The sequence below is a fragment of the Diadema antillarum genome, unplaced genomic scaffold (genome assembly GCF_040938485.1).
Source record: "Diadema antillarum isolate AM-2024a unplaced genomic scaffold, OU_Dant_1.0 seq00000076_RagTag, whole genome shotgun sequence".
Classification (NCBI taxonomy): Eukaryota; Metazoa; Echinodermata; class Echinoidea; order Diadematoida; family Diadematidae; genus Diadema; species Diadema antillarum.
In genome coordinates, this window is record NW_027271170.1 from 1,450,623 (window position 1) to 1,594,801 (window position 144,179).

The following is a 144,179-nucleotide window of genomic DNA, read 5'->3' on the forward strand; positions in this document are numbered from 1 at the left end:
GTAATTTGATGACGTCATTACACTGAAAATTGTGATTAAAGGCAAGGTATCAAAACCAGCCGATTATAGGTTTTATGTCTGCGGGACGTATTTTTCCCAAGTTGCCAGAAATGGCATAGCGACCTCAGTCGTTACAAGGCCGCTTTTCCGTCTAGCAATGCAATAGATGTTCACACGGCCACGTTAGTTGAGTGGGCATTGACTTTCCCCCCGTTATATCTATACATTGTTGTTGTTTTTTTGTCTTACCATTTCCGTGGATGACCCGTGGTCGAGTGGTTACAGATACGGTTTCGCATGCACGCTCAATATAACTTCAAGGTGCCTATATCACATTCTTTTCTTTGTCGATCACAGATGACTGTCATCTCATGACCACAAGCGTATCACCTAACTCGTCCTCAATGTGACGAGTTTTCATGTCTCGTTTCTTTTTATTAGGTGATACGCTATCAGCGTATCACCTATTGTGATTGTCAAAATCTCTCTTTATTTTTTTTTATTCTTCTTTCTTTCTGGACAATTTTGTGTCGTCAATATCTCAACAATGACATTACGGAATGACATGAAATTTTCAGTCAACATGTCTCATAACAATATCTAGCCACAATAAGGTTTTCATGACAGTAACATATCTATGACGTCATCTAGGCGCCATTTTGTGATTTTCGGACCTTGTCACATGATCGATCATAACTTCATAACTAGATGTCATTTCTGCATCATTTTCGGTGGACATAAAGTTCAGGTCACGCTCTATCTTACTTTTTAACGCTAGTTACTCAGGTCTTCATTACGCGCGCCTACGCGCGCGTCAAAATTTTAAAAGGCTCTAAACGACTTCCCAATGGGAAATCTCGAAGTTTCAGACAATTTTAAGCGTTTCAAACATTTTCTCGCGTGCGCGTCCGTCCGCGCAATTTCGCGCGCAGAGGGCGTAACCAACATGAAAATGCATTTTTTTTGACTGATTTGGATTCCTGATACTTTGAGTAACAATATCCACTGATTTCCGATCGATGTTGACCTATAACAAAGGAATGCACTGGCGTCAAAGTTGAAATTCCGCGCGCGCGTCTTTCTGCAAATATAGTGAAAAAACATGTCTTTGTTTATTTCGCCATAGCTCTTTAAATCGTCCGTTGACCCGATATTTCTATTGCATATTACAAAAGCATATGAATTGTAAATAACATTCCTAGTATCAATATTGCCAGGAAAACGCGATGAAGTGATCATATCGTCATTTTGAATAAAAAAAGTGGAATTGATTTTTTTGAGGTACTGTTTCTGACATTCATTTGCTCGTATCTCTGTTGTTTAAGCTCAATATTATCCCAAATTCACATATGTTGTCCTTTAAACATTTGCCTTTCAAGTCCATGTCATGGTTTTGAAATTTGATGACGTCATCATACTTTAAATTGTGATTAAAAGTAAAGATGCAAAATCGGACAAGTTTACGTGTTATGTCTATGGGAGGTGATTTTTTTTTAAAGCATGCATTGACTTAACAACGTTTAAGCACCTTTATCTCAGCTGATTTTGCTTCATTTCCTCTAAAACTTCAGTATGTTGTAGCTGAGACAATAAGCTGCAGTAATCATGCAATTTATTCTTTGAAATCTCCTCATCAGATTGACAATTTTGCAGTTTAAAACTTAAAATGAAAATGGAATGTGGACAAAACGATTCCTCATGTATCTTTCACATACATAAGTTTACGTTCCCCATATTTTCTCGTCGAGACGTATGGCCGAGTGGTTAAAGGCGCCGTCTCAGAGACGTGAGGTTGCGGGTTCGAACCCCACAAGATCACGAAACATTTTTTTTTATTTTGCTTTTTTTTCTTCAATTTGTATTATATATTCGTCCATGTAGAAATCACGTTCGTATATAAACGCACCTATACACACACAGAGACACACACACACGCCATATCCCTCTTTTTTGTGTGTTGGAGACCACATTGCTTCGACTGCAGCAAAATTTTGCAGGTTGACTTTGTCAAACCGATCATAGTATGTAATGACGACGACTGAGGTGTTGTACTTTGAACAATTGTCTTTCAAGACGATGTCATTGTTTTGTAATTTGATGACGTCATTACACTGAAAATTGTGATTAAAGGCAAGGTATCAAAACCAGCCGATTATAGGTTTTATGTCTGCGGGACGTATTTTTCCCAAGTTGCCAGAAATGGCATAGCGACCTCAGTCGTTACAAGGCCGCTTTTCCGTCTAGCAATGCAATAGATGTTCACACGGCCACGTTAGTTGAGTGGGCATTGACTTTCCCCCTGTTATATCTATACATTGTTTTTTTTTTGTCTTACCATTTCCGTGGATGACCCGTGGCCGAGTGGTTACAGAAACGGTTTCGCATGCACGCTCAATATGCTTTCAAGGTGCCTATATCACATTCTTTTCTTTGTCGATCACAGATGACTGTCATCTGATGACCACAAGCGTATCACCTAACTCGTCCTCAATGTGACGAGTTTTCATGTCTCGTTCTTCTTTCTTTCTGGACAATTTTGTGTCATCAATATCTCAAGAATGACATTACGGAATAACATGACATTTTCAGGGAACATGTCTCATGACAATATCTAGCCACAATAAGGTTTTCATGACAGTAACATATCTATGACGTCGTCTAGGCGCCATTTTGTGATTTTTGGACCATGTTACATGATCGATCATAACTTCATAACTAAAGGTCATTTCTGTATCATTTTTTGTGGACATAAAGTTCAGGTCACGTTCTATCTTACTTCTTTTGATGCTAATTACCTAGGACATCATTAAGTGCGCGTAAGCGCGCGTCAAAATTTTAAAAGGCTCAAAACAACTTTCCAATGGGAAATCTCGAAGTTTCAGACAATTTTATGCGTTTCAAACAATTTTGCGCGTGCGCGTCCGTCCGCGCATTTTCGCGCGCACAGCGCGTCAGCAACATGAAAATACACTTTTTTTGACAGATTTGGATTCCTGATACTTTGAGCAACAATATCCATTGATTTCTAATCGATTCCTACAAATAACAAAGCAATGCACTTGCGTCAAAGTTCAAATTTCGCCTGCGCGTCTATGTGCAAATATAGTGAAAAAACATGTCTTTGTTTATTTCGCCATAGCTCTTTAAAACGTCAGGTGACCCTATGTTTTTATTGCATATTACAAAAGCATATAAATTGGACATGACGTTTCAAGTATCATTATTTCCATAATTACATTATGACGTCATCATATCGTCATCTGAAATCAAAAAAGTGGAATTAATTTTTTTGAGGTACTGTTTCTGACATTCATTTGCTCGTATCTCTGTTGTTTAAGCTCAATATTATCCCAAATTAAGATATGTTGTACTTTGAACATTTGCCTTTCAAGTCCATGTCATGGTTTTGAAATTTGATGACGTCATCATGCTTTAAATTGTGTTTAAAGGTAAAGACGCAAAATCGGACAAGTTTACGTGTTATGTCTATGGGAGGTGATTTTTTTAGAAACCATGCATTGACTTGACAACGTTTAAGCACCTTTATCTCAGCTGATTTTGCTTCATTTCCTCTGAAACTTATTTATGTTGTAGCTGTGACAATAAGCTGCAGTAATCATGCATTTTATTCTTTGAAATCTCCTCATGAGGTTGACAATTTTGCAATTTAAAACTGAAAATGAGAATGGAATGCGGACCAAACGATTCCTGATTCATCTTTCACGTACATAAGCTTACGTTCCTCTAATTTTCTCGTCGAGACGTATGGTCGAGTGGTTAGAGGCGTCGTCTTAGAAACGTGAGGTTGCACACGTACGGGTTCGATCCTCACAAGAGCACGAAAGAAAATAATATATTTTTTTTACTTTTTTTCTTCAATAGAGTACTACACCTTCGTCCATGTAGAAATCACGTTTGCATGTAAACACACCTATACGCACACACTCACACAGTATACCTTTGTTTTGCGTTGGAGACTGCATTACTTCGACTGCTGCAAAATTATAGTTTTGCAGGTTGGGCTTTTCAAACTGATATAGTATACTGTCACAACATGAAATTTGTTCATATTAATTCAGTAACACAATGTAGTCGTGGTTACTTTGTGCTGATTTATACATGTAACAAGCTATACATTGTAAAAAAGGTATTCAGTCTTCTGTATTGATGATTATTTGTCAATTAGTGGTTTTTGTGGAGTTTCAGATAGTGATAAAAAGTATGGATGATAAGTGCAGCGATAATTCCTATAGTTAGTTCAAAGCTGTGTTACAGATGTTTGATACATACATTTAGCATTGTGTGTGTGTATATACGTGTGTATACAGGTTGGCCATATGACACATGCTAGACAATTACTCTTAATTGATTAGCAAACGTGATCAGCTATGGAACTGAATATGGTACTAATGTATGATGTTAATGATTCTGATTAAACTGTGACGAGTTTAAAGGGATAGCGTAACTGTGTGTAAAAATAAGGCAATTATAAGGATATTTTAGGGCAATTTGATAACCATGCCTATAATAATTTCATACAGGTACTAATGCCTGCCTCATATTCAAATGATAGATCGTCATGTCAATAGCAAACTGACAATGTACGATGAATGTGTTATATATTGAACAACTGTCTTTCAAGTCCATAACGTTCCCCATATTTTCCCGTCGAGACGTGTCGCCGAGTGGTTAAAGGCGACGTCTCAGAGACGTGAGGTTGCGGGTTCGAACCCCACAAGATCACGAAACAAAATAATTAGCTACTTTACTGTTTTTTTTTCTTCAATTTTGTATTACATATTCGTCCATGTAGAAATCACGTTCGTATATAAACGCACCTATACACACACACAGACACACACACACGCCATATCCCTCTTTTTTGTGTGTTGGAGACCACATTGCTTCGACTGCAGCAACATTTTGCAGGTTGACTTTGTCAAACCGATCATAGTATGTAATGACGACGACTGAGGTGTTGTACTTTGAACAATTTTCTTTCAAGACCATGTCATTGTTTTGTAATTTGATGACGTCATTACACTGAAAATTGTGATTAAAGGCAAGGTATCAAAACCAGCCGATTATAGGTTTTATGTCTGCGGGACGTATTTTTCCCAAGTTGCCAGAAATGGCATAGCGACCTCAGTCGTTACAAGGCCGCTTTTCCGTCTAGCAATGCAATAGATGTTCACACGGCCACGTTAGTTGAGTGGGCATTGACTTTCCCCCCGTTATATCTATACATTGTTGTTGTTTTTTTTGTCTTACCATTTCCGTGGATGACCCGTGGTCGAGTGGTTACAGATACGGTTTCGCATGCACGCTCAATATAACTTCAAGGTGCCTATATCACATTCTTTTCTTTGTCGATCACAGATGACTGTCATCTCATGACCACAAGCGTATCACCTAACTCGTCCTCAATGTGACGAGTTTTCATGTCTCGTTCTTCTTTCTTTCTGGACAATTTTGTGTCATCAATATCTCAAGAATGACATTACGGAATAACATGACATTTTCAGGGAACATGTCTCATAAAAATATCTAGCCACAATAAGGTTTTCATGACATTAACGTCTCTATGACGTCATCTAGGCGCCATTTTGTGATTTTCGGACCATGTTACATGATCGATCATAACTTCATAACTAAAGGTCATTTCTGTATCATTTTTTGTGGACATAAAGTTCAGGTCACGCTCTATCTTTCTTTCTCTGATGCTAATTACCTAGGACGTCATCTAGGACACGTAAGCGCGCGTCAAACTTTTAAAAGGCTCAAAACAACTTTCCAATGGGAAATCTCGAAGTTTCAGACAATTTTAAGCGTTTCAAACGATTTTGCGCGTGCGCGTCCGTCCGCGCGTTTTCGCGCGCACAGCGCGTCAGTAACATGAAAATGCACTTTTTTTGACTGATTTGGATTCCTGATACTTTGAGTAACAATATCCATTGATTTCTGATCGATTCTGACAAATAACAAAGGAATGCACTTGCGTCAAAGTTCAAATTTCGCCTGCGCGTCTATGTGCAAATATAGTGAAAAAACATGTCTTTGTTTATTTCGCCATAGCTCTTTAAAACGTCAGGTTACCCTATGTTTTTATTGCATATTACAAAAGCATATAAATTGGACATAACGTTTCAAGTATCATTATTTCCATAATTACATTATGACGTCATCATATCGTCATCTGAAATCAAAAAAGTGGAATTAATTTTGTTAAGGTACTGTTTCTGACATTCATTTGCTCGTATCTCTGTTGTTTAAGCTCAATATTATCCCAAATTCAGATATGTTGTACTTTGAACATTTGCCTTTTAAGTCCATGTCATGCTTTTGATATTTGATGACGTCATCATACCTTAAATTGTGATTAAAGGTAAAGACGCAAAATCGGACAAGTTTACGTGTATTGTCTATGGGAGGTGATTTTTTTTTAAACCATGCATTGACTTAACAACGTTTAAGCACCTTTATCTCAGCTGATTTTGCTTCATTTCCTCTGAAACTTTAGTATGTTGTAGCTGAGACAATAAGCTGCAGTAATCATGCATTTTATTCTTTGAAATCTCCTCATCTGATTGACAATTTTGCAGTTCAAAACTGAAAATGAAAATGGAATGTAGACAAAACGATTTCACATGTATCTTTCACATACATAAGTTTACGTTCCCCATATTTTCTCGTCGAGACGTATGGCCGAGTGGTTAAAGGCGCCGTCTCAGAGACGTGAGATTGCGGGTTCGAACCCCACAAGATCTCGAAACAATTTTTTTTATTTTACTTTTTTTTCTTCAATTTGTATTCTATATTCGTCCATGTAGAAATCACGTTCGTATATAAACGCACCTATACACACACACAGACACACACACACGCCATATCCCTCTTTTTGTGTGTTGGAGACCACATTGCTTCGACTGCAGCAACATTTTGCAGGTTGACTTTGTCAAACCGATCATAGTATGTAATGACGACGACTGAGGTGTTGTACTTTGAACAATTGTCTTTCAAGACGATGTCATCGTTTTGTAATTTGATGACGTCATTACACTGAAAATTGTGATTAAAGGCAAGGTATGAAAACCAGCCGATTATAGGTTTTATGTCTGCGGGACGTATTTTTTTCCCAAGTTGCCAGAAATGGCATAGCGACCTCAGTCGTTACAAGGCCGCTTTTCCGTCTAGCAATGCAATAGATGTTCACACGGCCACGTTAGTTGAGTGGGCATTGACTTTCCCCCTGTTATATCTATACATTATTTTTTTTTGTCTTACCATTTCCGTGGATGACCCGTGGCCGAGTGGTTACAGAAACGGTTTCGCATGCACGCTCAATATAACTTCAAGGTGCCTATATCACATTCTTTTCTTTGTCGATCACAGATGACTGTCATCTGATGACCACAAGCGTATCACCTAACTCGTCCTCAATGTGACGAGTTTTCATGTCTCGTTTACTATTAATTTCCTGTCGTTAATTACCCTTGCTTGATGTTTACATCAAGGAGTCATTCAATCACCCTTGTAACAACCCTTCTTTGTCCCTGGGTTAATTACTCAAAGATTATATACACACACCTTGTGAACCACCAGACTCTTTGTCTGCCCCTTATCTTATAATACTTCTCCTCCACAAAAGAATCCCCCTCTTTTAATTGGTCAAGCATCACCCCTTCGGACAACCTCTTTGGTCACTCTTTTTAGTTATCCCTTTTTGATTGGTTGTCTTACCAAAATTCTCACCCATCACCCATTGAACATTTCCAAGTTTGGTGTTCTTTCCAAGGCCCCAAGAGAGATCATGATTTCGACATCAGAGAGTCAACCTCTACTTGATTTTGCTCTCTCTCCTGCATCTTGATACTTCTATATTTTACTCTGATGTACGTACTCGTCATTTAACTTGTCATTGAACTTCATCATGATATTTCTGAACGATTGTGAATAAACACTTTGCATCGATGAAATGTACCAAAACTGTACCTGAGCTCCTTCATTTCTGCTTCATAATAACATTCCAAATGTAACACCACCCGTTACATTACAGTTGCTGCCAGTAATTGCCAGCAGTTAGGCCCGGTGCGCCCCTTCTTAATTTTTAAAGCGATAACATACAGCTATATACAAACGGCAGTTTTGGGCCTGTAAAATGTCAAATTTTCAAGCTCGCTCGCTTCGTTCGCTCGCATTTGATTTTAATCGTATGCCATTCTCCTGATGTTGCTGCCAGTAATTGTCAGCAGTTGCGCCCGGTGCGCCCCCCTTAATTTCCAAAGCGAAAGAATATAGCTACAAACGGCAGTTTTTGGACTGTAAAATGTCAAAGTTTTCAAGCTCGCTCGCTTCGCTCGGTTGCATTTAATCGTTATGCAATTCTCCTGATGTTGCTGTCAGTAATTGCCAGCAGTTGCGCCCGGTGCTGCTCTCCCCTCCTTAAATTCAAAAGCGAAAAGATATAGCTACAAACGGACAGTTTTTGGACTGTAAAATGTCAAAATTTTCAAGCTCACTCGCTCCACTCGCTCGCATTTAATCGTTTCGCCATTCTCCTGATGCTGCTGCCAATAATTGCCAGCAGTTGCACCCGGTGCGCCACCATTTACAACATCAAAATGCAAAAAGTTCTCAGCGTAGGAGGGGGAACATCCCCCTCACACACCCTCGCCCTCCCCCCCCCCCCCTTCCTCGCTTGGGTTAGGTCGCGTTCATGATATTCAGTGTAAGAATTAATACAAGAAGTTTATCTATATGATACCATTTCTAGCCAAATTGTTAAAATAATAATCGACATTAAATATAGTGCTACCTTAAACAAGTGAGACTGTTTCAAGTCGACAAAACGTGCAAAAACATGCACCGCTCCCTCGCACAGGTATTTAAAAAAAACAACAACAAAAAAAAGTCTTCGTACTTCGGACAAAAAAAGTTTTTTTTTTTTTTTTTTTTTTTTGGGGGGGGGGGGGGGGGGGGGGCAACCAGGCTTCACCAAGGCGCCCCCCCCCCCCCACCCCCACCAAGGCTGCGCCGGTCCGCTTATGGGCTTGTAATCGTGGTGATGGTGACTATCCGATCATCCCACCCACTCCTCAGTACGGATTTACGCCGTTGATACACACACAGTCACGTGTATTCTAGCGCCAGTGTGATGGTTCTTGAAAACCTGAACATTTAAAAACTATCTAAGAAAAAAAAATCATCTCAGAGGTGGCAAGAAAAGATACTCAGAGATCTGATTCAAGAATCGTTTCCCACAACTTTATTATCATGACTTTAATAGAATTTCGGTCTGACTCTTGGATTGCCTTCTTTTTTTTTTCGACTGATATCGTTGTTTTAGAGGATTATCCAAAGAAATATGGTGACAAACAAGAAAATGAGAAAAACTTAATTGTGCAAAATGTCATTCCGTCAAAAGTCTCTGAATAGGTGCACACATATTTTCACAGGTTTCCCTAATTGTCAAAAATGAGATAGGAATACAAAATGGAAACTAAGTCCTTACCGTTACATCCTGATGAAATTATATCAACTTTCTACAATATGGGCATTAACTTTGATGAAATATTGTGTGGGGATTGTGTTCATATTGTATAAAACCAATTAATGATAATAATAATATAAATAATAAAGGACATTTATATTGTGCAACTACTACAATTCAATAGGAGATATGTAACGCATTGATATCATCGCATCATCTCAATTTCACATTTAAATATTATGTAAGTCGTGGGTTCGAAAAACTATTCTGAAATTCCGTGATTTAATCTCTGAGAGTAAAAGTGTCATTCCGTTTTCATTTTGGTTTCAGTCTTAACCTTTATAGTCTCTAGTCTTTACTACTCGGGCGAAACATAATGAAAGAGAGCAAGATTATGAAAATACCCATGCTCGTCCTGCTTCTGATGGAGATGAATCAGCCTGAAATAGGTAGGATCCGATATATGCCCTCTCAAGAGACTTGAAATGTGGCATTGCGCAGATGCTCTTGACGTAGGCCTGCAATGCTTCGGCTGACATAACAGATCCTCCATAGTGATATAATGACTGAAGCTATGTAGAATCGGAGCAGGGTTAGAAGATGAATGATTATTGTAAGATTGAGAATGCTGTATCTTTCGACATTGGGCAAGTGAAATGACGAGCCACTTTTCACATGGACAGTATATTACATGCACAAGTTGAAAAATAAACTCCACCAAGAAAAAGCCCCAATATACTTTACATTAATCGTTTTAGAATAACACGCCGGTAACAGATTATGTCTTTCATATAATGCAGTAGAGTCGATCTTTATTCCCTCCATTATTGAATAGAAACAAATGACATCACTCTAGTGACATCAGTCAAGAGAGGGGGTCTACATACCTGACATCATTTATCAACGTATTTACATATTTTCTGTTTTCTCGAACTGAAAGAGGAAATCGTATAACCAATTTAAAGGGTTTATATCATCGCTTAGTCTCATTCGAGTTATGTAATCGTTACCGACATCAATGTTGTGAAAACATAATCAATCTAAAATTTCTCTTTTGACATTGTGTCTTGTCGTCGCTACGATAACAAATTGGATTAAAAGAAAATCAGTAATAAAATACCCTTGATCCCGATGCTGATGTTGAGAGGGTGAAAAAGAAATGGTCTGTTAAGTTGACTGCCCGTAGCTCAAGAGTCTTTAGGTTTGGCATGGTGCAGATACTCTTGGCGTAGGCCTGTGATGCAGTAGGGGAGATACCAGGCCCTCCGGAGTGACGTATTGATTCCAGCTATGTAACATAGAAGAAGGGTGAAAAACATGAGAAATTTTACGGGAAAATACACAGCTGTCTTTGAATGATTGACCTTTCTTGACATACTACAAAATTTTCGATACAGTAGTGTGAGATATCAAAAAATGAAGATAGAAAAAAGGTCGTTTGTAAGAGCTTACGTATTGATATAACACATACGTGAAAAAGAAAGAGAAAAGAAGTGTCTACCATGCTCTTTTTTAAAAGTAATTATTTTAAACCGACACGTCTCAAAGAGAGGGGCAAGTCCATTCACTTTGTACAGGAGAGAGGGATAGAGACGCATCGAACCGTGCGGCAACGCATGGATAATTCAGAGCTGTGCAAAATCAAGTTTTTCCCGGATAATTCGAGATCTCGGAAAAGAAGGAGTGCGCCACACTGAAGGTATGTTACAAATACACCTTACAATCATGTACATCACTTGTTGTTCTAAATGCAAATTTTCCAGAGTGCACGCATATAAGCATTTTATCATGTTGATATGGAAACATTACGACGGCAAGGATACAAAAACGTTAGTAATACGAGAAATATCAAAATGCGCTTTAATGTATTATTTTCTCTTTTCGACAGAGCAAAGAGACGGAAAGGACGATTAATAAAACGAAACCTAAAACGACCAACTGTCTGTCATCATGACGTAGTTACCTCTAGTTTCTAAAGGTAACAAGTTTCCGAAATCAAGAGGATTTATTCTGCCTTGATGTAAAGACAGTTCTTTTTAGTGATTGTAGTATTAAATGATTACAATTCTTTAACTTCTTTACAACAACTTTGTCATTTATCTAGTTATCTTCTCATCTCTTCTCCCTTGGGATTGAAGAAGAGAAAAATCATCTTCTCTTTGGCACAGCGTACCGTATCACATTGGACATAAATCAAGTACAATGTACATGTATACAATGATATAAGATACCCTTGATCCCGATGCTGATGCTAAAAGGGCAGAAAAGAAACCATCTGTCATGCCGACATCATGAAGCTCCAGCATTCGAAGGTTTGGCATGGTGCAGGTCATCTCACCGAAGGCCAATGACGCAGTATCCCAATTTGCAGATCCTACTGTTGTAGTTATTGAGAGCTGTATAGTGAGGTATCAGGAGAGAATGGGAAGAAAAATGAAAAGCTAAAGTATGAAGTATGAATCTTCATTCCTGAAACATCCTTATTTACAGTGCTAGTATATATAACCGGAGGGCCAAACCCCAAAAAGTCGCTTACTTAACAAGTGAGTTGCACTCTCTCTACAAACTAAGTAGACCATGCTTATTTTCAAGTTTTTATTGTAACAAACAACATTCCACTGGTCTACCTCAAAAAATTTGTTGCGAAAGCCTCCAAATCCAAGATGGCGTCCAAGATGGCCGCCATATTTACTGAATTTGTTATTTGAAAGATAGAATTTGATTGAAAGATCAGATTTCAACAAATGTGATGTCATATGAAAGAGAATAAAATTTGCAACAAGTTGATACCATTTTTGTGGGTTATTGTTATAAGTGGATTGAGATTTTAAGGAAAAAACACTCATTTTTTGATATTTTTCTGAAAAAAGGAAAATCATGAAAATGCTTGATTCAGCATAAATCAGAGAAAGACTGAAGGATTATCTTGAAACGTTTCAAGAATTTTTTTTGACATATAATTAATATTTGGAGAAAATTAGGGGTCAGTACCGTTTTTGGTTCAGGAGTTATAATGTCTCAAACTTGAAAACTCACTATGTAAAAATGGCCACTTTAGTTGTGACAATACCTTGTTGGTCGTAAAAAGAGCCTGCGCGCGCCAAGACTACTACACGCACCACTGACACTGGCGCTTGTAGCAGTGCCAGTGGTGCGTGTCGTAGTCTTGGCAAACGCAGACTATTTCTTTGACAAACAAGGGTTTGTGCCTGCAAACTAACTTTTCATACCAAGTGGTAGCTCAGGTGACGCTGATTGCTATTATTTCAAAGTAGATTGTTCTGAAGCAGATGAGATGAAGCAAACATATCTTTCAAATAGAGGTAGAAGCTTGAAACAACCTTGCTATAGAAAGTTTAAAACAAAATCTGGATCAATCACTCAAAAAATTCAAGATTGCAGGCCATCAAAGCTGACATAGTGTGTTGCGCCAAAGTAAATGTATCATTTCGATTTTGATACAATTTTGTCTGTTTTGCTGTCTATTTATATGGTTTTATATATTCTGAACATTTTAATGCTATTTCAAACCATCTTTGGTTTTTACGGAGACATTTTTTTCAGAATGCACCATAAATATTTCTCTAAAAAGTAAAAAAAAAAATTAAATTAAAAATGTTTATGAAAACCATGCAGAAATTAACATCTTTCCCATATAATCAATATTTGGAGAAAATTAGAGGTCAGTATTGTATTTGGTTCAGGAGTTATAATGTCTTATACTTGAAATCCCATTTTACATAATATGCATTTACACGCATCTATTCCCAAAGACGTCAAAGAGGGTCAAATCCAAGATCGTGCTTATGTTTCGAGTTCCACTCTCTCTATAAACAAGACCATACATAATATTAAGCATACTGAGCAATGTTCCGTAAGTACACCTCAATAGATTTGTTGCAAAAACCTCCAAAGTACAGATGCGGTCCAATAGGGCCGCCATTTTTATTGAAGTTAACATTTCAAACATAAAATTTGATACAGACATTGGATTGCAACACATTTGATGTCATATGAAGGAGAGTAAAACTTCCTAAAAGTTGATACCACTTTAACTGTGTATTGTGATAAATGGGGGGGGGGGGGGAGGGAATCCATATTTTTATATTGTTTTGAAAAAAGGAAGAAATGTGAAAATGCATGATTTAGTATTTATCAAAGAAGAACTGAAGAATTATTTCGAAACCTGTGATTGAGATTCATTTGATTTGATTTGATTTGATTTGATTTGATTTGATTTTATTGGTTCCTGCATTATATCATTGCTCATGCAGATACATACACATATATCATATACATTGATGGTACCATACATACAAATGGATATACATAAACATTAATTGTGACAGTGCACCTCAAAACGAACATAAAGTCGCACACACTGATTTTGCGTGAGGACTGAAAATAAGTGAAATGGGTCAACCTAGCCGAACTTGACTTTTTCATATTTTCTGAAAGAGCGGGTCTTCTTTTATATTATGCTAAAATTTGGTATCATAAAACGGGCAGGAAAGTGTGTTTTTTTAGCAGTTTATCTCGAACATTTTTGGTAGAATAGTGTGATTAGGTGTGTCTTTAGAATCCCTTTTTCATTTCTGAAAAACCTTGTCCACACTCTTCACTTTCAACTCTAATAACTTTTGAAAAGATAATGCTACTGCTTTGAAAGTTGGCATTAATTATGGACAGAGTGTGTTAATATGGTATGCTTAATTTCAGTTTAATCTGATAATCCCTTCATTGTTGTTACTCTGGTGGTTTACTTCCTGTTTTTTGTCCCATTCATCGCACAGCCTGCACGGTTTGGTAAAGATTAAGCGCTTGAATAGACACTGTACTTCGGAACCTCTTTTCTCAGTTCACACTTTTTCTGAGTTTGTGCTTTCTTTCCAATATTTAGATAGGTTAGGAGAGTCCATTTGATTTGAGTTATACATCATTTTAAAGCTTAAAGTCTGCTCTTTCAGAATATGGTTTTAACTAAAAATTCATGTCTAGCGACTTTTTGTTTGTTTTGAGGTGCAGGGTCACAATTGCTAACAAGGTAAGTTTCTTCATTACCTTTAGAATGTACAGCAATACAGTTTCTTCATTGCCTTTACGATATACAACAGAACATAATTATCAGTGATGCAATGAATAACGCAGAAGGGCTACAGCTTAAGCATTGCTTGATTTGCATGCAGCCCTCGTACATAATACATAACATATAGGAAAATAAGGGGAGGGATGACTTGCATAGAGATAGGATAGGAGAAAGGAGAGAGGAGAGGTCTGTCTGCTTTCGCTAATACACAAAGTGAGATCACCTGGATCGCTGAATAGTAAAGCATGGCAAAGTATTTTCTCACCGAGGTACAGGTGAACAGTTACAGGTCATGGTCGGTTACATAACATTACGCAATAAATTCTGAACGGCGATAATTCAACGAGGGAATTTCATATACAATACAATTGCAATGACATTATAAGATCACTGATATCCAGAGAGCAGCATTGTATTTACAGCTTTCTTGAAAGAATACATAGACTTTAAAATTCGAATTTCTGAAGGAAGAGAGTTCCAAATATCAGGTCCAGTGTGTCTGATAGATTTCAGAGCCATCACGGTTTTAGGATTTTGTAGATGAAATTTATCAGATTGCCTTGTGGGATAAGAATGTATATCCTTGCTTAGCTGAAATAATGAGAAGAAAGAAGATGGCAACTGACCATCTACCGTTGAGATTTACCAACTGACCATTGGGATTTACTGAGATTGAGACATAATTCATATTTCTGGAATTACAGGCAATATCATACACTATTGACAAGTTAACGTCTAAAACTTGAAAAATTACATTTCATGCATTATAAATTTGCATACAATGTGTTTACATGGTCACATGTAATACTGTAACGGTCTAGTGACTTGCAAGTACCTGCAAACTAACTTTTCATGCCAAGTGGTAGGTGACGCTGATCGCTGTTACTGTAGCATTTCATCATAGTAGATTGTTCTGAGGCAGATAAAATTGAACAGAAAGTATTTTCCAAAAAAAGATAGGAGCTTGGAATTTGCCACAAATTTTGCCAATGTGTAATATTTAGCGATAAAAATAGTATCCACACAAAATTCAAGATGGCGGTAATTAATCGAGGTTGTCGTTCAAGGCATTATTTACCATCAGTGCACGTAAAACAAAAACCCAGCTTTAGTTAATTCCTCAAACTAGTTCTAAACTGTGAGCTAGGGATAGAACAACTAATGTACAAACTGAAATCAGTATAATTAATGCTAAATATTGTTAGATATACTAAACAGATCTGATAAGAATGTTTTTTTATATACTAAATTGTCAACAGTTATGGGTATGGTTTCTTGAAAAGCAAGGGTGATATCTCAGTATGTTTTAGGCTTTATTATAATTTTTTTTTTTACATGGTAGAATGTTTTGTAATACAACTAACCTGCACATATAAATCGAATGTGATATCTCTCCCAATGGTAGAATACCTTTAGTGTGTTGCGTCAAAGTTAAATCTCAACTTATAACTTATAATTTGATATATTTTTGAAATCTTCTTATATTGCTGTCTATTACATGTTCCTATACATCCGAACGATATTGTGCTGGTGTAAACCATATTGAGGGTCTTTTTTTTTTGGGGGGGGGGGGTGGAGCTCATTCCAGTGTTAGGGTAAGGCCCAATCTTTGATAAAAAAGAAATGCTTCTGTATCAAAGATATGCTTTTTTACTTGTATGTTACTCTGCTGTTGTAAAAACGCCTGAATGATGATGGTATATGTGTAATAATGTCTGATCCGTAGATGTCCTTGAAAGCCCTTCTGATCCGAACCCCCCCCCCCAAAAAAAAAAAAAAATCCGACATGGCGGCAATTTCTCAACTTTGTTGTGCGAAATGTGTTGTGCGAAATTACTTTTCAGTATATTGTTCGAATAAAATTGTCCAAATTGATTATTCGTGCTGTATATTCACATTTACAAATAAGCATGCTGAAACTGTATTTTCTGTTACCAGATTTTTCTTACATTGTTTTTAGGCTGATTTCATGTGGGTTATAGTGTCACAATTGATCTGAGCTTATGCCATTGGTAGATGCTTTCCCATATTAGATATCAGGATCACTTGAGAGTGAAAATGTTCATTTTCATTCATTTTAGAGTGACCTCGGGGATCACTCGAAGAGTGACAAGTGATCCCTAAGGCAGGGCTCGACACTAACGGTGGTCCGGTGGCCCGGGGCCACCAAAAACGCACGTCGGGCCACCAAAATGTCAGAAATGAAGAATATAGATGGCCTGATCGGGCCACCAAAAAAGATCGGATATTTGCCTTTGGGCCACCAAAAATAAAAGTTAGTGTGGAGCCCTGCCTATTAAGGTCACTCTAAAATGAGTGAAAATGAACATTTTCACTCAAAAGTCACTTCAATTTCACTCTAAATTCACCGTTTTCTTGTTATTCACTCCTCACATCAAAAGCAAAAACTTCCACTCGATTTGGGATTTTTTTTTTCTTTTTCGGAGAGTAGAATATCACTGGTTCTAAAAATATGTCCATAAAAACCTAAGACGGTTTAAGATAGCACAACAGACAAAATTGTATCAAAAACGAAATAATACATTTACTTTGGCGCAATTTTATACACTATGTCAGCTTTGATGGCCTGTAATCTTGAATTTTTTGAGTGATTGATCCAGATTTTGTTTTAAACTTTCTATAGCAAGGTTGTTTCAAGCTTCTACCTCTATTTGAAAGATATGTTTGCTTCATCTCATCTGCTTCAGAACAATCTACTTTGAAATAATAGCAATCAGCGTCACCTGAGCTACCACTTGGTATGAAAAGTTAGTTTGCAGGCACAAACCCTTGTTTGTCAAAGAAATAGTCTGCGTTTGCCTAGACTACGACACGCACCACTGGCACTGCTACAAGCGCCAGTGTCAGTGGTGCGTGTAGTAGTCTTGGCGCGCGCAGGCTCTTTTTACGACCAACAAGGTATTGTCACAACTAAAGTGGCCATTTTTACATAGTGAGTTTTCAAGTTTGAGACATTATAACTCCTGAACCAAAAACGGTACTGACCCCTAATTTTCTCCAAATATTAATTATATGTCAAAAAAAAATTCTTGAAACGTTTCAAGATAATCCTTCAGTCTTTCTCTGATTTATGCTGAATCAAGCATTTTCATGATTTTCCTTTTTTCAGAAAAATATCAAAAAATGAGTGTTTTTTCCTTAAAATCTCAATCCACTTATTACAATAACGCACAAAAATGGTATCAACTTGTAGAAAATTTTATTCTCTTTCATATGACATCACGCTTGTTGAAATCTGATCTTTCAATCAAATTCTATCTTTCAAATAACAAATTCAGTAAATATGGCGGCCATCTTGGACGCCATCTTGGATTTGGAGGCTTTCGCAACAAGTTTTTTTAGGTAGACCAGTGAAATGTTGTTTGTTACAATAAAAACTTGAAAATAAGTATGGTCTACTTAGTTTGTAGAGAGAGTGCAACTCGACCTCTGTTTTTAGCTTTTGGCCCCCCGGTTAATAAGCTATTCCCAAAGTAGGAAATTGTCATGATTCTTTTTTTTTTTCGGTGACATCCTTCGTCAAGCTAAAATAAACTGAATTCGATGAAAAGAGAAGATATTCTAGGTTGTAATGAAAAACACACACACACACACACACACACACACTGTCACGTATATTCTAGTGCCAATGTGATAGTTCTTGAGAACCTGAACATTTTACAATTATCTGATAAGTAAAAAGATCATCTCAGAGGTGGCAAGAAAAGATAACTCAGAGATCTGATTCAAAAATTGTTTCCCACAACTTTCTATCATCACTTTAATAGAATGTCGGTCTGACTCTTTGATATCCTACTTTTTTCGACTGATATCGTTGTTTTAGAGGATTATCCAAAGAAATATGGTGACAAACAAGAAAATGAGAAAAACTTAATTGTGCAAAATGTCATTCCGTCAAAAGTCTCTGAATAGGTGCACACATATTTTCACAGGTTTCCCTAATTGTCAAAAATGAGATAGGAATACAAAATGGAAACTAAGTCCTTACCGTTACATCCTGATGAAATTATATCAACTTTCCACAATATGGGCATTAACTTTGATGAAATATTGTGTGGGGATTGTGTTCATATTGTATAAAACCAATTAATGATAATAATAATATAAATAATAAAGGACATTTATATTGTGCAACTACTACAATTCAATAGGAGATATGTAACGCATTGATATCATCGCATCATCTCAATTTCACATTTAAATATTATGTAAGTCGTGGGTTCGAAAAACTATTCTGAAATTCCGTGATTTAATCTCTGAGAGTAAAAGTGTCATTCCGTTTTCATTTTGGTTTCAGTCTTAACCTTTATAGTCTCTAGTCTTTACTACTCGGGCGAAACATAATGAAAGAGAGCAAGATTATGAAAATACCCATGCTCGTCCTGCTTCTGATGGAGATGAATCAGCCTGAAATAGGTAGGATCCGATATATGCCCTCTCAAGAGACTTGAAATGTGGCATTGCGCAGATGCTCTTCACGTAGGCCTGCAATGCTTCGGCTGACATAACAGATCCTCCATAGTGATATAATGACTGAAGCTATGCAGAATCGTAGCAGGGTTAGAAGATGAATGATTATTGTACGAATGAGAATGCCGTATCTCTCTACAGTGGGCAAGTGAAATGACAAGCCAATTTTCACATGCACAGTAGATTGCATGCACAAGTTGAAAAATAAACTCCAGCAACAAAAAGCCCCGATATACTGTACATTAATCGTTTTAGAATGATAGGCCGGTAACAAATTATGTCTTTCATATCAAGCAAGAGAGTCGATCTTTATTCCCTGCATTATTGAACAGAAACAAATGACATCACTCCAGTGGCATCAGTCGAGAGAGGGCGTCTACATACCAGACATCATTTACCCACGTGCTTACATATTTTCTGTTTTTCTCGAACTGAAAGAGGAAATGGTATAACCAACTTTAAAGGGTTTATATCATCGCTTAATCTCATTCGAGTTATGTAATCGTTACCGACATCAATGTTGTGAAAACATAATAAATCTAAAATTTCTCTCTTTGACATTGTGTCTTGTCGTCGCTACGATAACATATGTTGGATTAAAAGAAAATCAGCAATAAAATACCCTTGCTCCCAATGCTGATGTTGAGAGGGTGAAAAAGAAATGTTCTGTTAAGTTGACTGCCCGTAGCTCAAGAGTCTTAAGGTTTGGCATGGTGCAGATACTCTTGGCGTAGGCCTGTGATGCAGCAGGCGAGATACCAGGCCCTCCAGAGTGACGTATTGATTCCAGCTATGTAACATAGAAGAAGGGTGAAAAAGATGAGAAATTTTACGAGAAAATGCACTGTTGTCTTTGAATGATTGACCTTACTTGAAATACTACCAATTCCTGTTTGTAATAGCTTATTTATTGATATAAAACATACATGAAAAAATAAAAGAAGAATTGTTCACCATGCGCTTGTTTTTAAAGGCGATTATTTTAAACCGACACGTCTCAAAGAGGAGGGGCAAGTCCATTCACTTTGTACAGGAGAGAGAGACAGAGACGCATCGAACCGTGCGTCAACGCATGGATAATTCATTGCCGTGCAAAATCCCGTTTTTATACAAATAATACACAGGTGAGAGTGCGTTAGTGGAGATGCAGCTCACTCTCGGGTATTTACAATGTAGTGCAACATGCACTCGGCTTCGCCTCGTGCATGTTTCACAATTGTAAATACCCTCGAGTGCGCTACATCTCCACTAACGTCACGAACTCAAACCTATGTATTATTTGATTTATAAAATGGGTCGAAAACTAACAGCATTTTTTCAGGTACCTTTGTAGGTCAATACCAGTCATTATAAAATGGGTTCAAGAATGTAGCCAATTGGAAGCGCTGAAATGAGTCACGTGTGCGTGCATTAATTTTTACTATCATGCACGGCCTTGCAAAAAAGCGTAAAGTCACTGACGTCATAATGTTTACACTAGCAGTGCGCACTTAATCAGTTGTTACAAGTGCGTCGCGCGCTACCATACGCGCTGTCAATCCTGTAAACAACTTCTCGTTCGGGCTGCCAGCCGGCCTTTCTTGAGCACAACAATCATGTGGCGTACGTATACGCTTTTACGTACAGTACTTACATGTGCGGGATTTCCGAGTGCGACGTGCGTAAATGTTTGGGACGAACATCCTCGGACGTCTTGACCCACAAAGGTACGTGAAAAACGCTGATAAATGCTGTTAGTTTTCGAATTTTCGACCCATTTTATAAAACAAATGATGCACAGGATTATTTCGTGGCCAAGTGTTAGTGGAGGCGTAGCTCACTCTCGGGTATTTACAATGTAGTGCAACATGTTTCACAATTGTACATACCCTCGAGTGCACTATACGCCTACACTAACACACTCTATCCTGTGCATCATTTGTATAGCAACATGTAACACTCGCTCAAAAGTCAAAATGTCCGAAGATGTTCGTCCCAAACATTTACGCACGTCGCACTCGGAAATCCCGCACATATAAGTACTGTACGTATAGGAGTATACGTACGCCACATGTTATGCACAAGGAAGGCCGGCTGGCAGCCCGAACTAGAAGTTGTTTACAGGATTGACAGCGTGTATAGTAGCGCGCAACGCTCTTGTAACAACTGATTGAGTGTGCACTGCAGTGAAAACATTGTGACGTCAGTGACTTTATGCTTTTTTTGCACTGCCGTGCATGTTAGTAAGAAAATCAGGAGCGCACACATGACTCATTTCAGCGCTTCCAATTGGCTACATTCTTGAACCCATTTTATAATTCCGGATAATTCGCGATCTTGGAAAAGAAGGAGTGTGCCACACTGAAGGTATGTTACAAATGCGCCTTACAATGTAAATCACTTTTTGTTCTAAATGCAAAGATTTCCAGAGTCCATGCATAAGCATTTTATCATGTGGATATGGAAACATTAGGACGGCAAGGATACAAAAACGTTAGTAATTCGAGAAACATGAAAACGCGCAGTAGTATATTATTTTCTTTTCCGACAGAACAAATAGATGGAAAGGACGAATATTAAAGCAAAACCCAAAACGACCAACTGTCATGACGTAGTTTCCTCTAAATTCTAAAGGTAACGAGTTTTCAAAATCAGGAGGACTCATTTTCCCGTTATGTACAGACAGTTGTTATTAGCTATTGTTGAAATGAATATAATTTTTGAACTTCCTTACAACAACTTTTTTATTTATCTAGTTCTCTTCTCTTCTCCCTTGGGATTGAAGATAAGAAAAGTTCTCTTCTCTTTGACACAGCGTACAGTATCATATTGGACATAGGAAAAATATAATGATATAAGATACCCTTGATCCTGATGCTGATGCTACAAGGGCAGAAAAGAAATCATCTGTCATTGCTACATCACGGAGCTCCAGCATTCGAAGGTTTGGCATGGTGCAGGTCAGCTCACCGAAGGCCAATGACGCTGTACCCCAATTTGCAGATCCTACTGTTGTAGTTATTGCGAGCTGTATAGTGAAGTATCAGAAGAGAGCATTAGAAAATAAATGAAAGGTTAAGTATGAATACTATGCATGCTATGGGACGACATAACATAACTTTGAAACATTTTCTCAAGAAAAAAAAACAAACACACACAAACAACTTCCCGATAATAGGGATGAGAATCTCATATGTGGGCAATGGAGCTCTCAACAAGAAAATTTATCTTTATTCCTGAAACATCCTTATTTACATTAAGTACAAGTTATTCCAAAAGTAGGAAACTGTCATATTTTTTTTTTCGGTGACAGCCTTCGTCAAGCTATCCTAAAACAAACTGAATTCGATGAAAAGAGACGACATGCTGGGTTGTAATGAACACATGCACACACACACACACACACACACACACACACCATGGGCGCAAATCCCGGGGGGGGGGGATGGGGGGATATATCCCCCCCCCCCTGAAATGGAGGAGGGGGGATGGCCTGTACAATCATCCCCCCTGAAATTTGAGAAAAAATGGAGGAAGCAGAAATGTGATTGTATCAATTTTGGCATATTGCATGACGTTCGTACGCCCGCCTTCAGACAGGTAACAGAGCTGAACAGTATTCTATATCTTGTAGGATAATGTATACATAATTTTCTCAAGCGCTCGCTTGCTTCGCTCGCTCACGAAGAAAGTAATATCGACATAAGGTATGGTCCAGACGTCGACAACGTCAAATAGCATAGGCTTACGTGTAAACATGCTATGACGCGAGCAACTCGGGATCATCTCCAAATTATGTACGAAAACAAACAAACAATAACAAAAACTATTCCGCCATAATTGAACCCCCCCTCCATTTCCTGAATCATTCCTGAAACAATGATGACTCTGATACATCTATGGGCATACCCAGGGATGATCAGGGGCGTTGAATCTATCTCGGGGGGCAAAGGGGCATTTGCCCCGCCCCTACGGAAATGTTGGGGGCAGACAAATCATTTGTCCCCCAAGCAATTCCCAAGATGAGGACAAATTGTCCAAATACCGCCAGAACTATACACCAAATCGTTGAATTGCAATCATAAACATGCAAAAGCTCCGCAACTGGATCCCTTTGTACACTTTTGAGATTAACGATTACCCTAATATATTATTATCCAGTGGCGTATCTACCGGGGGGGGGGGGGTGGAGGGGGGGGGGGGGGAGCACGGGGGAGCATGTGCCCCCCCCCTACCCTCCCCCATCCACTGATGAAAAAAAAAAACCTAAATGGTAATTCAAGAGTTAGTAAACTGTTTTTGAAATCGACATGAAAGGGTGATCAAGAAATAAGATATTTTTCTAAGATTTCTTTTAACCATAATTAAAGAGGTAAATAGTGTGAAACATTGTTCAAAAAGCCCGGAGCCGACAAAAGATTGTGATTCAACCTGATTCCTGGTTGGCATTCTGAATATAAGCAGGATGTGCGCAGTGTCAAAAGAGTCGCTGCAATGTTGCGCAAAGTCTCGATGTAGAACGTACACCTTTGTACCTTACGCTTCATTATATCAAAGCTAGATCATTGATTTTGCAGTGTTGCTTCACATACTAGTCTATATCAAAATACCTTGCATTGCCATTAATAAGACTTGACCTGGGCTATTTCCTAACTTTTTGATGTATACAAAATACACACACAAACAAACACAAACAATTAGGGGATGTTCCGAAAGTGCAGATTTTGGACATCCTTTTTTCCCCGCTTCGCCGCTCGGTCACTTTGCGACGCCCCCTCGCTGGTCATATCTCCCCCAATCATGAACATAAACCGACACCCTTGACTACCAGTGGCATTTAATCGTTATGCAATTCTCCTGATGTTGCTGTCAGTAATTGCCAGCAGTTGCGCCCGGTGCTCCTCTCCCCTCCTTAAATTTAAAAGCGAAAAGATATAGCTACAAACGACAGTTTTTGGACTGTAAAATGTCAAAATTTTCAAGCTCACTCGCTCCACTCGCTCGCATTTAATCGTTTCGCCATTCTCCTGATGCTGCTGCCAATAATTGCCAGCAGTTGCACCCGGTGCGCCACCATTTACAACATCAAAATGCAAAAAGTTCTCAGCGTAGGAGGGGGAACATCCCCCTCACACACCCTCGCCCTCCCTCCCCCCCCCCCCCCTCCCTCGCTTGGGTTAGGTCGCGTTCATGATATTCAGTGTAAGAATTAATACAAGAAGTTTATTTATATGATACCATTTTTATAGCCAAATTGTTAAAATAATAATCGACATTAAATATAGTGCTACCTTAAACAAGTGAGACTGTTTCAAGTCGACAAAACGTGCAAAAACATGCACCGCTCCCTCGCACAGGTATTTAAAAAAACAACAACAAAAAAAAAGTCTTCGTACTTCGGACTAAAAAGGTGTGTTTTTTTTGTTTTGTTTTGTTTTGTTTTGTTTTGTTTTGTTTTTTTTTTTTTTTTTTGGGGGGGGGCACCAAGCTTCACCAAGGCGCCCCCCCCCCCCCCACCCACCCCCACCAAGGCTGCGCCGGTCCGCTTATGGGCTTGTAATCGTGGTGATGGTGACTATCCGATCATCCCACCCACTCCTCAGTACGGATTTACGCCGTTGATACACAGACAGTCACGTGTATTCTAGCGCCAGTGTGATGGTTCTTGAAAACCTGAACATTTAACAACTATCTAAGAAAAAAAATCATCTCAGAGGTGGCAAGAAAAGATACTCAGAGATCTGATTCAAGAATCGTTTCCCACAACTTTATTATCATGACTTTAATAAAATTTCGGTCTGACTCTTGGATTGCCTTCTTTTTTTTTTCGACTGATATCGTTGTTTTAGAGGATTATTCAAAGAAATATGGTGACAAACGAGAAAATGAGAAAAACTTAATTGTGGAAAATGTAATTCCGTCAAAAGTCTCTGAATAGGTGCACACATATTTTCACAGGTTTCCCTAATTGTCAAAAATGAGATAGGAATACAAAATGGAAACTAAGTCCTTACCGTTACATCCTGATGAAATTATATCAACTTTCTACAATATGGGCATTAACTTTGATGAAATATTGTGTGGGGATTGTGTTCATATTGTATAAAACCAATTAATGATAATAATAATATAAATAATAAAGGACATTTATATTGTGCAACTACTACAATTCAATAGGAGATATGTAACGCATTGATATCATCGCATCATCTCAATTTCACATTTAAATATTATGTAAGTCGTGGGTTCGAAAAACTATTTTGAAATTTCATGATTTATTCTCTGAGAGTAAAACTGTCATTCCGTTTTCATTTTGATTTCAGTCTTTACTTTAGTTTCTAGTCTTTACTACTGATCAGGCGACACACAATGAAAGAAAGCAAAATTATGGAATTACCTTTGCTGGTCCTGCTTCTGATGGAGATGAATCAGCTTGAAACACGTTGGATCCGATATATGCCCTCTCAAGAGACTTGAAATGTGGCATTACACAGATGCTCTTCACGTAGGCCTGCAATGCTGCGGCTGACATGACAGATCCTCCATCGTGATATAATGACTGAAGCTATGTAGAATCGGAGCAGGGTTAGAAGATGAATGATTATTGTACGAATGAGAATGCTGTATCTCTCTACATTGGGCAAGTGAAATGACAAGCCAATTTTCACATGCACAGTAGATTGCATGCACAAGTTGAAAAATAAACTCTAGCAATAAAACACCCCGATATACTTTTAATATCAATCGTTTTAGAATAATACGCCGGTAACAGAATATGTCTTTCATATCAAGCAGGACAGTAGATCTTTATTCCCTCCATTATTGAATAGAAACAAATGACATCACTCTAGTGACATCAGTCAAGAGAGGGGGTCTACATACCTGACATCATTTATCAACGTATTTACATATTTTCTTTTTTCTCGAACTGAAAGAGGAAATCGTATAACCAATTTAAAGGGTTTATATCATCGCTTAATCTCATTCGAGATATATAATCGTTACCGACATCAATGTTGTGAAAACATAATCAATCTAAAATTTCTCTTTTGACATTGTGTCTTGTCGTCGCTACGATAACAAATTGGATTAAAAGAAAATCAGTAATAAAATACCCTTGATCCCGATGCTGATGTTGAGAGGGTGAAAAAGAAATGGTCTGTTAAGTTGACTGCCCGTAGCTCAAGAGTCTTTAGGTTTGGCATGGTGCAGATGCTCTTGGCGTAGGCCTGTGATGCAGTAAGGGAGATACCAGGCCCTCCAGAGTGACGAATTGATTCCAGCTATGTAACATAGAAGAAGGGTGGAAAACATGAGAAATTTTATGAGAAAATGCACTGTTGTCTTTGAATGATTGACCTTCCTTGAAATACTTCCAATTCCTTGATAAAAAAATCCGCGTACGTCACATATTTGTTCCAGGTATGTGGTGTAGTAGTGTGAGATATTAAAAAAAAAAAACAGATAGAAAAAAGGGTTGTTGGTAAGAGCTTATGTACTGATATCAAACATACGTGAAAAAAAACCCAATTGTTTACCATGCGCTTGTTTTTAAAGGCGATCATTTTAAACCGAAACGTCTCAAAGAGGAGGGGCAAATCCATTCATTTTGTACAAGAGAGGGAGACAGAGACGCATCGAACCGTGCGGCAACGCATCGATAATTCATTGCTGTGCAAAATCCCGTTTTTCCGGGATAATTCGCGATCTCGGAAAAGAAGGAGTGTGCCACACTGAAGGTATGTTACAAATGCACCTTACAATGTACATCACTTTTTGTCCTAAATGCAAAGATTTCCAGAGTGCATGCATAAGCATTTTATCATGTTGATATGGAAACATTACAAGGATACAAAAACGTTAGTAATACGAGAAATATGAAAACGCGCTGTAATTCATTATTTTCTTTTTCGATAGAGCAAATAGACGGAAAGGACGACTATTACAACAAAACCTAAAACGACCAACTGTCTCTCATCATGACGTGGTTTTATCTAAATTCTAAAGGTAATGAGTTTCCAAAATCAGGAGGATTAATTTTCCCTTTACGTACAGACAGTTCTTATTAGCTAATGTTGAAATGAATATAATTCTTTTACTTCCTTACAACAACTTTTTCATTTGTCTAGTTATCTTCTCTTCTCCCTTGGGATTGAAGAAAAGAAAAGTTATCTTCCTTTTGACACAGCGTATCACATTGGTCATAAACCAAGTGTAATGATATAAGATACCCTTGATTCTGATGCTGATGCTACAAGGGCAGAAAAGAAATCATCTTTCATGTCGACATCATGGAGCTCCAGCATTACGAGGTTTGGCATGGTGCAGGTCATCTCACCGAAGGCCAATGACGCTGTACCCCAACTTGCAGATCCTACTGTTGTAGTTATTGAGAGCTGTATAGTGAAGTATCAGAAGAGAACATTAAAAAAAAAATGAAAAGCTGAAGTATTAATACTATGGGACGACATAACAGAACTTTTGAATCATTTTCCCAAGAAACACACACACACACACACACACACACACACACACACACAACTTCCCGATAATAGGGATGAGAATCTCATATATGGGCATTGGAGCTCTCAAAAAGAAATTTCATCTTTCTTCCTGAAACATCCTTATTTACATTAAGTACAAGTTATTCCAAAAGTAGGAAACTGTCATATTTTTTTTTTCGGTGACAGCCTTCGTCAAGCTATCCTCAAACAAACTGAATTCGATGAAAAGAGACGATATGCCGGGTTTTAATGAACACACGCACACACACACACTTACACACACACTCACATACGCACATACACACATACACACACAGTCACATGTATTCTGGCGCCAGTGTGATAGTTCTTGAAAACCTGAACATTTTACAATTATCCAAGAAAAAAAAAATCATCTCAGAGGCGGCAAGAAAAGATACCCAGAGATCTGATTCAGGAAGCATTTCCCACAACTTTATCATCATGACTTTACTATAATTTCGGTCTGACTCTTGGATTGCCTTCTTGGTTTCGACTGATATCGTTGTTTTAGAGGATTATCCAAAGAAATATGGTGACAAACGAGAAAATGATAAAAACGTAATTGTGCAAAATGTCATCCCGTCAAAAGTCTCTGAATAGGTGCACACGTATTTTCACAGGTTTCCATAATTGTCAACAATGAGATAGGAGTACAACATGGAAACTAAGTCCTCACCGTTACATCCTGATGAAATTATATCAACTTTCTTCAAGATGGGCATTAACTTTGATGAAATATTGTGTTGGGATTGTGTTGATATTGTATGAAACCAATTCAATAGGAAATATGTAACGCACTGATATCATCGCATTATCTCACTTTCACATTTGATATTTATGTAAGTCGTGGGTTCGAAAAACTATTTTGAAATTCCCTGATTTAATCTCGAAGGGTAAAAGTGTCATTCCGATTTCATTCTAGTTTCAGTCTTTACCTTAATCTCTAGTTTTTACTATTTAGGCGAAACATAATGAAAGAAAGCAAAATTATGGAAATACCTTTGCTGGTCCTGCTTCTGATGGAGATGAATCAGCTTGAAACAGGTAGGATCCGATATATGCCCTCTGAAGAGACTTGAAATGTGGCATTGCGCAGATGCTCTTGACGTAGGCCTGCAATGCTGCGGCTGACATGACAGATCCTCCATAGTGATATAATGACTGAAGCTATGCAGAATCGGAGCAGGGTTAGAAGATGAATGATTATTGTACGAATGAGAATGCTGTATCTTTCGACATTGGGCAAGTGAAATGACAAGCCAATTTTCACATGCACAGTAGATTGTATGCACAAGTTGAAAATAAACTCCAGCAATAAAGAGCCCCGATATACTTTACATTAATCGTTTTAGAATAACACGCCGGTAACAGATTATGTCTTTCATATAATGCAGTAGAGTCGATCTTTATTCCCTCCATTATTGAACAGAAACAAATGACATCACTCTAGTGACATCAGTCAAGAGAGGGGGTCTACATACCTGACATCATTTATCAACGTATTTACATATTTTCTGTTTTTCTCGAACTGAAAGAGGAAATCGTATAACCAATTTAAAGGGTTTATATCATCGCTTAGTCTCATTCGAGTTATGTAATCGTTACCGACATCAATGTTGTGAAAACATAATCAATCTAAAATTTCTCTTTTGACATTGTGTCTTGTCGTCGCTACGATAACAAATTGGATTAAAAGAAAATCAGTAATAAAATACCCTTGATCCCGATGCTGATGTTGAGAGGGTGAAAAAGAAATGGTCTGTTAAGTTGACTGCCCGTAGCTCAAGAGTCTTTAGGTTTGGCATGGTGCAGATGCTCTTGGCGTAGGCCTGTGATGCAGTAGGGGAGATACCAGGCCCTCCAGAGTGACGAATTGATTCCAGCTATGTAACATAGAAGAAGGGTGGAAAACATGAGAAATTTTATGAGAAAATGCACTGTTGTCTTTGAATGATTGACCTTCCTTGAAATACTTCCAATTCCTTGATAAAAAAATCCGCGTACGTCACATATTTGTTCCAGGTATGTGGTGTAGTAGTGTGAGATATTAAAAAAAAAAACAGATAGAAAAAAGGGTTGTTGGTAAGAGCTTATGTACTGATATCAAACATACGTGAAAAAAAACCAATTGTTTACCATGCGCTTGTTTTTAAAGGCGATCATTTTAAACCGAAACGTCTCAAAGAGGAGGGGCAAATCCATTCATTTTGTACAAGAGAGGGAGACAGAGACGCATCGAACCGTGCGGCAACGCATCGATAATTCATTGCTGTGCAAAATCCCGTTTTTTCCGGGATAATTCGCGATCTCGGAAAAGAAGGAGTGTGCCACACTGAAGGTATGTTACAAATGCACCTTACAATGTACATCACTTTTTGTCCTAAATGCAAAGATTTCCAGAGTGCATGCATAAGCATTTTATCATGTTGATATGGAAACATTACAAGGATACAAAAACGTTAGTAATACGAGAAATATGAAAACGCGCTGTAATTCATTATTTTCTTTTTCGATAGAGCAAATAGACGGAAAGGACGACTATTACAACAAAACCTAAAACGACCAACTGTCTCTCATCATGACGTGGTTTTATCTAAATTCTAAAGGTAATGAGTTTCCAAAATCAGGAGGATTAATTTTCCCTTTACGTACAGACAGTTCTTATTAGCTAATGTTGAAATGAATATAATTCTTTTACTTCCTTACAACAACTTTTTCATTTGTCTAGTTATCTTCTCTTCTCCCTTGGGATTGAAGAAAAGAAAAGTTATCTTCCTTTTGACACAGCGTATCACATTGGTCATAAACCAAGTGTAATGATATAAGATACCCTTGATTCTGATGCTGATGCTACAAGGGCAGAAAAGAAATCATCTTTCATGTCGACATCATGGAGCTCCAGCATTACGAGGTTTGGCATGGTGCAGGTCATCTCACCGAAGGCCAATGACGCTGTACCCCAACTTGCAGATCCTACTGTTGTAGTTATTGAGAGCTGTATAGTGAAGTATCAGAAGAGAACATAAAAAAAAAATGAAAAGCTGAAGTATTAATACTATTGGACGACATAACAGAACTTTTGAATCATTTTCCCAAGAAAACACACACACACACACACACACACACACACACACACACAACTTCCCGATAATAGGGATGAGAATCTCATATATGGGCATTGGAGCTCTCAAAAAGAAAATTCATCTTTCTTCCTGAAACATCCTTATTTACATTAAGTACAAGTTATTCCAAAAGTAGGAAACTGTCATATTTTTTTTTTCGGTGACAGCCTTCGTCAAGCTATCCTCAAACAAACTGAATTCGATGAAAAGAGACGATATGCCGGGTTTTAATGAACACACGCACACACACACACTTACACACACACTCACATACGCACATACACACATACACACACAGTCACATGTATTCTGGCGCCAGTGTGATAGTTCTTGAAAACCTGAACATTTTACAATTATCCAAGAAAAAAAAAATCATCTCAGAGGCGGCAAGAAAAGATACCCAGAGATCTGATTCAGGAAGCATTTCCCACAACTTTATCATCATGACTTTACTATAATTTCGGTCTGACTCTTGGATTGCCTTCTTGGTTTCGACTGATATCGTTGTTTTAGAGGATTATCCAAAGAAATATGGTGACAAACGAGAAAATGATAAAAACGTAATTGTAGAAAATGTCATTCCGTCAAAAGTCTCTGAATAGGTGCACACATATTTTCACAGGTTTCCTTAATTGTCAACAATGAGATAGGAGTACAACATGGAAACTAAGTCCTCACCGTTACATCCTGATGAAATTATATCAACTTTCTTCAAGATGGGCATTAACTTTGATGAAATATTGTGTTGGGATTGTGTTGATATTGTATGAAACCAATTCAATAGGAAATATGTAACGCACTGATATCATCGCATCATCTCACTTTCACATTTGATATTTATGTAAATCGTGGGTTCGAAAAACTATTTTGAAATTCCCTGATTTAATCTCGAAGGGTAAAAGTGTCATTCCGATTTCATTCTAGTTTCAGTCTTTACCTTAATCTCTAGTTTTTACTATTTAGGCGAAACATAATGAAAGAAAGCAAAATTATGGAAATACCTTTGCTGGTCCTGCTTCTGATGGAGATGAATCAGCTTGAAACAGGTAGGATCCGATATATGCCCTCTGAAGAGACTTGAAATGTGGCATTGCGCAGATGCTCTTGACGTAGGCCTGCAATGCTGCGGCTGACATGACAGATCCTCCATAGTGATATAATGACTGAAGCTATGCAGAATCGGAGCAGGGTTAGAAGATGAATGATTATTGTAAGATTGAGAATGCTGTATCTTTCGACATTGGGCAAGTGAAATGACGAGCCACTTTTCACATGGACAGTATATTACATGCACAAGTTGAAAATAAACTCCACCAAGAAAAAGCCCCAATATACTTTACATTAATCGTTTTAGAATAACACGCCGGTAACAGATTATGTCTTTCATATAATGCAGTAGAGTCGATCTTTATTCCCTCCATTATTGAATAGAAACAAATGACATCACTCTAGTGACATCAGTCAAGAGAGGGGGTCTACATACCTGACATCATTTATCAACGTATTTACATATTTTCTTTTTTTCTCGAACTGAAAGAGGAAATCGTATAACCAATTTAAAGGGTTTATATCATCGCTTAGTCTCATTCGAGTTATGTAATCGTTACCGACATCAATGTTGTGAAAACATAATCAATCTAAAATTTCTCTTTTGACATTGTGTCTTGTCGTCGCTACGATAACAAATTGGATTAAAAGAAAATCAGTAATAAAATACCCTTGATCCCGATGCTGATGTTGAGAGGGTGAAAAAGAAATGGTCTGTTAAGTTGACTGCCCGTAGCTCAAGAGTCTTTAGGTTTGGCATGGTGCAGATGCTCTTGGCGTAGGCCTGTGATGCAGTAGGGGAGATACCAGGCCCTCCAGAGTGACGAATTGATTCCAGCTATGTAACATAGAAGAAGGGTGAAAAACATGAGAAATTTTATGAGAAAATGCACTGTTGTCTTTGAATGATTGACCTTCCTTGAAATACTTCCAATTCCTTGATAAAAAAATCCGCGTACGTCTCATATTTGTTCCAGGTATGTGGTGTAGTAGTGTGAGATATTAAACAAAAAAACAGATAGAAAAAAGGGTTGTTGGTAAGAGCTTATGTACTGATATCAAACATACGTGAAAAAAAACCCAATTGTTTACCATGCGCTTGTTTTTAAAGGCGATCATTTTAAACCGAAACGTCTCAAAGAGGAGGGGCAAATCCATTCATTTTGTACAAGAGAGGGAGACAGAGACGCATCGAACCGTGCGGCAACGCATCGATAATTCATTGCTGTGCAAAATCCCGTTTTTTCCGGGATAATTCGCGATCTCGGAAAAGAAGGAGTGTGCCACACTGAAGGTATGTTACAAATGCACCTTACAATGTACATCACTTTTTGTCCTAAATGCAAAGATTTCCAGAGTGCATGCATAAGCATTTTATCATGTTGATATGGAAACATTACAAGGATACAAAAACGTTAGTAATACGAGAAATATGAAAACGCGCTGTAATTCATTATTTTCTTTTTCGATAGAGCAAATAGACGGAAAGGACGACTATTACAACAAAACCTAAAACGACCAACTGTCTCTCATCATGACGTGGTTTTATCTAAATTCTAAAGGTAATGAGTTTCCAAAATCAGGAGGATTAATTTTCCCTTTACGTACAGACAGTTCTTATTAGCTAATGTTGAAATGAATATAATTCTTTTACTTCCTTACAACAACTTTTTCATTTGTCTAGTTATCTTCTCTTCTCCCTTGGGATTGAAGAAAAGAAAAGTTATCTTCCTTTTGACACAGCGTATCACATTGGTCATAAACCAAGTGTAATGATATAAGATACCCTTGATTCTGATGCTGATGCTACAAGGGCAGAAAAGAAATCATCTTTCATGTCGACATCATGGAGCTCCAGCATTACGAGGTTTGGCATGGTGCAGGTCATCTCACCGAAGGCCAATGACGCTGTACCCCAACTTGCAGATCCTACTGTTGTAGTTATTGAGAGCTGTATAGTGAAGTATCAGAAGAGAACATAAAAAAAAAATGAAAAGCTGAAGTATTAATACTATTGGACGACATAACAGAACTTTTGAATCATTTTCCCAAGAAAACACACACACACACACACACACACACACACACACACACAACTTCCCGATAATAGGGATGAGAATCTCATATATGGGCATTGGAGCTCTCAAAAAGAAAATTCATCTTTCTTCCTGAAACATCCTTATTTACACTAAATACAAGTTATTTCAAAAGTAGGAAACTGTCATATTTTTTTTTTTTCGGTGACAGCCTTCGTCAAACTATCCTCAAACAAACTGAATTCGATGAAAAGAGACGATATGCCGGGTTTTAATGAACACACGCACACACACACACTTACACACACACTCACATACGCACATACACACATACACACACAGTCACATGTATTCTGGCGCCAGTGTGATAGTTCTTGAAAACCTGAACATTTTACAATTATCCAAGAAAAAAAAAATCATCTCAGAGGCGGCAAGAAAAGATACCCAGAGATCTGATTCAGGAAGCATTTCCCACAACTTTATCATCATGACTTTACTATAATTTCGGTCTGACTCTTGGATTGCCTTCTTGGTTTCGACTGATATCGTTGTTTTAGAGGATTATCCAAAGAAATATGGTGACAAACGAGAAAATGATAAAAACGTAATTGTAGAAAATGTCATTCCGTCAAAAGTCTCTGAATAGGTGCACACATATTTTCACAGGTTTCCTTAATTGTCAACAATGAGATAGGAGTACAACATGGAAACTAAGTCCTCACCGTTACATCCTGATGAAATTATATCAACTTTCTTCAAGATGGGCATTAACTTTGATGAAATATTGTGTTGGGATTGTGTTGATATTGTATGAAACCAATTCAATAGGAAATATGTAACGCACTGATATCATCGCATCATCTCACTTTCACATTTGATATTTATGTAAATCGTGGGTTCGAAAAACTATTTTGAAACTCCCTGATTTAATCTCGAAGGGTAGAAGTGTCATTCCGATTTCATTCTAGTTTCAGTCTTTACCTTAATCTCTAGTTTTTACTATTTAGGCGAAACATAATGAAAGAAAGCAAAATTATGGAAATACCTTTGCTGGTCCTGCTTCTGATGGAGATGAATCAGCTTGAAACAGGTAGGATCCGATATATGCCCTCTGAAGAGACTTGAAATGTGGCATTGCGCAGATGCTCTTGACGTAGGCCTGCAATGCTGCGGCTGACATGACAGATCCTCCATAGTGATATAATGACTGAAGCTATGCAGAATCGGAGCAGGGTTAGAAGATGAATGATTATTGTAAGATTGAGAATGCTGTATCTTTCGACATTGGGCAAGTGAAATGACGAGCCACTTTTCACATGGACAGTATATTACATGCACAAGTTGAAAATAAACTCCACCAAGAAAAAGCCCCAATATACTTTACATTAATCGTTTTAGAATAACACGCCGGTAACAGATTATGTCTTTCATATAATGCAGTAGAGTCGATCTTTATTCCCTCCATTATTGAATAGAAACAAATGACATCACTCTAGTGACATCAGTCAAGAGAGGGGGTCTACATACCTGACATCATTTATCAACGTATTTACATATTTTCTGTTTTTCTCGAACTGAAAGAGGAAATCGTATAACCAATTTAAAGGGTTTATATCATCGCTTAGTCTCATTCGAGTTATGTAATCGTTACCGACATCAATGTTGTGAAAACATAATCAATCTAAAATTTCTCTTTTGACATTGTGTCTTGTCGTCGCTACGATAACAAATTGGATTAAAAGAAAATCAGTAATAAAATACCCTTGATCCCGATGCTGATGTTGAGAGGGTGAAAAAGAAATGGTCTGTTAAGTTGACTGCCCGTAGCTCAAGAGTCTTTAGGTTTGGCATGGTGCAGATGCTCTTGGCGTAGGCCTGTGATGCAGTAGGGGAGATACCAGGCCCTCCAGAGTGACGAATTGATTCCAGCTATGTAACATAGAAGAAGGGTGAAAAACATGAGAAATTTTATGAGAAAATGCACTGTTGTCTTTGAATGATTGACCTTCCTTGAAATACTTCCAATTCCTTGACAAAAAAATCCGCGTACGTCTCATATTTGTTCCAGGTATGTGGTGTAGTAGTGTGAGATATTAAAAAAAAAACAGATAGAAAAAAGGGTTGTTGGTAAGAGCTTATGTACTGATATCAAACATACGTGAAAAAAACCCAATTGTTTACCATGCGCTTGTTTTTAAAGGCGATCATTTTAAACCGAAACGTCTCAAAGAGGAGGGGCAAATCCATTCATTTTGTACAAGAGAGGGAGACAGAGACGCATCGAACCGTGCGGCAACGCATCGATAATTCATTGCTGTGCAAAATCCCGTTTTTCCGGGATAATTCGCGATCTCGGAAAAGAAGGAGTGTGCCACACTGAAGGTATGTTACAAATGCACCTTACAATGTACATCACTTTTTGTCCTAAATGCAAAGATTTCCAGAGTGCATGCATAAGCATTTTATCATGTTGATATGGAAACATTACAAGGATACAAAAACGTTAGTAATACGAGAAATATGAAAACGCGCTGTAATTCATTATTTTCTTTTTCGATAGAGCAAATAGACGGAAAGGACGACTATTACAACAAAACCTAAAACGACCAACTGTCTCTCATCATGACGTGGTTTTATCTAAATTCTAAAGGTAATGAGTTTCCAAAATCAGGAGGATTAATTTTCCCTTTACGTACAGACAGTTCTTATTAGCTAATGTTGAAATGAATATAATTCTTTTACTTCCTTACAACAACTTTTTCATTTGTCTAGTTATCTTCTCTTCTCCCTTGGGATTGAAGAAAAGAAAAGTTATCTTCCTTTTGACACAGCGTATCACATTGGTCATAAACCAAGTGTAATGATATAAGATACCCTTGATTCTGATGCTGATGCTACAAGGGCAGAAAAGAAATCATCTTTCATGTCGACATCATGGAGCTCCAGCATTACGAGGTTTGGCATGGTGCAGGTCATCTCACCGAAGGCCAATGACGCTGTACCCCAACTTGCAGATCCTACTGTTGTAGTTATTGAGAGCTGTATAGTGAAGTATCAGAAGAGAACATAAAAAAAAAATGAAAAGCTGAAGTATTAATACTATGGGACGACATAACAGAACTTTTGAATCATTTTCCCAAGAAAACACACACACACACACACACACACACACACACACACAACTTCCCGATAATAGGGATGAGAATCTCATATATGGGCATTGGAGCTCTCAAAAAGAAAATTCATCTTTCTTCCTGAAACATCCTTATTTACATTAAATACAAATTATTCCAAAAGTAGGAAACTGTCATATTTTTTTTTTCGGTGACAGCCTTCGTCAAGCTATCCTCAAACAAACTGAATTCGATGAAAAGAGACGATATGCCGGGTTTTAATGAACACACGCACACACACACACTTACACACACACTCACATACGCACATACACACATACACACACAGTCACATGTATTCTGGCGCCAGTGTGATAGTTCTTGAAAACCTGAACATTTTACAATTATCCAAGAAAAAAAAAATCATCTCAGAGGCGGCAAGAAAAGATACCCAGAGATCTGATTCAGGAAGCATTTCCCACAACTTTATCATCATGACTTTACTATAATTTCGGTCTGACTCTTGGATTGCCTTCTTGGTTTCGACTGATATCGTTGTTTTAGAGGATTATCCAAAGAAATATGGTGACAAACGAGAAATGATAAAAACGTAATTGTAGAAAATGTCATTCCGTCAAAAGTCTCTGAATAGGTGCACACATATTTTCACAGGTTTCCTTAATTGTCAACAATGAGATAGGAGTACAACATGGAAACTAAGTCCTCACCGTTACATCCTGATGAAATTATATCAACTTTCTTCAAGATGGGCATTAACTTTGATGAAATATTGTGTTGGGATTGTGTTGATATTGTATGAAACCAATTCAATAGGAAATATGTAACGCACTGATATCATCGCATCATCTCACTTTCACATTTGATTTTTATGTAAGTCGTGGGTTCGAAAAACTATTTTGAAATTCCCTGATTTAATCTCGAAGGGTAAAAGTGTCATTTCGATTTCATTCTAGTTTCAGTCTTTACCTTAATCTCTGGTTTTTACTATTTAGGCAAAACATAATGAAAGAAAGCAAAATTATGGAATTACCTTTGCTGGTCCTGCTTCTGATGGAGATGAATCAGCTTGAAACAGGTAGGATCCGATATATGCCCTCTCAAGAGACTTGAAATGTGGCATTGCGCAGATGCTCTTGACGTAGGCCTGCAATGCTGCGGCTGACATGACAGATCCTCCATAGTGATATAATGACTGAAGCTATGCAGAATCGGAGCAGGGTTAGAAGATGAATGATTATTGTAAGATTGAGAATGCTGTATCTTTCGACATTGGGCAAGTGAAATGACGAGCCACTTTTCACATGGACAGTATATTACATGCACAAGTTGAAAAATAAACTCCACCAAGAAAAAGCCCCAATATACTTTACATTAATCGTTTTAGAATAACACGCCGGTAACAGATTATGTCTTTCATATAATGCAGTAGAGTCGATCTTTATTCCCTCCATTATTGAATAGAAACAAATGGCATCACTCCAGTGACATCAGTCAAGAGAGGGGGTCTACATACCTGACATCATTTATCAACGTATTTACATATTTTCTGTTTTTCTCGAACTGAAAGAGGAAATCGTATAACCAATTTAAAGGGTTTATATCATCGCTTAGTCTCATTCGAGTTATGTAATCGTTACCGACATCAATGTTGTGAAAACATAATCAATCTAAAATTTCTCTTTTGACATTGTGTCTTGTCGTCGCTACGATAACAAATTGGATTAAAAGAAAATCAGTAATAAAATACCCTTGATCCCGATGCTGATGTTGAGAGGGTGAAAAAGAAATGGTCTGTTAAGTTGACTGCCCGTAGCTCAAGAGTCTTTAGGTTTGGCATGGTGCAGATGCTCTTGGCGTAGGCCTGTGATGCAGTAGGGGAGATACCAGGCCCTCCAGAGTGACGAATTGATTCCAGCTATGTAACATAGAAGAAGGGTGAAAAACATGAGAAGTTTTACGGGAAAATGCACAGTGGACCGTCCTTGACATACTAGGCATACAAAATTTTCGATGCAAAATGCGCGTACGTCACATATTTGTTCCAGGTATATGTGGTCTAGTAGTGTCAGGTTTATTTAACACTTCCTAAAAAAAAAAAAAAAAAAAATCGACATATTAGAGAAACATGCAGCATTACAATTAATTGGACTACACAAAAACATTATTATTACAACAACATTCATAAGAAATATAACAAAACAAAATGATTGGATAGTGTAAGGAGACAAGCAGAAAGGCACAGCCTTATATTTAAGCCTGTCTCCAAAAAATATACACATATTGTAATAAATCATGTCATGGAAAATATCTTTGATAAATATAAAACATCTCAATTACAGCAAATTAAAACACGATTGTACACACCTATCAGATACACACACACACACACACACATACACACACACACAGTGGCGTATCGTGGGTCAAGACATGGGGGGGGGCACCTCATGGCAGCAATATCAGAATTGCATAATTGTACAATTAAATGCGAGCGAGCGGAGCGAGCGAGCTTGAAAATTTTGACATTTTACAGTTCCCAAACTGCCGTTTGTAGCTATATATGTATATATATATATATATATATATATATATATGTATATTATTGTATATTTGCTTCTGAAATTAAGGGGGTTGCACCGAGCGCAACTGCTGGCAGTTGCTGGCAGTAACATTAGGAGGATGGCATAATGATTACTAGTAAATGCGAGCGAGCGAAGCGAGCGAGCTTGAAAAATTTGACATTTTACAGTCCCTAAACTACCGTTTGTAGCTATGTTTTTTTCGCTTTGGAAATTAAGGGGAGGGGCGCACCGGGCGCAACTACTGGCAATTACTGACAGCAACATCAGGAGAATTGCATAACGATTAAAATGCGAGCGAGCTAAGCGAGCGAGCTTGAAAATTTTGACATTTTACAGTCCCAAAACTGCCGTTTTTAGCTACATGTATATTCTTTTCGCTGTTTTTAGCTACATGTATATTCTTTTCGCTTTGGGGAGGGGGCGCCCGGTGCGCCCCCTGGATCCGCCACTGGTAGTCAAGGGTGTCGGTTTATGTTCATGATTGGGGGAGGTATGACCAGCGAGGGGGCGTCGAAGTGACCAAACGGGAGAAGGATGTCCAAAATCTGCACTTTATATAGAGCATCCCCTAATTTGTTTGTGTTTGTGAGTGTGTGTGTTTCATATAGAGAGAAAAGTTAGGAAATAGCCAAGTTCAAGTCTTATTATTGGCAATGCAAGGCATTTTAATATAGACTAGTATGTAAAGCAACACTGCAAAATCAATGATCAAGCTTTGACAGCACATGTGTACAACCTATCAAACATCACATTGCGCAACATTGCAGCGACTCTTTTTGCCATTGCGATGTTCTGAGTACACTGCGCACATCCTGCTTGTATTCAAAATGCCAACCAGGAATCACGCTGAATCACAATCTTTTGTCGTCTCCGGGCTTTTTGAACAATGTTTCACTACACCTCTTTAACTATATGGTTAAAAGAAATCATCCTTTCAAGTCGATTTCAAAAGCAATTTATTAACCCTTGAATTACCATTTTGGTAGGTTTTTTTTTTCTTTTTTTTTACCAGCGGATTGGGGGGGGGGGGGGGGGCACGTGCCCCCCATGCCCCCCCCGTAGTTACGCCACTGCACACACATATACGCACACCTACACACAAACGGCCTAACAATGAGAAAATTCAGTGTATCAGAGACTCCAACTCTCCCGTTTTCGACGGGAGATCTCCCGCCGAAAGCCCATTTTTGCATGATCTCCCGTTCTCCCGTTTGAGATTTGATTTCTCCCGCCCTGGCTCTGTGTCTCCCGGTGGAAAGGATTTCTAACTTATTTCTATCGTATGTTGAAAAAATAAGCCTTAACAGTTAGAGAGCACCAGAGAACATGATCTAGAATCCTAGGAACTTCGCGCTTTGCACACATCAACTTGGAGTCTCCCGTTTGCTAGGGGTTTCGGGCGGGAGAATCTCCAGATCAGAAGGTGCTTGGGGTTGGAGTCTCTGGTGTATTGATTTAGAAGGTATAACTTGTATCTCCTTTGGAATAATGGTAATGATGTGCTGCCTCGAATATCAGGAAGAATTCCATTCCATATTTTAGGTCCATTGACAAATATTGATTTTTGAGACTGCAAGGTTCTGGCAAAAGGAACAGTATATGTGACCCTGCACCACAAAACAAACAAAAAGTCGCCAGACACGGATTTTTAGTTAAAGATAATAAAAAGTTTTGGTACCTCAAAAGTTTCCCTAAATTTCCTTGTCTTAGTTTGTGTTTCAGGTTAAAGTACCTTTCATACAACTAACACTGTGAGACTTAATCGCCCCAAAGTGTTCAATCATGCAATTAACTGCGACCAGCAGCTCCATACGCATAGCGTAATGGGGCTTCGCATTGTAGCATTCAGGATCATGACAGATTTAGTATCGCGGGTAAATATCAGCTTAAAATCCAAAAATTTCTTCAATTTGAAGACTTACCAATTCAGTTGAAGTATTGAAAACAGGATTCGGGCAACGTTTGGTTCTGCCAATAGTCCTTTTCTGTTCGAATTGATGACTGAACGTGACTCGGTCGAGAGGACCTTGGGAGAGCTACATACACTGAATACCACGGCCAGCGCATGCGTACACATCACATGCGTACAAATTTCAAATCCATGAACGGATTAGATGTTTGTGTGCGCATGCGCTGCCCGTGGTATTCAGTGTATGTAGCTCTCCCAAGGTCCTCTCGACCGAGTCACAATCAGTCATCAATTCGAACAGAAAGGGACTATTGGCAGAACCAAACGTTGTCCGAAGCCTGTTTTCAATACTTCAACTTAATTGATAAGTCTTCAAATTGAAGAAATTTTTGGATTTTAAGTTGACATTTACCCGCGATACTAAATCTGTCATGATCCTGAATGCTACAATGCGAAGCCGATTACGCTATGCGTATGGGGCTGCTGGTCGCAGTTAGCTATGCGTATGGGGCTGCACGCTGCTGGTCGCAGTTGTCATGCAATGATGGTTTCGTACAATACTTGTTCTACCTCGCCGCCGTACGGCGGCGGCTCTGGTAAGAAACTATCTACTATTATAATACTCGAAGTTGTTGTTGTTATCGCGGCCTTATGTATTTCCTGTTTTATTTCTCCTCCCGAGCCGTCGGCTTCGGGCAGCTGCGACCGGTGCCGTCGGCCGCAGGAGAGTATCCTGCATCGAATGGCGTGGGTTTCGTCCCCGCTCCACCTCTGTGTCGACGTCGAGGACGAAAAAGAAAAATTAATTAGATAGATGCATTATGCATTTTTGTGCGTGACGAAAGAGCCGAGCGTTTTAATATTCACCGCACCTGCGCTGGACTCCTGCTTTCTCGACCGTTCATCTATTAGCTTGCAGAGACAGTGGGGATGATGGATGCAGCGAAATCTCTGACATCTCCCGGCGGACGCGCACGCACACACACAATGTACCTCACAGAACTCTACACACTCTACACTGTGTGTATAGTTCTGTGATGTACCTTTGCCTCCGCCTGTTACGTGTATGTAATGTATTGACGATGGTTACACGAAGCGCTATATCTGAGTGCGCGTGATATGGACGATAAAAAGGACATTTACGTACAGTTCGCCATTGGCGTCCCCAAATGAGAACAACGAACGTCGTTCTTTAATTGTATTTTGCACAACTGCAAAATACTATGCAGCTCAGGTACGTCATTTAGTTTGCTCGCGGTTTGCTCTGAAGTCCGATGTCATGTACGCAGACTGTTTGGGACGGCTAGATATACAGGGATGCCAAGTTCAAAAATTTCTTATGAGTGAGATTTTCGTGACTCGGCATCTCGGCGAGCGAATGTGCGCGCAAGCGAGGGTGTGGGAGGGGTCCCCTCCCCCGAGGCCTTGATTGATTGATTGATAATGGTTTATTGGAGCAAACATGCAAAATAGTAGCCCGAAGGCTAAATTTTAATGCATCACATAAAAAACGTATAAATTACATCAAACAACAGACATTATATAACCATTTTAACAATAACAAATACACCAAATTTCCCTATGATTGATTCAATGCAATGTAAAAATTCAATAAATATATTATACATGTCATCTGTTTAAAAAAAAAAAAAAAACCTCATTAACCATTAACACTTTAATACTCAAATAACTGTGTTTGCATTTATTTTTAACTGAACTTAACGTCAATTCCCCAAATCCAATTACTCATATCAGTTATTACAGAAAACACAAAACAAAAAATACTTTACAATACAAATACACAAACTAATGAATTATTTCTTATTGCACGAGCACCGTATGATGTAAATTCATGAGGGCGAGTATACTACTCATAAAATACCTGTACATTTAATGGCAAAATGCGATCTCTATCTTGCATTATAGAGGGTGATCACTGGTGGGTAACAAAAATGGGAAATCAGCAGGACTAATAATGTACCAGTATGTTGTGTGGGCGTAATGGTGTGTATTAAAAAAAAAAAAAAAAAAAAAAAAAAAAAAAAAAAAAAAAAAAAAACATAGCAGAAAAAGCAAGTGAAAATGCCAAAAAAAAAAAAAAGAAAGAGGGGGAGGGAGTGCAAGTGAGGTATTGAAAGAGAGGTACTTTGATGTAATGTTTACAGCGTACCCAATCTGTAAATCTACATATCATACCATCAAAACCTCATCCCACGGAAGGGAGCTTTTTTCAATTTTTAGCTCTTAACGGTTCGATCAGGTGCATACTTAAGTGACTATTTTTTACTTATTTTGAAAGACAAAAGGAAAATATACCTTCAATTGTAACTATCACTTTTATCCTTTGAGCTATGCCCCTTATTATGGGCCCAAATTGCAGACTTTGCCCGATGCGTGAGAAAAATGGGTGTCATGCGTGAGATCGTGAGACAACCCCTAAATGCTTGAGTCTCACTCAGAATGCGTGAGACTTGGTAGCTCTGGATATAATTTGCCGATCGTACCCTTCCATATCAGATTACACGCGCAGCTGTGTCCATTCGTTTACTGCAGAGCTGCTGTAATCATACATATTCATAAGATGAGCGGACGTAGGGGAAAACCTCGCTTTGCCGACCGCCTATTTTTTTAAATATCAAGTGGAAATAGAATGTGTGGTTCTATGGTCTATCAAACCAAGTTTTGGTGACAAAAAAGAGGGAGCAAATGAAGACGAATATAAATTATATTCTTCTTTCTTCCATAACATGGGAAAAAATATTAAAGAAAAAAAATACGAGGTCGTGAGACCCTATTCCCACGGGTGCCTATTAAACCTGATGACTATGATCTCCCCCTCCCCAAATAATAGCAATGATAATAATAATAATAATGATAATGATAATAATAATAATAACAATAATAGGAGCAATAATTGTAGGCCTAATATTAATTATGATAACGTACAGTCTGAAGCAGATGATGGTTTTATGATATATTGATGCCAAGTTTTGGTGATTAAACACAAAAAGGAGGGAGCAAATGAAGACGAAAACATTTTGTTTTTCTCTCATAACGTGGGGAAAAGAAATATGAAAAAAAAAAACCCGAGGCCTTGAGACCAGCCGTGGATTCCCGCGGGTGCCTGCGTGGATGCAAGAGCAGGGGGCAATCAAAGTCATAGTGTTAATATCTTCCCGTTTCGACGGGAACAATCTGTGGGCAGAACTTTCGGGGAATCTCATTTGCGTTTTTGGTAATTTTCCCTGAATGTTTTTGTTTTTTGCCCTGCGGAGGAGGAAATGTGTGTGTGCGTGAGGGGCAACAAGACAACTGTTGGACTTCAACGGGTGCAAATAATCCCTCGAAACTCAAGTTCTATAATAAAAGCAAGTAGTAGCGGGAATGATCCCTACCAATGGACCGGATCGCCGGGCACATATACTACAAAAATGTATTATCAAATTTCTGGGAAGGGTGGTCATTTAGAAGACAGGACAATTAACGAAAGAATGAGAAGACTTTTCTTTTAATTTCTTCAATAAAAATGTGCAAAATCGTATTATGAGGACAAAAAAAATAAAACCCCTCAGACCCGTGGATATCCACGGATGCTGCTAGTTATTGCATGATTAATAAGACATGAGAGCACTTTGAGGCGAGTACGTCTCATAGTGTTAGGTATATGAAAGGTACTTTAACCTGAAACACGAACTAAGACAAGGAAATTCAGGGAAACTTTTGAGGTACCAAAACTATATATTATCTTTAAGCTCAGATTCTAAAAGAGCAGACTCTAAGCTTTAAAATGAGATATAACTCAATTCAAACGGACTCTCCTAACCTATCAAAACGTTGGAAAGAAAGCACATGCACACACTCTGGAAAAGAGTGAACTGAGAAAAGAGGCTCTGAAGTGAAGAGTCTATTCAAGCACTTAATCTTTTCCAAGCCACGCTATAGCTGTGCAATGAATGGGAAAAAACACCAGGGTGTTAACCACCGGAGCGATAACAATGAAGGGATTATCAGATTAAGCTTAAATTAGGCATGCTTTATGAACACATTTTGTCCATTATTAATGACAACTTTCAAAGCAGTAGCATTACACTTTCAAAAGTTATCAGAGTTGAAAGTGAAGAGTATGTACAGGATTGTTAAGAAATAAAAAGAGGACTCTATAAGAAATATCTAATCACACTGTTTCACTTATAAAGTGTTTGAGAAAAACTGCTGAAAACACAATTTCCTGTTTGTTTTATGATCCCAAACTTAAACATTATGTAGAAGAAGACTTGCTCTTTCAGAAAATATGAAAAACTCAAGATTGGCTAGGTTGACCCATTTGACCTATCCTCAGTCCTCACACAAATTCACTGCGTGCGACTTTTTGTTCGTTTTGTGATGCACGGTCACATATACGTTAACATTTCTCATGTCATATCTACAATTAATGTATAACTTAAAATAATCTAATAAACTTTTAGGAATCATATTGTTAAAACACAAATACATAAATATTGCACACTGATAAATGTAAATAACTCGAAACCTCAAAAGTTTCAATTGGTAAAATATTGGAGTAGTATGGGCATAATAATCACTGTGATTTATGGAACGAATAAGCTTCTTTTGAAGCAATGATATTCTATTTACATTTGACATACTGGAATTGGCCCATATTACCGAACAATAGTTCAAATGCGGAAGAATTAAGGTATTATACAATGTAATCAAAATATTTTTAGGTAAGAATTTCAATCTGGTAAGAACTCTAAAATTTTTTGCTAATTTGTTGCAGATGACTCGAGTGTGCTCGAGTCATACTCGAGGTATCACATTGGACATAAACCAAGTACAATACCCTTGATCCTGATGCTGATGCTACAAGGGCAGAAAAGAAATCATCTGTCATGCCGACATCATGGAGCTCCAGCATTACGAGGTTTGGCATGGTGCAGGTCATCTCGCCGAAGGCCAATGACGCAGTACCCCAATTTGCAGATCCTACTGTTGTAGTTATTGAGAGCTGTATAGTGAAGTATCGGAAGAGGATATAGAAAACAAACGAAAACATGAAGTACGGACGTGGGATGACGTAGCAGAAGTTTATATCTTTTTCTCAAAAAACACAATTTCCGGATAACAAGGATGAAAATCTCACATCTGCGCATTCATGGCATTAGAACTCTCAAAAGGAAAATCCATCTTTATTCCTGAAACATCCATCCAAAGGTAGGAAACTGTCGTGTTGTTTTTTTTTTTTTTCGGTCACATCTTTCGTCGAGCTATCCTAAAACAAACTGAATTCGATCAAAAGAAATGACATGCTGTGAAAAATTAAAAAAGAAGGCGTATGTATCGGCGCCATTGTGACAGTTTTTGGAAACCTGAACATTTTATAATTAGTAAAGATATATATATATATATATATATATATATATATATAATGTCAGAAGTGGCAAGAGACGATTCTCTGAGACTTCCTCAAGAAGCATGTTCCAAAACCTTTAATATCACCATCACTTCACTAGAATTTCATTCGGACTCTTGAATTGTCTTTTTTTCACTGATACTATTGCTACGGTTGATTATTCAAAGCAATAGGACGACAAACGAGAAAATGAGAAAGACTTACATATGGAAAATGTTATTCCATTATACGTTTCTAAACTAGCTGCACACAAATTTCCGCAAGTTCCCCATTTTCAGAAATGAGACAAGAATACAAACAGAGACATTAAAATTACCATCGTTACATCATGATAAGATTAGTTTTAGTAACTTTCTAAAAGATGAGCCTTAACTTGATTGAATTTGTGTGATTGTGCTGGTATTGTGAAAAACCAAATCAATAGGAGATATGTAACGCGGTGATATCATCGCATCATGTCACTTTCACATTTGATTTTTGTGGAAGTCATGGGATCGTGAAACTATTTTGAAATTCCCTGAATTAATCTCTCAAAGCAAAAGTGTCATTCCGTTTTCATTTTCATTTTAGTTTTTACCTTAGTCTCTAGTCATTACTTCTAGGGGAAAATACAATGAAAGAAAACACAATTACGGAATTACCCGTGGTCGTCCTGCTTCTAATGGAGAACAACCGGCCTCAAACACGTATGGTCTGACGTATGCCCACTCCAGAGTCTTGAAATGCGGCATTGTGCAGATACTCTTGACGTAGGCTTGCCATGCATCGGCCGACATGACAGACCCCCCATAGTGATGCAATGACTGAAGCTATGCCGAATCGTAGTAGGATTACGTCAAGATATATGAATATGGAATGAAAATTGATATATTTTTCTATATCTCACTAGATAAACGATAAGTCAATTTCACATGCACCTTGGATGACATATAAACAAGTAACTTGAAAATGAAATCCCCCAGAAAAGCAAAATACTTTACATCACTTTTTTTTTAAAGAATGATAACAAGGTAGCAGTAATTAATCTTTCAGGACAGTTTTTCTTAATAGTCTGCGTTATTGACCAAAAACCAAATTACATATTGCTCTAGTGGTATATTCCGAGAAAAAGGATCTACATGTACAGTATCATTGATCCACATATATAATTATTGTGAACTGAGTCGAGTTACGTAGTCATTACCGACAGCAATGTCGTCCAAACATACAAAATCTAACATTTCTTTTCTGTCATTGTCTCGCGTCGTCTCTACGATAATACAATGAATAACAAACAAATACAATGAGATACCCTTGCTCTCGATGCTGATGTCTTGAGGGCGAGAAAGAAATCGTCTGCTATCTTGGCTGCCCGTAGCTCAAGAGTCTGAAGGTTTGGCATGGTGCAGATACCCTTAGCGTAGGCCTCTGATGCCGCAGGCGATATACCAGGCCCTCCAGCGTGGCGCATTAAGTCCAGCTATATATACGTATATAGTAGGAGGGTGAAATTCACGGAAAATTGTTTTAAAAAAAAACACACACACACAGTTGTGATTGAATGATTGACAGCTTTTCTCCTGAAGTAAGTCAAATACCACGAAATCCCCTATACAAATCGTATGGTAAGTCGCGTATTTGTTTCAGGCAGGTGTGCAGTATCGTATGAGGATATACATGTAAATGTGACCCTGCACCACAAAGCCAACAAAAAGTCGCCAGACATGAATTTTTAGTTAAGGGCAGATTCTTATAGAACTAACTTTAAGCTTTCAAATGATGTATAACTCAATTCAAATGGACTTCCCTAACCTATCCAAATACTGGCAAGAAAGCACACACTCTGGAAAAGTGTGAACCGTGGAAGGAGGCTCTGAAGTACAGGGTCTATTAAAGCGCTTAATCTTTCACCAAGCCGCGCCAGCTCTGCGATGAAAGGGACAAAACACAGGTCAACCACCGGAGCAACAACATGAAGGAATTGTCAGATTAAGCTGAAATTGAGCATGTTCTATTAACACATTCTGTCCAATTTTCGAAGCATTATATAGCATCTTCCTTTCAAAAGTTATTAGACTTGAAAGTGAAGGGTGTGCCAAGGATTTCAACAAATGAAAAGGGGTCTCTATTAAAGACATACCTGATCATTTTACTCTCCCCCAATAGGGTAGAAGAACAATTGTTGAAAGCACACTTTCCCAATCATGTTGTGATCCAAAACTATAGAATAATGAAGAAGAACGATAGCTCTCTTAGGAAATATGAAAAAAAAAATACAGATTGACTTAGTTGACCCATTTCTCCTCTTTTGGGTCCTCACGAAAAAGCAAGGGGTGCGACTTTTTATTTGTTTTGTGATGCACGGTCATACTATATATATATATATATATATATATATATATATATATATATATACATAAATATATAATAATGCTTATGCTGACACCTTCGAGCTTGAGAGTCTGAATGTTTGACATGGTATGAGGTGAGTTTGGAGTAAGCCTTGACTGCACGAGACCGGGATCTTTGATATAACTCGACGTTTTTATACCCCTCCCTCTCATTCACACATGCAGGGTATACTATGCGATAATGATTCCGGCTGAATTCAGATTCTGAATGTTTGGTATATTTCACTTACAGGTGCTTTTGACACAGGTCTGGGCCGCACCAAGATGTATAATATAGATCCTGTAATGAGGACTTTTTGATTGTAGCTAAGGAGCGAAATAGGGATGGTATGAAACACAGATGAAAACATCCATCACTTCAGTAAGTACATAAGATGTTATTGCCTCAATAAAGTCTTACATCAAATTGTGGACATAAATATTTACTAAATTTGTGTGCAAAAAGAATATTTCTTCCATTAAACATTGGTCAGAGTAGTATTAATCAACTAGGGAGTGACATCTATAGGTATAGAAAAAGGGCAGTAAATTTTGTTTCATCACTGTTCATGGGATGTATGACATTTATGACATTGTCGACTAATTGATTTTCATAAGGACTTACCACCATCACCATTGCTTTGTAGAATTGATGTGACATTTAGAGTAAGGGGCGTCATGAGTGTGTGTGTTTTTTTAAGGGGGGGGGGTGCGTTTTGACACCAAATGTAACCTGCGAGATTTTTTATTCATTGGTTCCTGTATCATCATGTACAGCTGTACATGCACACTCTGCATATTATACATGTATACATACATTGCCGGTGGCACATATTCATAAGCAAAAGTTATTTCTAAAGTATTTTTCTACATTGCCTTTACAATGTACACATATATTGGGTTGTAAAATTGTGCGATCTGGTGCACACTTGATAGAGTATTATCATACTTAAAGACATATGGGATACCAATTGTCATGGGAAATTTACACTTACTTTACGTATGGAACTGAAAATTAACCACGGTTGAATTAAAGACACACGGTGACACACACACACAGTCACACAAACACAAACACACCAACACACACAAATACTGGAGGGAGATTTAAGGGAATTTGATTTTCGAACGAACATGTGCAACGAAGAAACAAAACAAAACACAGCAATATGACTTTTTTTTTTAACCACGTTCTGGGGACAAAATAGAATACATGTACTCTAATGCAAAGGGCACCTATATCATGCACATACTGCCCTTGTAGATTGACTAACAAGCAATTAATGATAATAGATTTTACATTATGTAATAATATGCCCTATATACATTTTTAATATTATTAATGATATCAGTGTGTGCCTAAAATCACCCATACATACGCCCACACACACATTACTTAATATAGATTATGCCCCGAAATCACTGCCTCTCTTATTCTTTTTAACCAAATTCAATGGACAACACCATGAAATGTACTGTTCTGTTTTACTTTCCCTTAGAAATACTATTTGGATTCATATTCATTTGTTTTCATGATCAACAGATTATAATACTCAAATAACAGTCCATTTTTGAAGATTTTGAAGTACGGTCTATGTCCTAAAGTACAAAATAATACCTTTTAAATGATATATCGGTCACTACATATAAAGGTATATTTTTGAAGTTATGGTCAAAAGAATCAAATTTTTTCGTATTATTCTTTTTATTTTTCTTGACCTTTAATCGCAAATATCTCCATTTGACAAATATGGACTTATCGGTTTTTGCAAACAAACTCTTCACATAATCCTATATTGATATAATTAATTGAGTATATGAATATAAGAACGACCCAAGTCCATGGAAGATCATTTCGAGTAAGCTAAAAAAAACTGCATATCTTTTTTATTTGTCCAATAATATTCTATTTAACTGTGATGAGAAGGCAACATTGTATATACAAATTAGAACATACATTATTATGACAATTAACATTTACATTAATTGTGGAGAGGCCATTTTGTGTGGTGGACTTGGGTCGTTCTTTGATTCATATACATGATGTTTTGCTATAGAGATGGGAGAAGGATGAGAGAGGGCGCTATTATATGAATGTAAGAATGACCCAAGTCCTTCATTCTTACATTAATATAAGATTTAACTCATTCATTTCAGGCACTTCCGGGGGTAATTAGGATTTATCATTTATACACAAGATGAGTCCATGCATAAGCTATAATTTCCCATGTCAAACTGAATTTGGCCAAAAATTGGACTTGGGTCGTTCTTATATTCATATACTCAATTAGGATTTCACATTTTCATTGGGAAATTGTGTAATGTATTGCGGTTGATCAGAAGCACAAAAAGCCGTTTAGAAATAGTCATTTCAAGCAAATCTCAATGAATTTGATTGGTATATTCCCAGACACAGAGTATAATTGGCTGCTAATCGGTATCTTGATTTTTGGTGAATATGAGGGATCGCTCTTTAAAGGTTATTTCTTCTACTAATTTTTGTCACAATAATCCATAATCAATAAAGAATCTTTCATTTTAACACATTTTTAGCACGTTTAGCATATGACTTTCTCTGCATAATCCATATTCCAGCGGGTATTTTCAGATTTAAAATTCAACACTTCTGGTGAATTTCGAAAGAAGGGGGGGGGGTCCTATAAAAAAGGGAAAAAGGCAACTACTTGACTAACTTGAAGCTTAATTAACATCTGCTAATGATTAACGCCAACTTTCAAAGCAGTAGCACTATTATTTCAAAAGATATGAGAGTTGAAAGTGAAGCGTACGGACAGTGTCTTTCAGAAATGAAAAGCGGACTCCAAAAGACACACCAAATCACACTATTCTATCAGAAATGTTTGACAAAAACTGCTTAAACACAGTTTCCCTTTGGATTTATGATCCCAATCTTTTGTATATGCAGAAGAGAGACCTGCTCTTACAGAAAATATCGAAAACGCAAGATTGGCTGGGTTGACCCATTTCACCTACTTTCAGTCCTCACACACAAAAAAAAGAGCGTGCTATTTTGTTTTTGTTTTAGTGATGCACGCGCGGTCACTGTTATAACAAATTAAATCTCAATGTGTTAAGGCTTTTATCATTGAAACTCTTCGTTTGTACTAGACTATTTTTTTTTAAAATTACAGTCAACATTATCATGCATGGTGTTGTTTTACTACTATTGAAAACAAATATCAGCTCTTTGGTCCACTCTCCGTATTATCCTGGAGAAAAAAAAAATAATACATTGTAAGATACCCTTGCTCCTGATGCTGATTCGGCGAGAGCGATGTAGAAATCATCTGTGATGCTGACTTCCTCTAGCTCAAGATTCGTAAGGTTTGGCATTGTGCAGACACTCTTGGCGTAGGCTTCTGATGCAGCAGCCGAGATATCAGGTCCTTCATAGTGTTTGAGTGATTCCAGCTGTGCAGTACAGAAAGAGCGTGATCTATATGAAATACTACGGGAAGACGATAGTGGGAAGATAATACCTCATTGTTTTTATCCCTCCTCCCCTCACACACACCCACCCACACACACACGCACACACCCTGACACAAACACGTTAACAAAGAGTACATATTATAGAATAAGGATCCCGACCGATTGGCGTGGAGACTTCTAACAATTTTCATTCTAAAGACATCATGTAGCATTGTGGTCGCATAACTAAGTTTGAAGAAAACAACAACCTACACCACAAGTAAAAATCCATGAATTTAGATTCTTAATGCTTGGCATGTAACAGACGCCTTTTTACACAAACCTTGGCGGCACCAAAAGGTAGATCATGAAATGAAGACTAACGGTTTGTAGATGCAAAGCGAAAGGGATGGGAAATGGGAATGATGTAAATCACAGATGAAAACACTAATTAGATAAGATGACATTGCCTCAATAAACTCTTCCATTTAATTTTTGCAAATAAAATCTTCACTAAGTTTATGTAAAAAAAATAATCCTACTGAACAAACCACTCTGATCCACATTGGTCAGAGTAAAGTACATGTATCATCTAAGGAGTGACGACTACAGGTATAAAGGAAAGGCGGTTATTTGTGTCCGATGGGATGTATGAAACTATGACATCATCGACTAATCGATTTTCATAAGGACTTACCACCATCGTCATTGTTTTGGATAGAATTGATGTGACATTTTCAGTGGTAATAACGTAGATTGGCACGTAATAACAATACCCAAGTGGTTGATTTATTGTGCTATGATTTCTACCGGATATTGAGAGACTATGCCAGTATATTATCGAACGAATCGATGTTCGTATGAGTTCACCTGAAGGAACCGTTGCTTTGTAATGATACCTTAGCATGTTACGACTTTAATAATGTTATTGAAATTCTTAGTTTCTTTTTGAACGACTTGTTAGAATATTTGTGTTTTAATTACAATCAACCATTTCATCCATTCTGCATTTTTATTACTATGGAAAACAAATATCTGCTCTTTGGTCCACTCTGCGTATCACCCTGGAGAAAAGAAAAGAAAAAGATGTATGCATTGTTAGATACCCTTGCTCCTGATGCTGATTCGAGGAGAGCGAGGTAGAAATCGTCTGTGACGTCGACATCTACTAGCTCCAGATTCGTAAGGTTTGGCATGGTACAGACACTCTTAGCGTAGGCCTCTGATGCAGCAGCCGAAATGTCAGGTCCTTTATAGTGTTTGAGTGATTCCAGCTGTGCAGAACAAGAGGAGGGTAAGAAATGATATGAAATACTATGGGAAGTCCATACAGTGGGAAGATAATACCCCAAAGTTTTCATTCCTTATCCCCCTCCCACACACACAAACACGAACAACGCACAAGCACACAAACAAAGAGTACATACTATGGAATAAGGATCCCGACCGATTGGCATGGTGACTTTCAACACTGTTCATTCTAAAGACATCATGTAGCATTGTGGTCACATAACTGTAAGTTTGAAGAAAACAACAAACTAAACCAGGAGTAAAAATCCATGAATTTAGATTCTTAACATGCTTAATGCTTGACATTAACAGGCGCCTTTTTACACAAACCTTGGCGGCACCAAGAGGTAGATCATGAAATGAAGACTAACGGTTTGTAGATGTAAAGCTAAAGGGATGGGAATTATGTAAAACTCAAATGAAAACACATATTACTTCAGTAAGTAGATAAGATGGGTGCCCGTCACGAAACCGACACCCACGAGTCATACAGCCCACAAGTTATAAAGCTCACAAGTCATACAGCCCACGAGTCATACAGCTCATAAGTCATACAGCCCACCAGTTATACAGCCCACGATTTCGACACCGAGTAAAGCCCACGAGTTCGACATCAAGTAAAATAAGCCCAGGAGTTATACGGCTCATGAGTTCGACATTACGCACATAAGGCTCATGAGACCGACACTAAGCAAACAAAGCCCACGAGACCGACACTACACTTAAAAGGCCCACGAGACCGACGCTACGCGTGCAAGGCTCACGAGACCGACATTACGCATAAGAGGTTCACGAGACGGACACTATTAAAGAAGGCCCACGAGACCGACAGGATGAACAGCGCCACCTATAGACCAATAATTTGTATAGGGTGTCCTGATAATGGCATAAGAAGATAGAGAGATGGAAAAGAAGAGTTGCCAGGGTGTTACCCCATCAGTTGCCCCCCACTCCCTGAAATGATCAGGATCTTTAATTGTGTTTGCGTGGGTGTGTGTTGTGAAAATATAAACACAATTCAGTAAATGTGTGCAACAGATCTTTCCATAATAAACCTGCGAGGGTGTTGATTTAGTATTAATAAAAAAAAAATAAGGTAATCGTCTATTTAAGGTAGCGTTAGGGATTAGGAAAAAACAAGATGCATCCTGAAAACAGCTATTGCATTTCAAAAAAAAATGTACTGTTTGGAGGAGAATAACACAAGCCACAAGTCGAGGTGAATCCCTGCTTTATAAAACGTTTTAATCAGTTGAATTACATTATAGTTACAGAGATAATTAAAAACAGATATTACTCCAAAACGTCTAAGCAGGAGGGTAGGATACTTTATAGCCTAAGTAACTAGTAAATCGAGAAAGAGAAGAGGTAAAAAGTACATCCTGTCCATCTTCTAGCTAAAAACTGGGAAAGCATATTGAAAATAGCACAATGGAATTATCAAAGCTCTAAAATCAATCCATACATCGTTCTTGCCATCTTTTATTAATTCATTTGTGTGTTTTTTTTTCTTCTTTTTTTTTTTGGAGGGGGCATGCAGAATACAATTCCATTCTTCTAATTGATAACAATATCACTCACTGATAGACCTCCACCCTAGAAGTATGTAGAAGTACATATCTGATGTCGTTCATAATTATGTAGATGGTTACCATCTTGCACTTGATAGCGTGACAAAATTGCACCCGCCAGTATATTATTTTCCCGTTCATGGAACACCCTGTACAGGTAATTGACATGTAGATGGCGCTGTTTATCCTGTCGGTCTCGTGGGCTTTCTTTGCTTAATGTCGGTCTCGTGAGCCTTTTTTGCTTAGTGTCGGTCTCGTGGGCCTTCTTTGCATACTGTCGGTCTCGTGGCTTTCTTTGCTTAGTGTCGGTCTCGTGAGACTTTATTGCTTAGTGTTGGTCTCGTGGGCTGTAGTGTCGGTTTCATGAGCCTTTTGTGCGTAGTGTCGAACTCATGGGCTGTATGATTCCCGAGCCGTATAACTCGTGGGCTGTATGACTCATGAACCTATCATTGATGTCGGTCTCGTGGACCGTATGACTCGTGGGTGTCGGTCTCGTGGGATGACCCCGATAAGATGACATTGCCTCCATAAACTCTTCCATTTAATTTTGCACATAAAATCTTTAATAAAATACTGTAAGAAAAGACATTTACTAGTAATACTTTTGAACAAAACACTACCATCCACATTGGTCAGAGTAGTATCATGTAACTAAGGAATGACGCCTATAGCTACATGGATAAAGGAAAGGCGGTTATTTGTGTTTCTTGGGATGCATGGAACTATGTTATTATCGACTAATCGATTTTCATAAGGACACACTACTATCACCATTGCTTTGTAGAAATGATGTGACATTTAGAGTGGTATTAAGTAGCAATGACACATATGCAAGTGGTTAATTTTTCTTCTTTTTTTGTGCTATAATTTTTACGGGATAATTATTGTGAGACTATGCCAGCATACCATCGACCGAATAGATTTTCGTATCAGTACACCGAGGAATCATTGCTTTGTTATCACAGATTAACCTCAGCATGTTAAGATAATTACCATATACCGTTGAAACTCTTAGTTTCACTTTGAGGGACATATTATTATTAATTTTTTAAATGACTTGCGACCTTATAATACATTGTGTCGTTCTATTCATATGGAAAATAAATGGCTCTTTGGTCGACTCTCCGTTATGACCCTCCAGAGGAAAAAATAATAATGCATTGCAAGATACCCTTGTTCCAGATGCTGATTCGGCAAGAGCGAGGTAGAAATCGTCTGTGATCCTGGCATCCGCTAGCTCCAGAGTTTTAAGGTTTGACATGGTGCAGATAATTTCTGCCAAGGCTCTTGATCCAACAACAGAAGTTGCAGATAATTCTATTGAGAGCTATGTCGCATCACAGGACGATGTAAAAGTACACGTAAAATGAAAGAATTAGTATTCAATTTGATGTAAAAGCACTGTATATATTTTATCCCTACCCATTCAAGATATATATATAAATACGAGACATGAAACTCGTCACTGAAGACGAGTTGGTGATACGCTGGAGTGACATAAGGTACCGGTCATCCGTGATCGACAACGAAAAGAATGTACGCTGGATTGACATAGGATACCTGTCATCCGTGATCGACAACGAAAAGAATGTGATATAGCTACTTGAGGTTATAAGAATGAAGTTGAATTTGTTGTACCTACATAATTCAAATCATAGTTTTTCTGCCGGACAAACCTATCAGAAATTCCGTGCGTGTGCGAATCAGTCGATTTAAAGGCTTTCTGAGTACTTACATTATATTTACCAAGTGGTCATTGACACAAAGACACAAACAAATTGAAACATGACAATAATTTTTACTGTTTCAAAGATCATCTTGAATTTAACATTGGTCTTTTCAAGCATTCAGGACATTCGTGTAGCAATTAAATAAACCATGAAAGTTTTAGAATACTCATGAACAAGACACGGCCCAAACCACAGATTTTATTACATATATTAAATCCAAAGCGTTCCCTGTTTTTGTATCGTTTCACATGCAGTTTCAATTTACCATAAACTCTGCACGCAAGATTTACAACTGCACTAATTCACAAAATGTGAAGCGTTGAGAAATAAAAGGAGAAGGCCTACAGATTGTGATACAGTGCATTTTTTATATAAAGCTTGTCTTCCGTTATTTAATAAATTGAATTCTAATAAAGTTAACACACACGTCTATACAGCAATGCGAAAAAAATAGGAAACAAAAATTAGAAATATCTTGAAATAAGACTGAAATAGGAGATTACTTGTTTACAGGACACTTGCTATTATGAAAAGTTATCTAAAAAGAGTTACAGAAAAATAATTAAAAACAAAAGTGTCCTGCGAGCATCGATCCCTCAAATGCGTGCATGTGAAACCGTTACTCTAACTACTCGGCCACGGAACATTTACGGAAATGGTAAGAAAACAAAAACAATGTATAGATATAACACGAGGAAAAAGTCAATGCCCGCACAACAAACGTGGCCGCGTAAACATGTATTGTATTGCTAGACGGCAATGCGGCCTTGTAACGACTGATGGCGCTATGCCATTTCTGGCAACTGGGGAAAATAAGTCCCGTAGACATAACACGCAAAATCGGCTGCTTTTGCCTACCTTACCTTTAATCACAATTTTCAGTGTGTTGACATCATCAAATTACAAGACAAACATTTGGACTTGTAGGGTAATTGTTCAATGTACAATATATCCAAATTTGGGGTGATATTGAGCTAAAACAACCGAGATATAGGCAACTGAATGTCAGAAACAGTACCTCAAAAAATTTAATTCCACTTTTTTTATTTCAGATGACGATATGATGACGTCATCGAGTTTTCCTGGCAATATTGATACTTGAAATGTTATTTACAATTCATACGCTTTTGTAATATGCAATAAAAACATAGGGTTGCAGGACATTATTTAAAGAGCTATGGCGAAATAAACAAAGACATGTTTGTTTTTACTATAATTGCACATAGAGGTGCGCGCGGAATTTGCACTTTGACGCAATGTTATCGTCATGAAAAGTTTTATGTACTGAGATATTGATATGAGATATGTTGACTGAAAATTTCATGTTAACTGGTCATGTCATTGTTGAGACATTTTGTCCACAAAATTCGTCAGAAAGAAAGAAAGAAGAAGAAGAAGAAAACAAAAAAGGAAGATTCCGTTCAAACACAAGAGGTGATACGCCGGTAGCGTATCACCAAAAAAATATGTAAATGTACACATAAAATTGGAAAAAAAAATTAATCATTGCTAAAACGGCTAGAACACCTCGACATAGATTATATACCACGAAAAATAATGTTACGTTACATTTCTTCCATTGACTGTACTTACAGTGATTTCTAACACAATACCATATCTAATGTCACATATTGCACTTTCAATCAAAATGAGTTGAATAATTTCTGACATATTTCCCCGCTCTCCTGAAAGACATAGTGAAGTAAAATTAGAGAAGCACAAAGAAAGAAAAAACAAACTTGAAATACCGATGTTTGTTCCACTCGTGAAGGAGAAGAATAAGCCTGCCAGTCTCCGATATATGCCCGTTCAAGACTTAGAAGGTGTGACACTGCGCAGATGAATTGGACGAAGGCCTGCCATGTCGCAGCCGAGATGTCAGATCCTTCATGTTGACACAGTGATAGGACCTGCGCAGAACCGTCATGACCGTAGGGGGGACTCTCCCAAGTCTAATGCATAAAACAATGTTATACACTAAGAACATTTATTGTGCCATAGCAATGGGCATAATTTTGCTCTTTCCAAGCATTATTCTAGTCAATATCATCTATTTCACTACAAATCGAGATGAAATGAAACGGCACTTGGGCTAATCATGCATTTAGTGATATTTCTAAAGTACTACATTGTATTAAATGTAATAACACGTAGACATGAGGCACCTTAAAGGGACATTCCAGACGATTTTCATAATTTTACATCATGTAGTACATAAATTGACAACTCCATGAATAGATTTGTGGGATTTATTGTGGTTCTTAAGCAGAGAAACAATACTTTGAAAAACTTTAAACAAATTACACTGAACAAGGATGATGACATAGGAGGTTCACAGATTTTAGAAATGTTGCAGTGTAATTCCATTACAATACCGCTGGCTTTAGAGCTCATCTGTGTATAATCTATGCATGCCTTCTTTTGTTCTGCTTCCTTGAGCCCCAACTCATGCATTCTTATGGTGACTCTGACATGTCATCATCCTTGCTCATTGCAATTTGTCCTAAATTTTGAAAATATTCCTATTCTTCATCTTAATCATCACAAATTTTGAAAATCTGTCCTTAGTGTGAACAGAGACCCTGTTTACAGTGCGAGGCTCGGCCGGCGCGGCCGAGCCCGCCTTCATTTCGGTGTAAACGCGCAAAAGGCCAAATGCGGGGCCAAAATTGGCCGCACATTTTGGCCACGCTCTGGAGGACCTGGTCTCGGTCGCCGCCGAGCCGCGGCCGAGCCCGGCCTTTTCTCAGTGTAAACGAAAACTGGGCCAAATGCGCGGCCAATTTTAGTCTGGCTTCCAAACCCTCGAAAACTTCGGCAAAGGGACTGAAAACCAGACTATACCAAATTGCGTTTGTTTACAAGCAGACCGCCACTACGACAAAATATTGAAAGGTTTGAATGAAAAGCGCGGCCGAGCCCGGCAGTGTAAACGGACAAAATTGCGGGGCTCGGGCCCGCAATAGAGGCTGGGCTCGGCCGCGGCGCGGCCAAGCCCCGCACTGTAAACGGGGTCTAATTTATAGTTGTTCAAATGTAAAAAATGTGAAAATCATCCGGAGGTCTCCTTTAATGCCCACGCTACGCATATGCATTGGAATGATAAGTCCTACAAATCCGTATTTATATTCTATCATACAAAAAAAAAAAAAACGATAAAAATCAAATACTCTCAATCCTTCACTCTTAGGCCGTGTAGCAACAAACGCGTAGTCACAGATCTATAAGGACAGCTGGTTTTCATATGTCACATTATTGACAAGAAAACTATTATTTTCAGTGTAATGAGTGAAGAAAGGGGGTTTACATGTGGGATATATAAGACACACAATGTCATACAAACTCATGTTTTGTTCGTATGTTAAATCCATTTGGCCTACAGTGCATATAAATTCATCTTATATTTCCATTCAACCTCCCCCCCCCCTATTCATGTTTATAATGTTTATTTCTTTATCACTCCATGTATTTGCTGTGACAAAAAGCTCAGGAAGACAAACCTGATAAATAGTGAAAGCTTCTAGAGTCCTACCATCCTGTGACTTACTTTGAATTGTGTGTCCCACCCTTTTACACGGATACATAAATATCTACCCATTTCTCTATAATCCTTTTTAATATGGTGCGTCATTCCATAACCCGGATATTTTGGATATCACAAAGGGAAGAAAGAAACGCGTACAAATCCGACTTTGGCGAAACTATCTTTACAGTATGGAGAAGTCTATTCTTTAAAAAATGAAATAAATTTCTGTGTATGAAAGTAGAAACACCGCCTAACATCTATCAAATACAAATCTTCCCCAACCCCCTCCTCCCAAAATACGCGATATTATACAGCTTGTGTGACGATGCATTACATACCGCTCTATGTATGTATATGTATGTATATATATATATTATATACATTGTTTATTATTTATTTATTTATTTCTAATCTTTGATGATTTCAAAGACGACATCATTCACAGGAAATAATTCAATAGTGAAAGCCAGTGATCACTAATTATGTGATCGTCACCAATATCAACCTGTCGTGAAAACATGAACATCCTACACTATTACTGTTTTATTCAATGTTGATAACAGTTTCATTTTTATTTCTTGGAGCAGTTAATGGGATGCGACTTCAGCATGATGTTTTTCTTGTTTTAATCGAAAAAAAAAAAATTAAATGGGTACTAAAGATTCCCTGTAGAAAGTAACTAACATCAAGCAAACACACACACACAAAATAATATACCCATAGTCCAAATGTTGATGCTGATGTTGTAAGGGAGACAGAGATATTGTCTGCTATGATGACATTCTTCAGCTCCAGATCCTGAAGCTTTGCCATGACGGAAATACTCTGAGCGTAGGCCTGTAATGCAGCAGCCGAGATAGAAGGTCCTCCAAAGTGTCTGATTGATTCCAGCTATTGTAGAATTGAAGGTAAAATAATACAGGTATTAATAATGATTACGATATCACATGCTCATAGAAGCTGACTTTGTGAGCATGAGATACCCCTATTATATCTCTAACATACATACATATGCACATGCATGATTACGCATATATATATATACATATATATATATATATATATATATATATATACATACATATACACACATGTAATATCTATATATACATATATTATGTTAAAATAAAGAAAGGGAAAACTGACATAGAAATAAATAATAAATAGTGAAAACTTTGAGAAAAGAAAACGGCTTTTCAACGGGATTCGAACCTGAGACCTCCGGATTACTTGTATACTAGACAGGTGCTCTATACCGACTGAGCTATTGAAAGCCCTATATAGTTCGGTGTTCTTCCCAAATTATTTATCTTTGCTCGTGTGGTCGAAAGCTACAATGTGTGTATGTGTGTCATATACAAGTGCAAAGAGTTTGTGAAGGATTCTTGAAAAAGTGCTCTATGCTAATGTATAGCAGAGCGTTATAGGCATTTACCATGGACACACGGAGACCGCTACCGACGGTTTCACGTCCTTCCACTGGACGATGAGTCCGCCTGAAGATCGTCCAGCGAAAGGACGTGAAACGCGTCGGTAGCGGTCTCTGTGCGCCCAAGGTATATGTATATATATATATATATATTATACACATTTCAACACACACCTTGGCGGCATGGAGAGGTAGATCATTAAATGAAGAGTTATGTATTGTAGCTGTGGAGCGAAGGGGGGGGGGGGGGATGATGTAAAACGCAGATGAAAACACCCATCACTTCCGGAAGTAGGTACAATGACATCGCCTCAATAAAGTCTTCCATTTAATTTTACATATAAAATCTTCACTAAGTTTTTAATTTTTTTTATTAAATTCAATTCTAGTGAAGAGACCACTACCATCCACATTTGTAAGAGTAGTACATGTACCATCCAAGGCGTGACGCCTATAGGATGTATGAAACTATGACATTATAGACTAATCCACCTTCATAAGAACTTACAATCATCACCATTGCTTTGAAGAATTGACGTGACATTTAGAGGGGTAATAATGTCGCAATGGCACATATTATGCAAGTGGTTGATTTATTGTGCTATGGCTTTTACGGGATAATTATTGTGAGACTATTCCAGTATACCATCGAACGAATCAAATATCGTATGAGTTCACCAAATAACCATTGCTATATCAAAACAGATTAAATTTCTGCATGGTATGACTTTTTTATTGAAATTCTTAGTTTTTTTTCTGTTCAACGACTTATTTTTTTGTTTTTGTTTAATGAATACGAAAAACAAATATCTGCTCTTCAGTTCACTCTCAGTTATTTTCCTGTGTGTGTGTATGTGTGTGTGTGTAGGGGGGGGGGGGTTAATACATTGTAAGATACCCTTGCTGCTGATGCTGATTCGGCGAGAGCTAGGTAGAAATCGTCTGTTATCCTGGCATCATTTAGCTCTAGAGTCCGAAGGTTTGGCATGGTGCAGATGATTTCTGCCAAGGCTCTTGATCCAACAATCGACATTGTAGCTAATTCCATTGATAGCTGCGATGTAGCATCACAGGAGGATATAAAAGAAGAGTTTGTTTGCAAAATCCGATAAGTCCATATTTGCCAAATGGAGATATTTGCGATTAAAGGTCAAGAAAAATAAAGAGAATAATAAGAAATGTTTTGCTTCTTTTGACCATAACTTCAAAAATGTACCTTTATATGTAGTGACCAGTATATCATTTAAAAGGTATTATTTTGTACTTTATGACAGAGACTGTACATCAAAATCTTCAAAAATGGACTTATCGGTTTTTGCAAACAAGCTCTTCAAAAGTATACGTAAAATGAAAGAACTAATATTCAAATTCATGTAAATGCACTGTATGTCTTTTATCCCTCCCCATTCACATTTTATCCCCTCCCCCCCCCCCCGCAAAAAAAAAAAAAGGTTTACAATGTAGACAGAAAAGTGGGAAAAGAAAATCATAAATTATCACTAAGACGACTGGAACACTTTGAAATTGATTATAAACCTAGAAGAATAATGTTACGTTATATTTCTTTCATTGACTGTCCGTACAATGATTAATAACACAATACCATAATCTGATGTCACATATTACACTTCCATTCAAAATGAGTTGACTAATTTCTGTGACATATTTCCCCACTCTCCTGAATGCCAAAGTGAAGTAATATTAGAGAAGCACAGAGAAAGAAGAAACAAACTTGAAATACCGATCTTTGTCCCACTCGTGAAGGGGAAAAATGAGCCTGAAACTCGCAGGGTCCCACTCTTGAAGGAGAAGGATAAACCCGTCCGATATATGCCCGTTCAAGAGTTTGAAAATGTGGAACTGCGCAGATGAATTGGACTAAGGCCTGCAATGTCGCAGCCAAGATGTCAGATCCTTCACGTTGACACGGTGATTGTAACTGTGCAGAACTGTAGAGGGGAGTCTCCGAAGTCTAATGCATAAAACAATGTTACACACTAAGGACATTTAATTTGCCATATCAATTGGCATAATTTTGCTTTTTCCGAGCACTATTCTAGTCAATATCATCTATTTCACTACAATCGAGATGAAATGAAACGACACTTGGGCTATGTAGGCCAGCGGATTGAGGCTGAATTTGGGGGTCAACTGGCAACTATCGTATAACAAACAAATTTTGTAATTTTTTGAAAGTATATGTCTTAACAAACTTACCAGTAAAATTTACCCAGAATTTCTGCGTCGGAACATGCCCAAATGACGTCATCAATATGGCCACCCCCAAACCAGAAAAATGAATAGGAATTTTAGGATATCTCAAGTGTTCATTATGCAACTGACATTAATCATGAGATAAGTTGCCAGTGTATGTATTTCTTATTTCCTGCCTTTCTACAAGCAAAATTGGGCCCATTTGTGACCTCTTTTTCAAAAAATCTGAGCCCAAATTAGGTCATTTCTATGGCAACTTTATGCTGAAAACATTGTTTTTTCTCAAACAAAAAATGCAACACCCTCTCAACGATAAACACCATTTTGAATTTATATAAGTATGTAAATTTGATTTGATTTGATTTGAATTTATTTTCCGTTAAAAGTCACATTACATAATTATAATCATTGCATAAACAAAATAGTACATAAAATGAACGGAAGGATAGTCCTACTCAGCTATGTTTGTCATAACACAGCTGTTTTCCAGAGGGGTCCTAGAAATAACAATGTTGTGATACACATAATGATAAAGATATGAATGATACATAATAATGAAGAATATCAATAAGTCTTAAATCAAACCAAAAAATGAAATTAAGATAAGAACAAAATGGAAACATACCTCTGACACCTACCAGTTGAATCAAATACATTGCAACCCCAATTATCCCATCATTATGACTCACCCTCCTCCCCCCGCCCAAAATATCCATAATATATATATATATATATATATATATATATATATATATATATACATTAAATTGACTAGAGTTGAGACATAACCTGTGAGAGACCATAGCTACCATGGTTACACTCAAACTTGCCTGTAGACATTATAACACAGCTGTCCAGATATCACAATTTTCATTATTAGTGGTGCATTATGTATATTCCATCTCAGTAGCTGGATTTTTTGTTGTTTTTCGTTTTGCATTTGGCACAATCATAAGACAATCTGACATTTCGTTCAAGCCAATTAGGCATAGAACATAGATTAAGTCAATTTCTCATAAGATGAGACCCTCCTCACCTCAGCCCCCACTCCCAATAAAAATGGTAAGTTCATGGCTGTTCCTTTCTTGCAGTCCTGTAGGGTGTTTCACCAAACTTCTCATTGGTTTCAGTTTCACTTCACTGGTTTCAGTCTCGCTATCTCACTTTTCTGATTGGTATGTTTCAGTCACGAGGACTTGCTAAGTGAAACTGAAAACACTAATTGACACTGATCTCACTGAAATCAATGTTGGTGAGACGGGTTTTGCATGGACTTCTGACCAAAGCAAGCTCATTATACTCGATGGACTACTACAATACTGTACTTCTGAAAGAAATGAAGCACTGTTAACAGAAACTGGATACACATTTTGTCGTAGATCACATTAGTCCAGTCAAAATAGGGTTTCACCACTACTAATTGCAGTAGGAAATTCCACTGCAGTGCTACTATGTCTTGTCATGGGCTCCTAAACACCTTACTCAAAGTCCCATGAAATCCAGTGGGGCAAAGTGGCTAAATTTCCATAATATGCAAATTAGCCCCCATTATGATAAAGATACAGCGTTTCCATGAAAACTATACTTCTAGGTTTTAGATTGGAACACCGAAAGTGTTGAAACCTATGTTTACAATGTCAGTTAGTGCGATGCAAACATTCACCATGTACATAGTCTGGGCCTCATTTGCATAATATGCAAATTAGCTCCCATAGACCTGATGATAAAAACACAGTGCTTCCATGAAAACAATTCTTCTAGGATTAAGACTGGAACACCGAAAGTGTTGAAATCTATGTTTACGATGTCAGTTAGTGCGATGCAAACATTTCCATGTACATAATCTGGGCCTCATTTGCATAGTATGCACTTAGCTCCCATAATGATAGAAATACAGTTCCATGAAAACAATGCTTCTATGTTTCAGAATTGAAAACCAAAAATGTTGAAACCTATGTTTGCAATGTGAGTTAGTGGGATGCAAACATTTCCACGTATATAATCTGGGCCTCTTGCATAATATGCAAAGGGTTCCGAGCCAACGGCATATTCTAATACATCAAAGTGCCCGATATGAGCATATCAAGAGCGTTCAAATATGATATTTCAGTTTCTCTTCACCAAAAACAAACTTTACAGCCCTAGTAAACCAGCATGAATAATATCATAAAATTAGAGTTTGTTATCAGAGAGATAATGATAGCTTATCCATTAATTACGTAGAATCAAAGTACGAAATTTGTCTAATTTTGTAATGAATGAACTCTATTTGGAGGGTGGTTTGCTCGAATCTTGATCATTCATCTCTTGCATCCTTGAGGGTTTTGAGATATTGAAGATGGCACAGTCAAAGGAAACCCTGTAGGTAGTACCCAAAGTCACCCCAGTCGATTATATTATCCCCACGACCATTTACACAACATGCATCAACCAACGCGATTTACGCTGTTTTAAGCGTACGAGATTTTTAGTTTTAAGTCGTTTGGCAGTCTAGCAAAGACTCTTTTATTTCCATGAAATAGAATTGGCATTGACAGAGACATTTTCCTACAATGTGTATAATTATCTTTAAAAAGTGGTGCTCAGTCAAAACGACTCGTAGGGAGGTACCCGAATTCATCCCAAACCCTCACGGCTCGGTACAAAACATAATTATACACACGTGAATACAGCTGTTTGAAGCGAAAAAAAACTCTGTGCATAACGTCCTTTTCGTTTCATTTCCATTAAAATTCAGTGGAAGTTATAGAAGAATTTTTGTTCTACAATATCTATAGAATAAAAATGGTTCACATACGAAGACAACCACGTGGAGGGCGCCCAAAATTACCCCACCCAAAGGCAGTCTAAGATAATGCAATAATCATGTACCAACGCAAATACATAATTATGTTCTATGGGTACATGCCTTTAAACAGTCCTTCTGGTCCTCTAGCAAAGAAACTTTTATTTAATGAAATTCAATGGAGTCAACAGACGATATATTGCTCTGCAGTTTTTACTTACACTGACATAGTTAAAGTGGTTATCATTCGAAGGGAGCGTACTATATGGGAAGTACCCACATTAATTGCCTCTATACATGACCCTTCGTAACGCAAATATCAACGTAATTACAGTCGTTCCAAAAGTGCATGTCTCAAAAAAAAGTCGTTCCTTGAGTTTTATGACTATCACTTGAGTTTTATGTTTACACTGTATGTTAATTATAGTATGGTGCTATAATCATTGTAAATTCTTTTCATTCGACATAGTTTTACGCACTTCATTTTCTGTTACAAAGAAAGTGTTTTGTGTTTGTTATTGTGTTTGTTATTGTGTTTTTGTTTGTTATTGTTTTGTGTGTACCTGTTTGTCCGTCTGTCTCTTAGTGGGCTGCTAAACTTTTTATGCCAAACTTTTCGTGCTGCTTTGTTGCTATATTCAGTCAAATTTTGCATCGAGTTTTTAATACATGAGGGGCCCACACTCTACAAGCATTGTCTTTTTAGTGGGTCCCTCCGTTTTTTCACACAGTGCATATTGACAATTCTTTCATTTTCGTTACCTCTGCAACAATTGCAATGTATTGATACTGTTAGTTTTTCCCATTATTGTTGTTTTCTTTGTACAAATTTACATGCATTGTTTCTGTCACTCAAGAAAGTGAGATTTATGTTTATATCACTTTATTGTGGAAAAACGAATACATTCGAACTTGAACTCGAACTTGAAGTGATGTCTATCTGTTCTTGTTGAAAATGAAATAAAAATTAAATTGAATTGTATTGAACTGGATTCCTGCCATATCAAGACACTTTTTTTTTCTATAAAAATTGCCGGGATAGAGATGAAATAACCACATTGATCTACAATATCTATGCAGTCCAAAGGGTTCACTTGCAGAGACCACCTTGGGAGGGGTGCTCAAAGTAACTCCATGCATCCTAAAGGCGATGAAAAACATGCAGTATACAACCGAGAAAAATGTTCCATGGTTACATACCTCTGAAAAGCCCTTCCGCCTGTGTAGCACATACGCTTTTATTTTCGTAAAATGCAATTAAGGTGATATAGGAGACGTTGCTTTACAATATCTATTTTGTCACGCCCTTGGGAAGTGCCCAGATTACCCCTACCCTGAGTCAGATAATAGTGCACTCAGCATGAACGGACGTGGATAGACATCGCTCCGTATTCCATCGTTTTTGTGAAGCAAAATATCAGATATACATGTTTGATCGGCTTATGCATCTTTCTCCGACTTCAACGAGACAAAATGAATGGTAGTATTTATCCAGTTTGCATGTTATTGCTATCGGAACTCACTTTTTGCTTCGCTATTTGAATATCTCTCATCGCGCAAAATTTATGTGATATTCCCACGTGTTGCAGTGACTGTGTTCCTGTATTCGTGTACGCAATATACATAAGTACCATGACGAAAACTCGACGGGGACAGTCCGAGGATTCTGCCGCTAACCTAACCAAGGACATTCGGGAAGAGGTATCGAAGGCAATAGAAGACAACAGTGAGCTTCTAGATACCCTAATAAGCAAGATAAAGGCGTCATTGATTGAAGAAATCACGTCTCTCATCACGCAAAAAGTGGCAGACAACATCAAGGAGCGAATAGACTTCGAATTAGCTGAGAGAGATGATATGATTGCAAAGCTACAAAAGGATATCGACAGTTTGAAAGACAAGCAGGATGAAGCTGAACAATATTCGAGGAAAAATTTTCTCATCCTGCATGGAATTTCAGAAAAGGATGACGAAAACACGGATGTGCTCGTGAGGAAACTCTGCGAGGAAAAGCTAGATGTCAAGCTCGAGGAACATGACATCGACAGATCTCACAGGCTTCGAGCTAAGGAGGGGAAAACAAAAGGAATCATCGTCAAATTCACGAAATATACAGTGCGTGATCGAGTGTATCAAGCTCGTACAAAGTTGAGGAACCTAGATGGAGCCCAAATCTACATCCAGGAGAGTTTGACAAAGGTGAGAGGGGATCTTTTCTGGGAAGCAAAATCGAAATACAAACAGGTTGTGAAGAACATTTGGACTCAAGATGGCCGAATCCAGGTACGAACGAACGATGATCGCCGTGTAACCCTCGTCACAAAAGCCGACCTCGAAAAGCTCGAAAAGCTGAAAACAACGAACAAAAGCTGAATGGATGACTTTCGCACAATTCTTATCTTCCATTGTAAGCGTTGCGCGACGTTCTGGTACCCCGTTGTTGTAAGCTCACTACAAGAAGATTACACCCTTTTCATTATCTGCTGAGTAATTCAAACCAAACTGCCTATTACTACCGACGACAAACTTAACCTATCTCTCTCTTTTTTTTTTCTCCAAAAAGCTTTCCCCCTTTTGTTCCACTCAATAGCAACAAGTCAACAACTTTATGTCAATTTGACGTAACCAAATAATGACTGGTGTCTTACTGACAAAAGCTATTGCATGTATATACATGTCTTGCAAACTACTCAATATAATCTATTGCCCGATTTTTGTTCAAGCTAAAGATGTGTGTAATTGTACTATATACGGTCGAAGTAGACGTGCAAGCCTATTTCAGCTCTGCTTAATAGCAAGAGGTCAATACCCCATGTGTATCAATCTGTGTTATAGATAATACATTGTACATGGTTTTGTTGTTTTCGTTCTGACAAAGCTATTGATTATACATGTCTTGCAGACTTCTCAATACAATCTATTGCCCAATTTCGTTCAAGCAAAATTTATGTGTTAATTTTCAATTTACGGTTGAACTATACGTGCTCTGCTTAATAGCAAGAGGTCATTACTCCACGTGTATCAACCTGTATTACAATTAATACATGGTTTATTGTTTCATACTGACAAAGCTATTGACTGTACATGTAATGCAGACTACTTAATACAATCTATTTCCCTTTTTTTTCAAGCAAAATTTTTGTGTTAGTTTATTATATACGGTTGAATTAGACGTGTAAGCCAATTTCTGCTCTGCTCAATAGCAAGAGGTCAATACCCCATGCGTATCAACTTGTGATATAGATAATACATTGTTTTGTTGTTTTGTTCTGACAAAGCTATGACCGTGTTTGTCTTACAGACTACTCAATACAATCTATTGCCCGATTTTGTTCAAGCAACATTTTTGTGTTAGTTTACTATATACGGTTGAATTAGACGTGTAAGCCTGTTTCTATATACTCTTCTTAATGACAAGAGGTCAATTCCCCATGTGTATCAACTTGTGATATAGATAATACATGGTTTGTTTTCTCGTACTAATCAAAGCTATGACAGTACATGTCTAGCAGACTACTCAATACAATATATTGCCCGATTTGTTCAAGCAAAATGTGTGTGTTAGTTTACAATACACGGTTGAATTAGACGTGCAAGCCTATTTTTGCACTGCTTAATAGCAAGAGGTCAATACCTCATGTGTATCAACATGTGTTATAGATACTACATGGTTTCTTTGAATGTATTACATATTTTGCAGGCTACTGAATACAACCAATTTGCCCAATTTTCATTCAAGTATAATTTGTGCGTTAGTTTATAGACAATATACGGTCAAATTAGATGTGTAAGTCTATTTCTCCTCCGCTTTTATATAGCAAGAGGTCAACAACCTTTGTCAAAACGTGTTGTCATTAGATAATGCCCAGTATCGCTGAATGTGTATGCCATGCAGGCCAGCAATTCGGCCTACTCGCCCATTTCTGTTTCAGCCAAATGTGTGTAAGCCCATGTATAGTATACATTAAAGAAAGTCGAACATCATGTTTGAAGCAATCATTTATTGAGTCACAAAATAATATTCACGCTTCACTAAAGCGATGTGACTTTCTGACTACGTTTTAACTGTTTTGTATATTGATATTATCAACTTATCACTTTTTTTTTCGAAAGTAATAACTTTGTGAACATAATCAATTTTTCTGTGTCAGTTTTTTCTTCCTTTTACGCTTTATACTTACTTACTTATCTTTTTTTGTGTGTGTGTGCATGAGTTTCCCCTCGTATTGTCTCATGGTTATCAACTTTCCCTGTGTTTTATGCAAATGTGCTGTCAAAATAGGTCAAAAGGGTCTCTTGTGCATATCTTGTAACCAATGGGTACATGTCTCGTGTGCTAGTGTACCACTGCATTTATACAATGATGCTTCTCATCAGTTCGCTGGATGGGAATGCCCAAAGTGTATCATGAAACTTTTACCATTCTATGAATCAGATATCGAAAATTATAGTGAACAAAATGATGTAATTAATGTTAATTCAGAAGGACAAACTGATGCTCAATCCCTACCCAATTCAGCCGAAACTATGGTGTATAACAAGCTCTCGGTTAAAGGTTTGAAATTTGTTCAATTGAATATTGTTAGCCTGACGAAACACATCGATGAGATACGAACAATCTTATATTATAACGACATACATGTTCTCGCTCTTAATGAGACAAGACTTGATAATTCAATTTATGATAGTGAAATTGAGATTCCTCATTATAACATAGTTCGTAAAGATCGCAACAGGTCTGGTGGCGGTGTATCATTTTATGTACATAACAGTTTAGAATTTGATTTATTGAATGACTCTCCTATTTCTGATTTGGAAGCCATTCCTATTCTTTTACGCATCAAAAATTCCAAACCTATATTATTAACAAATTGGTATCGACCTCCGAACTCTAAGTGTGATGTTTTAAATCAATATGAACAATTCTTAGAATTTACTGAAAGCATCGATTGTCATCTGATTGTTATGGGAGATATAAATCTCGACATTAGTAAAGAGGTAGATGACTATGTTGTGAATCGATACAAACAGATTAGTAGGATTTATTCTTTGCATTTCGTCAATTACAGTGAATGTACCAGAATAACAAACAAAACAGCTTCTTTAATAGATCATATGCTAACAAATAGCATTGAGATGATCAAATCGCATGGTGTTATACACAATGGAAAAGTGATCACTCAATGAGCTACCTAATCTGGAAAGCTCATCAGGTTCATTCAGGTGTGAAATATGTTACATATCGAAAGACCAAATATGCAGATATAGATATATTCAAGGCTGATATCTCAAAACAGAACTGGGTGGAAGTTGAAGAGGAGGATTGTATTGATAAATGTACTGGAAAATTTGAAAAATTATTATTTGAAGTTGTTGATAAGCATATGCCCGTAAAAACCATGAGAGTTCGGAAAACTCAATCACCATGGTTAAATGAAACAACTTTTAAATTAATGAAGGAAAGAGATTTATCAAAAAGGAAAGCTATAAAAACCAAAGATGAGAGTATCTGGAAAGAATATCGTAAATCAAGAAATAAAGTAACATCTTTTATTATGAAGTCTAAACGCAAATATTTTATGGAACAATTAACTAAAGATCAAAGTTATAGTAACTCATGGAAAACATTATCATCAGTATTACCCAAAAATGTTCTTCCTCTCAGCCTCCACCCAGTCAGTTTCAAAGTATGGCAAATGAATTAAATCACCATTTTGCCAATGTTGCAACCAGTTTGATTTCTGAATCAGCTGATACTGTAGTAGAACCTGTAGACAGAATCTGTACTGATACTGCCACTTGCGAACCATGTGTGCAATATCCATTAACGTTTTCTACTGTAAGTGAAAGTGAAGTTTCAAAGGAAATAGAGCAATTAGAAAATAAAATGTCAGTCGGATTAGATGGAATATCAGTAAAGATCCTAAAAATGTGAAAGGATGCAATTGTTCGACCAATAACTTTTTTGATTAATATATCTATAACCCAAGGAAAAGTTCCAAACAAATGGAAGATAGCAAAAATCATTCCTCTACATGAAAAGGGTAATAGATTGATTCCAAATAATTACAGACCAATTTCTATTTCATCGTGTTTATCACAAATTCTTGAAAAGATTATACAAAAACAATTACTTCAACATTTAAGTAGAAATGATATACTCATAATGGAACAATCCGGATTTCGGCCAAAACATTCAACCTCCACAGCACTGATTAAAGTAACCGATGAATGGTTGAAGTCTTTGGATAACGGATTATACACTGGTGCAGTTTTTGTAGATTTGCAAAAAGCTTTTGATATGATCAACCGTAAATGTCTGCTGTATGAACTTTTCACAATAGGTATTGACGGCCCACCCTTAAATGGTTTGAAAATTATTTATCTGACAGAAAAATAGTAACTAGTATGGGAAATTGTACCTCTAAAGAACTGGATATTAAGCTCGGTGTGCCACAGGGATCAATATTGGGTCCATTGTTGTTTATCATATTTATTAACGACTTACCTTCCATATTTGATTCATGTAATGTGCATTCATACGCGGATGACACCGTTATTTTTTTTTCTCACAAAGACCCACAAAAAGTACAAACAATATTGAATAAGGAATTATTTGTATTAGATAGTTGGATGTGTAAGAACAAATTGAAAATTAATTATGATAAAACTGTGAGTATGTTAATTGGTAATCGATATATGTTGAAAAGATATAACAGTTTGGATTTGAGTATAAAAGGATATGAAATTAAACAGTTCAAAAGTTTGAAATATTTAGGATTGTACATTGATGATGAACTCAGATGGGACGTTCATGTAAATTATCTGTGTGAAAAAGTAGGCCGTATGATTTCCTTCCTTCGTCGTTTGACATATTTCATAAACAGAAATTTTTTGAATTTGATATATCGCAATGTTATTCTTCCTCATTTGGATTATGCAAATGTTATTTGGGAGTCTTCTTGTGAAAAACATATAAATCAATTGCAAAAACTGCAAAATAGAGCAGGAAAAATTATTCTAAAGATTAATCCTAAATTACATTTTTCTGTCACGTCAATACATGATATATTACAGTGGGAAACGTTAAAATCCCGTCAAAAATTTCATGTCGGAGTAATGATTTTCAAGATTTTGAATAATTTAACACCTACCTATTTACACGAAAATATATTTTATTCCCCCAAACCCTACCAATTTCGGTACAGTAGTCTCAGCCTTCAAAAACCTCGGACAAACCTTTGCAAACGTGCATTTTTCTACAGGGGAGCCAAACTATATAACAGCCTTCCTCATGCTGTCCGTGACTGCAAGTCTCTGAAGGATTTTAAACGGTCCCTTTTTGAATTGGTTTAATTTCATCTGCGTAAACATATCTAGATATACTTTTGTCTGATACACGAAAAATTTATCTACACTTTTCAAGAAAGCGTATTTTGCCTTGAGATTTTGTATAATGATTGCATTATAAGTTTTCATGAGACTACAAATGTATTATAATGTTGTATTTATATAATATGTAATCTTCTACTCTTTTTTTTTTCTTTTCCATAACCCTTTATAACTGGTCCCTATGGAAGACCAGCGGCACCAGAAAAGTGCAGCTGATTATGGGCTATCCAGCCGTCATCTCTCTATATAATCCTACTGTACATTCTATTTCTTCTTTTTTTTTGTTGTATATCGATGATGTGCCACACTATTCATTTGCTATGTATGTATGCTTCATTTTTATACATGATGTATCATTTTTCCTGTACCTTATATGTTGTCTTTTATATCTGTATGTATGTTTATGACGGAAATAAAACAAACAAACAAACAAACAAACAAACCGTCGTGGTCCCGAAACAGATTAACAAAACATGCATTATATGCCAAAGCAAACTCACTTGTACATGCATGTAAAGTCGTTTTGCCGAGTGGTAAATAAAGACACTTTACTTTTCATGATTTTTAAATGGTAGAGACACTGCTTTACAATCATCATAATAGTCAAAGGGATGCACATTCAACGGCAACCGAGTGGGATGTGTTCAAAATCATCTAACCCCAGGGCAATTTAAGAAACATGCACTAGCATATAGCACAAATATGTTTCAATTTTCCATGCCTTCACATTGTCCCGATCGTTACGGTTGTACAGCAATTGCCCTTTTGTTTGTAAGAAATGCAATAGATGACAGGTTCGAGTCCCACTGGTTCCTTTTTTTCCCCCGACATGTTTGTTAATTTACATATCAGCAGTTGCGATCTTAACAAATTTTCATTTGTAGAGGGAGACAAACTGAAGCAACTCAAACCTGAGCCTTCACCCCTCTGAATAATATCTTTCTTTCAAATGCAATATAATTACAAAAAGAAAAATGTTCTACATTAACTACATTGTCAAAAGGGTGAACATTCAAAAGCAATCCCTTGGGAAATGTCCAAAATTACATCGCCGCTCAAGACCCGTAATTACATCACACGGATACTATGAACGCAAATACCGACGTTCTTTCATGCATGGTTTTAGAAGTAGTTGCAGCAATACAGCTGCACACTTTTATATCAATGAATGTCGTGGAAATGATAGGACAAGCATTGCTTCAAAATATCTATTTAGTGGGAGGATGCACATTAAATGCCAATCCTGTGGGATGTGCCCCCAAAGTGCACCACCGTCATGGCAATATAGAAAACATTGAATTATTAACGCGAATACACTGTGTGTTCCAAACGTACATGTTTTCAAACTTCGATCGTGCCGTAAATCAAGGGCACTTTCGTTTTCAAAATACGTTGTAGTTAATTGAGGAGACATTGCTCTACAATATCCATATCGTCAAGACAGTGAACATTAAAAGACAACCCCATGGGAATTGTACGCCTACGCTCAAGCCCCCTTAAGACAAATAAATATTAACAACGCAAACACCGTTGTTCCAGCGTGAATGGTTTTAAAAGCAGTTCCGGCAATATATCTAATACACTTTTTAACAATGAAAAGTCATGGAAATGATAAAAGAGGTTTAACTTTACAAGATCTATGCAGTGAAGAGGGTGCACATTAAATGGCAACCCTGTGGTATGTGCAAAAAAAAATTCCACCCTCACAGCAATATATAAGACATATAAAATCAAATGCGAATATATATATGTTCCAAACGTGTATGTCTTCAAAATGCCATCGTGCCGTACAGCAAAGGCACTTTTGTGTCCAAGAAATACAACTTATTAATAGAGGAGACATTGCTCTACAATAACTATATTGTCAGAAGGGTGAACATTCAAAATTAATCCCTTGGGAAGTGTCCAAATTCACACCTAAGCTTACGCCCTCTTGTTACAGAACACATATAATAGCAACGTAAATACCGTTGTTCTAGCGTGAATGGTTGTAAAAGTTAGTCCCGGCAATACAGCAAATACAATTTTCATCGATGGGAAGTAATGGAAATGATAGAAGAGACTTACCTTTACAAGATCTATACTGTGAAGAGGGTGCGCATTTAACAGCAACCCTGTGGGATGTGCCAAAAATACTCCACCCTCACAGCAATATAGAAAACATTATAATGTCATATAACGCAAATATATATATGTTCCAAACGTATATACATGTTTTCGAAATTCCATCGTGCCGTACAGCAAAGGCACTTTTGTATCCAAAATGCAACCAATTACTAGAGGAAGCATTGCTCTACATTAACTACATTGTCAAAAAAGTGAACATTTAAAGGTAATCTTTGGGAAGGTGTCTAAATTTACACCTACGCTCACGGCCCTTTATTACAACATACGGATATTAGCAACGCAAATACAGTTGTTCTAACGTGAATGGTTTTAAAAGTAGGTCCGGCAATGCAGCAAATACACTCTTACATCAATGAAAAGTCATCGAAATGATAGAAGAAGATTTACCTTACAAGATGTATACATGATAAAGAGGGTGCTTATTGAAGGGCGACCCGGTGCCGTGTGCCCCCAAAATGCCCTTTATCCTCTTGGCAATATAGAAAACATATTATCTTATAACGCGAGTATATATGTTTCAAACGTACATGCTGTCGTGCATTATAGCAAGGGCACGATTGTTTCCAAGAAATGCAATGTAATCAATACAGATTGTTACATAGTTCTTTACCTCAAGTATGACATCCATATTAATATATTTTAATAAATAGAATACACAAGCAAAATGACACTTGACGGATATGTTGAAATTGCACTCTCATTCCATTGCCTAAACCTGTTTCCGAAGCTCTTTCTCGTTGCCATGGAAACAATTTTGGTGACCATGGTTAGCCTTACAATGAGTTGAGTCATCTAGTGACTGGATACTTTTACTGGGCACCTACTTATTTGAAAGTTATTAAGCTTAATTTATAACTATTTGCGTAGAAAGAATTACATTTTATCATTTAGTTTTTTTTCATGAAAGCGTTACCATGGCAATGACTATATTTACCCCATATTAACACATGATTAAGACGGAAATTGGTTTGGCACTTCGCTGAAACCAACAAGACACCTCAAAAAACATATGTTTAGACATTCTTGTTATATTTCAACAAATTAAATGAAAATTATGAAAATTATTATGAAAATTTTTGTTTATTTCTACTACGTCAGTGTAAGGTTGCTATAGAAACGCTATTGGTACGCGTGCAACTCACCAGCTCAACTGAAAATGAGCATTATTGATGACTGATGACCTGAGGTACATGATAAATAGCATTACTGTAGCTAGAATCACTTCCTTTCCGAAATTTTCCATTTTTATTATCAGAGATGTCCAAGTGACAATTACTCTGGCAAAATTGGAGTTCTTAAGTAGCCATTTTGATGACGTCATTTGAGCATGTTCCGATTTGATTTTTTTTTTTGGGGGGTAAATTTCATGTGGGATATTGTCAGGATGTATACTTTTTTAAAAAGTAAAAATTTGCTTGTTATACGATAGTTGCCAGTTGAGCCTTTTTTAAGCCACGTTTTGGCCATCGTCTGCAGGCCTAATGCATTTAGTGCTATTTCTAAGGTACTACATTGTATTAAATGTAATAACACGTACAAGTTATAAACATGATGCACCTTAATGCCCACGCTACGCATATACAACATTGGAACGATAAATCCTACAAATCCGTATTAAAGGTAAATTCTATCACAACAAGGCAAGTGCCATAATGTGTTTCGCCCATTCGCGTACAAGAAACTGTACGCGAATGGGATATAACAGCTAAAAAAAGAAGGAGATATAACAGATAAGAAGAGATATACAATGGAAAAGGGTAAAAATTTATGGCAAAAAATAAAAGTGCCATAAAAATTTAACATTGGGCCCTTATAGTTCGTTGACCCCTGCTTCTGACCTTTGACCTTGTGGTGACCATCCACTCCCCAAGGGACATTTACTTTCCAAGTTTGGTCACAAAGGGACCTATGGATCAACAGTTATGACCCATAAAAGAAACACGCAATAAAAACTTAACATTTGGCTCTAAAAGTTCATCGACCCATGCTTGTGACTATTGACCTTGTGGCGACCATCCACTCCCCAAGGGACATCTACCATCCAAGTTGAGTCACAAATGGAGTTATGGATCAAAAGTTATGATCCATAATAGAAACGCGCCATAAAAACTTAACATTGGGCGCTAAAGTTCATTGACCCCTGCCTGTGAACTTTGACATTGAGGAGACCTTCATATATGGTAAAATATGAAACTTTGTATGACCCCTCTTCCCTCGAAGTTTGATTGCAATTGAAGCCCAGAGTAAAGAGTTATTGAATTTTTTGTAGCATTACGGACAGACGACGGACGGACGACGGACGGACAGATTCCGCAGGCGATCCCTTAGTCTCCCCTCACCTCGGTGGGCTCGACAAAAACGATAAAAATCAAATGCTCTCCATCCTTCACTCTAAGGCCGTGTAGCAACAAACGCGTAGTCACAGATCTATAAGGACAGCTGGTTTTTATATGTCATATTATTGACAAGAAAACTATTATTTTCAGTGTAATGAGTGAAGAAAGGGGGTTTACATGTGGGATATACAAGAAACACAATGTCATACAAAACTCATGTTTTGTTCGTATGTTAAATCCATCATGTCATTTGGCCTACAGTGCACAGTAAATTCATCTTATATTTCCATTCAACCTCCACCCCCCGTATTCATGTCTATAATGTTTATTCCTTTATCACTCCATGTATTTGTTGTGACAACAAGCTCAGGAAGACAAACTTGACAAATTGGAAGCCTCTGGAATCCTACCATCCTGTGACTTACTTTAAATTGTAATGTCCCATCATTTTACAAGGATACATTAATATCTACCCATTTCTCTATATAATCCTTTTTAATACGGTGCGTCAGTACATAACCCGGATATTTTGGAGATGAAAATAAAAATGAAAATGAAATAAATTTCTGTGTATGAAAGTAGAAACACGGCCTAATATCTATCAAATACAAATCTTCCCCAACCCCCTCCTCCAAAAATACGCGATATTATACAGCTTGTGTGACGATGCATTACATACCGCTCTATACATATATATATATATATATATACATTGTTGATGATTTCAAAGAGGACTTCATCCACAGGAAATAATTCAATAGTGAAAGCCAGTGATCACTAATTATGTAATCGTCACCAATATCAACTTGTCGTGAAAACATGAACATCCTATACTATTACTGTTTTATTCAATGTTGATAACAATTTCATTTTTTAATCGAAAAAATATCAAATGGGTACTAAAGATTCCCTGTAGAAAGTAACTAACATCAAGCAAACACACAGACACACATGGCATACCCATAGTCCAAATGTTGATGCTGATGTTGTAAGGGAGACAGAGATATTGTCTGCTATGATGACATTCTCCAGCTCCAGATCCCGAAGGTTTCGCATGGTGGAGATACTCTTAGCGTAGGCCTGTAATGCAGCAGCCGAGATGGAAGGTCCTCCACAGTGTCTGATTGATTCCAGCTATTGTAGAATTGAAGGTAATATCATACAGGTTTTGATGATGATTACGATTTCATATGCTCATAGAAGCTGAGATACCCCTATTATATTTATATTTATATATACATATACATATCACGTATACATATATGTATATGTATAGTAAAAAAAAAACACACACACACACATCTAATGTACATATATATATATATATATATATATATATATATTTATCAACACAACCCTTGCCGGCACCGAGAGGTATAGATCATGAAAAGAAGACTTATGTATTGTAGCTGTTGAGTGAAGAGGAGGGGGATGATGTTAAACACAGATGAAAGCACCCATCACTTCAGTAAGTATAGATGCGATGACATTGGCTCAATAATGTTTTCCAATCTAATTTTACACATAAAATCTTCACTATTTTTTTTTTCCTGTCCTGTGTGTGTGTGGGGGGAGGGGGGGGGGGATTAATGCATTGTAAGATACCCTTGTTCTTGATGCTAATTCGGCGAGAGTGAGGTAGAAATCGTCTGTGATTCTGGCATCCTCTAGCTCCAGAGTCCGAAGGTTTGGCATGGTACAGATGATTTCTGCAAAGGCCCTTGATCCAACAACCGAAATTGTAGCGAATTCCATTGATAGCTCCTACGTAGCATCACAGGAGGAGGTAAAAGTATACGTTGAAAGAATTAATATTCAAATTCATGTAAATGCACTGTATGTCTTTTATCCCTACCCATTCACATTTTATACTCCCCTCAAAAAAAAAAAGGTTCATAATGTAGACATAAAAGTGGGAAAAGAAAATCATGAATTATCATTAAGGCGACTGGAACACTTTGACATAGATTATATACCTTGAAGAACAATAATCTGATGTCACATTTATTGCACTTTCAATCAAAATGAGTTGAATAATTTCTGTGACATATTTCCCCACTCTCCTGAAAGACAAAGTGAAGTAAAATTAGAGAAGCACAAAGAAAGAAAATCAAACTTGAAATACCGATCTTTGTCCCACTCGTGAAGGAAAATAAGCCTGATGGTGTCCGATATATGCCTTTTCAAGACTTCGAAGATGTGACACTGCGCAGATGAATTGGACAAAGGCCTGCCATGTCGCAGCCGAGATGTCAGATCCTTCATGTTGACACTGTGATAAGAACTGTGCAGAGCCATAGCTGGAAATCTCCTGAGTCTAATGCATAAAAGAATGTCATACACTAAGTATATTTAATTTGCCAATTGGCATAATTTTGCTCTTTCCGCGCACTCGGGTCAATATCATCTGTTTCACTACAAATCGAGATGAAATGAAACGGCACTTTGGCTAATCATGCATTTAGTGCTATTTCTAAAGGTACCACATTGTATAAAATGTAATAACATGTACTAGTTATGAACATGATACACCTTTAATGCCCACGCTACGCATATACAACAATGGAACTATAAGTCCTACAATACCCTATTAAAATGAAATTCATAATGAAAATGAAAATCATAAAAACGATAACAAATCAAATACGGGTCTAGGAATACTACCCCCTGGAAAACCACCCTCCGGATAACTACCACCCGGATAATTACCCCCCAGGACAATTCCCCCCTAGGGCAACTACCCCCCGGACAACTACCCTCCAAGGGCAATTACCCTCCAGGGTAATTACCCCCTAGGACAACTACCCCCCGGACAACTACCCTCCTAGGGCAATCACCCCCAGGGCAATTCCCCCTTAGGAAAACTACCCACTGGATAACTACCCCTCGGATAACTACCCCTGGATAACTACCCCCTCGGATAAGTACCCCCTGGATAATTACCCCCCGGAGTACTACCCCCTTGGTAACTACCCCCCCCCCCCCCGGATAACTACCCCCCCCCCCCGATAATTACCCCCCCCCCCCCGATAATTATCCCCCGGATAATTACCCCCCCCCCCCCCCGGATAATTACCCTCCGGATAACTACCCCCCAGATAATTACCACCAGGATAATTATCCACACGTTAACTATCCCCTCCTCCGATAACTAGACCCCAGATAACTTCCACCAGATAACTACCCCCTCCGATAACTTCCCATGGATGATTACCCCGGATATAAGTAGGCCTACAACTCCCCCTCCCCTATATAACTATCAAAAGGCACCAGTGCACCACGTCAATTACCCCGTGGATAACTACCTCCCGGGTCATTGCCCCCCCCCCCCCTAACTCTTACCTTTAATAACAGGAATATTATTACTACAGGAAACGAAGTTCTTTGTATCATTTGCCAGGAATCACGGAGATGCCATACTGATACTTCATCTTATGAAAACAACATCTTAAGGATTTACGATTTGCATCGTTTGCATTTAGGACGATTTATGTACAAGCTTTATTTCTCCCTTCTGTATTTTGACTCTATGTTCATCCAAAACGAAACTGTCCCTGCATGTCCTACCCGGTAATCCAGTAAATATCAATGCCTTTAACCAAAACTATTTTCGCTAAATCTGTATTTTCTTTTACTGTTCGAAATTTCGGATTTCTCTTGATAGTAGTATAAAAGAAGTTTTAAGTTTGAATGCCTTTACCATTGAACTAAAGACATTTTGAAGAAATGTTACACTTCACTTTTTGCAATATTTTTTTTTAACCACAATCGTCTATCTTTTACCACAACTCCATGTAACACTTCTTTATTTTGAGGAGCTTATATCTCATGCCTCACGTGCCCTGGTTTTGACCCATCATCTTCCTCTTCCCTCTCGCTTTTCTCTGTCCATGTACCGTGAAGGAAGTCTATTCCTGTCATTCATTACTCACCTTTCCTCTTTCTCTCATTACAAGGGATTTACCTCGTGTGTGTTCATGTGCAGTGCACTCCCGTTATGACGAAATGCTCAGGACCGGCAGTTTTTTTTCTTTTTTGGTTTTAACGAAATTTCGCTATAGCCGAACAAATATAATATGCAATGTATAACGAAAAGAAGGAAACCACGCATAAAAAAATTATGTTTGTTGAATCATCATCATACGCTGGAAAGCTATGTGAAATGGGAGAGTATCTTTTTAATTTCGTTTAAATATTACATTTCAAAAAGAGCATAAAGTTGTTTGTGTTGTCACACATGTGTAGAAAATGACGGTGTAGAATTTGGTTACAGTTCGCTATTCCAAAGGTTCTTTTCTTACTTAAGTACGTTACTCCGAAGGCTCCTTATTCCGAAGTTTCGCCATTCCCGGGATTCCGATGGTTTGGTTATCTGAAGGTTCGCATTTCCGAAAAATCATTATTCCGAAAGTTCATAATTTAGATTGAAATAATATATTAAAATAATGAGGTTCGTCATTCTGAAGGTTAATTATAAATCAAGAAAAAAAAATGAGAAAGGTTCACTATTCAGAAAGTCCGTTGTTCCGAAGGATTTTTCATCCGAAAATGAAATAAGGTTCGTTATTCCGAAGACAATTTGTTAATGAAAAAATAATGAGAAAGGTTAGTTATTTCGAAGATTTATTTATTTTAAGACGATTATAAGGATTGCAATTCTTAAGTTTTGTTATAGTCTACTCACCTTTTTCCACCATGGATTAACGATTCTTTTTGTAATGTTCCGATTAACGAACTTTTTGAATTCCTATCATTTTCGGACTAACGAACAGTATAAGAATAAAAATAAGAACCATATTTTATTATCGGATTAACGCACCTTTGGAATAACGCCAAAATGTGCTTAATATTTCATTTCCGAACTATTACGGACATTTAGTTGTATCAGAATCTGTGTGTTTTGTATTAAAGGACTTCGGAGCAATGAAACAAACCTTATCTGAATTCAGATTATTGTATTACAATAACGCAAGTTCCCCTCGCAAACTGTGCGTGATACACGGAGTGAACATACAATGATGTGAAGCGTTCGCTCATGCATGTAGAGACGCTCTAAAGATGCTTGTTCCGCTACGCATTTTCGAATGCGATCCGCATTTCGTTGTAACGGAGCACATTTCTCTTGTTTTTCTTTGTCAGTGGCGATCAGAAAAAGACTTCGTGATAACGAAAATTTTGTTATAACCGTCTTCGTTATAAGCGAATTTTGTACCATAGACTTTAATGGCGATAATTTTGGAACCAGAAGTTTTGCTTCGTTATAACGAAATTTCGTTATAACCGTGTTCGTAGGAACGGGAGTACACTGTATCTTTATTTGTGTACTTCGTCTCTGTCTTAATTTGCTTTCTTTGCACTGTTTCATCAATTTTGTTACTGTTTTACTATTATACCGTTAACGCTCATTTCAGAATTGCCCTATTGCATCATTGGGCATTAACAACTAGTATATCAAGAATGTGGGAAGAGATTGTCACCTCCTTGGTATGATCACCGCAGAGCATTACCTCCCTTGACAATTACTAATTATTAAAATTAGGCTCCAAACAATCACCCCTCTTGCAATAACTCCCCCCCCCCCAGAAAATTACGTCTCTCATTGTCATTTTCGAACAACGTTTGCTATTTGAAATGAAAAAAAAAAAACAACAACAACAACGACATTTTTTCATATCGTCTGGTTTTGGTCGAGACCTAACTTCAGGTTTTTAACATCTTTTGGGTGAGATGATTAGAAACCCCTTACGAAATATTAAAGAGCATGTTATTCCAAGAAGGATTCAAGTTTTTGTGAAAAAAAAAATAGTCTTAAAATGGCCGGGATAAAACAGAGCAGCCCTAATGTAAAAAGGATTCTGTCAACTACAACTCTCTAGATATATTCAAAAAGAGGGTGCAGGACAAAAGACTTCGTTAACAACTAGGGGTGTTTTGTAAACAAAAAGAAAGAAAAACAAAAGAAATACCGTTAAACTCGTAATGTTTTACTCTTTCTAATCAGACTAGCTTATATTTGAATTGGATTTCCCCTTCAAGTGTCGAGAACATTTAATATGAAAACTAGCACAATTCTACTTGTATGTAGAATAAGCTGTAATTTTACTCAAATGACAGATTAGGGCACCGTTTGTTAAAAGTTGCCAGTTATGACATCTTGTTAGTCTCTAATAATTTCAATAAAACCATGGGTTCTGCTTGATTGATAAGCTCGAGTCACTGACTTGTTACCATGGACCTGCTTTGATCGACCTACAACGATTGGTAATTGTGTGGAACTGACAGCTTGTCAGGACTGATAACTTTCATAAAACCGTGCCCGGATCCTATCAGAAACTATGGCTTTATATCGAAGGGTCCCTCGCTAATGTTAAGGGAATATGAATTGCAGTGAAATCAACTCTCCTTTTCTTATGTTTATCGTCTAATGTGTTAAAATGGTAGAAAATGACAAGCCAAAAGAGTAAATGATGACAGTGTAAGAGAAAGGTGCATTAATATTGTCCTCCTGAAACCAATGATATCTCGGTCACAGTAATAGTTCACTTTTTAGTTGTTTTTTTTCTTCTTCTTATTTGGCACCCTTACATCATCTGGTCTTATCTACTATCCGTTCTCCGTTTCTTCTTCACAAACACTGATTACTCGGGGCTTACAGCCAAACAAGCTTGCTTTCATGTAGGTCCCGCCATACTTTTCTTTGATCAACCCCATCTCGATTTCAAATTTGACCAGTTATTACATATAATTACTGTGTTATCATCATGTGTATTGTTGTGTTTTGCACATTGTTTACAAGGTGAAAGAACTTGTTTGATTTCTGTTATAATGTCCACAAATGAGAAGTATGGAAATAAAATGAATTGAAAAATTGAAATGTTATCCGGGTGGTAGTTATCCTGGGGGTAGTTATCCAGGGGGTAGTTACCCAGGGGGTAGTTCTCCGGGGGTAGTTATCCAGGGGGTAGTTATCCAGGGGGTAGTTGCCCTAGGAGGGTAGATGACCGGGTGATAGTTGTCCTAGGGGGTAATGGCCCTGGAGGGTGATTGTCCTAGGAGGGTAGTTGTCCGGGGGGTAGTTGCCCTAGGGGGGAATAGACCTGGGGGGTAATTATCCGGGTGGTAGTTATCCGGAGGGTAGTTGCCCAGGGTTTAAGTGCCCGGATACGAACAATGGAACTATAAGTCCTACAATACCCTAATAAAATGAAATTCATAATGAAAATGAAAATCATAAAAAACGATAAAAAATCAAATACTCTCCAACCTTCATTCTAACGCCGTGTAGCAACAAACGTGAACTCACAGATCTACAAGGGCAGCTGGTTTTTATATGTTACATTATTGACAAGAAAACTATTATTTCCAGTGTTACGAGTGAAAAAAGGGGGTTTACATGTCATGTTTTGTTCGTATGCATTATGTAATTAGTCCTACAGTGCATATAAATTCACCATACTATATTTCCATTAAATGCCCCTCATCCCGATTTATGTTTGTAATGTTTATTTCTTTATCACTCCATGTATTTGTTGTGACAACAAGCTTAGGAAGACAAACCTGATAAATTTTGAAAGCTTCTACAATCCTGCCACCCAGAGACTTTCTTTGAAATCATTCATGTCACACCCGTTTACAAGGATACATAAATATCTACCCATTTCTGTATATATTCCTTGTTATGGTGCGTCATTATAATAGCCCGGATATTTTGGAGATCATAAAAGGAAAAAAGAAACACGTATCAATCCAATGTTGACGAATATACTTTATAGCATGGAGAGGTTTATTCTAAAAAAAAAATAAATACATGTCTGCGTATGAAAATAGAAACATGGCCTAACCTCTATACCAAATACAAATCTGCCCCAACCCTCCCCCCCCAAAAAAAAAAAAACAAAAAAAACATGCGATATTATACAGCTTGTGTGCGACCCATTACATACCACTTTATGTATCTACATACATTGTTGATAATTTCAAAGAGGACATTATCCACAGGGAATAATTCAATAGTGAAAGCCAGTGATCACGAAGTATGTGATCGTCACCAATATCAACCTGACGTGAAAACATGAACATTCTGCATTATTACTGTTTTATTCAATGTTGATAACAGTTTCATTTTTGTTTCTTGGGGCAGTTAAAGAAGCATCACGAAGAGTAAAAAATGGGTTTAAATGACTTAAAAATCATATTACTGTTGAGGGGAAGGTCCACAGATTAATTTGAGCACCTTTTTTCTTCAAAATATGATCACGCCCCTCGGTAATATTGATGTTTGTCCAGGTAACTATTAGCCCGCTGATCAGCAGTGGGGAAATTGATCACAGCTGAGCGTAATATCTGTGACGTCACATCGGAGACCATTCTCTTGCCGGCTTTCAGCTGTATGTGCCACACAATCCCTGTATCAGGTCTGGTTTTGTTATCAAAATGTCAGACGGAGTAGACGAAGAAGTCGAGTTACTGAACTTGGACATTGAATTCAGTGAAGAGAGTGACAGTGATTCTTTCGACAGCGATGATGATGATGATGATGGAGAGGTCGGAGAGATTGGAGAAGAAGAAAATGAGCTAGAAGTTGACGACAATCAGGGAGATGTGGGTGGAATGCCGCGACCCTACCAGCATGAGCCAGAGCCACAGCAGCCGGTGGCGGCCGGCCAGCAAGGAGCCCAGCGGCTCAGGCAAGATAGTGGGCCCAAGCCGCCTTGGCGAACGATAGTTCGTCCCATCACCCTTTATAGTAGTCGATGATTATTTGCTTACTAAATTGTCCTTCCCGTGTCATTTTCTATTCGATCAAGATACTTCGCTAACAACTATCAATTGGTGGCTGGGCCATAGGGAAGTTGTTCCGAATACAGTAGTTTATACTTATAGATCTACTAATTCTAGTGAGTAGTAGAAAAACAGAACCCGTTTGTGAAAGACGAATGTTGAAAAAAAAAATCTCATAAAAATTCCACAAATGTGCCATGTGAGAGCACAAAATCAATGTCAGATGAAAGATGAAAAATGATCTAAAACCCTCACCAAAATCTGAATAATGCCTGACAAGAACCAGCTGCCATAAATTTCATTGCCTATATGCCATCACTCAGCCTACGCAGTCACTTATCAACTAGGATAATGTTTATCATTCTTGAAAAAAAAAATAAATGGTAGCCTTATATGCAGGAAAAGATGACAGCAAAATTGTTTTAAAAGAATGATAAAGTTAAAAAGCATGAGAAATATCTGAGCAAGCTCCAACATAACGTAGACGTGCTGTCGTGGGCCGGCCAGACTGTGTCTCCTCCGGTTCGTTACTCTCCCTCCCCCCAGCTAGGGGAAGGAGAGTAACGAACCGGAGGAGACACAGTCTGCAGTCTGGGGCCCACGGACTAGTACTGTCGTAGAGAAATATGGATCAGCACCGCCATTGGCACCGATATGGATATGCCTAGGCATAGCTTTTTGCTCATACTTACAGTCGGCTGACATTCTAATCCTTTGAAACAATATTTTATAGGGCAAACCCGTAGATTAGGGGTCCGTTTCCAGAATAGAGCATACACGTACCCAGCCCACCCGACGCCTACGCTACGCGGCTCCGGGGTAGCAAGCACTAGAAATCTAGACCCTCTAGATCTAGTCTATCTATAGTGTAGCGATACGGTAACTATAAAGCCCTGTCGCTGTACACAAGTGTATACATGTACTTGCGTACAGCGACAGGGCTGTGTATAGTTAGCGATACGGTAGCTGTACGCGTGATTGTGAGACTGCACTGAAGACTTGAACTGGAACAGCAAACAAAATTTGAGAATCATTGAATTGATTTATCTTGTTTGCTGTTCCACTTCAAGTCTTCAGTGCAGTCTCACAATCACGCGTACAGCTACCGTATTGCTAGTCCGTGGGGGGGGGGGGGGGGGGGGGGGTAGTAGCGGAAGAGACACAGGATGGGGGCCCACGGACTATACCGTATCGCTAAAGCATAGTCTATAGTAGACTAGCGTCGGGTGGACTGGGTACGTGTATTCTGGATACGGACCACTAATCTCCGGGTTTGCTTTTTTATAGTAATATCAGAAAATTTGGAATTTGAAAACGTACCTTTGACAAAAATATTTCGTTATACTGCAGCTAGTTAGTTTTGGCTGGAGATACGTTAGGCCTACAACTAGCTAGTACTCTGAAGACATCGACTGTGACAGTGCTGACAACACATCGCTGATCAGTCTGTCAGTGCAGCTGGAGTTGAAGAAATAGCATGTTTGGAGGCCGATAATTTCTTCATAAAAAGTTTTCAATACATAGAAATATTGGGAAAACGTTTCCAAACCGTCTCCAAGATGAGTCAAACCCTGAATGAAAAATCAAATGGTGCATCTGTCAATAAAACTATGACTCGAGATGCAAACGAGGTGAATATGCAACATGTGCGGGAAAATGAATGCGAGTTTGTCTACGTGATGGCCGGCTGGCCGGCTGTGATGAAAATTGTCTCCGATGTGACGTCATCCTATTCTCTTCCTTTTTCTCCCAAGTCGACAGGCGATCCGCTAGTCTCACATTAGGGTCTGAATAGAGTGAGAAAATTGCGATTTCTGTCTCCTCATGACATTTTTGGACTTCTAAGTAATTTAATCTTGTTCATCATAATTCAACCTTTCCAGACATATCGTCGGTCGCATTACGAACCGGCGAATGTTCGAATTTGGGTCGATTTTTCAAAATTCACTTTTTTCCATTTTTTGAATGTCCATACCAAACTCTATCTATCCCCAAAATATCAAATCGCAAAATTCACGAAAACACCTATTTTTGGTAATGACGAATTTTCAAAATGTCCAAATGCTGCAATTTGTGACATTACGAACCGGCAAATGTTTGTATACGCCGGTTCGTAAAATCCCTGCTCAGACGGTAACACACGTGAGGTATGTGGGGCGAATCGAGGAGCTTGCGAGGCCGCGAGCGAGGGCTCGTCATCACCATCAGTCCCATGCACTCGGAATTGTGCTGGTATGTAACTACTAGGTGCATTTTGTTGCTCATTTGTTATTTAATCTTCTGTTTAAAAACAAAAGTAATGATAATCGGGGCAGGTTAATGTGTAATCATAAAATATTACATCAGAGAAGTAGAATTGCGCGACAATATCATGTAAAAGTAGCTTGCCTGTGTATTTCATTTCCTTTTAGATCCTATACACCTAGCCACCACAGGGGTCCTTGATTATTCTTGGTCAGAGATAAAGCAATCCTCCCATACAACCCTGATGCATTTTTTTTTTTAAAACTAAAGCATAGTAGAATCTATAAACAGAAAAAAAAAAATATCGTGTAGCAATTGCAAATAACCAGGTAGAACTGTAAATAGGCCCTAAGTAATAAATGATTATCATTGTTTTCAATAAAGATTCATATTGTCGCATTAAAAAAAAAATAGTATTTAGGCCCTAAGTAAGAATGAGATTGCATGATGAGACTGTTTAGCGTTTAACAGTGTTAAGTGTTATAGTTACATAGCTTCCTTAAGCATGCAAGAAAAGCTACTCTGGCCTTTACTGTCTAACTATAGATCCATAAAATCATAAACAGTAAATTTATAGGCTCTAGATCGAGGTTGTATTCACTGGTACGGTACTGGTACTTATTTTGATTACCGGTACAGATATCAATGAACTTTCAGAAAAATTAAACGAAGTTGATTACTGGTACCGGTACTCACAGTTTTTTTAACACTCATGTACAAGTATAAGCCTATATCCAAGGATTTTATTCTATGTAAGTTATCCTATTTGTGCCCTGATAACACAGACATGATTTTCCTTATTTATATCTTGGGGATATTTCTAGGAGCAGCAGGCCACTACAAGCAGGAGCCCAGTCCCCACAAACAAAGGCAGCACCGCTATCATTACAACTGTAGCAGCTAGCATCCAAGGAACATCAGCAGCACCTCTCGGCGCAGCAGCAGCATTAGCAGAGCCTGTAAAGTGCAACTGTAGCAGCTGAACTTCTCCATACAATTGTAGTCGCGAAGCCTCTACATACTACAGTAGGCCTACTGACAGTACTATTGCAACAGAGCGTCTACGTATGCTACCGTAAAACTCTACATTTGTAGCAGCATGATCCTAACTTACAACCGTAGCAGCTGAGCCTTTCAGACTGTAGCAGCAGAGCCTCTACGTACAGCCACAGAGAGTAGTGGTGATGAGGATGTTTTTCCCTCTGCCTATATAATGGTAAGTTTGATTCATAACAAGTGATTATGGTACCGGTACTTGTGGACCATAAAGTGTACCGGGAACCAGGTATTCACAAACATTTCTCTGTTTACATAATATGTAGGTGAATGGAATAGGTCATTTATAACTTTCAGTGGAACAGATGATTGGACAATACCATGTCATTTGACAGAAATCACTGTTTTGATATCTGGAATGTACCGGTAATGTACCTGTACTGTAATGTTGATCTTATCTAACTCTACTGTCAAGTATCTTATGTAGATATTAACCTTGTGAGGACAGGCTGATGTTGATATTACAAGCTCTTCCCTAGACACCTGCTTGAGCATACTTGGGGCAAGTTTCTAATGGCCTTACTGCAATTATTTCATACATGTATATCAATGTTGACTGCTACTCAATGTAGTAAAAGAGAAAAAAGAAACAAGCACTTCTGTGTATAAGATTGTTAGGTTTTTATGTGAAAGACATCACATTTCTAATCAAAGAATGTGTAGCAGTTATCATTATTTACCTTTGCCAACCCCAAGGTGTAAAAGCTCGACCAATAGCACCTGAATTACTATGCCCTTCAGAGATCAGCACACTTTGATGACAATTTGCATTTCAAATAGGTATGCTGGCTGTAGCTATTTTCATTTTGTCTCACAATATGTCGTAGTTGATTGCCTGTAAAGAATTTCCTTTTGTTATTTGTTTTTTCTTCTGAAATTGTGCTTTAGCTCTAAGAAATACTCTTCTTCACATTTTTCAAACTTGCAGGTACTTGTAATGTTTTATCACATAGTGTATGAAACAACTGTCAAATTTCTCACTGAAATTGTCCATACAATTTTTTGTGTGTTTTTGAACCACCATAGGCATAGATGTTCTTGTCAAGTGGAAGAGGGATGGTTCTATGAATCCTGTCAGCTCAAGTGACCTCTATCATGCTCAACGGACCAAACTGAAGCAAGGTTCCTGCGTACATATGAAAAGTGAAAATGGCAGGTGGAAAGGGAGGGTGCTTCAAGTCTTCAACATGCCCATGGATGGACGTAGGATGTCAGATGACGAGGGCATTCCTCTTTCTGCCTGAGGTAATTTGAATACATAGTTACTGATTTGTTCTACATCAATAAGTTTATCAAGATATATTATGTCTTTTTTCATTTTAAAATATGTAGAGATTTTTATGCATAGTATCATGTAGGTACAATGTACTTTCATTGCATTGCCATTTCAATATAAATGTTCAATTCTGTGTAATGAATAAAACAAATGTTGTAATTATATTGCAGTTTGTAATGACTGTAGGATGCTGAAGACTGTTAGCTTTCCACTTCCTTCCTTTAAAAGTCTGATATTGATTATTACTTACAATGTATTATGTCAACGTCTCTTCTCAGTCCCAAAACAAAATCAATTACTGATAATTTGCTTTATGTGCATGTAATACACTGTAGATTCTAGTGTCCATGATAGATGTTTGGAAGTACATGTATATCTAGTATAAATCTTGTTGATTCTACCCTCAGGATTGTAACATAATTTATTCATTGATGATTGCTTAAAACTTCCCCAGCAGTATCGTTACCTGCGACAGCAGTAGCAGAGCCTCAACGTCGATTTGTAACAGCTGAATCCCCAGAAACATCAGCAGCACCGCTTGAAGCAGCAGCAGCAGCAGCAGCGGAGCCTGTACATACAGCCCTAGCAGCTGAGCCTCTACGTACGACAGCAGTGGTAGAGCCTCTACTTACAACTGTAGCAACTGAGCCTCTACTTACCACTGTAGCAGCAGAGCCTCTATTTGCAACTTAAGCATCTGCACTTCCAGGAACATCAGCAACACTGCTAGAAGCAGCAGCAGCATCAGAAGCAGAGCCCCTACAAACAAATGTGGTGTCTGCATTCTAAGAAACAACGCAGCAATGTTACCTTTGAAACTGAAGGTAATTCAACTGGAGTTGAGAAGTTCAGGGCATTGTATAACTGCTGTTTGTATTTCTTGCATTATCTGTCTGTGTGGTGTAAATTCCTAAAAAAGCAATTATGAGCCAAAACTTAAGTTTCCAATAACAAATGTAAAATAATCTAAACATGTGATAAATACTTTGATTATCTTTTTTTTTTCTTTTATCCTTCACTCTTGTAAAAAAAAAGTTTGTGGTAGGCAACCTGTAAAATTTAAAGAAAATAGTTTGTCTTCTGCAAACAATAGTTAAAAAAAAACAGTAAATGAAGTACGGTAACAATTATTCAACCAGACTTGGCAGTTTCATCAAATTATGTATTTGTTTTCCTTGCATTAGGTATACCTGATTTCAATTTGAAAGCAGACTAAGTCCTCCACTCCTTTAATTTTCTTATTTCAGATTACAAAGAATACTGAACCTTGCTGGATGATGGAAAACTGTTAAATCTCGAGAAAGCAATGTCCCTGTCAGACATTGAAGAACCAATTTTGATGGTATTCGGACACAGTCCAAAGCAATAGAAAAATGTTTGTGAAGTGTAATGGAAGTACAGCATATTCACATGCTGTATGTATTTTATACTGCCCTCTATCTAGTGTTGTGGGTATACATCTGGTTGTATTTACATTATTATATCTAGTGCACTAACTGTTGACCAACTTTCCTAAAATAAAGACCATTTAGGCAAACTACATGTTTCTTGTAAGGAAAGGAAAGGGAATTATTGGTGAATTTCTTGCTCATAATGCCTTGTACAAATATAGACTTGTTGCATGATCAAGTTTGTAATACTTTCTGGTAATTGTTTTATCTTCAGTGTTACATATTTTCTACATGCTTTCAATAATTTCAACACAGTTTCACATAAATTGACCAATTTTGATCACTTCGGGAGGACCTTATTCAAATATAAAAGAAACAATAGAAATAAAGTGTAGTGTTCCAGTATGTATTCCATTTATTGTCTCTTCATTGCAAATTTGGAAACTACTGCCATTCAGGCTTTTGAGGGAGTGGAAGATAGATGTCAGTGCAAAGCCAGAAGATTTTCATGTGGAAGAATCTGTAGGTACTGATGTCAGTTCTATTCCTGATAGATCTTCAGTTGTCATGAAAAAATTCATGGAATCTAAAACAGAATTGTCAAAGAAAAGCTGAACAGTGGGGAAGCCTACAAAAAGTCAGAAATATTTGTAGATGGTAGAACACATTTTAACTATCAAAGATGTGATTCAACACGTAACCATAAATCTTTCGGCTATGATTGCCTCAGTGAAAATGACAGAATGTCTATCAGACAATATTATCATGCCTTGAAAATTCTGGTCCTAGAAAGAGAATGGCTAGCCAGACATGTTATTAACACTTTGTCATGTTGTCCCCCATCCTAAGGACAGCAAAAAGAGACAAATGACGTACACTACTCTCCTCCCATCAGTCCAGTAGTTGGCAGACTGTTAAAGTTTGTAGACTCGTGTTTATAAACACATTGGGTATCACTTTCATTAATTCAACCCTGGGCAAAATTACCTTGTGAAGTGTGAGGAGAATGGTACACTTGATCATGTTATTGCACTATTTGTGACTAACATGCGTACTACTCTAATACATTTGTGAAGTCGAAGAAATGCAAAACTTCTCACCAATTTACAGGTCAGATTACCTTGTGAAGTGTTGGGAGAATGTTGTATTTTGTATGTTATTGCACCACTTTTATAGTGGTCAGAACACAATTCTGAAATGCAACAAATGCCTAACTTCTCATCGATTTCCAAGTGAGATTACATTGTGAAGTATCATGGAGAATGTCACATCTATTTTGTATTAATTGTAATATAATGTATTGTAATAATAGTGTACAATGTAATTATTGTGAGCTGTCGAAAATGCAAAAAAAAAAATCACTAATTTACAGGTTATATCTGGAAGTTTGAGGAGAATGCTTTTTTTGTAGTTACTGTATGTAATTATGAACACACATGTGGTATGGTGCATTTTGAATTAATAAGATGCAGAATTTTTCACAAACTTGGGGACTGGTGAATAGAAAACAAACAAAAGAAAAGAACAAGAGAATAGAAAAAAGAGGAGTTAGAGAGACACAGATACCTAGAATTTGGAGAACGAGGTGATTATGACTGCTTTGTAAGAGGGTATGTGTGTGTGTGTTCGAGTGTGTGTACTGGTATGTGCGTGTATAGTGTGTGTTTGTGTTTACATGGGTGTAATTATATTCTCTCAATATTGATAATGGATTTACACTTTTTTACAGACAGTGACTACCAGGCACACTTTTAGTACTCATCCAGTAATCAATAAAAACCCATTGCACAGTTTGATAACATTACTGGCATCAACAATTAATGTGTAAAGAAAGTAGGTTGTGTGTGTGGGTTCGAGTGTGTTTACTGGTTTTGGTATGTGCGTGTATAGTGTGTGTTTGTGTATGTTTGTGTTTGTATGGGTGTAATTATATTCTCTCAATAGGCCTACTGATACTGGTAATGAATTTAACACTTTATTTATAGATAGTGACAGGGCTGCCAACATTTGAAACTAGTTGAGAGTGAGACCCCCATTGGCCAATGCTATGATTTAGGAGGCAAATGAGTGAGATCAATAGAAATGCATGCAAATGAAATCAAGTTTTAGAGTGAGAAAGGACCAAAATGAGTGAGTCTTACTCTCAATGAGTGAGAGTTGGCAGCCCTGCAGTGACTACCAGGCACACTTTAGAACGGTACTCATCCAATCAAAAACCCATTGCACAGTTTGATAACATTACTCGCATCAACAATTAATGTGTAAAAGTACAGGTAGGTTGTATAGTTTGAGAAAATAACTGTGGTGTTTGTTACACTTTCCTAATATCCATGATTATGATACAATTAACATGAATGAACATGAATGAACATGAATGAATCACAATCCCACTACCTAGAGCGGCGAATGTATACATTACACTGTGCGCGTACCACCTAAGCGTGTGGAATGTGTTATGATACGCGCCATTTTATGTTACATTTGCCGGTTCGTAATGCGCACTCGCTGAAGTCCACACGTGTTGAGCATGGGTTTTACGAACCGGCAAATGTAAACATTTGCCGGTTCGTAATGCCCGCTCTTTAGTACACGATATACGTAAAACGCTGAAATGGGGGGTTTTACGAACCGGCAAACGCACTTTGCATCACTACCACAGAGCCCCAGGTGTGGCTGCAAAGTAATATTTAGTATCAAACAAAGCAGAAAATTCCGCTTTCATCACTCTCGTAATATTATCATCAATGTGTGGTTATAAGACACGTTTTTATACGTTTAAAGAAGTCCCGATTCTTTAAACGCGATTATCTCGTAATCGTGTTTCCGCGCAAATTCGAACATTCGCCGGTTCGTAATGCGACCGACGATATATAATTTGTCCATGATATCCATTCTTAGTGAATTTTTCTTCGGGGCAGTGCTTTAATGGTAAGCGGTTTCATCATGTTTTTTTTTTTTTTCTTGTTTCAATCGAAAAAAAATATTAAACGTGTACTAAAGATTCCCTGTAAAGTAACTAACACCAAGCAAATACACACACACACACACAAACACACATACACACACACACACATGGCATACCCATAGTCCAAATGTTGATGCTGATGTTGTAAGGGAGACAGAGATATTGTCTGCTATGATGACATTCTCCAGCTCCAGATCCCGAAGGTTTCGCATGGTGGAGATACTCTGAGCGTAGGCCTGTAATGCAGCAGCAGAGATGGAAGGTCCTCCACAGTGTCTGATTGATTCCAGCTATTGTAGAATTGAAGGTAATATCATACAGGTTTTGATGATGATTACGATTTCATATGCTCATAGAGGCTGAGATACCCCTATTATATTTATATATACATATACATATCACGTATACATATATGTATATGTATAGTAAAACACACACACACACACACACACACACACACATCTAATGTACATATACTAGTATATATTTTTATTAACACAACCCTTGCCGGCACCGAGAGGTAAATCATGAAAAGAAGACTTATGGATTGTAGCTGTGGAGAGAAGAGGAGGGGGACGATGTAAAACACAGACGAAAACACCCATCATTTCAGTAAGTAGATACGATGACATTGCCTCAATAAAGTTTTCCATGTAATTTTACACATAAAATCTTCACTATTTTTTCTATCCTACTAAAGAAACCACTACCATCCACATTTGTAATATCAGTACATGTATCATCTAGGGAGTGACACCTAAAGGTATATAGGATTATGGGGTTATGCCAGCATATCCTTTTCAATTTTCAGTAGACACTAATATTGGAATCATTGTTTTGTGTACTTGGGAAACCCCACCCATTTAATCCTTCATTTTATAAAAGAAAAATTCGATTTCTGATCGAATAATTACAATCCTTCTGTATCAAAGAAAACTTTGAAATTCCATTCATTTTCGATTCAATTCAAAACGGTCAACATGAATCTCTCCTCTATGGCCCACTATACGATATTACACTTGAATATAGCAAATGAAAATTAAGATACCCTTGCTTCTGATGCTGATGTCTTGAGGGCAAGAAAGAAACCGTCGGCTATGTTGACTTCCTCTAGCTCCAGAGTCTTAAGGTTTGGCATGGTGCAAATACTCTTGGCATATGCCTCTGATGCAGCAGCAGAAATGTCAAGTCCTCCAGAGTGTCTGATTAATTCCAGCTGTGCAGTACAGAAGGAGGGTGAGAAATAACATAAAATACTAAGGGAAGACTATCCTGTCAGTGTGAATATAATACCTCCATGTTTTCATCCCTTTTCTCCCTCCGACACACACATATACGAACAACACATATACAAAGAGTATATATTATCGAACAAGGATCCCGACCGATTGACATGGAAGCTTGTAACAATTTTCATTCTGAAGACATAATGTAACATTGTGGTCACATAACTGTAAGTTTGAACAAAGCAACAACCTACACCACAAGTAAAGAATCCATAAATTCAGATTCTTAATGTTAGGCATGTAACAGGTGCTCTTTTTTCAACACAATCCTTGGCGGCACCAAGAGGTGGATCATGAAATGTGGACTTATGGATTTGAGCTGTGGAGCGAAGGGGGGTGATTTGAAACTCAGATGAAAAAAAAAAAACCCATCTCTTCCGGCAGAAAATGGCATCTTCTCAATTTATATCATACAGGTGTTGATGATGAAGTGAAGAGGAGGGGGATGATGTAAAACACAGATTAAAACACCCATCACTTCAATAAGTAGATACGATGACATTGCCTCAATAAAGTTTTCCATTTAATTTTACACATAAAATCTTCACTATTTTTTCTATCCTATCCAGAAACCACTACCATCCACATTTGTGATATTAGTACATGTATCATCTAAGGAATGACACCTAAAGGTAGGATTATGGGGTTATGCCAGCATCTCCTATTCAATTTTCAGTAGACACTAATATTGGAATCATTGTTTTGTGTACCTGGGAAACCCCATCCATTTATTCCTTCAATTTATTTTAAAAAAAAATCGATTTCTGGTCGAATGATTACAATCCTTCTGTATTAAAGAAAACTTTTGTCATTCCATTCATTTTCGATTCAATTCAAAACGGTCAACATGAATCTCTCCTCTATGTCCCACTATACGATATTACACTTGAATATAACAAATGCAAATTAAGATACCCTTGCTTCTGATGCTGATGTCTTGAGGGCAAGAAAGAAACCGTCGGGTATGTTGACTTCCTCTAGCTCCAGAGTCTTAAGGTTTGGCATGGTGCAAATACTCTTGGCATATGCCTCTGATGCAGCAGCAGAAATGTCAAGTCCTCCAGAGTGTCCGATTAATTCCAGCTGTGCAGTACAGAAGGAGGGTGAGAAATAACATAAAATACTAAGGGAAGACTATCCTGTCAGTGTGAATATAATACCTCCATGTTTTCATGTTTTCATCCCTTTTCCTCCCTCCGACACACACAAATACGAACAACACATATACAAAGAGTACATATTATCGAATAAGGATCCCGACCGATTGGCATGGAGGCTTGTAACAATTTTCATTCTGAAGACATAATGTAACATTGTGGTCACATAACTGCAAGTTTGAACAAAGCAACAACCTACACCACAAGTAAAGAATCCATAAATTCAGATTCTTAATGTTAGGCATGTAACAGGTGCTCTTTTTTTCAACACAATCCTTGGCGGCACCAAGAGGTGGATCATGAAATGTGGACTTATGGATTTGAGCTGTGGAGCGAAGGGGGGTGATTTGAAACTCAGATGAAAAAAAAAAAACCCATCTCTTCCGGCAGAAAATGGCATCTTCTCAATTTATATCATACAGGTGTTGATGGTGAAGTGAAGAGGAGGGGGATGATGTAAAACACAGATTAAAACACCCATCACTTCAATAAGTAGATACGATGACATTGCCTCAATAAAGTTTTCCATTTAATTTTACACATAAAATCTTCACTATTTTTTCTATCCTATCCAGAAACCACTACCATCCACATTTGTAATATTAGTACATGTATCATCTAAGGAATGACACCTAAAGGTAGGATTATGGGGTTATGCCAGCATCTCCTATTCAATTTTCAGTAGACACTAATATTGGAATCATTGTTTTGTGTACCTGGGAAACCCCATCCATTTATTCCTTCAATTTATTTTAAAAAAAAAATCGATTTCTGGTCGAATGATTACAATCCTTCTGTATTAAAGAAAACTTTTGTCATTCCATTCATTTTCGATTCAATTCAAAACGGTCAACATGAATCTCTCCTCTATGGCCCACTATACGATATTACACTTGAATATAACAAATGCAAATTAAGATACCCTTGCTTCTGATGCTGATGTCTTGAGGGCAAGAAAGAAACCGTCGGGTATGTTGACTTCCCCTAGCTCCAGAGTCTTAAGGTTTGGCATGGTGCAAATACTCTTGGCATATGCCTCTGATGCAGCAGCAGAAATGTCAAGTCCTCCAGAGTGTCTGATTAATTCCAGCTGTGCAGTACAGAAGGAGGGTGAGAAATAACATAAAATACTAAGGGAAGACAAGTAAAAAATCCATGAATTCAGATTCTTAATGTTAGGCATGTGACAGGTGCTCTTTTTTTTTTTAAACACAAACCTTGGCGGCACCAAGACGTGGACCATGAAATGTGGACTTATGGATTTGAGCTGTGGAGCGAAGGGGGGGGGGGGTGATTTGAAACTCAGATGAAAAAAACCCATCTCTTCAGGAAGTAGATAAAATGGCATCGCCTCAATAAAGTGTTCCATTGAATTTCACAAATTTGAAATCTTCAGTCAGTTTTTTTTAATTCAAATTGTAATAAACAAACCACTACCATCTATACTTGTAAGAGTGACGCCTATAGGTATATAAGAAAGGTGGTTATTTGTGTTTCGTGGGATGTATGAAAGTATAATATGATAGACTAATCGATCTTTATAGGAGCTCAGATGAATTAATATCATTTAGATTGACCCTATAAAGCCCAAAATATCTTGATCCCTTCCAGGTCCAAGGGGGGGGGGGGGGGCACATTGCACCCCCTATATAACCTCTTCATTATATTATGTATCACAGACATATTTACAATTTAAAGAAATACATTAAACCTATGATGCATTGCTTGGGATAGGTACATATCTTGGTATCACATTTGATATTTCCATAATATTGAAATTTTTAGTTTGCAGATTTATATTATGATCAACAAATTATATTACAGGCAAAGCTTGTGTGAAAATGACACAAAATAAAAGGGTATTCTTGGATAATGCTGCATTTTCGATTATTTCTATTACATGTATTGTTTCATTGCCTACGTCTAGCATATAAAAATGAAGGATATAACAAGAAAACCATTTCAGGGTAATTCACGATGTTGCGACTCGGATTGTTGCCCCTATACACGGATTGTCGTCCCCGGCTCGAGGCGACAATCCTTGACGGAGTTGGCGTCACGGATTGTTGCTCCCGTCACGGATTGTCGTCTGGCGACAATCCGTGATAGTTGTGTGTGTGTGTGTGTGTGTGTGTGTGTGTGTGTTTGGAGTATAATAATACAATATGTAGAAACTGTGCATGTGTGGTGGTTGTATAGTGGTAGTGGTGTGTTGTCTATGTGTTTACGTGTGCCTGTATGCGTACGTGTGTATGTGGTACATAGTGGCGTATGTGTATATCAAAGGGTATGTGATGGTGCGTGTTTGTGGGCGCAGATTTGTGCATGCATGAGTATCTGAGGGGTTTGGTGTTCGTGGGCTACGTAGGCCCTACGTATTCTGTGTTGTGTGTGAGCGCGTTCGTGTGTCTACGTAATGCCCCAGTCACACAGTGCCTTACGATGGTATACGTCCGCCACGGATAGATACGGATAAGTGGACGCAGGCATCCGCAGGGTCGTTTGTAGGCGTAGCTGTCCGTAACTAATCCGTAAAGAAACGCAAACTGACGGCGCCAAGCTTGCGAAATTTTTGAAATGTTCAAAATTTCGCAGAAGGACTCCACGGATGCAGACTTACGCAAGTAACCGTAATTAAACGTAACTATCCGTAACTGAACGCAACGATACGTTTTGCGTTTTCCATTTTCATATCCCATAGGAATAGAGACTAATGGTAAACTACACCACCCGTGTTGCTAAGTGGCAGCGCATTGTATCTGAAGGAATACTGCAACACAGTCAGAGTGAATGGAGTGGCAGAACCGATGCATGGTCGAGTTATGAAATTTCTCCCACAAAATGGTCATTTTTCGTGGCACCCATTCCGTGCTGAGCAGCAGTCACGATACACGTGTTGCATGCAAGCATGCACCGCTGCTGCAGCGATCCCCATAATATAACACGTAGGTTGCACGTATTTCGATCAAGTGTCTTGGTAACAAGGCTGTTAACGCGTCTGGGAGACGATTTGCATAAACTTACGCATGTTTCGGACGAATTTATGAATGAAAGTGAGTAGCATGACATCATGCCATGACCATATTTGGAATAAGCAGAGGTAGAGCTTTCCGTAGGTACCAAATGTGTCAGGGTTCAACGTAGAATATTTAAGACACGATCGCCAAATGAAGAGTCATTTTCGCCGTAACCGAAGGCGATTTGGTCGTTAGACGTACAATTTTGGCTAACATTTGAGATTGACATCCCACTTTTTCTTCAAAACTCCACATTTTGTAGGTTGTATTTCGAAATGTTGATATCAATCAGAAACTAGAAAATTTCCCCTACAACGTGATACCAAAATGTCAATTTGGTCCTTGAGGTAGGTCATTTTTTGACCTTTTTTCGGGCTGTAGCGTGAAATCACATTTGCCGAGGAAGTTTCGGGTTTTGCCAGAGCGGGTCTCATACGGCAAATCAGCTCATACACATTGGGTGACGTCGCTCAAATCCGATGTTTCTTGTAGCGAACGGAGCTACGTGGTCATGGAAATTGGGTGATTTTTCAATCTCAAAAACAGTTTGGGTAAAGTTACATCGTGTAAAAGATATCTAGTTTTGTTAACTAGCTTCTTAGCTTTCCGTAGATATCAAACCTGTCATATTTCTAGATTCTCTATACATTTCTGCTTTAAACTTTAAAGAGGTCACCCCAGCGTTGATCTAAAAATAGTATGGGTGTGTCTATTTCAGTGGTGACGCGGGCTAGGCGAAAGAGAGACCGAGAGAAAATACATACGAGGGAGGTACTCTCCCCAAATGTTATCTATCTTTGTTCATTTTTTCACTGCAGTTATATTCTTCCATCAGTCTTAACTACAACGTCCATACCACTATTCTTTGTCCCAGAATAAGTTTGGCATGCTCAATGCATGAGCGAATAATTCCCACACGCCGTAAATAATTTGTGAATCGTTAGTTGATTTTAGTACAAACGAACTGCCATATGCACACCGCTAATACATACTTAATACAAACACCAACGAACACTCAAACAAATCTTCATAAAGCAAATAAACTAACTCAACACTTTTTCCCTTGATATTTATTGATTTCATTCAAATCATTCATAAATCGACCCATTCTTGGTGTAACATGAACAAAAAAGTTACAAATGGCAATTCGAAACACAAGCAAATCCATTTGTGAATTCATACTACAAATAATCTCACGCCAACATAGATAACTCGATTGATTATAGACACTAACAGTTTCTTCACGAGAAAGTTTTGACATGTAGGGCCCTACCAAACCTATATCCCTTTGATATATTGGTTGGGATCATGTAACACCTTCTTATTTACAAGGATATATACATAAAAAACGCAAATACATTATACAAATCTAGAATGAAATCAGTCATAAAAAAAACCCGAACAACCCCCACCCCAACCGAAACAAATCTAGGGCCTACATCTGTCCTAAATATTAAATCCTACCAAAATCTGTCATACCATTCACGACTATCCTTCTTCAAATCCAATCCCCAACCCACCAACCCCTGATTAACCGAAACCTAAATCATCCCACACCCACATTCACCAAACCACATACATACACACCCACACACACACACACACACACCCACACACACACACACACACAAACACACGAAGGTTCGTTATTCCGCAGGTTCGTTTTTTTTTTCCCGAAGGTTCTTTTATCCGAAACACACTATTCCCTATACCTAGAGGTTCGTTAATCCGAATATGAAAAAAAAAGGTTCGTTAATCAGAATGTTTGTGGCGTTATTCCGAAGGATCGTTGATCCAAAAATGAAATTCGGAATAACGAATCTTCGGAATAAAGAACCTTCGGACTAAAGAGCCTTTAGAATAACGAACTTTTGCAATAACGAAATGTAACCCCCTCCCCACAAACACACACACACACCCGAACCGATACCACCGTCCTTCCTGATGAAACGACTTCCAAATCGAAGACCTGAATATAAGAACGACCCAAGTCAAATTTTTGGCCAAATTCAGTTTGACATGGGAAATTGTAGCTTATGCGTGGACTCATCTTGTGTATAAATGATAAACCCTAATTACCCCCGGAAGTGCCTGAAATGAATGAGTTAAATCTTATATGAATGTAGGAGTGAAGGACTTGGGTCATTCTTACATTCATATAATAGCGCCCTCTCTCATCCTTTTCTCATCTCTATAGCAGAATATCATGTATATGAATCAAAGAACGACCCAAGTCCATATGATTCAAAGAACGACCCAAGTCCATCACACAAAATGGCCTCTCCACAATTAATATAAATGTTAATTGTCATAATGATATAATTAAATGTCCTAATTTGTATATACAATGTTGCCTTCCCATTACAGGTAAATAGAATATTATTGGACAAACAGAAAAGATATGAAGTTTTTTTAAGTTTACTCGAAATGGTGTTCCATGGATTGGGTCGTTCTTATATTCAGATAATCAATTTAATGTTGATACATAAGACATAATGGACCGTATGCAGAAAAGCAGCATTCCGAATTCATATACAAATCCGCCAAACAAACTCATCAAAGTCAAAGCTGCTGATAAAATCAGTATCAACGCTTATGCCAGCAAAAACTTACTAGTAGGCCATGGGCTAGTAAGGGTAAACGTGCACCCCCTCTGCACCTAACATTTATTGGTGTTTCCATGTAGCCCTTGGTCTGGAGGGTCAGAAAATTGATGTTAACCAAAAAAAAAAGTTGTGTCCCAAGACCCTTCCCTTGACGTTTTTTGACGTCACTTCCGGAACGACCTTTTTGCGAATATGGGGGAATAGCATTTGGTTTATTTTATTTATCCTAATAACGTGGTCCCCATACCTTTTTTTTTTTCAATGATAACCAAAGATTTTAGTATTTTATAGATTCCTCAGAAGATGGAAAATACGATGCAAAGCAAAGTTTGGCAATATAAGCCCTCAGATTGTCGTCATCGACAACGAAATGGGCAACGATGTCGACAAAATTCAACAAAATTTTGCAAAATCTGTGCAATTTTTCAAGTTTCAGCCTTAAGATTTGTATATTTTCGTGATTTTTTTTTTCAAATGACTTGAAATTTTGTCTAGACATTGAATGGATATCCCTTTTTAAGAAAACAAAAGATTTTGGCCTAATTGTAATGCTATCGTCTTTTGCAGATATTCAAGTGCGCATGCGCGGTGTCAAGAAATAAGCCTCCCAAATGCTTTTTCTTGATTTTCAGTATCAAAAATGAGTTACAACTCATATCTTTAACATGAAAATTCACAAATTTAATCATATTTTGCAATCAGCAATCAGCTGATAGAATCAAAGTTGCCCTCAAATGAGAAATCAAAGTTGCCATGGTTCTTTTTGATGATGACGTTGGTCACGACATCGAAGATGAAGACAAAGTCAAAGACTAGAATTACGACAAAGCAGGGATTCTTTTACAAATCTTTTTCAATCTCTTTAAAACTTTTATAAAATATTGTAAGTCATGTTTGTATTAGGTCAGTCAGAAATGCACATTACCTTGTTGGTATTGATTTTATTAACATCAATATCTGATTGTATGTGTATTCCTCATATTTAACAGAATTGATATTCATTTGATCAATACACCGTATGACCTAAACTGTTTTGGATTTTTTTTTTTACCATTTTCTTTTGAAAATTTGGCGATAGGGACTTGCAGGCCATCGACAACGAAATTGGCATAAATGAGGTCGACAAACTAAGTCATCACAAGTCTTCATGCTAATTTAGATATTCATTACTTTGTGGTTGTTTGACTATATGAATTGGAATTTATTCTGGTTATCAAAGGATAAGTCCAGTCTCATGTACATGTATATTAAGTGAATGCAGCACTATTAGTAGAATTCCACATCGGTGAAAGTTTGGGAAAAATGGACAATCCATTCAAAACTTTTGACTTTTGAAAGTATCTGCACTCTCACTGTTGGATGAGAAGACTACTATATACAGTGCAATGTGTGATGTCACATGCGTAGAACGATATAAAGAGAATTTCAAAAGTCTTATCTAACAAAAAAAAAAAATACACACATATTTTCCTCGACATGTCAGTAACGGATATGAAGGATATTATTCTCCCTGCCTTTTGAAAGAGACAAGTCAAGTCTTCTTTACTTTGTAAGAAAAGTGAAATTATGTTGAATTTTATTTATGTCATTTCATTATACTGTTATTATCATTTCTTTTAATTCGTATTATTTCTATATTCTTACATACCCTCAGAAAATGACAATGATGGTGACATGGAATTCAATTCAGAGCTCATGTGCAAATGAATGTCAGACTTTGAAAAGATAGCGAAGTGATTCGGGGTCATCCCACAAGTTCGACATCCACGAATCATACAGCAAACGAGTCATACGGCCCATGACTTCGACAGCAGGCAAATAATTTATTAAGGCTCATGAGTCCGAAAGTATGCAAACAAGGCCCGCAAGTTTGATACTAGGCAAACAAGGCCCACGAGCTGGACACTTCTCTAAGCAACACACAAAAATCCCACGAGTTCGACATAACATAGCTGGGCCGTAAATGTGTTGGCTTCGTGGGTCTTGTTTGTTACATGTACGTGTCGAACTCATGGGCCTTGCTTGCCGTGTCAGACTCAATGGCGTCAAACTCATGTGCTGTACGACTCACAGGCTGTATAACCATCTGGCTCGATGACCTACGAATCTGTATGATTCGTGGTGTCAAACTCGTGAAGTGCACCCGGTGATTCAGCGTCAGCTCTTGGACATCTATTAAGGCACCACCGTGACGGCTGATCTAAAAAAAAAAAAAAAAAAAAAAAAAAAAAAAAAAAAAAAATTGACTTTTCAGGTCAAATGTACAGAAGAAGCCTGAATTGAAATTATGCCTTATTTGTTGTTGTTGTTGTTTTTATCAAACATGGCTATTCGATAAATATCCACGTTTAATTTTAATGAACTACCACAAATAGCGGATATTTATATGTTTTAGCGTGAGAACTTTCAAAAAGAAATGTGTGGGCTTTAGTTTGTTCGACCTCATGCATACCCACTTCATGGTCGATGACCTGCAACTCCATATTGCCAAATTTTCGAAAGAAAATGAAAAAAAAAATCAAAATACAAAATTAGATGATATTATTATATTGCCAACGAGAAAATGAAGGGTCTACATCGTACCCCTATAGCATTGTCAGGTACCCAACACCTGAGGGAGATGGTGGGTAAAACATATTGTCCAAGGACGTAAGCACCGGGCGGGAATCGAACTCGGGTCCTCGAGTCAGATCGGGAGTCGGAAGTCAGGATTTTTTTTTATTCACTATGCCACAGCACCGTCAAGAACCCCTAAGGTAACACCCCAAGTTAAGAAAACATCAAAGTAACCTAGGTCTCTAAAAGTACATTGTCTCCATTATGCAACATAAAATGTGCCATTTCTGTGACAATTACAATGTAGATGCAATTTCTGAAGAAAATAGAGAAAAAATATCATGTTAAAATATGTCATGTCAAAATATGTCATATCTCATAAAACCCAATCGCTTAAAGATAAACCCAATCTTTTTCTAAGGGCCAAGGTTTATTTTCCCGGAAAAACAAAAGATGTTCTAAAACATGACCAAAGTGAAATCGAGTTAAACTTGAAAGAATTAATCGACGAGACTGAGATAAGACCACATGCCATAAATACCCGATACTTCCAACCCTCCATCCAGTTTCTATTTACGGTTCACTCAATCCAGAAATTTCATTTAGAAGATCTTGACCTTCTATCGAGGAAATTAACTTTCTAAAAAAATGGATGGGTATCCCCTCCCGAGGAGCCAATACAGGTCTGTTACATATACCTAACGGAATGAATATACCACAATTATCAGACATCTATCTTGAATGTCATACCCTCGCATACGCCCGGTTGTCATGATATGACATATTTTGAATTTGTCACGTAATAGTTTGTCTCATTGTACTACTGTTTATTATGTAGCTCATGTAAGAAATTGATGTTATCGCAATGGTTAAAAAACAAGTGCAGCTTTAAAGACAAAAGTGTGCATCAAAATAACCAAATAAGGAGATGTTGCGATGCACAATCAAAGCAAAAGACAGAGATTTGGAGTTAAATGTTTTTAGGATGAGGAAACCCTATGTGACGTCAAAATAGAGGAGAGGGTTTCCTGATAGTATGCCTCATACTGTTTGGAATGTGGACGTCATTCACGACGTCAAATACAAGTGTCTAGCTAGGTAAAAAACAGGACCACTTCAAATAATTATGGTTTCCGTGGACAGGAAGTGATGACGTCAAGCAGAGGCTTGACCAATGCAAAAAGAGATACTCAGTAAAGTTTTGACAGAAAACTCCACCCAATAAGAAATAGTCTGGTAGGAATGGGGGGTCCCCATGCACCCTCCGAACACATTTTTTTAACTTACTTTTTTGCAACCCTTAGGGTGTCTAGTTAATGAAATTTTTTGTTCCCAAGAAAAAATCGTGTCCCATGGGGGTCATTGGCGGCCATCTTGGCAGCCATCTTGGATTTTCAGGGAAAATCATGAATTTCCATAAATTTTGAACTACACAGCATACAATTAAAAATAAAGCATTTATTCAGGATAAATGTGACATGAGGAATCTATTGAAGTTGTTATTTACATGATTAAAGCAAGTTTGAAACAAGAAAAGCCTACAAATATTACAATTTTAGTGTCATTTACACCGAAAAATACCCAAATAGTTTTACTTTTGAATTACATAACATATAATAACAAAGAAAACATTTCTGCAGAGTAAATACGGCATGAGGAATTATTTGATTAAAGCAAGTTTCATACTAGAAAAGTCAAAAATAAGCGAGAAAAACTAGTGTCTTTTACCCTAGAAATTGACCAAATAGTCCATATACATAGTACATGGCAATCTCATACCTCATAAGAGTGACTGACCACTTTGTCTTAATAGTCTTGTACTAAAGGGGGATCTTCATACACCCTCCTTTTTGGTATCCCTTAGGGTGTCTATTTAATGATTTTTTTTTTTTTTGTTTCCAAGTAAAAATCGTTTCCCATGGGGTCATTGACGGCCATCTTGGATTTGCGTGGAAAATCATTCATTTCTATAACTTTTCAACTTTCCAACATACAAGGACTGATGAAACATTTCTTCAGGGCAAATGTGGCATAAGGAATCGATTGACATGGTTATTTACATGATTAAAGCAAGTTTGATACAAGAAAAGTCCAAAAATATGAATACTTCAGTGTCGTTTTTATCGAAAAGTACCAAAATAGTTCCACTTTTGAACCATACACAACATACAGGGACACATAAAACATTTGTTCATAGGAAAGGTAGCACGAGGAATTAATTGAGGTGGTCATTTACATGATGAAAGCAAGTTTGATACAAGACATGTCCAAAAATATGAAAAATTTTCATGAAAACAAAAAATGTTCAGTCGATTTCAAAAATGTAGCTGGCAAAATGTTTTTATTCAAACTTATCTAAGGCTGGGTTATAGAAGCAGTTCATTCAAATGTATTTGTTTAAAGCTTATCGTCCGAAAATAAAGAGCAAATTTTCACTTGACAGCCGGAAATCTACCCTGTGTAAAGGGACTGTTATACCAATGTGGATTGCTGCTACTTTTATTAAGGAATATTTGCATATGAATCGCTTTTCTGCTTACATTCTGTAGTCAAAGTCAACAAAATACAGTTCAAATCGATTGGAATTAATTTTTTCTTTTCAAATTCTGTTAAAAGTTGTCTGATACAAGACACAATATTCAAGCTGTTATCAGAGGACAAAGTGATTACATCTGTGACGTGTGTATATGCTTTCCATGAAGCATGGAAGTAAAGTATATTGAAAAAACAAGGAAAAGTAGAAATTACGCGGTGCGTAATATATGTCCCCGCCGGAAGTAGCATTTAGTAGCAAAATGTACAATATAGGTAAAAAGATCAAGGTCAAAGGTCAAAGAAGTCAAAGGTCAAAATTCTATGTAGAAGTTTTGAAGCCCTCACCTAGTGCCATCACATAAAGCAAACGGAATCGAAATCGGGTTAGAAATGGCGAAGGAGTAGCATTTTGTAGCCAATGTACAATAAAGGTAAAAAATCAAGGTCAAAGGTCAAAGAAGTCAAAGGTCAAAATTCTGTGTAGAAGTTTTGAAGCCCTCACCTAGTGCCATCACATAAAGCAAACGGAATCGAAATCGGGTTAGAAATAGCAAAGGAGTAGCATTTGGTAGCAAAATGTACAATACAGGTCAAAATCAAGGTCAGAGGTCAAAGAAGTCAAAGGTCAAAATTCTGTGTAGAAGTTTTGAAGCCCTCACCTAGTGCCATCACTTAAAGCAAACGGAATTGAAATCGGGTTACAAATGACGAAGGAGTAGCATTTTGTAGCAAAATGTACAATATAGGTCAAAAATCAAGGTCAAAGGTCAAAGAAGTCAAAGGTCAAAATTCTGTGTAGAAGTTTTGAAGCCCTCACCTAGTGCCATCACATAGAGCAAACGGAATCGAAATCGGGTTAGAAATGACGAAGGAGTAGCATTTTGTAGGCAATGTACAATATAGGTCAAAAATCAAGGTCAAAGGTCAAAGAAGTCAAAGGTCAAAATTCTGTGTAGAAGTTTTGAAGCCCTCACCTAGTGCCATCATATAAAGCAAACGGAATCAAAATTGGGTTGGAAATGGCGAAGGAGTAGCATTTTGAAGCAAAATGTACAATATAGGTCAAAGGTCAAGGTCAAAGGTCACAACTGAAATTCTGTATAGAAGTTTTACAGCTCCCATGTAGTGCTATCATATAAAGCAAACAGAATCAAAATCGGGTTAGAAATGGCGAAGGAGTAGCATTTTGAACATTTTGATCACACACGGACGCACGGACGGACGGACAGACGGACAGACGGACAGACGGACAGACGGACACACACACGTACGGAGCCCGTTTCATAGTCCCCTGCTCGAACTCGTTCGGCGGGGACAATAAAGTAACACAGTATGACTTCACTTTGCCAAAGTATTCTGAATTTTCATCCTGTGTAACTGTACAAACAAAAGAAGAGGTAAGTGTTACGACCAAAATCACTCTGAGAAAGAAAAAAGAAACAATAAACTAATGTTCAGGCGGTTTATTAACAGTGATATTGTGGGTACAGACTCGTAATCGTTTTTAACATCAGTACAATAATAATCAATATAAACAATATGTATCAGTAATGGAATCACTTACATGCATTACAGCCAAATCTCAAATCACAAAATCCATGTAATCTCCTGGAAATGTCCAAATACGATGCTCAATGCACAGATGAATGATCTGCGATTCACCAATGAATGATCTGTGACTCACCGATGAATGATTCCTCCGACGTAAATCCAGAGGCGCTGGTTACAAGTAAAAGTCCACATTAAGTATTTCCAGGGTATATGTCCACAGCGAAATATGTACAAAAATCCAACGTTATGACGACCGCCTCTAGTCGATGCGTTGATGATGATTCACTTTGATAATATCCAGCTAGGAATCCAGCCCGTCACAGCTTTGCCGTAGCAATGTCCGTTGACATTAAAATATGGGTCTATCTCCAATGAAGGCAAAATAATTATCTACAGGCAAAATGTCTCCCTAGCCTAATCTCCACAAACACAGTTTGTATAGCAGGTCAGCTGGTAACACAGGAATGACTATGACAAGTCGCTTCAGAGCCAGAAGTGACGTAACTCTCAGAGCAGAGGTGTTGGGTACTCTGCCTACCTCAGAATTTCCCCTGCTTACAATACTATCCATTCACCCCTTTCTTGAAGATTCTGTAATTTTCTCCAACCTGGGGCCACACACTTGTATATGACCCAGCAAGTCCAAGACGGTTCTAGAAATCCGAGCTGACTCACTGCCTAACAGCCTACTAAAAATAACTACCAATCGCATTGGGCTACAGGGACAGTGCATCACTCAGCCAAATATGTAAGCACTTCCTGGAACATTCTAGATTGGGTGAGATACCATTCTAGATTGAGTGAGCTATAATATACATGTATTTCCTGTCACATGCATGTACTGTAGCTACATTGTATACCACCTAGAAAATTCTCCACTAATCTGGTCAGCCTGTATGTACTATATCTATACCAAATAGAATGTTCCTCTGGTCAACCAGTGTACATACACATTAAAACAACCATGCATGCAGTACATCATAGTATGTACATAACTACTAGTGTGTACATTTGTGACATAAACGATATGTCAGCTTTTCATTTCACACTTCTGTAATATCTAGTCATTAACAAAACCATCATCGTAATCAATGTCTAGCTCATCCTCTTCATCCTCTTTCATCTCCTAAGTAATTTTCTGAAGCAAGTCAATGAGGGAGGTGGGAAAGATAGGGCCACTTGACCACACTGGCTCCGTGATACCGAAGGCTGTCTTCTGCCATCCTTATCCAGAATCAAAGGGGTCATGCAATACAGAGCACCAGAAGATTGGCTGGTCATCTCTCTTTAAGATGGTAAGGCGATGGATCACACATTAAATGTGAGAGATAAGGTTGTCTCTTCAAGGTTGGAGCATGGAGAAATCCACTTTGGAGTTGATCGTCATTTGTTCGCCTTCTCCCACTTTCTGTTTTAGGATGATGCTGCTGTTAATAGACTTCTCCCAGGCCTCGTGGCAATACATTCGGCATGCGAATGCTCCAATCTCATCTGTCACCTCTGGCTCTATTAGATCACCAATCACCAAGATTCATGAGGGGGCAAAACATTGGCACATTATAAAGTCATGTTCTAAGATCTTAGCAGTGTTTATCAAATGTTATATTGAACAATTTAATACATTTCGGTAAAATATTGCTGAAATTATAATATCAGACTACTCTCACCTGAATGCTGTGTGGTACATGGGGTGGCTTTGTAGATTCTTTAAGGGTCCGACTTTGTCCCTACCCTTGAAGGCACTTGTTACATCTTCCCCGGTAAACACTTGTAGTCCAAGTATTGTGGTGCAGTAGTTAGCTCCCTCTGATTCTGAGCTTTATGCCAGTTCACCGACATTTACAATCTGGCAATGCTCGAAAATCCGTTTATCAAGGAATATAGAGCGAGTGACGGAGTGAGAATGGTGCAAGAGGATCAAGAAAATGTCTGTGTCTGGCGTCCTCACCACAACTGCTTTGTACCCATGCTCAGTGGAATACTCAAGGTAGAGCACTACCCTGGTGTCCATCTGGTTGGACAGCAGCTCATGGAGAGAGCTGATTGTCTCCTGGGACGCATCATTGTGTGAATAGAAATAATGTAACAGGAATCACTTGAGCTTCAGAGAATGTGATTTCTTTTACATTCCTTTTGTTTACACAATGATATGTTCCAGGAGACGATAAGCGATATCCATGAGCGGCTGTCTAACCAGGAGGATCAGACGGACACCAGCGTCGTGCTCTACCTCAAGTGCGCCCCTAAGCTTTGGTACAAGGTGCGATAGCTTTTGTGAGGACTCCTGACACAGACATTTTCGATCCCCTTGCTCCATGCTTAATCCATCGCCCTCACTTCTACAATGTAGTACCTTTCTTAATAAACGGACTGTCAAGTATTGCCAGATAGTGAATGTCAGTGAAAATGAATGCAGAATCAAAATGAGCTGACTACTGTACCACAATACTTGGACTGTATGTGTTTACCGGGGAAGATGTAATAATTAAGTACCTTCAAGGGTTGAGCAAGGTACGTTGGACCCCTAAAGAATCTACAAAGCCGCCCCATGTACCACATAGCATTCATGTGAGAGTAGTCTGATATCATAATTCCAGAAGTATTTTACTGAAATCAAGTAACTTGATCAGTATTATCATAATAAACACTACTGAAATCTTAAAATATGACTTCATTATGGGCCAATGTTTGTTTGCTTTTTCCTCGGAAATCTTGGTGATGGGTAGTCTGTGGAGCCAGAGGTGACAGATGACATTAGAGCATTCACATGCCATGGTAAGGCAAGGCCCGGGAGAAGTCTATTAATGGCATCCGCAGCATCATGCTGAAGCAGATGATGGCCAAATCCAAGGTGGTTTTCTCCATGCTCCCACCTGGCAGAGGCAACCTTATCCAACACTGTCAATGTGTGAACCACCACCTTGCCATCTTTAAGAGAGCTGATCAGCCAGTCCTATGGCGCGATAACCCCTTTGGTCCTGGACAAGGGTGGCAGAAGACAGCCTTCGGTATCATGGACCCGGTGTGGTTAACTGGCCCTATCCTTACTACTTCCCTCATTGATTACTTCAGAAAATTACTGCGTAGATGGAGGAGGATAATTACAATGATCGTTTTGATGATGACTAAAAATTACAGAAGTGTGAAACCAAAAGCTATCATATCGCATACCGCTTCTGTGTTTTGTATAATTGCACAGGATGAGAATTCAGAATACTTTTGACAAAGTGAAGTCATATTGTGTTACTTTTCTCGATATACTTTAAGTCCATACTTCATGGAAAACACATACTGCAGTACACAAGTAACAAAATGTGACTAACCACTTTGTCTGTTGATCAAAGGTTAAATATTTTGTCTTGTATCAGACAACTTTTAAAAGAATTTAAAAGAAAAGTTAATTTCAAACAATTTGAAATTTCTTTTTGTTGAAATAGAATACATATGTAAGCACATCCGCGTTTCCTATGCAAATATTCCAAAATCAGTTGCCGCAATCCACATTGATATAGCAGTCTCTATTCACAGAGTGGATTTCTGGCTGTCAAGTGAAATTCATATGTTTATTTTCAGACAGAAAGGCTTTGAACAAATACGTTTGAATGAATCACTTTTAACTTAATCTTCAATAAGTTTTAATGATAACATTTTGGCACCTAAATTGTTGAAATCGGCAGAGCATCTTGGCAGAGTGATTGTTTTCATGAAAATACCCCAATTCAAACTCTTCATATGCAAATTAAAGGGATTGTACAGTTATGGTTGAGACCTAATTTCAGGTTTCTAACATCTTTTGGTGAGATAATGAGAAACCTCTTATAAAATGTGAAAGAGCATGTAATTCTATGAGGAATTCAACGTTTATTTGATGAAAATTGGTTTTGAAATGGCTGAGATATTAAAAAAGAGCGCTTCTAATAAAGTGTGGGACCCTCACTTTATTACGATCGCTTTGTTTTACTTTGTTTTTTGATGTTTCAGTCATTCCAAACCCGATCTTCATCAAATAAACTTTGAATTCCTCTTAAAATGGTATGTTCTGTACTATATCATAAGTGTTTTCTTGGTATCTTTCAAAAAGTTAAAAACCCAATTCTCATCTCCACCAAAACTGTACTATCCCTTTAAGTGAAATAGAATGCACCCAAAAAGTATTAAATTTCATTTTAGGTTCTATTTTTGTCGATTATCAACGGTCACTTTCACATCTTGTGATCAAAATTTGTATGTTCACCTCATTGATCTGCTATTTTAGGGGTATTTGCATATGAATTGCCATAGTGCTTACATTTTTCATTTAATTTCAACAAGTGAGAAGTCAGAATGCTTGGAGTTGATTTTTTAAAGATAATGTTGAATGTTCCTTTTGATACAAAACACCAGATCTGAGCTATGATCTAAAGACAAAGTGATAAGTCACTTTTGTGAAGTAGTTTGTGTCATGTACATAAACGGATTATATAGTGGGTACTCTACAGTGTAAACGACACTAAACTTTTCATGTTTTTGACTTTTCTTGCATCAAACTTGCTTTAATCATGTAAATAACCATCTCAATCAATTCCTCGTGACACATTTACCCTGAAGAAATGATATATTTGTCCCTGTATGTTGTGAAGTTCAAAAGTCATGAAAATTAATGATTTTCCTTGCAAATCCACGATGGCCGCCAATGGCTCCCATGGGAAATGATTTTTGCTTGAAAAAAAAACCCGATCATTCAATAGACACCCTAAGGGATACAAAAAAAAAGGAGAGTGCATGGGGATCCCCCATTCCTTCAAGACAAAAGTGGTTAGTCACTCTTATGAGGTATGAGATTGTCATGTACATTATATGGACTATTTGGGCAATTTCCAGAGCAAACGACACTGCTTTTTTGTTGTTGTATTTTTTTAATTTTCTTGTTGCAGACTTGTCTTGATCATTTAAATAACCATCTCAACCGATTCCTCATGCCACATTTACCCTGAAGAAACGTTTTATTTGTCCTTGCATGTTGGAAAGTTCAAAAGTTATAGACATTAATGATTTTCTTCGCAAATCCAAGATGGCGGCCAATGACCCCCATGTGACACGATTTTCACTTGGAAACGAAACAAAAGTCATCATAAAGACACCCTAACGGATACAAAAAGGAGGGTACATGGGACCCCCCCCCAAAAAAAAAAAAAAAAAATTACTACCAGACTGTTAAGACAAAGTGGTTAGTCACTCATTTGAGGTATGAGATTGTCATGCATGTACATGGACTATTTGGTCAATTTCTAGAGTAAACGACACTGGTTTTGCTCGCATTTTTGGACTTTTCTAGTATGAAACTTGCTTTAATCATGTAAATAACTATCTCAAACGATTCCTCATGCTATATTTACTCTGCAGAAATGTTGTATTTGTCCCTGTATGTCGGAAATGTGAAAAGTTATAGAAATTAATGATTTTCCTCGCAAATCCAAGATGGCGGCCAATGACCCCCATGGGAAACGATTTTTACGTGAAAACAAAAACAAAAATCATTTAATAGACACCCTAAGGGATACCAAAAAGGAGGGTGTATGAAGATCCCCCTTTACTACAAGACTATTAAGACAAAGTGGTCAGTCACTCTTATGAGGTATGAGATTGTCATGTACAATGTATATAGACTATTTAGTCAATTTCTAGAGTAAATAACACTAATTTTTCTTGCATTTTTGGACTTTTCTAGCATGATACTTGCTTTAATCATGTAAATAACTACAGTTGTATTTCAAACGATTCCTCGTGCAGTATTTACTCTGAAGAAATGTTTTATTTGTCTCTGGATGTTATGTAATTCAAAAGTAAAACTATTTGGGTATTTTTCGGTGTAAATGACACTGAAATTGTCTTTTTTTTGGTTTTTCTTGTTTCAATTTTTCTTTAATCATGTAAATAATCGTTTCAATCGATTCCTCATGTCACATTTACCCTGAAGAAATGCTTTATTTGTAATTGTATGCTGTGTAATTCAAAAGTTATGGAAATTCATGATTTTCCCTGAAAATCCAAGATGGCTGCCAAGATGGCCGCCAATGACCCCCATGGGACACGATTTTTTCGTGAAAACAAAAAATTTCATTAACTAGACGCCCTAAGGATTACAAAAAAAGTAAGTTAAAAAAATGTGTTCGGAGGGTGCATGGGGACCCCCCATTCCTACCAGACTAAAAAGGGGCAGGACCTCTATGAACACTTTCCAGGAAGTCACTTCATTTAATTTATTTTACATGGAGACCTATGATCGAATAAATGTATAGATATGCAACGTTTAGGCACAAAATTCAGATGCCATAATTATCTGCGGAACACTCAGGACCAGGCTACGGTACTTCGAGATTGCGAAATTCGAGAGTAGCAGAGTGTTATTTGGAATCACTTTATGATTCAGGGATTGTTGCATTTCGGCTTGGACAGCCTGACCGTCCAGCAGAGAATCTAGGAGGATTCGAGTTTAAACACTAACAACTGTTGTAAGTACACGATTCTTTAAATGAAGTTGTTCGTGCCGTGTAAGCTTTTTTAATGTAATTCTCAATATGCATTGTATGTGTGATGTTTGTATGTCAAATCGAATTCTAATTGCATTGTTAAAGAAATAGAGGCCTAGAACAATGCTTAGATTTCATTGGGCTGATTAATCATCCCCTCTCAACATTGAAAGATAGTGGTGCATTGTAGAAACATTATTATGGAAATTATGTGTGGCTAATCAGTGGTAATATGATGGAATATTAATGTGTTTTGTTTAAATTGTATGAATAGAATCAGGAACAACCAAAGACCACAAATCATAAGGGAGGTATCGTATCATGTTATTAAATTAACAGGGTGTTTAAGGTTCCAGGGAGAGAGCCACCGTTTAGGGTTCCAGAGAGGACAACAGTTCAGGGTTCCGACAAGGACCGAAGTTGGGAAGCCAACGACCAGAAAGGGGAGACGACCCGCTACTTCAGGCAGGGCATCGTCGACAACCTAGAGCAACCGCACGGGAGCTTCTAGACTAAACCAACGAGCAGAGCAACCAAGCTCAAGATCAAGTGGAATTTGATACCTGTATTCAAGTTTGTACTATGTTATTGTTGTAAACGACCACAGTTTTGAGACCAGTATAATAAATCCCGTTGATTGTTATATTGTAAGAACACTGTGTGATTGGCTGCTTATTTCGAGGCACATTAGCTGCGCAAGTCGAAAGAGTTGATTGAATGAATGGTCTGCTAACAATCTGCTGCATTTAGAGAAAGTCATCCTTTGCCTATAGAAAAGATCCCAGTCGCAGGGAGGACTTTCGTTCCCCACATTCAGAGGAAAGTCCCCTGTGACACCGGTCAAGAATAAAAGGTGACAACTTGATAGTGAACCACGCACTTATTAGTACTCTCAGGCGAGAAACTTTACAATGGTCAAATAAGCAGTCAATGATGACCCACTGTCATGAAAGTCTGAAAAAAGTCAAAGACACCATTGATATCGATAACAGTAAGTGGAATTCTGTGAAGAAAATGGTTAAGGGGGCATTTGAAGACAATATAACCGAGTACTGAAAAAAAAAAACGTATCGAGCCGCTGTTGGTGCAAGGTCTATTTGTAAAGCTCCTTTCCCCTTTCTGACGAAAATCTCATCTGGAAATCAATTATGTATAACTTGCCAAAGAGGGTACTCAGGTTTTGTGACAAATGCATGTTTTGACTCCTTACCATCGTATGCAAAATAATTAATCTTTATAGATGGGGGAAAAGGTTAACAAACAAAGGTCTCTTTTGTACAACTACAACGGGCACTCTCCACCATATTTTGTCAAATTGCCCGGCATTTTTGGAAAGGTATACGCACGGAGACAAAGCAACATTATTGCAATACATTTACCGTACGATCAAAGAGTCTCTTCCCACTGGTCATGAAATATACGCTGATCTAGATGTGCGCAAAGTGGCACGCGGAACGATTCCACCCCACGTAGTTACAATTAATCAATGACCAGACATAGTAGTTTTGATAGAAAGAGAAAAGCAAATCCTAATTGTCAAATTGACAGTATATACCATTCGAACCAGTGAGGCCGCTCATGAAAGAAAAGTAGATAAATACAAAGTATAAATGAATAGCTACAAACAGCAGTTTTGGGACTGTAAAATGTCAAAATTTTCTAGCTTTCGCTCGCTCGCATAATATTATGATCGTTATGTAATTCTCCTGATGTTGCTGCCTGTAATTGCAAGCAGTTGCGCCCGGTGCGCCCCACCCCTTAATTTCCTAAGCGAAAAAATATTGCTAAAAACGGCCTTTTTTTGGGACTTTACAATGTTAAAATTCATGATCGCGTTCATCAGTGTAAGAATTAATACAAGAAGTTTATCTAAATGATTATAGGCAAAATTTTTCAATAATAATCTACATGAAATGTACTGCTACCTTAAACATGTTGGACTGTTTCAAGTCGATAAAACACGCAGAAAATGCATTGAATTCAACCATTTACAACATCGATATGCAAAAAGTTCTCACTGTGGGAGGGGGAAACCCCCCTTCCACACCCTCCCCCTCGCTCGCATCGCTCCCTAGCATCTAACCGCTCCCCCTAAGATCAAATCCTGGCTATGCCGGTGATAGGCCCCACTATTTTGTGGGCCTTCACAGTGATGTCGCACAGGCGGAGCAAGAGCTGAAATACCACGATGTAGTCATTCAATTATCTATGAATATTTCTTTTTCTTACTTGTTGTTCTTTTTATAGGAAAAAAAACAAAATTTCACCAAAAGTGTGCACCAGATCGCTGAATTTCAGGTCTGAAAATGCCAAATTTTCCTCGTGTGGGAGGGGGATACCCCCCTCCCACACCCTCTCCCCGCTAGTCCGCTCCACTCCCTCGCACAGATATTTAAACTTTAAGTACCTCCCCCACCCCCACCCCATCATTAAAACGGAACGATGGCACTGGGATGATAATTGACTTAAATCAAGAAAATTGAAGAATACAATTAATAGCTACAGGAAAATATCTACTACGTTATTGTGTACAAAGAAATGGATATCCATATTAGCATTTTATTGAATGTATTTGGCCATTATTCAGGACTGCGCTACGTTTTTGAAAGGGGGAAGGTGTCAAAATGGTCTGTCAGTCAAGAAGAAAGAACATCAAAAGACAAGAGAATCAACATTAAAGAACCCTTCACACTTTTAAAGTCTGATTTTCCGCCGAAAGTCGGCTGACAACCCCCCCCAAAAAAGACAAACAAGCAAAACCCAAGAACAAAAAGTCACCCTATTTTTGCTGCCACTTCCCTCCCACTTTGCATGGAAAAGAGTGGGACATTTGATCCCTGTAAAGTGTGTTTGTGTGTGGGGGGGGGGGGGGGGGTACAAGCTTCTCCGCCCCCCCCCCCCCCCCCCCCCCCCCCCCGAACTGTGCCGGTCCGGTTATGGGCTTGTAATCGTGGTGATGGTGAACATCGCCGATCATCCCCCAACTCCTCAGTACGGATTTATGCCGTTGAATGACGTGTGTGAGGAAGTCGTCCAGTTCAACTGCTTGGTGGGCCAGATGGTGAAGATGTCGTCAACATACCGGAGCCAGAGTGAAGTTTGTGCTGTGCCGTGGCTAGTGCGTGACTTTCGAAATATTCCATGTAAATGGTGGCAATGATCGGTGAGAGGGGGGAGCCCATGACTACACCTTGTTGCTGTTTGTAGTGTGTGTCCCTCCATCGGAAGGAGGTAGAATTGAGACATGTGAGGGGGAGGTCGTGTATCTGTTGTGGTGTGAGTTGTGTTCTGGAAGAAAGAGAGGGGTCATCGGTGAGACGTTGTTTGATGATGTCACAGGCTTCGTTGACAGGAACGCTGGTGAAGAGTGATTCTCTATCAAAGCTGACGAGGGTGTCTGTGGGGTTGATAGTGGTTTGAGAGAGATGTCAATGAAGTGTTTGGAATTGTTAATGAGGTGTTCTGTGTTACCAACGAGTGGCTGCAAAATGTCTGACAGGTGTTTGGCTGTTTCGTAGCAGGGGAACCTCGTGTAGGAAGGATGGTGGCGGAGAGGCACTGATGGCTTGTGAATTTTGGGTTGCCCGAAGAGGATGGGACATCTGCTTGAAAAGGCACGGAGTCTGAAATAAAGCTGTTGAGGAAGGGCATTAGATCAATGAAGTTTGAGGAGCTTGGCGTTGAGTTTCCTCTCGGTGGCTTGAGTCGGGTCACGTGTCAGTTTGGTGTATGTGGGAGTGTGAAGGATGTCTTGTATCTTTTGTTCGTAATACTATTGTGTTTTGTCCATGACGACCGTGGCGTTGCCTTTGTCTGCTTGAATGATATATGGATGCATGCGTTGCTTTGTAGAGTCTTCACCACTGTTCGTTTTTCTTTGTTGAGGTTTGGCTGCGACGTCTTGGTTGTGGAGAGAGCTTTAGTAACAAGGAGTCGAATGTTGTCGGTTTCGGCTTTGTTCAGGTATCTGAGTTTGGGTTCCGTTTGTTGTATGATTTGTGTGAAAGGAATCTTCTTGGGTGGTGTTGCAAAGTTAAGCCCAAGGGTAGCACGTTTTGTTCGGCTTGTGTAAGGTTGTGCTGGCTAAAGTTATAATTGTTATTTTCATCTTATAAATGCTGAATTTCATTTTCAGGAATTTTCGCGTGTATAACTTTTCTCCAAAATTTCGCGAGGAGCCAAGATTCGCGAAAGCAAAATACGCGTGATTCTACATTATGCAATATGCACTGAACAATGTTGAATGCCAGTGGCAATTCGCGAGAGTTTCATGCCGCGAAAGTAATAATATATCTATGTATCTAAGGAAATACAGTAACGGGAAAGTGGTTCAGATGGAAAACATGAACTCAATCTTGAATTCCATGGTCAACAAGCATTAACACTTTTATCTTAAAACATGGAGGTGGTTGAATTTTACCGAATGTCTAGGTTAAAAAAATAATGGCTCGGTTACAAAAAGCAAACGACATCCTATCCTTTACCCTTAGTCAATAAGATTTATATCGTTTCTACAGAAGGCTTTCCAGTACATCGTTAATGAATGGGTGTTGTCTGGGGATGTGGACATCTTCAATTACATACAAAAAAATAATAATATTATAGTACTTATGGTAAACGTATTTATAATGCTAATACATAAAACAAAATAACTGACAGTTACATGGGCAAAAGACAAACTAGATGATAGATTGAGTAAGATAATCATTATGGCATGATATCTTACCTTTGATGGTGGGGCCAGTAAAGCCATCGTTGTGAAGAAGTCATCATCCAGCCTGGCATCTTCCAAGTCCAATTGTATGAGATTGGGGAGTAAGTTCATGCCTCGACCAGGAGCCTGAGTGACAGATTCGAGGCTACCATCCATGCTGGTCACACGAGAGTGATCTGAACGCTGTGCTGCCTTTTAATGAAAGCAGAATGCATAATTCTTCCAGATATATTTGCGTACAATTATGTGTTCAGTATCAAGTTTTCAAACATATAAATATGACGCCAAAAGGTCAAAATTTGACGTAAGGCAAGAAATGGGAGCATCGGGTATTAAAAGTTGTACAGTTTATGTTAACATTTATGACCATCTGAATGCCATAACTATGGATCTCCTGATGACATCCAAATGGGGGGGGGGGATTCACCTAACACACAGCGACGTAAGGCGGCCCCTTCCTGGAAATGTGCAATATCGTTTAATAATAGAATTCGTGGTCAAAATATGAAGAAGTGCTACTTAAGTACTGCCTAGCGCATCAGTAATGTATCTGTAATGCTCATAGAAAAGAACAAAATCTATGAAATGACCAGTAGGAGAGGATGAATGATTACCAGGTAGCCACTTGCCTTATACACGAACATCCATCCACGACCTGTGTGTCCCCTAGAAATATGTAGCACGGACACGTGTTTCAGGAGAGGAATCATAGGCTCCAGAGCATCAGTTTCGTGGCATTCAAATGCGACATCAACGAGGAAAACATTACCCCAACTATATTGCAAAAGATCTTGATCATACATCTGGGTCAAGGAACCAATGACATCCCTTCCGACTTCCTTATTTTGTGCTACGGTGAAGTAAAGCAGATATTCAAACGGTTCGTGGTCCTCTATCACCTTGCTATTTATTCGATTGAACTCTTCCCTGTTGCTTCCATACAGCCATGCCAGATGCACCCCTGCCAGAAACTCCAGGAATAATTTGTGGGGAATTTGATATTCGACTACAATATCCGTTCTTCTCCTGTTGTTTTCTCTTCTGCAAACGAACCGCTCCTCTCTTGTCAGCACTCCAATTTCACAGACGGTTTTCAGGTTATCTTGGCTTGTCGTTAGGTCCTCCTCCCCAAAGACAAGCTTGTTCTTAAGGAGGCAATACAGCGCATCTTTGCTGAACTGCTGTAAACAGTCTTTACCTTGCTTCAACTTGTTTGCCTGCTTCTTCTGGCTTTTCTCCTTTCCAGCATAATGATCAGTTAGATGGCGAATCAATTCTTCGAAGAGTTGAGCGAATGTTTCAAGTCCTTGAATTACACTGCGGCTTCCTTCATTCTTCCAAATGAAACAAAGCATGCTGCAGAAGATTGGATAAGGCGTCATATTCTCTGCCACAAGACTGTCCTTGTCTGTCATTAACCTGATGAGACCGTCTTTAGCTTCCTTGTTTTCGGGGAAGAATTTAGCAATGTAAGTATTCACATCTTCTTCCTTGAAGCCCTCAATTTCAACAAATCTATATCGCTTTTCCAATTCGGTGTTGGATTTAATTTCCCTAGCTCTCCACGGTCGAGTGGTGACAACAACTGGGGAGCGTTTGTACTTATTGCCTGTTAACACAGCTATAACATCATCATTTGAGGCATTTTCTTCCATGTCCTTGTTGTATTCGTCAAGACCATCACAGAGAATCAACACTTTTCTTTGGTTCTTTCGGATGTATTCTTCTACTCTTGGCCCATCAAATTCCACTTCATCAGATATCTTGCCCATGATGATGTCTCCAAAGGATGTGTTTTCCTCGATTTCCCTCAGAGGAATTAGGACAAGGAGATCAATAGCCTCCAGGCATTTCCCCGAAGCCCATCCCAGAGTGAGTTTAGCAAGAAAAGTTGTCTTGCCAACGCCAGCCTCTCCAAATAGTACAATACAGTTTTTCCACTCTTTATTAGCGCAAATGTTCTCCAAGTGCTTAATGAAATCTTCGTACGTCATGTCTATTTTCTCACCCTTCATACCTTTAGAGAACATCGCAAGGTTCGTATAAATGTCGTCTAGACTCATTGATGATTCGAAATAAAGTGGAGAAGTGCGCACTGTGCTGTACATGCGCTGATAAAACTGTTGGAGCTCTTTTTTCAATTGCAGTACTTCGTCATGTGTAAGGCATTTGGATTTTCCCTCTGAAACACTGGCTAATGCTATATCAAAAAACAAACAAACAACCAAACAAACACGAATCTATGTGAAATGCGTCCATGGCAACTGACTAGGAAATGCATTTTCCTAATCGATATCATCGCTTTTTTTTAACCACACGAAGGACTTGATCGTCTTTTATCTAATGTAAAACTATCTAAAACTAAGATAGTTAGCATGATCCGAAGGAATAATTTTTGTATATTTAATTTATAAAAATTTTCTCATCACGGAAATATATATTGTTCACGTTGAGGACGGAAAGGTTTTTTTTCTCATTTTGGTCACATGTGCCATCTTTCAAGTGAAATGCTGAAAAACTGAGAGAGCTTCCGATTCCACAATATCCCTTAATGAGTATCAACTAAAACTGCTTTTTCATGGCGACATTTTATTAGACAGTGACGAAAGATCAAATTTGCATATCGATATACTAAGCTTTCACATGTGCAAAAATTCAGATCAAATGCTCAAAAGTGGAGGATTCCTGAGTTTACTAAATCGACAAATCTTTTGTATGCTTTAAAAAAAAACATACAAAAGATTTGTCGATTTAGTAAACTCAGGGATCCCCCACTTTTGAGCATTTGATCTGAATTGTAATGTATTGTTCAACATTGACAAAAGATGTGCTTTTACACAATTACAGTCATGTTATTGAATGTGCTACATCTCAATTCAGATTCAGATTCAGATTTATTCAACACTTTCAGTAAAAAGAGAGGAAAAATACAGAAAATTGTCAACACCATACTATATAAAGAAAAGAATGATCACAATAAGCATCAGTAAAACATTACGAATATACAATACAGTTGAAAGTGTTCGGAGACAGACAGAAAGGCTATGCCTTACGTAAAAGTCCTGTCCCCATACTATCTCTTTCATAAAGTATCAAAATATTGATTGAATACATATCTTTATGAATTGATACACAGACAATATGTGTAACCCTGCACCTCAGAACAAACAAAAAGTCGCCAGACATGAATTTTTAGTTAAGACCATATTCTGAAAGAGCAGACTTTAAGCTTTAAAATGATGTATAACTCAAATCAAATGGACTCTCCTAACCTATCTAAATATTGAAAAGAAAGCACAAACCCAGGAAAAATGTGAACTGAGAAAAGAGGCTCTGAAGTACAGTGTCCATTCAAGCGCTTAATCTTTACCAAACCGTGCTGGCTGTGCGATGAATGGGACAAAAAAAAAAACAGGAAGTAAACCACCAGAGTAACAACAATGAAGGGATTATCAGATTAAACTGAAATTAAGCATGCCTCACATTCTGTCTATAGTTAATGCCAACTTTCACTATCTTTTCGAAAGTTATTAGACTTGAAAGTGAAGAGTGTGGACAAGGTTTTTCAGAAATGAAAAAGGGATTCTATAAAGACACATCTGATCACACTATTCTACCAAAAATGTTCGAGATAAACTGCTAAAAAAACACACTTTCCCGCCCGTTTTATAATACCAAATTTTAGCATAATGTAAAAGACGACCCGCTTTTTCAGAAAATATGAAAAAGTCAAGTGCGGCTAGGTTGACCCATTTCACTTATTTTCAGTCCTCACGCAAAATCAGTATGTGCGACTTCATGTTCGTTTTGAGGTGCACGGTCACATATAGTCAAATGTTTGTAAAATGAGAACGTTTGCTAAATCCATATAAATACTTTTGCATGATTTTCATAATGAAATGCTGCTACCATGGTAACACATTATTCAACATTCAATTGAATTGAACATTGAATTGCTTTGAAACTGTGAGAGCAGCATTACTCGATACTGACAAAAAAAGGTGTCTTGCTCAACCTGTTATAGTGGTCACACACGCACAATTCTAGGTTAATCACTCAAACAAAAGGAGTATAAGAAATAAACAGGGAGTAAAACTGTTCGATCTACAAGTTATGGAACAGATTGCCAGACCGACTTTCCGACCATCCGACCTCAGAGTGATTCCATGATACCCCCCTCCCATACACACTTTATGTGGGGGGAGGAATAATAAGAATTTTGGTTTTCTATCAAATGCCTTGATGTCAATCATTTGTCCATGGTATTCATTTTGTTCTTCTCAGACACAAAAAAATTGAAGGTCCCAATTATATCGGTAGATTTCTGAAATCTCTGCTATCTGCTGACTAGTCTCCTTTCATTGTGAAAAAAAAAAATATTATTTCAGAATTCGATTCCTGCACCTTCTCTCTTTAGTGGCGATTGCTATAAATAAACACTAAACAAAAAGTAAGTTCCCCCCTAAAACAAACCTCTGTTATTTATGAATCAGGAACCTTTGAGGAAATCTGAATACAGGATCATGTAGCTGTATTTCTCGGCTACCTTTCATGTGAAATTCAGTTAGTTTTCTTCCACAGTCTGTTTTAAAATCATTTTATATTGCTATAATTTTACCTCATTTGTATTATGGAATAACTGTTTGGGGCAATGCTCACGAATGTTATATTCAAAGACTTTTAGTGCTTCAAAAACGTGCAATACGAATCATTTCCCATGCCTCTTTTCTTGCCCATACCCAACCACTTTTCTTACCCCTGAAGATATTGCGTTTGAATGATATGTACATATATCAAGCTGGAATTTTTATGTATTTGTGTAAAAAGCGTATACTACCAAAGACTCTCTTAGATTAGATTACTTTTAATGACATTCATAATTACAGCACGCGATCCGCGAATGATTTTCAACTACCTCTATCTCCTACTTCTTTTTATCAAAGATCTATCATTTACGTTGGTCCTACCCTGTGGAATTCTCTCCCCTGTGCAATTCGTAATGCATAACTGTTAACCTATATGTACGTGTAATTGTCAATCTATTCATGTATTTTTCCCCTTTTCACTGTCTTACTGATATGTTTGTAATCATATCCGAATATTGATATATGTATTTGTTTTTAATGTGTTCCTTGCTTTGGTGAAATAAAAAGAAACTTGAAAAAAAATGTACACGCGTACATCCTTTCACATCAAAAATCAAAAAGGGGAGGATGTAACAATATCTGCTTTTTGAGACTTATATGTGTCAACACTGTAATGCCTATTCACATAGAGGGCTCACTCTATGGAATAAATACATGCTCTCCACACTTCATGATAAGCACCCAGTGTCATGTCCACTCTGTTGTGTCATGTCAGACCCCATAAAGTAGGATAAAGGCTTTTTACATTAATAAGCTTTCAAATAAACTTAACCTATGATGAACAAAAATAAACATGCGGTGAGCTATTTTACATAACAAAGAGAGTTGTCGAAATGAGAGTGATATCGCTGTACCTTCTACGGAACAATAGGCCATTATGTACGGAATCTTTGCACCATTGTTCTGTATAGAGAGCAGCCTGAGCTAAGGAAGAATTCTTTCCAAACCAAAGTAGAAGGCCCCTGTTGTTGAGTTGAGTTTATTTTATTTATACACGGACATAAAAGCCTGCTTTCAGCTGGACAGCTGTTTTTCAGCAATGCCGTGTTTTACATCGAATAACAACGCATACATACACACGGCGAAAATGCAAACATATACAATGATATACAATAAATGACAAACACTAAACAATTTCTGTATGTTAAGGAAAATGAGCTTGATTTTTGTTTGTTGAAACCTGCATGTTCGGCCCTCGATTATTTTTCTTTTCGGCGAAAAAAGGAGCTCTACTTATTTTGGAAAAGACATAACATCACAAATATATGTTTTCCCAGTCAATTTCATACTTTTGTCACTCAAATTCATTAATGTGCATTCAAATTCACGCAGCGCACGCACGCGAAAATATTCGGGCATTCAAATTCAGAATCCGAGCGATCAATTTAATTTATGGGCGTTCTATTTCGTTTTCGTGAAATCAAATTCACGATTGGGCATTCAATTTCAAAATGCGAGCACCGACTTTCCTACTCGTACATTCAAATTCATGCGATAGTCACGTGATAGTCCCAATGAGCTTGTTTGGAGCGTTCAAATTAATTTTTAGGCAATCAAGTTCCTACTTCGATCGTGCAATCAATTTAACGAGGAAAATGGAATAGACTTCTAAGAAAGGAAAAAGGGGACAACACAACCAATGAAGGCTTGCATGTAGTGTAATTATGATTGTTTACAGGTTCTACATTGTTCTCTGTTCATGTATTCTTTGTTTTTCATCTTAATAAATTTCAAATTGTAATGTCCAATCTGCAGTGCCTCCAAACAACACAACGACAATTTAATCATATTTCTTGATGATACTGCATGCTGACAACGCCCCAACACCAACCACATAATGACAATTCATCAATTTAAAGACAAACTGACACACAATGATCTCACATAGTCCCGCAAAAGTAAATCAATAAGACAGCACTACACAACAAACAAGTATAAAATGTTCATGTATCAGTTTCAATATAGTCGAAATTGTTTTGTTTTGTTTTTTCCTCGAAAGTGTCAATCAACCCTCCGTATTATATGCTCGTCTGTAGGCCTATACAGTGCCTAATGTTTGTTTGTTTGTTTCATTTTCCATCAAAGAAGATGGCTGGATAACCCATATTCAGCTGCACACAACAGCTGGCCTTCCATATGGGGGTCCAGTTGGATGTTCTGCTCTTTGCGATGAATAAATGAAGTGGGATCTTTTACGTGCATGAGTTGTGACTCTCTCACACATGCATGGGACCTCCATTTTATGTCCAATCCGAGGGACATGTGCCTGTATTATTCCTTTTTGATAAGCGCGAGTTCAAAATTGTCAATGAACAGGTGGACCTCTACAACAAAATAAATAATCATCATAAATCCCAATGTATTCAAAGCCAAATAAGAAACACATGCATACACGCCCCAAAGTAACTAAATTCAGGACTTCTTTTAAATTGAATGCAGTTATTTGGAACATGGTTGCCTATTCACAAATTTGAATAACCGACGAGATTCCGTCGCCAGCTTGACATGATTTTGATTGCTCATTGATGAAATGCGTGCTCCTCTCTTAAATTTGAATGCTCCGATAGCGAATTTGAGTGTTCCGATAGTGAATTTGAATGTTCCGTTAGTGAATTTGAATGCTCCGACAGTGAATCTGAATGCTCGGATAGTGAATTCGAATGAACGGATTTTGAATTTGATTGCTGATTCAGTGCTGCGAGCGTGGAATGCGTGAAATCGAATGCTCGTAATAGGAACTTGAATGACAAAAGTATGAAATTGACCGGGAAAACCTGTACTATCTAATTAAATATTTAGAAGAGGCTCGTGAGCGGTACATGATATTTCATTTGAGTACTATTGGGGAGAAAGGTGAAACTGCCCACTTATAATTACGACAGTAACAGACCAGAAACTGCATCAGCCGGACAAATATACCTATAAAATTTGAGCTCTATAATTTTGATGATCTACGATTGCACATCTCCTGAAGGTTTTTATTTCAATATTTTTAAAGCAATTAAAGTGAAACAACGGAATTCCATTTATTTTTCTTAAACGAGGCGACTTAGTCAGCAAAGTGAAAATAACAAAGGCTTACGACAGTGTGCACAATCAGCTGCTAGATTTTAGTTTCACTTTTACAATTAATTACGATAAGATGCCACAGAACCAGTTATTAACAAGGTCGAATGTAGCATTTGTTCTCCAACGTCCGAAAGGCAACTTATATTGAGGACTATTGTCTTGATGATATGATGTCTGTCTTCTGAGTCGCTCTATCCAGAAAGATCACCTGACATCTCATTTCCTAACGATACCCTGCAAATGCATACTTTTAACTTTTCTAGTCTAAAACAGTGTGATGACTCACCGGATTGCAGATGTGCCCTAGCAGTCCGTTGTCCCTCGACTCTCTTCAGAGCTTCTTTCAGGTCCGATCGAAGTGATGATGGGCTCACTCTCTCACTCCACTTGCGAAGCATGCACAAGGTACCATAGCTTGTTATTTCATGGTCACGGTAATTAGTTCGTATGAAATTCTTGATATCTCCCCTTGAGAACCCCAACTCTTCCCCAAGATCCTCGATGACTTCATTGTCAGTGACATCACCGGCAATGGCTCTCAGATAAGAGTCATCACTTGACTGTTCCGCAGCCCTCCTGCAATAAATTGTGCTATGATATGTATGTTTTTTATCAATTGCCGCTCTCTGCACACTGTACAATGCATCCATTTTGTACGATCACAACGGCTGATCTTACATTTTTAGCAAACATGTGGGGGCGATTGGGAATAGAACTTGTCAGTTAACTTTTCGGCAGCGACTCTACCATCAAGCTATTCCTGGTTGCCGACAATGAACTTGGAACAATTGACAGTCCATGGGCCAAGACCAGAAAATGGGTTATTGGTACCACCTGAGGTGGTAAAAACTTTTTGGTGTCATTTTGTTTGTCGGGCATGAACGTATGCTTATCAAGCTATGAAAGCATCTCCAAATGAGTAGCTTAGCCATAATACATGAATTTTTAACCAATGTGGTCCTGTTTTTATATCACTCTACTTCTGAATCGACACTAACCGCTTTACAAAGAAGAGCGCTGTCTTCTGTATGTCCACAGGTGTTCTGTTGTAAACGCGATGCGCTTAGTCTTTATTCAAGACGGCGAGGGGAATATCCAAAGCTTATGATACAATGGATATCCCTTTATCTAAAAACAAACAAAAAAGTAATTCCTATAAAATGTTAATACCCCACAAAAACAGTCCTTTTCCAGCATGTTTGTTTATAAAAGATCAGCATGGATTAATGTGATTAAGTGCATACTGTTATACTTTTGCATTCAGTATCATGTGCAATTCGCAATCTTTGAAAATTAAATTGGCTCTGCGCTCTTCAGCGGATTTTGGTAGTTGACTTTCATGGGCGATCTTCCACCACAAAACCAACAGAGAGGTCGCCAGACATGTTTTTATTTTCTTTTAGCTAAGGACAGATTTTGAAAGGCCACACTTTGAAGAAGAAATCCACCTCTAATATAAATAAACTATACAAAAGAAACAGAAAAATATATCCTACAGAACGATACAAAAATGACCAGAATAGGATAAGGAAAGGAGGAAGGTAGGCCATTTTGACATTTCCCCATTTTTCGAGAAAAAAAAAAGCATTTCTTAATTCCTTATGACCTCAAAGAAACGAGTTAAGATGTCTTGCTATTTCATTTCATAAACATTAATGATAGATATCTTATATTTCAGCTGTATAATTATAAAACTTATCTTCAAACTACCCAAAATAAGAAAGAGAACAAAATAATATTAACTCCGATATATCTTGGTACGAGAACATGCTTTTGCTTGTATTAGCTAAAAAAAAAACAATTTTCCCGAATTTCATATAACATATAGGAAAAAAAATCGGAGGGTGCTACACCGTCAGCTCGCTCATTTGAATATTCATAAGGACTGGTCATGAGATAATTTACCCAGAATGGGAAATGGAAAAAAAAAACAAAAACGTCGTACCTTCCTTATTTTCTATCCATTTTTTTTTTTTGTGTGTGTGTGTGTATGTTATTTCTCTATCATTCTGTAGGGATTTTTTTAAAGTTTATTAATTTGGGGATGATTTCTTCTTTAAGCTTTAAAGTGAAGCATAATTAATTTAATTGGACTCTCCTAACCTATTCATTTTAAAAAGAAAACACATACTCTGCAAATGTGTTCCAAAGTAAAGTGTCTATTCAAGCGCTTAATCTTACCAAGCCGTGCTAGCAGCTGTGCAATGAATTGGACAAAAAAAAGAAGGAAAGATGTGAAACTCCGCAGCATAAACTAAAATGGGAATATCAAATTAAGCTGAAATGGATCATGCTGTATCAACACATGCTATTTATGAGTAATACCAACTTCCAAACATTACAGTAGCATTATCTTTTTAAAGGTTATTAGAACTGAAAGTCAAGAGTGTGTTAACGGTTTTAAAGAAATGAAAAGGGAACTTCAAGGCACACCTCACCACACTTTTCTGCCCTAAAAAAGTGTTTCACAAAAACTGCTTAACATAATTTCACATTCGTATTATGACTCCATACTTTACCATAATGGTGATTAATTCTTGCTCTTCCAAAAAAAAAAAAAATGAAAAACTCAAATTTGACTGAGCTGACCCTTTTTGGAGTTGTGACACTAAATCAAAGCGTGCTGACTTTTTTTGGTTTTTTGATGCATTGTCAAATATAATCATCTCACATCAAAGTGTTTCGTCAGTTTTATGACTGAAACATTGTCTTTCCCCAAACGTCACGCAACGAGGCCCTTTTCAAAACCACTTTTATTGATTAAGTGAAGTAGAATAGTGAAGTTTTTACCCAACTTAACTTGATGTTACCTGAGCTTTTTTTTCCATTTGTTGTTCTGTAAGGACACTCACGAAACTTGTATCCACTCTCCAGGTATTTACATTGGGAGTTATCATCATATGCATGTCACGATTTCCATAAGACGTTCCTATCTGAATGAAATATTTCGCTTTGGCATTTGCATGACTTACCTCTTCTCATCAGACTTGGGTTGAGGCTCGACATGCCTTGCAGCCTTGGCCGGCTGTTCTTCCCTCTCAGGTGTGAGCGAACGTTTTTCAGACATGATTGCTTGTAATGTGCTGACAAAATGGGTCACCCAGATAATGATGCCCAGATTGCATGAAGACGAGACAGATGGAGAAGGTGCAGGGTTGTGAAAAGTTCACCTTATGGGCAGTTCCACGTGGTGAGCCAAAATAGGACGGAAATAGGGCGTGGCTAAGACCGGTTTACGGATGAACTGATCATCACACCTTACCGGACACTACTTCCCACAGCGCACTAAGCTTTTAGTCTATGACCTGGAAAGACGAAATATACAACTCTGTTTAATTTGTAATTGACTAGTTGAATTCATATTTGTGCGGGGTATATGTCTCCACAGTGTCAAAGAGGAGATATTCTTATCAAACGATTAGGTATTTGTTTTGTATCTGCATTTTAGTACCAATAACATAGACTAAAAAATAATGATAATGGTGATGAATAAGTCCTCTTTTGAGATTCGCTAATTGTCTTTATTCACGACGCTCTTTGTTTTTTTTTTTCTCTTGTGTGTCTGGTGTGTGTTTTTTCTGTGTGTATAGGTATGTGCATAGCAACAGATTTGTGCTTGAGTGATCATAACCTCTTTTTTTTTCAACATCAGGTTTGATATCGTAACAAGAATAAGAAAAACCAAAGCAATGAAGCAAATAAAAATTTGATTTTTGAAGAAATTGATACAATAGCTATAAAAAAATAGTAGATATGAGTAACGTTCTTTACTAATTGTTGATTGGTTCTAATGTTTCTCATTGGCTTTCACGCACACTTTCATATTGTTTAACAGTTTATCCATAGGGTATAAACGTGAAGGAAAAATTATTCAAGATGATATGTGTGTAATAACGTGTATGTTGTTGCGCGTATGCGCGCAGTGTTGGTTGGATACGAACATGGCGGCTTATTAAAAGCAGACCATGACCATAACAACGTAACTCAGATATATACGCCCGAATTCACGAAGGTGGTACGGTTGTCTACGGTTTAAACCATGGACAAGATTGTACCACCTTCGTGAATTCAGACCATAATCATTATTGGTGGACTTCATTTGGATGAACCACCTCGCAGAACAGGGTGGCTACTATAGTTATTGTCATCTCGATGAAAGAGGCATAGCTGTGATGATTTCGTCGATTTTTTTTTCATCGGTGGTTACCGGCGCATCTTCAGAAATTTGAGAGCCGTGCATGCAATGTTCATCCGACAACACCAGTTTTGTAAGATTTGTAAGATTATATTGACTCTCTTGACCCCCAGCCTCTCAGGGTATGAGAGTACAAACATATTTACAATTACAATTTACAATTATATGAATACAACAATGTAAGTGATAATGTACATGTACATGTGAAAATAAGAGATATGAATAAACATGTTTACAAAACGAGGCTTAAAGGACGTTTAACTACTCAACCATTACGTGTACACACATTCACGTCTACTTATTTTTATTTTTATTTTTTTTTGCAAAACTACTGTCTTTCTTCCGTTTTGAGGAAAACTAAAGCATAATTATTCTGACAAATTTGGCTAGTTTTCAAATGGCAGGCATTAGCTGAATTGAATACTTTTGCCATATCTAATGCACCTGGTCTACTGGCCGTCAAACTACTAGGTAAAAACAATAGTCTCTCTTTGTGGAAAAAGGAACAAACAAAAATATAATGAAATTCGTCCCCTATATCTGCAAAAGAATATAATAGTACAATGCAATTCATCTGTCAGGCTTGCATCAAACTTGCCCTTATTAACAGGTAATCCATTGGATCGACACCTGAATTTACTAATCTTTCTTACACATGACCTGTAAATACTTCTCAAACATCAAAGCAATTATCCTTAAACATTCTGTAATTTGTGATACAGATTCTATTTGACCATGTGGCTGCTCTCCACTGTTGACTAAACATATCTAAGAGTCTAACTTATGAAGTGTGTGAAATTCATGCATCACTAAATCCACCCCCTTGTGCTTACCACACATTCCCTAGCCCTGAAATCAGAAATATTTGCGATGTAAACAATAACCATTGTGATTTTGACGGAGTGTATGTCTTCTTGTAAATGCAGAAGACATTTCAAAATTGTACATGGGTGTTTGGTTTCTTTTCCCTTTACAATCTCAACCGGAAACCAATCATTCGACTTTTAATGATATGGTTAAAAAATACCCCACGTTTAATTTCACCACAAACCATACAATCAGGAGTACATTTGTTCACAAGCAAAACTTTTCTTAAGAATTTTCTATGGAAAACTTCAATTTGGTCTATGCACTCATAACCCCAGACTCCACAACCATAGAGTAAAACAGGTAAAACAAAATGATCAAGTAAATGGCACTGTATGTCCACAGGGAGCTGTAACTTCTTTAATAGCCTTTACCAAAGTCATTTTCTGGCTCGTGTGACTTGTTTTGAAAGTGCCTTTTTAAAACTACCATTATTACCAAATTTTACTCCAAGGTACACAAAGTCATCTACAACCTCAAGTGGATCACCAGCATAAACACATTCACGAATTCTTCAACCTTCCCACGGAAGAAAATAACAATTTTAGTCTTGCTAGCATTAACAGTCAAGCGCCATGTCTGACAATAACTATCAACAGCATCAAGAGCTTTTTGCAACGCCTTTGGAGTTTCTGCTAAAATTATTGTATCGTCTCCATGAAGTATTGAACAAGAAAGATTTAAAGCTTTCTTGACATCATAATCCAGGTGGTCAGAAATCTCACTTTCCAATACTATTTCAGTCCACCACATGATTTTCTAATGTACTCTTGAAAATCATTTAGTTTATGGCAAATAAGTGAGGATAAGTTTTCGACCTGTCGTTCACCAGTGTTACCATTAACCCCCCCCCCCCCGACATCCCCCTCCTTACCGCCACACTTGATTTAGAACTTTCATAAATGTTCTTAATGACAGTAAACAGTTTACCCGTAAGTACCATCTTCAACATTAATTTTTATACCATAAAGATGATCTATCAATTAGATCAAATGCATCCTTGTAATCAATACATGCACAGTATAAGCGTTTGTTTTATTTTGCAGATAAACATAAATAAACATCTTCAAAACAAAAATATTACCAATTGTAGAATAATATGAACGAAAGCTAGCCTGTTCTTTACCTTACATATTAGCAGCTTCGAAAAACTCTGAGATTCGACGATTAAAAATGGAAATGATATTTTTTCTCGACAACTCAGAAGAGTTATTCTTTTATTATCACAATTTGTGTCTGTACCCTTATTCTAAAAAAAAAGAATGATAATCCCTATGCACCATTCAGTTGGAGCAATGCCAATGTCCAGTACCACATTAAAGAAGTTTACCAACAGATGAAGCAGCATCTCTACGGGACAATCCATGCTTAAGGAATTCATTTCTTATGATATCTTTTCCACAGGCTTTAGAATTTTTAAGTTTTTTTTTTTAAAAAATTAGTGCTCCTTTCCAAAGTGACGGGGGCATCCAAGGAACCATCTGACTAAAAAAAGAACATAATAAAAAAAAAAAAAAACTGAAGTAATACCTTCCAGGCCCGTGGACTGGTCATCTTTGATATTTAAACTAAAAGACTAAAATGATCAACAAAATCTCCTGATGAAACAGTTCCTATTTTCTTCACCTTGCGTTCATTATTACTGTTGAGTAATTGTCAATATTCTTATGGATTGGATGCCCGAACGAACGGAGTGATTCATTTGAATCTCTATGAAATGTCCTTCTTTTATGTCTTAAATGAGGCTTTCCTGTAGATTCATAACGATTCAATAGACAAGTAGCTTCTGAATTGCCCAGAAATCTTAGCTTCCTCTTTAATCGATTTTTATCATTCAAATACTCCCACCAGGCAACTCTTTATTCTGCATCAAACCAGGTTTGATGTTTTTTTCTTTATTAACAGTCTCATTTGTGTTTATATTATTACGAGATTGTCTCACCTTACAAATGCCAACATCTTGTGCAATATGGACGGACATATCGCATAATTGTGAGTAACAAATATCAATAATATCTTGATTTGCATTCCCATCTAAAAAATTCCACATTTTCACACATTAGCTCAGCCGAGTCTTTGATTTTCTGTTTAAATATTGCATCGTCGTCACTCTTCCACTGGGATTATATATATATACATATATATATATACATATGCATGTATATATATATATATATATACAGCGTATATATATATACATATATAACGTTGACTTTCATTAGGTTGTGTATCTAAATCGGCAATTTTTACTGCAGTGTTTTGACAAATATTTTTCAAATACATTATACTGAAATTTGTAATGCTAGAAAGTTAATGGTGAGATATAGTAACATAATCAAAAGTGCTATACCCACCATTTTTGTTGAAGCATGTGTATTTTCCGACAGACTAATCTTCGCCTCTCCTTCCACTATGTAAACAATCCTGAGATCAAAACTTTGGCTTATATCAGTAACAGACTTTCCATTATTATTTACATTGACATCAGTATTATAACGAGAAGTTAGACTATCAAAGCCATCAGTAGTTACATGCATATCAGAAACATCATTACAAATGCCTAATCAAATCATTCTGATCTGTCAACATATCCTTTACATATAAAAAGTCATCAAGTAAACCCGTCCTGGCATTAAAATCCCCCAACAAAAGGGCGCATCATATCTGCTTTTAATATCGATAACATCATGCACCAGGTTGTCAGAAACATCATTAGAATGACGAATTGATCTTTCACATGGCACGTACACTGCACTCTCAAAACCTAATGTTTTACTATCTACCTTGACGCATAGAATTGATTTAGAAACTGTTGCATGAATTCTTTCAGAAAAATAAAAAATATGATTCTTCATCAAAATACACACACTGAGAAACCTGCCAATCTTATGTTTATTGTAATATTTTGCCATCCTATAACACTGAAAATCGAAAATATGAGATTGAGACAGATCTGGTGTGTCTGTTTGTTGTTTTTTTTTTTGTCTCTAACGTTTTATGCTGGCAAATTTAAGTCCAAAATTCCAATATCTAATCTACTTTGCAAACCGTTCACATTCAATTCGTTCACAATACGGCATGCACACCGTTCACATTCCAGTAAGTGGGACAGTGAAGAAAAAACACGTGATGTAGAGATAACAACAGCTGTTTTGTCCACAAAATATCTCCTTTAAATGGCAGTCCAGAGACGAGACTAGAGGTCAAGAAGCAATAATTTGGATATAATCCTGAGATAATTTAGAACAGTAAAGTCATCTTTTATGATTTCGACCAATACACATCCAAACGTGAGAGCTGCAATCCTCACAAGCACATGCCGTATCACTGTACGTTAGGGAGTGTTCGGTACACGACGAGAAGACCCGAGAGTGCGCGGAAGCAATCAGCTGTGACTGTCCCCGCACTCGGATTCCCGTCCCCATATCTAAAGGCCGTGTCACACTTTTTCGGGCAAGCATTGCCTCCGATTTGTGCAGATCAGTTTTTTACTACCCGGAGTTCCCCGCAGATCACCCGCAAATGACAGTTTCTAGCACGTATGTCACTCGTATTCGCTGGGAGGTACGCACGCAAATCTTTTTACCCGCAAGCATGTTTAGGTCCTGTCACACCTTTCTGGGCATGCTACGCGGGCTTGTTTTATGTGCGGATTTTCCAGCATACCGGACAATTTCTGAGGGCAGACAAGCATGTGTCTTACTTGCGGGACGCGCTCTACTTAAATTGTACTTGCGAGTATACTGTGTGACCTTTGTACCAGTCGCATAGATGCTGACAACTCAATGAAGGAAGTCTTCTGAAGGAATGGCAGAAATCCCACAGAATGTCATTATCTTGGCTGCATACGGGGACTGCGAACTACATGCGTAGGAGTTGCCTGCCGCTAACGGCATCGTACAGGCGTTCTGCGTGGACCTCTCTGGGCACTCCGCGACTCACCTGGAAAATGTTTTAGCCATGCTCAAAACTTGGCTGCGGTAAATGGGACTTGCGTGAGCATTTCCGGGCAACTTCAGGTCAGATACGCGCTAGGTACTGTCAGGCGCGGAGCAAGCGCGGAGCAAGCGCGGAGCAACTGCGGAGAGCTCCGGGTAGCAAATTTGTTTCCCGAAAATCAAGCCGCAAAACTTCCCCAGATACGGTATGACAAGGCCTTGAGCTTACTCGAAACTTGAAATGAGTCGTGGGAGTTCGCTCGCAAAGGTACACGCAGAACACCAGGAGGAGACCCTTTCCTGCAGTACCTCGCAGGCAACTCCAATGCAGGTACGAACATGCGAAACTCGCTAACATTCTTGTCCTTCTGGGGAAATTCAGCTGCGTGCTGAAAAATCCCTCCTGAGTAGCTTACCCGGAAATGTGTGACATGGCCTTAAGCAGCTTCGCTTTCCTGTTAGGACGGAGGCGTGCGGACATGATCGCTGATTGGCTGGCTGGCTGGCTCAATCCTGTCCAGTATCGGGATCGAACGCTATTTTGGGCTTGCAACGTACTCGTTTTCTCACGGGACGTTTGTAAAGGCCGCGTCGCACCTTTCCGGGCAATCCATGCGAAAGATTTGATCCACTGTAGTGCTATCATGCTATCAGTGAAAAGAACCACCTTTTCCACTTGCAGTCTCAACTCTTTACTGATAGTCTTGTACATCCTGGCTGCTAGCACTGCTGCTTGTAGCTCTAGACGAGGAATCGTCAATGGTTTTAGTGGTGCAACCTTTGACTTCAATGCTAGAAACCGCATTTCATAGTCGTCATCACTTCTAATTCGCCATCTCCTATAAGCACAGGTACCGAATGATCTAGAGTGACCTCGTTTAGATTCTGCATTTCATCAAACAGATTTCTCCACTCCGCTTCGTCTTCTCCAGACAACAGATCATCCCAATCATAGCCTCTCTGCAAGAGTTTCTGCAAACCGACTTTTGCTCGGACTATGATTGGTGCAGCATATCCAGTTGGGTCGAATATGTGAGCAATTTGACCAAACACCTTTCTCTTTGTCAACTTTGGCGTTTCTTGGTCATTATCGGCTGATGTCACATCTCCCGACAGCTACATCTTGTATGAAAACGTATCTCGTTTTTTTTTTTGTCCTAGAACACTCCAAACACTTTCTCCTCTGCTATTTCCTCCAAAAGTTTCACCTTTCCATTTTGGACTTCTCCTCCAAGTTGACGATTTAATGACCAGCCCTTTCTTTTGAAGCCTCCATCAGCCAGTACCTGATCTACATCTGCCGTTAGATTTAATCTCTGCCTGTGCCACGGACTTCACAGAATCGCAAATGTCATCCATATACACATTTTTTCTTCAATGTAAGTGTTACCTCAGGATGAGTACCTTGTGCTTGTTCGGCAGATAACTTCGCAAAGCAAACTGTGCCATTGCTGGTGCAGGTTTGTCGCCAAATGTCACCATAATTGCATCTTGTAGACATCTGGTTCTCTCTTACGATCCACGTTTCTCCACAGGAACCTGTGTACGTGTTGGTCTCTCTCTGGGATGAGCACCCGATGATACATTTTGGAGATGTCTGCACAGACAGCAACCTAGTTTTCTCTGAACCTCAGTAGGATCCCAAACAAACTATTTAGTAGATCTGGGCCTTTCATCCAGTAGCTATTCAAACAGTGGCAGTGGTATGAAGCTGATGAGTTAAACACTATCCTGATAGGCGTGCTCTTCTTTTCTGGTCTCACTACTCCATGGTCGAGATGTAGTGAACCGTCCTTTATACTCTATAATTTTCTGAACAAAAAGTTTCTTACAGAATCCCATCTGCTCCATCTCTCTTATCTGCTTATCATAAACTTCTGCATACTCTGAGTTTCTTTCAAATCTTTTTTTCTGTAGACTGGAGAACTTACTCTGCTTGGATCTTGTTGTCTGGCAGTAGTTTGGGGTCCTTATTCCATGGGTAAGCAATCTCCCACTGCTTCCCGACTTTGCGAGCAGACGATCTGATCAGCTGCTCCTCTACAGCTTCCTTGTGAATCATACCTGTTTCCTTGCAGTAACAAGCCTCGATTTGGATACCCTCGGTTTCAACAGTTCAAAACTCCGTCAGATCTACAGGACCTGCAAGTTTTACATGTAGTACTGCATGACTGTCTACAGCATCATTTGGTGTGTTCCAAAGATGACCCATCCAACTGGAGATTTCCTAGCACTACAGCGTCCAGCCTCTCGTACTTCTCCGGTATGAAGCCTTGCATGATCTATCCCGACCAGTAAATCCACGGCTCCATTAGCTCTGTGTAGATCCCCAGGTTGTATGTCAAACTTCCTGGCCAGATCTTCTATGTTAACTCCAGCAATATTTTCGCTGATGCATGGTATTCCGACTGCAGTTACCAGGAAAGGTGTACTGTTATTGTTCATCTCTCGGATGCTGATGGGCACTATGTACAATTTAGTGTACTTTTGTGTCTGAAGACTTTCCTCTTCTTCACCAATCTTGGTTATCGTGATTGTATAGTTGGCACCCCACTGAAAATCGTTCCCTGGGTCCATGCAATTCAATTGTCACAAGCGGAAGTAAAGCACTAGTTGGGCTCCCTGATGCTACTCCAACTCTGTTGTCATTGGTATTGCCTTGATTACCTGTAGCCTCATCTTCTGTGTGCAGGAGCGGATGATGATAGAATTTGCATCTCTCCCCATTCTTGACTTCAAGACATTGTTTTCTGCGTTTACAAGTAGACATATTGTAGTCTTTACTTGCCCTTTTGAAACAGCTGAAGCATGGTTATCTTTCATGTACTTCCATCGTTTTCGTGGCGTCTTCTCCGATAATTTCCTGAATTGGTCAACCCAGTGAGTTGAAATCTCGCAGCTCCAACATTTGTGAGACTGTGGACAACTGTTCATCTGAATTGATGTTTGGTCTGGCTATTTCTTGTCTAGGGAGAGTGCAACATGACCCACTGTTGACTGCGCGCGATGATCACTTTGAAGGGGGCTGTACATTCTGATCCTGGTCTTCATTTCTACACTCATCCAAATAAGTAGCATTTGTAGTGATGCAGGATCCTTTTGGCTTTCTTGATACCGGAACCAGACTTTCCTGTCATCAATCCACATCTTGCTCTCGACTAAGGATAACATGTGGTTATTGTTCAAGTCGTACTCTTCTCCATATCCTTTAATGTGTGGTAGCTCCTTCTAAGTAGATCGACTAGTTCACAAAAGTGGCCATCTTCACTTTCTTTCAGCGGTTTGAATCTATTGATGTCATTTATGATAGCATCTGTTATGAATCTTGGTCAACTCGGCCGTAATCTGGCAGAACTCCCTAAGTCGATTTTGGTCGATTTTCAGGTTTTGAGTGTTTTGTGTGTTTTTTCTCATGCTCTTTCAAGTGGGCCAAAAAATAAGTTGTGAATCGGTACAGAAAGTTATTTTTAGAAAGTGATTTTGGCAAAATTCCTAAGGAGAGAGGGCGATTAATCTGGCAGAACTGCGTAAGTCGAGATTCGAAATGAATTTTCCGATGTTTATCAGGCAGAACTGCGTAAGTCGACTTACGACAACGCTTGGACCAAGTTGTTCCTGCATCCCGCACGGACATGGTATATCTTAACACGCGCGTGCGCGACCTTGGTAGTGACGAACGCGCTGCGCGTTCAGGCTAGCAGTGCCTAGCTAGCTAGCTAGCTAGCTAGACACGTCGTACGGCTACGTGTATTGTACACGACGACAGTCACGCTAAAGCAATAATCCTCGTTACTCTTGGGGGAAATTGCCACTTTCTTTCCCTTCATAGACTGGCAGGCTTCAAAACAGGTCAATATGCGGTATGCCTTACTAATAAGTTTTGCTACAATCTAGTGTCTTTTAAGCCTAGAGCATTTCTAGATCTAACAAACGTTATAGTTTGCATCTTGTCTGACATCACGCTCCAGTCAACTTGAGGCCTAGGCCTACTTAATACTGCTGCAGCACTTGTCCATTGTTAATGTACGTGAAATCAATGTACTGTGCGGTAGCGTAGGTCACGCGAACAACAATATCTGTAATCCATTGACCATAGCTTCTTATTTTGTTTTTCATTGTAATAAGCGGTTAGTGGGCTTGGATCTATGGGATTGATCTCGAGAAGTTTAATGAATATCTGGGATACCGTCCATAACGATGGCATTTTCGATCCAATCCTACAGACGTCAGAAATTGACCAATACTAACACTTTTACAGTTTACTTTTTAATGCAGGTACCGTACCGGTACTCTCAGTAGAGTTGTGCAGTAGGGGCCTACTAGACTACTGGGGCCTACCGTTACTTAACTTAGGCTGAATCGCCGGTTATTCTGTCTTTACTCAGTTTTCTATTTGTCTAGATTTGATTCGGCCAGACATTCTCGAAGTCTGTAATATGAAGAATCTAGAATCTACAGGTTAAACGCTAAATTATAAACATTTAGCCCTAGAAATAGATCTGAAACTTAGATTTAGATTTGTGTTCTAGACTATACATTACTACTACTAGACATTATAGGCTACCATAGACTTACCGTTAGTCATTATAGATAGGCCGGTTAGGCTTTACGTTGTTCTTAGATCTACTATAACATTAGTACCTTCTAGGCCTAGATCCCCAATAAACAGTCTAGCTGGAGATTTAGCCCCTACCTGGATATAGAGTTTAGATCTAGAGTCTAGACTAGAAAATCTAGAAACTAATTTTCATTGATCTACTAGTCTGTTATAATGACGCCTCAAAATAGACGTCTGGATGTTA

At 37.9% G+C, this 144,179-nt stretch overlaps 2 protein-coding genes and 1 long non-coding RNA gene across 3 annotated transcripts; 1 reads left to right on the forward strand and 2 right to left on the reverse strand.

The window, feature by feature from the left end:
* Nucleotides 1–46,302: 46,302 nt before the first annotated feature.
* Nucleotides 46,303–53,968, reverse strand: LOC139726042 (uncharacterized). The gene is made up of 5 exons (XM_071637124.1): nt 53,722–53,968; nt 52,448–52,615; nt 48,106–48,273; nt 47,488–47,623; nt 46,303–46,409 (listed from the first exon to the last, which is right to left on the reverse strand). The coding sequence occupies exons 1-5, from the start codon at nt 53,809–53,811 to the stop codon at nt 46,303–46,305; spliced, it is 669 nt and encodes a 222-aa protein (XP_071493225.1). The 5' UTR covers nt 53,812–53,968.
* Nucleotides 53,969–89,688: 35,720 nt separating this feature from the next.
* Nucleotides 89,689–93,078, forward strand: LOC139726057 (uncharacterized). Its single transcript, XR_011710581.1, has 3 exons — nt 89,689–91,259; nt 92,126–92,344; nt 92,833–93,078. It is a non-coding gene; the product is annotated as an uncharacterized lncRNA (long non-coding RNA).
* Nucleotides 93,079–95,244: 2,166 nt separating this feature from the next.
* On the reverse strand, nt 95,245–107,280 carry LOC139726043 (uncharacterized). Its single transcript, XM_071637125.1, has 5 exons — nt 107,254–107,280; nt 98,933–99,100; nt 97,780–97,947; nt 96,848–97,021; nt 95,245–95,259 (listed from the first exon to the last, which is right to left on the reverse strand). The coding sequence occupies exons 1-5, from the start codon at nt 107,278–107,280 to the stop codon at nt 95,245–95,247; spliced, it is 552 nt and encodes a 183-aa protein (XP_071493226.1).
* Nucleotides 107,281–144,179: the final 36,899 nt, after the last annotated feature.

Excerpts from the sequence above, each read along its gene's own strand:
- LOC139726042 (XM_071637124.1), bottom strand. The coding sequence starts at position 53,811 with ATGCCAAACCTTACGAATCTGGAGCTAGTAGATGTCGACGTCACAGAC. Across the intron at positions 48,274-52,447 it reads AATCAGCATCAGGAGCAAGG|CTGGACTTAATGCGCCACGC; the intron begins GTATCTTACAAT and ends ACGTATATATAG. Across the intron at positions 47,624-48,105 it reads CATCAGCATCGAGAGCAAGG|CTTCAGTCATTGCATCACTA; the intron begins GTATCTCATTGT and ends GATTCGGCATAG.
- LOC139726043 (XM_071637125.1), bottom strand. The coding sequence starts at position 107,280 with ATGGAGTTGCAGGTCATCGACCATGAA. Across the intron at positions 99,101-107,253 it reads TGCAGGTCATCGACCATGAA|CTGGAATTAATCGGACACTC; the intron begins GTGGGTATGCAT and ends TGTACTGCACAG. Across the intron at positions 97,948-98,932 it reads CATCAGCATCAGAAGCAAGG|CTGGAATTAATCAGACACTC; the intron begins GTATCTTAATTT and ends TGTACTGCACAG.